Below are 144179 nucleotides of genomic sequence, written 5' to 3'. Positions count from 1 at the left end.
TTCTTTGACTTTCCTGGGCCACATTGGAAGAAGAATTGTCTTGGGCCACACATAAATACACCAACACTAATGACAGCTGATGAGCTGAAAAAAGAAAATCGCAAAAAAAACAAAAACAAAAACAAAAAAAACCTCATAATGTTTAAGAAAGTTTACAAATTTGTGTTGGGCTGTATTCAAAGGCGTCCTGGGCTGCATGTGGCCCATGGGCCGTGGGTTGGACAAACTTGGCTTAATGGTTTTGGAGAAGATTCCTCTTGGTGTTACCAACTAATACGACTCTGGAGAAATCTGGGATGCATAATATCCTTATATGCGAGCTATTGGGACCCCTGTCCCAGATGCCATGCTTTTCAAGAGTCTGCTCTTGCTGTTCCCAGCTGTGCCCATCCCTTCTCCAGAACAAGGATTCCACTGGAGCCAATGAAATATGTCAACAACTGGGATATGTATTTATGTTCTCTTTCAGACACATTTTAGGCATCTGGAACCCAGAAGTTTCTCTGCTCAACCTGCTTTAAGTTTGTTTCAGGGTCTATGAGAACCTTTTCCCAAAATCAATCCTGCTGAAGGCACCCTAACCCTTTAAGGAGAATTGCTGCTGGCCCTGGGGCCTGTGGGTATGAAGTGTGGATGTTTGGATGGATGTCCATACACATACCAGCTAGGTCTGCGGCAGTGGGTGGTGGTTGGAGTGAAGTGAGAAGGTAGGAGTTATCCATGTATACTTCTGTTCCTAGTTCTCCAAATGTCAGGAGCAGTCTGTTTGAAATTACCTGATTTCATAAAATGTGGTAAGTCAAGACTAAGAGCTGCTCATACGTCATGTTTTTGTTTTAATGATATGATTAAGATACAATGAGAAACTAGTATATTGGTTACAGAAAAATATGAACTAGGTGAAGTTTTTCTTTTGGTGCTCCCCCAAATTCAGAGTGCTCCATGCTTTCCACAACTGTGATAAGCCACACCAATACTTCCCTTCTTAGGCAGTACCAGAGGTTGAAAGTAGTAAATGATTATAAAATAGATCTTTGCTCTGTTTATCAAGTGCTTGCTGTCTTCTTTCAGAAGCTAATCAGCCATATTTCCACATCACTAGGAAACATATGACCCCAGGCATTAAAATGTACGTGTCTTAATACATGGTACATCACTATGCATGAACCTCTTCCTTTCTTTAGAATTATATGATTCATCAAGAAGTTGTGTGAGGTGAGTGTGTTAGTAAAATGGTCCCTTTTACTAATGAGGAAACTCAGCATGGGAACATTTCATTTTCTTGTGTGAAGTTGAAGTTCAATACTTAATAATTGGTAGGGCTGATACTAATTGGGGGACAAAATTCAACCCAAAATTCTACATATGGTGGTGTAGGTAGACGATATTAGGGGTAAAAGAGACTGAAGGGGAGATTATGTTGGATTCTTATTTGTGCCTATAATTTGGAGGCAGAAATATTCTCAAGTTTAGGAAGATAATAGGGAACATTTTTACTGTGATCTGTACATACAAGGAACCACCTGAAGAATACAAAAGGTAAATATGGCAAGTAGAAAACACAAAAAGTAAGATTCAGAAATGAATCCTAATACATGAATTGTTATAATACATGTAAATAGGCTAAACTCATTGTTCAAATAATGGTCAAGGTGAATAAAAATCAAGAACCTCTAATATTATTATAGGAAAGATACGTATAAAATGATTATTTTTGTTTGGAAAAAAATGTACAATCTAAAAGAAATGCAGGTTAAGACATTCAAAATCAAACCAAATTTACTATAAGAGTAGATGAAAGGGAAAATGTATCAAAAAGATACAAGTGATGGTTAACATATATTTGTTGAAAATATTTCAAAATTCATAATTAATAGTTGACAGAACTATATGAGAAAAAAATAAACAATCATAGTTCAGTAATGCAAAATACTCTTTCCTGAAAGTAAGATGTTAAGCAAACACAAAAAAGAAAATATATAGGCAATTTGAAAATGATGATCCAGATAGAACTTTAGTCAACAAACGTGGCATATACATTTTCTCATTCTTTTCTGTTTTTTCTATTTGCTTATTTGTATTTTCTTCTGTTTGTAAATAATTATATGTGTTACATCTTTTAAAAAATGTATTAGTAATTTACATATCAGTAAATATGAAAATCTATATGAACCTGCATTTCTAGAAACAAAAAATCTCAAAATTGGCAAAATAAGGAATAAAAATTTGAAAAACACTACAACAACAAATTTAATTCATAATGATACCTCTAAGTTCATTCCTACCAAAAAATTCCAGGCAGTGTTCAAAGGTGAGTTCTGCTAATTTTTCAGGAAGCATATAATCTAAATTTTATATAAGAAATTTTGGGAATCAAATCAAAAGTGAAATTATTCAGTTTGTTTTACAAAATTACAATTTTTACAAAATTAATTATAATGTTGATATCCAAACAAATTAAGGATAATGCAAGAAGAGAAGTCACAGGCCAATTTCACTTATAGATGTGGCAATTCTAAATAAAATAAATCTAACAGAGCTAGTAAAAATGTGTTAAAAATAATTTATCACAAATCAATTGGTTTATTCCAGAAATGCAACTATGTTTTGACATTGGAAAATATAACTGTAGGTAATAATAGACTACATGGTGAAAATGTATATAAATATCTCAAAATATGAAGAAATACAAAGTTCCTCATGATTTTATGATAAGAATAAACAATTTAAAAACGATAATTTCTTTACAGAAACTGGCAAAATTACATTTTCAAATATTAATGTACTTAAGAGAATATTATCAACCCTTGCTTATTACTAGCATGTGATTAAACTGTTCATTCATTGTGGGGAACACACTATTAGTGCCTCACATATATGTTTATATCATTTCATAAAGACCAAGAAACATCATTTCAAGGTCTATATCCAGAGGAAGCCTGCATATGTTCATTACGAGACATAAACAAAATTTTTATAGCAATATTTTTATTTGATGCTGGAATTTAGTAGTTGGAAGTAATCTATATGTCCATTCTCAGGATAATGGGTAAGTAAAATATAGTGTATGCATAAGATAAAATATGATGCAGAGTCAGAAGCCAAAAGCCAGATTTATATATGTAAATAGGCTACATCTCACCAACATGTTGTTATATAACAAAAGGTAGTGAGAATAAAATTTATAGCCCCATTTATGCAAATTAAAAACACAGGTGCTAAACAACACCATGTATTTTTTTAAGGATACACACATATCTAAATAAGTATAAAGAGGGGACATTGTAAAAATATGTAACCCTAGGACTTCGGGAAGCCAAGGTTTGGGGATTGCTTAAGTCCAGGAGTTCGAGACCAGCTTGGGCAACATGGTGAAGCCCCATCTTAACAAAAAATTAGTCGGGCGTGGTGGTGCCGCCTGTAGTTCCAGCTACTGGGGAGGCTGAAGTAGGAGGATCACTTGAGCCTGGGAGGCGGAAGTTGCAGTAACCAAGATCTTGCCACTGCACACCAACCTGGGTGACAGAGTGAGACACTGTCACAAACAAACAAACAAAAACAATACATATTAAATACACTAGTGTGAATATCTTTCAGAAGAGGGAGAATCTCAGTAGGAAAGAGAATGAAGGGAAAAGTAACGAAATAAAAGGGAGCTTTGTAAGGGTGAGTCAGGAGAGTGGGAATGAATAATTTAATTCTGTGTACCTAAGGTACAGACAAGATTTTTTAAGTAAAGTGAAAATGACTATGTGGTATACATACATATATATGGAGCTTTCTATTTTCATGTTCCTTGCCAGGTTTTCTTAAATTACAAGTTCTACAAATACATTTGAAATAGGATTCAAATTGCATATTTTTTCTCCCTGTGAACACATATGTAACGTAAGGTGAATTTCACTTGTATTTACTTATCAGGGAATCATAAGTTTTCTCCCTTTCCTTGGCTGGAGGAAACAGAATGGATAGGTTTGGGTATTTCATTTTTCTTTTCAGACACTAAAGATGAAAAGAAGTCTGGTTTTTAGACAGACTTTGAGTTGACATGTTGCCACCTTGAATCTGAATCAAATTTCCCAAGGGTCAAGCTGACAAAGTAAGCCACTCTATGAATATTCTTTCCTGATGCTGAATTGAACTGGGGACCCAGTTTTAATGCAGCCCAAGCACCTAGTGTAACAATACACAAATGAACAAATAATGACAAGACAAACAATAAAAATTATTGAGCACGTATTATTTCATTTCACTGATGAAGCAAACTGAGGCACATGATGATTTAGTGACACATTTCAAATCATGCCATGAATCAGATAAAACTCAAGTTGGAACTCGAACCATATTTTCTGACTCCTAGCAAGCCTTGTTTCCACTATGTGCTCCCTAATGAAGTATTCAAGCACATGTGATTCAAGGTATGAGAAAATGCATCATCAATATTTAAGATTTTGTATATGGTGCTTTCCATGGAGTTTGAAGGTTTATAGGAAGATGCAAAGTAGCAATTTATGTCTAAAGTAGAGACATTTTAAACTACTAAAGTTTTAATTAACTAGTAATTTTTTTTTCTTCTCACAGTGCACAATAAACTTTATCTGTTTGCTGTCTGAAGCTCTGTGTTTGCAAATTAGGAGCTCCAGCTTCTTTCCATTTTAATTAAAAATTGTGAGCTTGACATAATCAACTTCCTTCCTTTTCTGGTTTTTTAATGAACATTAATGAAACAAAATTAAAGTGCTATTTAACATTCCGCCAATTTATTAGTGGTTAGGCAGGATAACTTTGTTTTCAGGGACTGAAGTTGAACTGAAATAATTTAGGGAAATTAACTTTCCCAATAGCATTTAATAAAATCACAGTGGGCCATGGGACCTGCAAAGCTGGGTCAACACATCATTGATGTTATTGTTTATATTGAGACACATCTTAAAATCAGAGAAACAATCAGAAGCCTAATCAACAATGGCTTCCTCATGATTAAAATTCTGGCATTTCAAATGAGAGCAGAGTGTCATTCTTTCATGATAGTGCTTTGCCCACTTTATTCAGTTGCCGGCTCAACTTCATTTTATGTATTTGCACACAGGTCCCCCAACTATCTTTTTTGTGCATTATCTGCTTACATATTCAATATCTTCTTTTACAAACCTAGTCCTACCTTAAATTTTATATATTGTACTCTGAAGTTAATTTTTAAAAGTCCATAAGAGGCAATATAAGAGAGTATTCTATAATAAGTCTTCAAACTTTCACACCAAAAAGACCTTAATGTGAATTCTACATCTGCCTTTTACCAGCCATGTTACCTTGGGCAATTTATTATTTTCTTTGATTCTCAAGTTTATCTCATCTGTGTTTGTAACATAAAATTGATCATTCAATCAGGAAATAATTTATGCCAGATTTTGTACTAGGTCTTGGTTCATAAGCCTGAACAAGATGAGCATCTAGACTTGCAGGGAATTTACCATGTAGCAGGGGAGAGAAAAGTAAAATATTAAATCATGCATAATGATTATTTACTTAAATGTTTACCAAATTTTAATGAAATGCTTAGAAGTCTGAAAATCATTATAGATTCCCTTTAAAAAAATACTAAACAGAACTTGAAAGAAGAGGGGAAGTTGGTCAGGAGAAAAGAGGTGGAAAGAGTGGCTCAGGGAGAAGAAAAAATTGTGCAAAAGCTGTGAACAGGAAAGGAGTTTGTAGAAAGAAGACAGTTGACAGATGTAGGCACAAAGTTGATCATATAGCACCTTGTAAGCTAAATTGGGAATGTTAGATAACCCTTGAGTGCAATAGCAAGTCACCAAATGACTTTAAGCAGTTCAGGAAATGAGAGTGCATTTGTTTTCTATCACTGTTGTAATCAACTAGCATAAACATAGTGGCTTAAAACAGCACAGATCTAGGATCTTAGAATTCTCTATATCAGAGGTCCAACACAAGTCTCCCAGGGCTAAAATCAAGGTGTTGGTAGAACTGTGTTCCTTTGTGGAAGCTCTAGAAGAATCAATTTCCTTGCCTTTTCTGGCCTCGGAGGCAACCCACATGTCTTGGTTCATGGCCCCTTCCCTCTCCTTCAAAGCCAGTAATAGTGAGTGCAGTCTTCACTTTTCATCACTCTGACTTCCTCCACTTTTAAGAATGTGTGTGATTATAATGGACCCACCCGGATAACTGAGGATAATCTCCCTATCTAAGGTCAGTTTATTAACAATTTAACAATCACAATCTTATCTACGAACTTAATTATTTTTTCCATATAACATACTTATTCACAAGTTCTGAGGATTAGGATATGAAAACTTTTGTGGGGAGGTCTCATTCTGCCTCCAACAAGAAGGAAGCAAATCTAGGATATGATCTCAGGAGAAGTCCTGCAGAAATACTTCAGAATATAGATCCACTTTAGAATTAAGAAATAACTCTAAGAATAACCCTTAAGAAATAAGGGTTGCTCCAGTGAGAGGTAAATTCTAAGACTCTTCAGCTCTTATAGTCCAAAGACAGACCTCCTAAAGAGATGGAGGTACAACTGGAAAAGAAAGTAAATCAAGGCTTGTACAACACACTACTGTTTTATGTGACACTAAAAGAGAATATCCTGGTAATTAAACTACATCAATTATGGGACTTTTCCTGAATTTAGCAATGATAAAATATGAAAAAATATGCATCTTTCAAGGAAATAAGACAATGATATAAAACTTTTATAAAGCACTTACCCTCATCAACTGATAAATCTAACTATCATCACTGTCATTAATGTGAGCTACATATGCCAATATAGAATATATTGTCAAGTTATACTCTCCCATTTATCTGCTTCCTTTACTCTCCTAGCTAAACAAAATATTTGCAGTGGACTCATACATTAATATGGACATGACAAACATGAGGTATATAAGCTCTGCAGCCATCTCTATCAGGTTTTAAATGATTCGTAACTCTGAGGAAACATCACAAATCAATCAAAAATATTTCTATGGAATCTTAGGAAGACTGAGGGTCTTTCTCGTAGGTGAGGTGACAATGTAATTGATGATTGAAAATAGTACCCTCCTGCGAGTCAAAGTGAAATCTATTAATATGCTTCAATAAAATGTCTGAAATGGCAGTAACATCCTAGGCAAAATGGGATAGACTGTTCGTCAACTCATAAGTTCCATGATTCACAGCTGATGGATTAAAGTTACCGTACAAGTTGAAACCTCTTTACCATTCCTGTCTGAAAAATGCGTTCATTATATAGTTAGAAACAGTAAAAGAAGCTCCTGGCTGGACTGGAAAGGATGTGATGTCACGATTCATCCGAGGAATCCTGGCAGTTGTTGCCTCCAGAGAGCTCTCTGTTCTGTGTGTTCCTGTCTCCCAACTTGTTTTCTCTCTGACCTTGGTTAGCTCTGTAGCCTTAACTGTGGTTTCATCATGCTGGAACCCTGAGCAGCTGTTTGCTGAGGTGGCCGCCACGTGGATTAGAAAACCTACTATTCTATTCTTTTTCATAGCACAATTATTTTGTCTCTTTTGAAAAGAAGAATTCAAGCATAAATATTTCTGTCATAAATATTAAAGCTTATATTTTAATCACATAGCCTGAAGGAGGAAGTTAAGAATAAGAGAGACAAGATTAGAAAGAAAACAAAGGAACAAAAAGATAATACTTCTAGAAAGCTTTCTAGGTGGCTGAAGACGACCCACCTACCCAATATTTCCTCTCAAAACAATTCAGAACAGTAAAAAGAGGAATTACATACATATAAAAACCATATTATAAATATATAACATATTTTACATATATAAAACATTATATATGTATATACAACGTGTGTGTGTGTGTGTGTATTGCTCTGGATAATTCAAAAACCATAACATGTTCAATTTTCAAAATAATACTTTCAAAAGTAAAAGAAGAAAAGTCACCAGATCCTAGCTCTATACTCTCTCATGCTCTCCCTCTACCCCTGCCCCCTGCAAAACTTTGTAACAAAGAAAGACAGATGGAAAATAATTTTGAAGAGAGAAGGCACAGTTACCTATGAGGCCTAAGTTTAATGTGAAGACACAGCCATTAGTGTGAAAAAACTGAAAAAGTGTCAAGGTAGATCAGACAATAGACTATTAGGAGAAACTTAAAAGTATGCATAATTTAGAACAGCAGTTTTGATATGCATAGTTTCTGAAGGAGGAAAAGGGAATAAAAGTAAGAAACAAGCCCCTTTGTTGGATTATGAGGGGGAAAGAAGAAAAAAGATAAACTTCACTCTTTAAGATAAAACTTAGGATCTGCAAGCCACAGAATCTAAGAATTTTAAATCCTCCCCTACCACAAGAATAAACAACAAAATCCATTACTATCTACGTGGACAGAATAGGGTACCTCTAAAAATCCTGTAAAATACCTCAGTACCACAAAAATTCACAAAAGGAAAATTAACAAAAGCATATAGGGCTATTGTAAAAATTCAGAAAACAAAATTCCAAGCTGCGAAAAATTATCCAGGAAGCAGAGAAAACTGCAAGCCAACACTCCAAACAGAATTAAATATACCGAAATAAGCATTTGAGGATATGGAAACCATATTGAATGAGAAATTCAAAAATTAAACATCAAAATAGACAAAAAGTAGAAATAAAAGGAGACTTGATTGGATTCAAGAAAAAATGAAGAAAAGACAAAATTATTTTCAGGATGAAAAATAAATTACAAGAGAGAAGAGACTGAAATAAAAATTTAACACCAGGTGATATAGTTTGGGTGTGTGTCCCCGCCTAAATCTTACATTGTAATGTAATCCCTAGTGTTGGAGGTGGGGCCAGGTGGAAGCTGATTGGATCGTGGGGGCAGATTTGTCATGAATGGGTTAGCACTGCTCCTCTTGGTACTGTCCTTGTGATAGTGAGTGAGTTCTCATGAGATCAGGTCTTTTAAATTGTATAGCACCCTCTCACTTGCTCTCTTGCACCTGCTTTCACCATGCGATGTGCCTGCTCCCATATTGCCTGCTGCCATGACTGGAAGCTTTCTAGGCCTTCCCATAAGCAGATGCCACTTACTATGCTTCCTGTACAGCCTGCAGAACCATGAGCCAGTTAAACCTTTATTCTTATAAATTGCCCATCCTCTTGTTTTTTTCTTTTCTTTCTTTCCCCCGCCTTTTTTTTTTTTTTTTTTTTTTTTTTTTTTTTTTGAGACAGAGTTTCACTCTTGTTGCCCAAGCTGGAGTGCAATGGTGCGATCTCAGCTCACTGAAACCTCCACCTCCCAGGTTCAAGCGATTCTCCTGCCTCAGCCTCCCGAGTAGCTGGGATTACAGGCACACGCCACCACAGCTGGCTAATTTTTTGTATTTTTAGTAGAAACAGAGTTTCACCATGTTAGCTAGGTTGGTCTCGAACTCCTGACCTCAGGTGATCCACCTGCCTTGGCCTCCCAAAGTGATCGGATTACAGGCAGGAGTCACCGCGCCCGTCCCCTCAGGTATTTCTTTATAGCAATGTGAGAACGAACTAACACACAAGTTTTTGAAGAATATCAGAGAATCACCCAAGAGAAAGAAAATAAAGAGTTTAAAAATGATAGAAGAAAAAGTAGGAGAAATAAAAGGCAGAGAATTAATAATAATGATTAATAATATTCACAGAATCTCTAAAGAAGAAAAGCTACATAATAAAATAGAACTAATAAAGAAAGTCACTATTGATAAAACACCATCAAAATAATTATTTCAGGCAAAAAACACTGATGAATGATAAAATTAGTGGGGGAAAGTACAGTGAGAAATAGAAAATTTGCATAGCTCAAATTGACTCTATACTATATACTTATTAATTACAAAGGAAAAATAGCAACTTTATAATGGAGGAAGCTTGCAGATAGCACTCTAATCAAGTCATCAAGGTTAACACTATTAGTAATAAGATATACAAATGTATATCCTGATAGGATGCATTGAGAAAGACACACCACCTCTGTTACTCTTGTTGAAACTGTATAACCTCATTCTAAAAATGAGAAGACATCAAACCTCATTGAAGGACATTTTACAGGAAACAATCACTGTTAAAAGTGTCAGGGCCATGAAAGACAGCGAAATGTTAATTTCCTGGCTTCTATAACTTTAGTGTGACTATGTTAGATGTATATATTAGGGGAAGCTAAGTAAAGGATATAAAGGTACTACTTTTGCAGCTTTTCTTCATCTAAAGCTATTTCAAAAAGTAAAAATTAAAAAGAAAATCAAGTGATGGTAGCCACTATTTTTACTCTATAATGTTGTCCTGTAAGAATAGAATAACAGTTTATATATCAATGCTATATATTTTAGTTTAGCTTTATTTATATGTAAATATAAATATACAGCATATAATATGTATATATATTTTTATGTATGTAAAATCATCAAATATAAGCTATTTCTCAGTGGAGAAGATTCTTCAAGAGGTTTTCTTTGTTTTATATACTTGATTATTTAAACTCTTACAGTAGATTTTAACTTACTAATTAATTTGGTTACCAATGCATGTTAACATCTACATGTAATACAATTTTCACATATTTCATTAAACAATGTTATTTAAATTCTTTAAATCACCTTTGCCATCAGTGTTTTCATTATTACAGTCACATTTTGGATCCTCTAACACAGTTATTGGAGCATATCATCTTTATTTTCTTCTAAATTATTTCATACATGGTACTTTTGAATCTGCTGATGGGGCTGTCCCTAAAATTTTTATTCTTAGACATGGTACTAAATTGCAAATAGGTAACACCATTTTTTAAATCCTTTTAAAAATTTCATCTTAAAATAGAAAAATTTGGTTGAATGATGGAACAACTTACTATACTGGGTTTTAAATTTTTTTAACATTTAAGAAAGTTTTATTTTTACATGACAAATAATAATTGTATATATTCATGAGGTGTACAGTGATGTTTTGCTACATATACAGTGATGAGATCAAGTAGTCTGCAACTGCTTTGTAGTTTGCTGATTAAGAAGTATTTAACATTCACAGCTATAAAGAATAATTACCAATCTAAAACTTTTAGTCTCTTTTTAAAGTTTTCTGTCCCACAAATTTTTAGTCATCAATACTATTATTGTTTGAGATCTCTTCAGTCTAATGTGCATTCCCCAAAGAGTTCTTTAATGTACAAGATGATTTAAGAAACTGCTTTATATATACTATGTTCCTTGCGTGTTTTTTACTTTAGAGGAGAATGCCAAAAATCCACTGGACTTTTTAAAAACTATTCACGGCAGTGCTTCAGAACTGCATACACACTTCTAAAGTGGGATTGTTACTTAAAATCACGCCTCTGTGCATTGGGCTGGCTGGACTTCATAGATCCAATCATTCTCTGACCTTTCTCTCTATGCTATGGTTCTGATTAAAGCAGAATGGCTAGAGGGAAACTTTACAGTCACAGATAAAAGTCTACCCATTTCGGTAGAAATGAAATGATGTCTGACAACTGGCTGGAGATAAAATGAGATGAGAAGGTGCCTGCTTCCTGAAGTGGCCAGGTCCAGTGCATTCTGCTGGGCACCAGCTGGAGATAAATCTGTCAGCAGAATTTTATTTTCCTCGTCTCTAAGTCCATACAACTCTCTTCACAAATATTTTGTTCTCTTTCACAGACCTGCAAATCTATATCTATATATCTATATATCTATATCTATCTATCTATATATACACACACAGACACACACACACACACACACACACATACATGAGAGATACATGTGATGGATGTGATGTAGTTACCAAACTCAGGTACGCTAAAGAACACTGCGGGGGTGGGGGGAGGGTAGGAATTCTATTAATACTTAACTCATTTATGGGAGATGTCCGTGCTTTTAGGGAAATCCAGCAAATTCTAGTCTCCATCCTGTCACGGTTGTTGCTGCTGGCCTTATTGTTCAAGTCCATGTGTTTCCTGGAAGACTGGAAGCTCTGGGGTTCCATGACACATGATGGCATATGATTCTTCACTAAAGCAGGAGTAGCCAGGAGTCAGGGGCCAGGGGCTGGCCTCCCTAAGCATGCCAAACTTCAACCTCTGCGTGGTTCACCAGCATGCTGAAGTGATGTCTGGAAGTGGAGAATGTGTTCCTACTGCCTGCAAAACCCAGAGACCTCCAACTCCTACTCATTTTGGGGGAGGAATCTCTTTTTCTCCTCTTATAATCTACAAAGGTAGAGACTCTCTGATATGGTTTGGCTGTGCTCCACTCAAATTGTAGCTCCCATAGTTCCCACATGTTGTTTGAGATAACTGAATCATGGGGGCAGTTTCCCCCATACTGTTCTTGTGGTGTGAATAAGTTTCACAAGATCTGATGGTTTTAAAAGGGGAAACCTCTTTTGCTGGCCTCTCATTTCTCTTTTGCTGCCACCATGTAAGACATGCCTTTTGCCTTCTGTCATGATTGTGAGGCCTCCCCAGCCACATGGAACGCGGAACTGTGAGTTCATTAAACCTCTTTTTCTTTATATATTATCCAGTCTCAGGTATGTCTTTATCAGCAGCATGAACATGGGCTAATATACTCTCCTTCTTTTTCTCTAGTAATCCAAGAATGTTCTCTTCCCTGATTTTAAACTTTTACTAAAGACATGAAGGAAACATTTCACTTTGAAGCTTTTGATTTACTCCTATAAAATTCCTGAGACAAGGAAACACTAAGACTGGCATGGCATGGATGAGGGGCACAACAGGGAAGAAGTGAAAAATGCTTTAACCAAACTAATATCTCAAATTGCTACAACTAGGAAAATTATAACTGACTAAATATTTGACCAAATGAATATCAGAAAAACCTGTTACCACGGACTCTTAAGGGGAAGGTCAAGAAGACAGATTTTGTTATAGTGACAGAAACCAGATTATTTGCATCCAGAGAAGCAAAAGCTGTGTATCTTCATATATTCTCTCATTTGTTTGTCTCAGATGCTAACTTCTCTCAGTCAAGAGGGCCTCTTCTCTGATCTGTGAACTCTCTAAATGCTCTTCTGTTTGTGTCTTTTACTTAGCTCGTTCTAGCTTGCATGTATGTAAACATGCTTGCTCTTTAAGTCACATGCTAGCTCCTTGAAGTTAGGATCCCTGTTTTTCACATATGGATAATGTTCACAGTGCTGACCATAGTACCAAATCTACGTAATACACAATAGGTTCGCTGAGATTGTACAACATGAGCATTAAGCATATGCAAATACAACTATACAAGCAAAGAATAAAAGTGCTTTTTATTTTCTTAAGAACATAGATTTAGGCTATTTTTTCAATTTTTTTTTTTTTTTTTTTTTTTTTTTTTGGTATTTCACTTCTTGGGCATTGGGACATCTGTGCTCTCTGTTCTCTGTATACCTCAGCATTCTGTTTCCCTTACTATGACTGTAATGATTGGAAAGCCCTTGTCTTTAACATAAGCCAATCACAAAACTGGAATACAACAGTTTTATCCAAACTAGCAGTAAATGTGGCTATATTCAATTTAGGGAGGGATAATACAATACTGGTCATTCAGTGGAACTTATAGGACACTCAAGGGTAGTGTTCATTTGAAGCAATTTTCAGGTTATCCTATAATTGTTGAACTCAATCACCAGATGTGGTAAATCATGTGCATTGGCTCTCTTGGCGTTCTTTCTATCCATTTTCTCTTTAGAGAGGCTGAAAACTGAAAACTACACTTTCCACACTCCCTGGGAGCTGGGTCCAGTTATGAATCAGGTAAAGCTATTAGCAGAATGTGTGCAAATCCATGAGTAGTTCCTTCCAGAATCTATCATTCTGCGCTTCTTGATGCCTGCTAGTAAGTATTTACAGTAGCTGAATGTCTTGCTCCGGTGTTTAGTTTTCAGAATTGTAGTGGTGAGAGGCCTTTAAGGCGGGAGCTGCAGCAACTTGCTAACCTCACGGTTGTAACTACAGAAAAATGTTCCTAAATTTAATAAGATGGAGGATGACTTGCACCACTCTGCCCTTCCAACTATTGTGTAAGCACCTAATTACACCTTTTAAATCAGTAATATTAGTTTTTCAAGAAATTACTCAGCACTTAAAAGCATACCTATTTCCCTCAACCAGAAGTGTTGATAAAGAAAAAATATATATGAATGTATGTGTGATATAAATATGTATGTATATTTTCCCGATTTTATTACCTATAACATCATAGAATGTCACTATAATAAGGAACCAGAAAAAGTATATGTCCCCTTCTTTCCACTACAGATGAAAGAACTAAAGGCAAAACTAATTTTGGCTTGTCTAGATTTAAACCACACTGATCTAGAGCCAGGGCTACCACCCAGATTTTTCTGGCCACATGTTCAGGGCCTTCTCTACTGCTGAAAAAAAAAATCTGGTTGCAAAGGATTCAAGAAGGTATTTTATAAATTTAAAGTCATTGTAATTTATGTATTCTATTCTTTGTTTTTCCTCTGTCTCTCCTCTTTGTCCCTCTCTCCCCTATTCATTGACCCAGAGTCTAATTAATTGAAACTCAAATTTGATGGTTATACTTACAGTATGAAAAATGAAAAATGTGTGTGTGAGGATAGATGCAAATGTCATGTGTTTTCAGGAATATCATTTAAGTTTGAAGATGATTTTAACCCAGTAGTTTCGTTTGTTTGCTTAGTTTTAGAAACGAGGCCTTTCTATGTTGCCCAGGCTGGAGTGCAGTGGCTACTCACAGGCGTGATCATAGTGCACTGCAGCCTCGAACTGCAGGCCTCAAGCTATCCTTCCATTCTCAGCCTCATAAGTAGCTGGGACTACAGGTGGATACCACCATAGCTGGCAAATAATATTATTTAGATGATACCATTTACAAAGTACCAGTCACTTGGGATATTACCTATGTTCTAACACTTTATTAACTGTGTGACTTTGGAAAGTTTTTCTGGTCCCCAGTTCAATCTCTGTAAATTGAAGCTAATATGAGAGCTATTAAACAGGGTTCTCCTGTATATTAGGTTGGTTATGCTTATGCGTAATGGGGCCAATTTTTCATCGTGTGCATGAAACCTGATGTCGATCTCATGACACTAGGATTACAAACTCTGGAAACATACAATATAGCACTCTTGGCACAGACATTGGTCATCTCATGATTAGTAGAGGCACCTGTGAGACTTCTCCAAGCAGCCAATTAAACAGAATTTTAAAGAAGGAAGGATAGGGGGGCGGAGCAAGATGGCCGAATAGGAACAGCTCCAGTCTCCAACTCCCAGCGCGAGCGACACAGAAGACCGGTGATTTCTGCATTTTCAACTGAGGTACTGGATTCATCTCACTGGGGAATGCCGGACGATCGGTGCTGGTCAGCTGCTGCAGCCCGACCAGCGAGAGCTGAAGCAGGGCGAGGCATTGCCTCACCTGGGAAGTGCAAGGGGGACGGGAATCCCTTTTCCTACCCAGGGGAACTGAGACACACAACACCTGGAAAATTGGGTAACTCCCACCCCAATACTGCGCTTTAAGCAAACAGGCACACCAGGAGATCATATCCCACACCTGGCCGGGAGGGTCCCACACCCACGGAGCCTCCCTCATTGCTAGCACAGCAGTCTGTGATCTACCAGCAAGGCAGTAGCGAGGCTGGGGGAGGGGCGCCCACCATTGCTGAGGCTTAAGTAGGTAAACAAAGCTGCTGGGAAGCTCGAACTGGGTGGAGCTCACAGCAGCTCAAGGAAACCTGCCTGTCTCTGTAGACTCCACCTCTGGGGACAGGGCACAGTAAACAATAACAAACTCAGCCGAAACCTCTGCAGACAGAAACAACTCTGTCTGACAGCTTTGAAGAGAGCAGTGGATCTCCCAACACGGAGGTTGAGATCTGAGAAGGGACAGACTCCCTGCTCAAGTGGGTCCCTGACCCCTGAGTAGCCTAGCTGGGAGACATCCCCCACTAGGGGCAGTCTGACACCCCACACCTCACAGGGTGGAGTACACCCCTGAGAGGAAGCTTCCAAAGCAAGAATCAGACAGGTACACTCGCTGTTCAGAAATATTCTATCTTCTGCAGCCTCTGCTGCTGATACCCAGGCAAACAGGGTCTGGAGTGGACCTCAAGCAATCTCCAACAGACCTACAGCTGAGGGTCCTGATTGTTAGAAGGAAAACTATCAAACAGGAAGGACACCTACACCAAAACCCCATCAGTACATCACCATCATCAAAGACCAGAGGCAGATAAAACCACGAAGATGGGGAAAAAGCAGGGCAGAAAAGCTGGAAATTCAAAAAATAAGAGAGCATCTCCCCCAGCAAAGGAGCGCAGCTCATCGCCAGCAACGGATCAAAGCTGGACGGAGAATGACTTTGACGAGATGAGAGAAGAAGGCTTCAGTCCATCAAATTTCTCAGAGCTAAAGGAGGAATTACGTACCCAGCACAAAGAAACTAAAAATCTTGAAAAAAAAATGGAAGAATTGATGGCTAGAGTAATTAATGCAGAGAAGGTCCTAAACGAAATGAAAGAGATGAAAACCATGACACGAGAAATACGTGACAAATGCACAAGCTTCAGTAACCGACTCGATCAACTGGAAGAAAGAGTATCAGCGATTGAGGATCAAATGAATGAAATGAAGCGAGAAGAGAAACCAAAAGAAAAAAGAAGAAAAAAAAATGAACAAAGCCTGTAAGAAGTATGGGATTATGTAAAAAGACCAAATCTACGTCTGATTGGGGTGCCTGAAAGTGAGGGGGAAAATGGAACCAAGTTGGAAAACACTCTTCAGGATATCATCCAGGAGAACTTCCCCAACCTAGTAGGGCAGGCCAACATTCAAATCCAGGAAATACAGAGAACGCCACAAAGATACTCCTCGAGAAGAGCAACTCCAAGACACATAATTTCCAGATTCACCAAAGTTGAAATGAAGGAAAAAATCTTAAGGGCAGCCAGAGAGAAAGGTCGGGTTACCCACAAAGGGAAGCCCATCAGACTAACAGCAGATCTCTCGGCAGAAACTCTATAAGCCAGAAGAGAGTGGGGGCCAATATTCAACATTCTTAAAGAAAAGAATTTTAAACCCAGAATTTCATATCCAGCCAAACTAAGTTTCATAAGTGAAGGAGAAATACAATCCTTTACAGATAAGCAAATGCTTAGAGATTTTGTCACCACTAGGCCTGCCTTATAAGAGACCCTGAAGGAAGCACTAAACATGGAAAGGAACAACCGGTATCAGCCATTGCAAAAACATGCCAAAATGTAAAGACCATCGAGGCTAGGAAGAAACTGCATCAACTAACGAGCAAAATAACCAGTTAATATCATAATGGCAGGATCAAGTTCACACATAACAATCTTAACCTTAAATGTAAATGGACTAAATGCTCCAATTAAAAGACACAGACTGGCAAACTGGATAAAGAGTCAAGACCCATCAGTCTGCTGTATTCAGGAGACCCATCTCACACGCAGAGACATACATAGGCTCAAAATAAAGGGATGGAGGAAGATTTACCAAGCAAATGGAGAACAAAAAAAAGCGGGGGTTGCAATACTAGTCTCTGATAAAACAGACTTTAAACCATCAAAGATCAAAAGAGACAAAGAAGGCCATTACATAATGGTAAAGGGATCAATTCAACAGGAAGAGCTAACTATCCTAAATATATATGCACCCAATACAGGAGCACCCAGATTCATAAAGCAAGTCCTTAGAGACTTACAAAGAGACTTAGACTCCCATACAATAATAATGGGAGACTTCAACACTCCACTGTCAACATTAGACAGATCAACGAGACAGAAAGTTAACAAGGATATCCAGGAATTGAACTCATCTCTGCAGCAAGCAGACCTAATAGACATCTATAGAACTCTCCACCCCAAATCAACAGAATATACATTCTTCTCAGCACCACATCATACTTACTCCAAAATCGACCACGTAATTTGAAGTAAAGCACTCCTCAGCAAATGTACAAGAACAGAAATTATAACAAACTGTCTCTCAGACCACAGTGCAATCAAACTAGAACTCAGGACTAAGAAACTCAATCAAAACCGCTCAACTACATGGAAACTGAACAACCTGCTCCTGAATGACTACTGGGTACATAACGAAATGAAGGCAGAAACAAAGATGTTCTTTGAAACCAATGAGAACAAAGATACAACATACCAGAATCTCTGGGACACATTTAAAGCAGTGTGTAGAGGGAAATTTATAGCACTAAATGCCCACAAGAGAAAGCAGGAAGGATCTAAAATTGACACTCTAACATCACAATTAAAAGAACTAGAGAAGCAAGAGCAAATACATTCGAAAGCTAGCAGAAGGCAAGAAATAACTAAGATCAGAGCAGAACTGAAGGAGAAAGAGACACAAAAAACCCTCCAAAAAATCAATGAATCCAGGAGTTGGTTTTTTGAAAAGATCAACAAAATTGACAGACCACTAGCAAGACTAATAAAGAAGAAAAGAGAGAAGAATCAAATCGACGCAATTAAAAATGATAAAGGGGATATCACCACCGACCCCACAGAAATACAAACTACCATCAGAGAATACTATAAACACCTCTATGCAAATAAACTGGAAAATCTAGAAGAAATGGATAATTTCCTGGACACTTACACTCTTCCAAGACTAAACCAGGAAGAAGTTGAATCCCTGAATAGACCAATAGCAGGCTCTGAAATTGAGGCAACAATTAATAGCCTACCAACCAAAAAAAGTCCAGGACCAGATGGATTCACAGCTGAATTCTACCAGAGGTACAAGGAGGAGTTGGTACCATTCCTTCTGAAACTATTCCAATCAATAGAAAAAGAGGGAATCCTCCCTAACTCATTTTATGAGGCCAACATCATCCTGATACCAAAGCCTGGCAGAGACACAACAAAAAAAGAGAATTTTACACCAATATCCCTGATGAACTTCGATGCAAAAATCCTCAATAAAATACTGGCAAACTGGATTCAGCAACACATCAAAAAGCTTATCCACCATGATCAAGTGGGCTTCATCCCTGGGATGCAAGGCTGGTTCAACATTCGCAAATCAATAAACATAATCCAGCATATAAACAGAACCAAAGACAAGAACCACATGATTATCTCAATAGATGCAGAAAAGGCTTTTGACAAAATTCAACAGCCCTTCATGCTAAAAACGCTCAATAAATTCGGTATTGATGGAACGTACCTCAAACTAATAAGAGCTATTTATGAGAAACCCACAGCCAATATCATACTGAATGGGCAAAAACTGGAAAAATTCCCTTTGAAAACTGGCACAAGACAGGGATGCCCTCTCTCACCACTCCTATTCAACATAGTGTTGGAAGTTCTGGCTAGGGCAATTAGGCAAGAGAAAGAAATCAAGGGTATTCAGTTAGGAAAAGAAGAAGTCAAATTGTCCCTGTTTGCAGATGACATGATTGTATATTTAGAAAACCCCATTGTCTCAGCCCAAAATCTCCTTAAGCTGATAAGCAACTTCAGCAAAGTCTCAGGATACAAAATTAATGTGCAAAAATCACAAGCATTCTTATACACCAGTAACAGACAAACAGAGAGCCAAATCAGGAATGAACTTCCATTCACAATTGCTTCAAAGAGAATCAAATACCTAGGAATCCAACTGACAAGGGATGTAAAGGACCTCTTCAACGAGAACTACAAACCACTGCTCAGTGAAATCAAAGAGGACACAAACAAATGGAAGAACATACCATGCTCATGGATAGGAAGAATCAATATCATGAAAATGGCCATACTGCCCAAGGTAATTTATAGATTCAATGCCATCCCCATCAAGCTACCAATGAGTTTCTTCACAGAATTGGAAAAAACTGCTTTAAAGTTCATATGGAACCAAAAAAGAGCCCGCATCTCCAAGACAATCCTAAGTCAAAAGAAAAAAGCTGGAGGCATCACGCTACCTGACTTCAAACTATACTACAAGGCTACAGTAACCAAAACAGCATGGTACTGGTACCAAAACAGAGACATAGACCAATGGAACAGAACAGAGTCCTCAGAAATAATACCACACATCTACAGCCATCTGATCTTTGACAAACCTGAGAGAAACAAGAAATGGGGAAAGGATTCCCTATTTAATAAATGGTGCTGGGAAAATTGGCTAGCCATAAGTAGAAAGCTGAAACTGGATCCTTTCCTTACTCCTTATACGAAAATTAATTCAAGATGGATTAGAGACTTAAATGTTAGACCTAATACCATAAAAATCCTAGAGGAAAACCTAGGTAGTACTATTCAGGACATAGGCATGGGCAAAGACTTCATGTCTAAAACACCAAAAGCAACGGCAGCAAAAGCCAAAATTGACAAATGGGATCTAATTAAACTAAAGAGCTTCTGCACAGCAAAAGAAACTACCATCAGAGTGAACAGGCAACCTACAGAATGGGAGAAAATTTTTGCAATCTACTCGTCTGACAAAGGGCTAATATCCAGAACCTATAAAGAACTCAAACAAATTTACAAGAAAAAAACAAACAACCCCATCAAAAAGTGGGCAAAGGATATGAACAGACATTTCTCAAAAGAAGACATTCATACAGCCAACAGACACATGAAAAAATGCTCATCATCACTGGCCATCAGAGAAATGCAAATCAAAACCACAATGAGATACCATCTCACACCAGTTAGAATGGTGATCATTAAAAAGTCAGGAAACAACAGGTGCTGGAGAGGATGTGGAGAAATAGGAACACTTTGACACTGTTGGTGGGATTGTAAACTAGTTCAACCATTATGGAAAACAGTATGGCGATTCCTCAAGGATCTAGAACTAGATGTACCATATGACCCAGCCATCCCATTACTGGGTATATACCCAAAGGATTATAAATTATGCTGCCATAAAGACACATGCACACGTATGTTTATTGCGGCACTATTCACAATAGCAAAGACTTGGAATCAACCCAAATGTCCATCAGTGACAGACTGGATTAAGAAAATGTGGCACATATACACCATGGAATACTATGCAGCCATCAAAAAGGATGAGTTTGTGTCCTTTGTAGGGACATGGATGCAGCTGGAAACCATCATTCTTAGCAAACTATCACAAGAACAGAAAACCAAACACCGCATGTTCTCACTCATAGGTGGGAACTGAACAATGAGATCACTTGGACTCAGGAAGGGGAACATCACACACCGGGGCCTATCATGGGGAGGGGGGAGGGGGGAGGGATTGCATTGGGAGTTATACCTGATGTAAATGACGAGTTGATGGGTGCAGCACACCAACATGGCACAAGTATACATATGTAACAAACCTGCACGTTATGCACATGTACCCTACAACTTAAAGTATAATAATAATAAATAAATTAAAAAAAAAAAAGGAAGGATAGAGCACATTTCTTGTGGTGACTTTAGATGACAGAAAGGCACGTAGGCACATTGGAAGCACCCCATTGTGGATTTACAAATACGTCTACTTTTGGGAGGTTTGCCACCTTGCCTGGGATAATAGATGTTACCAAGATAACATATTTTTATTATAAATTTGAAATCCTTAATATCAGATTATTTGGTATGAGAATATGCACTAAATAATTGGTATGCTCTCACTGTACAGCTACTGTATTTTGTCTTTCTAATATAAAGAAATTTTTTCGTTACCCCATGGGGGAAAAATTTTTTGCACAACCAGTTTCTATAGTTAGCAGAGTTCTACGGAACTCAGCGATAGCTAGATTAAGAGATGCCATCATCCCGAGATGATTAAAGACCCAAAGAAAGTCATTTACATCACTTGCCGAAAGACAAAGTGCGGGGCTATATATTTCACAACAGATCCAGGCATATACATTGATTTTGCTGTGGGCCAACAGAGTCCATGCTCTGTCCTGGGGAAGCAAAATTTAGTGTTATTTTAAAAAGCTAATTAAACCCACTGATGTATGACCGGTAAAAAAGTGAGCATGTCAGAATGCTGGTATTGCAAGAAGGCACTGAGAGACAGCAGACTTCATGATGGAAAGGATGTCTTAAGAATGGTGCCAACTCCTGCCCTCGTCTTTCCAGAGAAGCCCTGTTTTTAAAAATATATAACAATAAATATCCATATAATATAATAGCTTCTGAGAAGTCTAATGGCATAATATAATGAAAAAAATGCCAAAAATAAAGGGCTCTATACTCCGTCTTCTCTCCATTTATTTATTTTAAAACATTTATTGAGTACCTAGGCCCTATGCCGACTCTAAGAGATATAACACTCAACAAGAAAAATCGGGTCTTTGCCTTCAATGAGCAGACACTCAACAGGTTCTGGTTGTACTCACTGTATGCACGTCACAGGTTACATTCCCTCTCTGTGGTTCAGTTTTCTTATCTGTTAGTTGACTGATAACCTGTGATTCTTTTGGTCAGACCCTGGGAAATAGGCATGCAAGATGACAAATAGATATGGAGGACAGCAACAGAGAGGTGGTGGGGTTTCATCTGGGACATAATGAGTGTGAGGTTCACCAGAGATAGGAAAATTTTGGATTGAAACTAAGGATGGAGGCAGAGATTTAACATAAAGAGGAAATGAATTTACAGGGGTAAAGCTTTACCAGCTATCATTCTGAAGGGGGTTCCATAAGGGAAGGAGAAAAGAGGATGGATGAAAGGAATGCACAGTGTTAGCACCCTTACCACATCTTCTTGTGATTCCCATCGTTGCAATGAGAAATTTGATATGCAGCAAGATAAAAATGTCCTTGAGGCATCCTCTCCAACCCAGTTCATTCTAGATCTATAGCCTGTATTTCTCCTTCTCTGTTATGTGGCCTGTCCTAGAGTGCACAAAGAACAGAGAAGCAGCAAAGAAGGAAGCAGTGCTTCCCAATGGGTGAAATCATGTGGAGTTTTATGGAAGAGGTAGCATTTAAGCTGTGTGATATTAGGACATGTGGCAAGGAGGGGCAGAATTGGCTGTAAGTCAAAATGCAATATGAATAGAGAGAGAGTAAAAAGCCAAGTGATGTAGAATGAACAATAAGATTGAAGCTTATGATATAGTCAAGAGATAACTTAGAGTGGAGATGTAAGTTAAAATCAGTTTTTCTAGGCTTTGAATACCAGGCCAATTATTTTAGACTAACGCAAAGTGGCAGAGGATCCAATGTGGAAAGTCTATGAGTGAAGCAGTGATGTCCTCACAGTTGTACTTTGGAAAGTTTGATTTTTCCATCATTTTCAGATTGACTGAAATCCTTGGTTATCATCACCAAAAAACCTTGAAATCTAGAGGAAGAAAGTCTTAATTGTGGTGCCTGGCTTTTTTGCAAAGTTGGATTTTCTATGCTAATTCTATTGGTTTATTTCTGGCTCCTGTCAAAGTAAATAAAAACAGAGACCAGGCTTGAAGAATCCCTGAGCAGACAAGGCCAATTAAGCCTCATAAGTGACTTTAACCTTAAGGTTAAGTGAAACTTAACCTGGGCCATTTCTTGTAAATTCCTTTATTAAAGGAAAACAGAACTTAAGCTCTACCAATTAGAAGCAGCCACAAATGTATAATTATGTAACTAGAGACTTTCTAACTGGGCACATCAAATAAGGCAACTATAGAACTATAACTAATCAAAATATTTTCCTTGCTTTACTTCCATGTTTGTCCAAACAAACAAACCAGCCTTTTTGTTGTATTTCCTTGATGGAGCATCTGAACAACTTCTGGCTTGGAGTTGCCTGAATCATGAATTGCTGTTTGCTCAAATAAACTCTTTTAAATTTTATTGTGCCTCAGTTTACTTTTTAACAGTCCTCCTCCCCACCCACATCTCCCACCAATATGTTGGACCCAGTGTCCTAAGATATTTTGACAGAATGGCAGGCTTCTCTGTTCCTACTCTTTGGTTAAGCCACGGCACACCACTCTTCATGTTAAGTGAGCTCTGATAAACATCGCTTCCTGTGTTATTGCGTTGCTCTCTTTGTCTCCATGTATCAAATTAATAAGTATGTGTCCATGAAACAGAGTCTCAGACACAACCTCTTAGATAGACATAAATAAATGCTATTAAAGCTGCTTGCATTTTGCCTTCTTCTGTACCCTAAAACCTGTCCCAGCGCAACATGGGCCCTCTCTGTTACCTAGAAAAATCCTCTGGGGGATCTGAGGCTACAAGAGTCAGTGTGGGCTATTGTTTCACCAATACCTTTTCACTGGCATCTGAAGGTCTCACGAAATAAAGGACAAAAATAACAACAGCTCCTCATTTGCGTGTCTTTTTGGAACTATTCCATCAAAATGATACCCAAATGCCACTGTGTTTTGGGTACTTTTATAAGGGAAACAATTTGGTTTTGATTCCCCAAGAACATGTTTGTTGACCTGGATGAAGAAAACCTGCTCTGCAATGAACATCTGTCTTTGCAGGCAGTAATTCCATAATACTGTTCGCAATAGGTCCTTCTCCAAATGACCGTGTGATCCTACCTTCTAATATCAAGCCTAGAGCATTTTCCTCCTAATCTTGAAGCCTCGATTGTCTTTGTATTTTTTTTTTTACTATTGAATTTATGTCTTCCATTTAATAAGTTACTTTGTAAGACTCTACAGGTTCACTCAAAACCACACCAAAATAAAAGTGGTTATTCTTTCTCACTTACATGACAAATACGGAAGTAGCTCCTTATTGTCTTACTGATAGCTGGGTACTAGATTCAGGGACTACGTTATTATGCATGTTTTATGGGAAGCCTATATAAGAACCATTAATGGTTCTTTTACTATTATACTTTCAACAATAACTTAGAAGTGGCATATGCTAGAATATTTTCTTTGGAATTATTCACCAGTAAATTTGGAGAGTTTTTAGATCTCACAAGATTTGTAACACAGAATATCCGAAGAATGTAGGCTATGCGAGACACTTAATTTGCTTTAAAATATTGTGCCTCTCAATATTAAAAAAGACAAAATGTTCTAGCATTAGCTAGCTATTTCTTTTACCAGAACATTGAATCTAAAATTGTAAGTAACACTATCCAAATTGCTAGAATTAATTTTCTATTAAGATATTTGTCTAAGGTGTTTTTCCATCCATAAACAATTATTTTTCATTACAAGTCTGCTAGAATGCAGGATGCCTGTCAGTTATTAGCAAGGAAATAATGCATAGTTTGTGACTTTGGAGTCAGGGGAGAAAGATGCAGATTATGGACGACAAATGTGAAGCAAAAACATCGCTCCTTAACAGCAGTGAAATCCCCTTTGACCCTCCTCCTACTTTTAAAAATCAACCTGGTGCTTAGCATTTTCCTAAAATGAAACTACAAATATTTCCTTCACTAGAGAAATATGGTCTGACTCATCATAGTGACTTATAGTACACCGAACAAAGAGGGTTCTGTTCTGGATAGACTCTATACACACAAAGAGAGAACGGTCTGCAAAGAGATTGCCCATATGCAAAGTCCAGAGAAAGTTAGTTACTAAAAGAATCGCATAAATTCTTCTCCCTGCTTATCTGGAAACCCAAATGGCAAATACTCCCAAGAATTTTATATCAAGTCACTTTTATTATGCCCATAATATGACCCTCCAGGGTTTGCTTGCAACTCATCTTCATTTTATTTTCTTTGATTATTTAATCATTCATGAAAGCCTCTCTCCCATCTGGCACTTTCCAATTCTATAGAAGCTGATAATAGAAAGATATATTTTTAAAGCATCCAGCAAGGGACTTCATTAATTCCACACACTCTCAAGACAGCACCTACTTGAAGATGATCAGGATGTTTTGCTGGTGTATACATGACTCCTCATTCTTGCTCTTTGAAGGTCATTTGGCTGAAAGTGATTCCACTTGTCTTTTGTTTCTTTAGCCTAATTATTCCCAAACTTTGTATTTTTTTTTTAAATCAGATCTCAGTTAATAGTCAGATTCTGTCATCAATCATGGAACAAGCCTTTTGTTGGCAGGAAGGGCAGGAAGTATGAAAATCTAGGAAAACTCACATTTATAATGTAGATTTTATGTTTCATTTTCCTTACAATTTTTACTATGATGTTCAAATTTTTTATTATTATTATTAAGACTTGCTTTGTACTCTGTAAGATGAAAACTGATTTTCAGAATTTAGAGTTCCCACTCAAATGCTCTGTTATTTGGAAGCATCTATTTCTGCCTCCATATTACTCTGTCCTTCTATTCTACTCCTCTTACTTTCTCCTCCAGCTTTTCACCATTCTCTGTTCTTCTTACAATGGCCATGTTGTCAAGAGTTAAGTACGGCACATATTGAAAATATTAGCATGCAATTGCGAGGTGAATGAAAGGTAAACCTCATAGCTGTGAAAATCATATATTGCTATTATTTTTTATTTTGTTTTGTTTTGGGGTGTGTGTGTGTGTGTGTGTGTGTGTGTGTGTGTGTCTGTGTGTATGTGTATGTGTATGTGTATGTGTATGTATGTATGTTTGTTTCATACGGGGTCTCATCCTGTTGCCCAGACTGGAATGCAGTGGCATGATCATGGCTCACTGCAGCCTCCACCTCCTGGGCTCAAATGATCCTCCCACCTCAGCCTCCTGAGTAGCCAGGACTACAGACATGCACCACCACACCCAGCTGTATTGTTTTTATCTGTTGTAGAGACAGGGTCTCACTGTGTTGCCCAGGTTGGTCGAGAATTCCTTGGCTCAAAAGATCCTACTGCCCTGGCCTCCCAAAGTGCTGGAATTACAGATGTGAGCCACTGCACCTGGCCTGTATATTTTTTAGAATATAAAAAAATTAATATCATAGTAATAAGTAGATGGCCATTTCCTTAGCTATGTGTACACTTTTGATATCGCATAGAGAGGCTGTTTGTAGCTCCTTCTCTAATGTGTATTTCTCTAATTTGGTCACTGTCCTACTTCAGTGGAGTAGGAGAACGTTAAAAAGGCCCGTGGGGATCAGACCTATCCTTGGCTACTTTCTCTTGCTGGGCATTGTAAGAAATAGTGCTGCACTCTAAATCGACTGCTGTTTCCTGAGGCACAATTCTAGAATTGTGAAAACTGTTGATCCAATTAGATGAGAGAGTCTTGTAGAACAGCAGAACATTTTAAGCCCACATTACACAGCAATTCCAGTATAGAATCCTTTCTAAAACAATGCATGCTGGGTGTTATGATAGGAAGTATTAAAAATTAAAAGGCTATATTATATACATGCACTGTATTTTTTTACTTTTTAGAAAGCAAGCTCTATATCAATAAATAACTACGCAGTTATAGTAGTAGCCTTTTGAGGTGTGCATATGTGTATGTGCATGTATGCATGTGTATGAAGGAGGAGAGAATGAGAAGAGAGTGTGTATAATAAGAGTAACAATAATAGAAATAATGTATAATATTAGTGTTTTAGTATCTATTAGGTAAGACAGGGATGGGACTAGGGTGAAACAAGGGAGGTACTCACTTCAGAAGCAACATTTAGGAACGTGCCAAAGTCAGTAATCAAAATTAATAACATTTTAAAGCTGTATTTTTAAAAAATCATAATTAAGACAAAATATTTCATGGTGAAAAAATATCAGATTATTAAATAAAGCAGGTTTAATAGTAAGGTACAAAACTCTTTGCTTACATTGTCTGGTTTAATATCCCAAACATCCATATAGAGTTGGTATAATTGTTATCCATATTTTACTGATAAGAAACCTGAGGCCCAGCATGGTGGCTTGTGCCTATAATCCTAGTGCTTTGGGAGACTGAGGTGGGAGGATTGCTTAAGCTCAGGAATTCAAGACGAGCCTGGGCAATGTGGGGAGACCCACTCTCTAGAAAAATGTGATTAAAAAATTCTTAAACAGAAGAAAAAGTATAAACCTGAGGCTTAGAGTCATGAAGAACAAAAAGAGAGCAAATCACCTGACAGTTTGCAGCCCCAGGTTTGGAAGAGCATTTGCTGGAAGTTCAGAGATAGACATAGGTATCGCCTAATGTCCATTGTGCCCTGAGCAGTGCACAGGAATCTAGGTAGGACTAGATGGCAGACGCAGAAAGGATCCATGGCTAAGGGATTTTGGCTTTCCAGCTGCAAAGTTAGGGGCAGTACTGATCTCCTTCATGAAAATGAAGCTGGCTTGTTATAATGTGGTGGACTAGTAGCCTCCAAGCCCTGTTCTTGTGCCTTGACATCCAGCGTTGATGGAGCACTAGTGACTCTCCTGGCATAAATAGGAGCAAGAATTCATGCACTGGTTGCAGCTGGGTTGTTGAAATGTTTCTGTCTTGCCCAAACCTCAACACATTATTATTGAGAGGCCCAAGTCCCTCCACTACATGATATAACTTCAGTGTAGTCCACTGCTGCCTCAGAGACTGATTGCCTGAAACTCCCAGGTGTGGCCAGTTTCCAGTGAGCGGTTTTCAATTCTCAAATGGCCTTGTTCTGTAGGAGACCAACTGTTTTGCTGGGAGGCCATCCTTCAGGAAACTCATCTTTCAGGGGCTCCCTGAGTAGCCCTTAACTCAAGTATTTAATGTATTTGTGCAAGGCCATAGAGCCAATACATTTAGAAAGTAAGGATTCAAATACAGGTCTGTCAGATTCCATGCTCAAGCATTTAGCTGCTGTGTAATATTGACGTCATGTATTCATTCATCTGGAAAATATTTAATTTAGCTTATCTTGTGCCAGATCGTTTTCTAAGCGCTGGATATACAATAGTAAACAGGACAGTCACCATCTTTATCTTCACAGGGTTTATTGGTTAAAGGACAAGGAACATAAATCTTTATGATTTTAAAGCAAAGGAAATCTTTCAGTGGGTCACTCCTCTTTCTCCAGGTTTATGTTGTGTGACATGCTATAATGGACCATGCAAGACAATCATAACGTATTTAATGAAATCCAGTCCAGGCCGCAGCTTGCAAGGCTATGAATTTGGAGACCCTTGCTATCTTTCACCATCAAGTTTATACCACAGTCTCCCTTGCTTGTTATATTCCAACAATTCTGGTCTTGCTTTTTAGTTCCTCAAACATACCAAGTTCCTTTTTGCCTTGGGAAATGCTCTTCTCTCTATTGGTAATTTCCCTCTACTGGCTTTTCTCTTGAAAGCTATTTCATCTTTTGGGTCTCAATCTAAATTTCCATTCCCAGAGAGGCCTCGCATGACCATGCTAAGACAAGTGGATGACCACTTTAATCATTTTAGTTCTTTCTCTGTCTCTCATTGTTTCTTGTTTCCTTATCACTAATTACAATTTGTAATAATTTGTATGTATTTACTCGTTTACTTAACTTTGTCTTCTTTAACAGACATTAAGGCTGAAAAGAGGTTTGTCTTGTTTGCTATTACATGCCTAGAAAATTGCAGTGTTTTACATAAAAGAAATGCTAAGTATCTACTGAATGCATGTTATACTATAATAATAATTATAGCAATAACAGCTACATTCAACCAGAATTTAATCTGTTCCAAACCTTTCTATAAGTGCTCACAGCAATTCATAAGGTAGAAGCTTTTTTTCATAAAAACATCTTATTTTATAATTATAAAGTAATATTTAATGAGAAGAAATGCAAATAGTACAGAAGGTTTCTTTTATCTAAATCAACTCTCTAGATGTAACTACTGTTCATAGCAAGCTATCTATTCTTGCTGATATGGTTTTATGACTATAAATGCTCTCAGATTCTTTTGCGACCCCAAATGTCAATAACTCTACATTTTAAAGTGAGTCTATAGACCAACTATAGAGCACTTATAAGAGTTGATTAAGAGCAAGGAAATAAAATTTCTGCTATTGGCCACTCATTTCCATCCTTTAAGTCTGAGGAAACCAAAAAAGAAGATGCTGAAGTTTAGATAAAGGATTTATTTGGAGAGAATTGTTGGTGCTGTGGGTTCTATCCATGCATGCCTTGGTCAGCGTGTTCTTTTCCCTCACTTCAAGCCTCCTCTAAAAGAGGGCATCGAATTTTTTCCCATGAAGAGTTCTGGGGCAGCAAAGGAGAGGTTGTATCTGTGAAGCAATTTCATTTCTGTGGATGAGAGATCAACTGTGCATGTTTTCATTTGGCTAGATATGAACCACGTGTGAGAAAGACCAGCTCCGGCATTGTTGGAGAGAGCTGCCTAAAGGAGCAAGGAAACCTGTGCTGAAAGTGTTGCCACCAAATGCCAGAGGGTGAAGTGAAATCTGAAACTGCCCACTGGTAGAGTCACATTTCTATGAGTCAATAGAACTGTAATTGTTTCTGAAGAAATCTTCAGGAGTAGATGTTTCTGAAGAACTTACAAAGTACCACAGAGAAGAAAGAGCCGAAAATATACCTGGTTCAGAGGAAACAAGTGACAGATTGCATTAGTACTAGTTAGCAAGACATTTGCTGGTCCTACCTGCCCTCCTGCTTTTGCAGAAAGAAATAGGGACAACAACAGCATTACCTTGCAGTTGATTGTACATTAACATGGAAGTATTTGCATGACATAATACAGAATAGGAGGCATGGTATGCTCCTAATTTTATTTAAGTGTATGTGTGTGCAGTTTCATAGATTGATCAAATGAGACTCCACATACAACAAGAAAACAATTGAATTTCTTTCCCCCTATCTCTCACTCAAACCTTGCTATTCATTGAGAATCAAGCTCACAAAAGAGGTCGTTGGGGAACCAGGCATTCAAAGAGTACTGTCTTATTCTGTAACCTGCACTCCTCTGCATTGTTCTATTGTGGCAAGCTGTGTATAGTCCAAACTTAGCAGGCATAAAGGGAGGACTATTGTTGATTAGAATGCAAAGTGTGCATATCTTAAGGATTATTATATCTTTTATCAGAATGGACAAGAACTTTTGTACAATGTACATCTGGATGAGGTTTTGATTGTTGCAATCTAGGAGAATTTTGCTAATGCTTGTTGTGTTGCATAACTTCAAAAGTGAAGCCCCACCGGTGTGCAGAGATATGTGTCATGGCGCTTAGCTTAGAATCAAGGCTTATGAAGGTCAGCAGGGTCAGAACTTGGCTCTGCACTTACTTACCATGCAAGTAAGAGCATGGACAAATTGCTTCTTCCTGAGCCTCATTTCTTCATTTCTAAAATTGAGTTAAAAATACCCATCTCATGTATTTGTTCTCTATTCAAAAGAAAATGCTGTTTAAAAGCACTTAGTTGGCATGTGTTATAGGCTCAAAATTTGTAGGCATCATTATATCCCCATTTTTCTTACTTTCTGCTCCAGTTGGATGGAGGTAAGGGAAAGAATTTTCTGTTTCAACATGTCTAGGGCTATTATCCAAGTTCTGAAAAGACCTTGGTAAGTGGGGCACCGCCAACAAATCACTTGTTCTGGTTTCATATAACAACAGTGGCCAGCTGCCTTGTGTGGGAGGCAGGACCTTTATGATCTATGAGACTTTTACTATGTTGATGTTGCTACAGATGTTACAACAGTGTCTTTCTTGGAATTTATAGACAGAAAAACCCATGACCTTGCAATCTTTAAAACAGGAAGAATAGAAACTGACAAAAAATGTTATGTTTTTGTTGTTGTTGTTGTTGTTTGTTTGTTTTTTTAGCACATCCAAGATTCTTTTATTTGGACTGAACCCTGACCTAGCGAATTAGCTATTCAATGTCTGTTTACATGCATCTAACACTGATGAAATTTCAGGGAAGACATTAGCATAAAGTACAGAAAAGGAACATTGTCTCTGCTCTTTCTACATCATCATAACCCCACCCCAAATCCAAGCACCACATGGCAGCCAAAGGGGCATTTTATAAATACCGTCTAGACTTGTGTAATGGACTGAGTTGTGTTTCCCCAAATTTACATGTTGAAGTTCTAGTGTCTGATGTCTATATTTAAAGACAGGCCTTTCCAAAAGTAATCAAAGTTAAATGAAGTCATTAGGAGGCATCCTAACCTAATAGGATTCCTTATAAGAAGAGGAAGAGACACCAGGAGTGTGCATGCACAGAGGAAAGGCCAGGTGAGGATGCAGCCATAAGGCAGTCATCTGCAAGGCAGGGGGAGAGGCCTCACCAGAAACCAGTCGTGCTGCCACCTTGATCTTGGACTTCCCAGCCTCCAGAACTGTGGGGGAAAAAAATTGGTTGTATAAGTCACCCAGACTGTGATATTCTGTTGTGGCAGCCTTAGCCAATGTAAAAACCTTCTTAAAAGTCTCTATCACTCCCCTTTTAGTTCCGAATAAAATTGAGTCTTCTTAACATGACCTCTGAAACCCTGTATCTGGCCTTTCCACTTTTCCAAACTTATCTCCTGCTCTTTGCTCCTACTACATGCCATCCACAGGGACTTGAATTCCTTTGACAGACAAAGTTTGTTGGGAAAAAAAGTAGTTATCAAGATCCTTACACGTGAAGCTTGTTGATCTGGAACTCTGTTTCCCTGACAGTTTGCACAGCTTCTTCTCTTTATTCAAGTCTCATTTTAAATGCCTTCTCATCAGAGAGGTTATATCTGAGCATTCCGTCTCAAGTATCTCTCCTTCTCCCCTACCCTCAGTACTTTTGACCATCTTATTTTATTCCCTTATTACCAATTATCACTATCAGACCTTATCTCCTTTATTTACCATCTATGCGTTTACTGTATGTACTTTCTCACTAAAATGAAAGCTCCCAGAGTGAGGAACCTGTGTATGTTGGTGAATGTCTGTTCTCTATCTCATTGTCCAGCAGAGAGCTTGATATATGAGCTGCTCAGTATGTGCATGTTGGGTGTTGAATGAATGCATGCTTTTCTTCTTTCTGTTCCCTATTTCCCATTTCCCATTCCACTCTATGCCTGTCTCATAGCTCATGTTTTCAGATATCTGCTCCAATTAACTACAAGCTCTTATCAAATTAAGATAATTCTTTCACAGGTGAAGTTGTATTTCCCCTGAAATTGGACTTCTTATGTTGGAAATTTAGTCGAAAGCAAAAATATTGACAGATACCATGACTTTTTCAGTGCCCCTCAAGTTTAGATCACCATTAATAGCCTTTTATTCTCTCATCCTAAAGCTCTTACAGGGTCTTTAGATCTATAAGAGATAGTAATCTTATATGAGGTAGAACACTGGCTCCTTCTGAAGGTCTTTCACTGCACCAGGGCTTCAACAAAAGAGAATTCCTTCTGCCCTGGAGGTATGAGCAGGAGAAAATGTGGGAATGTGTTGGTCACAAATACGGAAAAGCTCCATAACCTGATGACATTGAAAATCTGTAGTGCGTAGTATAAACCACTAAACTATGGCTAGATTGACTCACGGCAACTATACCACTTCACATGCTGATAAGATAAAAAAGTAATGTGCTTAAAACCAAATAGAATTCTTAATCACTAGTTTCCTCATTTTAAGATGCCCCCAATCTATTATCAAACCCTTTATCTCCGCCTGTTCCTGCAAATTGTTCTAACTGAAGCCTTCTGATTAATGCTGTGATCTTTCTTGTCATTTTTCATTACAAGTGTTTGTATAGGAAATATTATCCTGCCTTCATGGAGGAAGACTCGAAGTTCATCTCCTTCTTCACTTCATTATGCTGAGTCTAAGCTCAGTTTCAATATCAAACACTGAGAGAATGATCTGAATCTAATAGAGTAGAGATTGGTTACAGAGAAGAACTGAGCAGGCCCCTACAAATAAGCATGGTTTCTCAATGAGTGTCTTGCTAACAGCTCCTTCCTCCTGCTTTATTAAAATAGCTTGACTAATTGGAATGGTTCCAGATTTTTTTTCCCATTGGCATCCAATGCATAATTTTAGCAATTTACAGATAAAGATTGTATTAGCATTGAATATATAGTTATTTTCCTCCCATTGTGCATAACATAAAAAGGCTACTTTAGTTCACAGAATTCTTAGCACATAGATGGCTTACCAGTTCATTGAACAGCCCTAATAAAAACAGGCCAAACAGGTCTCTGTAAGTTTAAATGCTACCTTCAATCTATCCCTTTTGGCTTATCCCGATTGCCTATGCATGTAGAACTGTGTTCCTATTTTGCTTTAAACTCGATTTGATTAAAGAGAAGCTGCTTGTATTTCCTTTGCTACAAATATAAAGAGCAAAGGCAAATCCTAGAAGCATCCCTCACCTTTAACGGGAGAGAAAAATAACCATGACATCAGATCAGCTCAGAGGGCTGATGAGACAACTTGCAGCTGAAAAGAGAAGTGAGGATAAGGAAAAAAATAAAACCTTTAAAATTATAATAGACTGGGAGATGAAATATATTACCTTCACGGCCTGGCAATGATTTCTGCTGAGAAGGGCATAGTCTTTTTTTCCCCCCCTTTTCCCCTTAAGAAACAATTTCCTAGGAATGTGAAGTGTTTTTTCCCCTATTAAATGGAAAATCATTGCAATTCTGCAGTCATACTAAAAAAACTAATAAGAGAACACATTCTATTTGTAAATATATTATCCTGTTGGCAGACTTACAAGAACAAACCAGCAGTGATGTTTGGTCTAGCATTTATTTCTACTTATAGGAACTGTCCCTAAAGTAAGTTGCTGATAACATTCAGTACAGCTTATTAAAATAGATGGCAAGACTTTTAAAGGACTTGCATCCTCTTTGCTTGTAAAGAAAGAAAAAATTCTAGTAAATAAACCTTCTAAAGTTTATACAATCATATGCTATGGATTAGCCATTTAAATATATGGGATATAAGATGAAGCGTGAATGCATATTGTCAATATTTTTATGATCGCTTTTGTTGTTCTTCACAAATCGCGATGTTATTATTCACTGTGCCAACCTTTCTCCCATTCACAAATAAGAAAGATGAAAAACTCTGCAACCACTTATGTACATAATCTTTTTCTTGATAAGCTCTCTAAGTTAGTTGGCATGATGTTTTCACCTTGTGATCAGACTCAATTTCAAACCTACTCAGTATTATGGTATTTCCCCTAATATGACTGCAGAGTTATTTAGCTGGATATATCGCAATAATAATGTTTGTTAGGGTAGTAAAATAATAAAATAAAAAGAACTAACCCTACTCCAGTATGCCTATTTTCTAATTTAGCTCATTTTAAAAAACAATTTTTAATTTCACCCTTAGATATTCTATATTTTGTTTCCCATGTATTGTATATTTTATTTAAATAAAAGTGTAGTGGGATACAGGTTTTTTTATTTTCGTTTCCTGCATATCTTAATCATTGTTACTTGTCTTGCCTTTTACGAACAGCAGTCTTCCTGAGGACTGCTTCTAGAATGAAGTAGTAGTAGTTCTGGCCCTCTGAAAACTCTGAATCCCTATTTTGCTCTATAAAAATTTATGTTTATTTTTATTATGGTGATTGTTGTATTTAGAAAAAAAACACCACTTTTACCTCCACAATTTATTTAATAATAGATAACATTTATTTAATAGATACTGCCTGATGGACACTGTTCTAAGTGTGTGGGAACCCAAAAAAAAAGAGATGGCCTATTCAAAAAGGAGTATTTGGGAGTTTAATTAAGGGGCTATTCACAAAAACATGGGCAGGATTAAGGTAAACCAATAGAAGGTGGTGAGGTACCTTTAAACTAGAAGGAGCAAAAGGTGGCAGAGGTTAACAGCACTTGGCAAAACTGTAGATGTGGAATAATGCCACTCAGTGTCTGCCACTCAGTACTTCAGTTTTGGTAGACAACTGCAGCACTCTCTATCTGTGGCCTGTCAGGGAGCTGGCCCATAGGGAAAAGTACCTCATTTTCCTCCTGCCCTCCGATTTCCTGCAGTGTCTTGCATTTGCTGAACCTGTTGGGAAGCCAGAAGAGAAGGAGATTTTATCACAGCAGAATACACAAGCCTGCCCCCCAGGCACCAAAATGAGGGGAGAAAAGTGGAGTGTAAACCCATGGAGGCTAGTGGAAACCCTCTAGCCCAAAGGGATTCCTGTAGATAACTGATTCAATCCTCACAATGACTATACCATACCGATAAATAACATTAGTCCTATGTTACAGGTGAGGCAACTGATTCAGGCAATCTGCCGGTGGGTCATACATGTCACGAGCAGCAGAGGAAAGATTTGAACCCAGGGAGTCTTTTCACACAAACAATATTCTGACTCACTACAATGTGCTACCCAAGGAATAGCTTTCTACCTGCTCCAAGGACAAAACCCGAGACGCAGAACATGTCTCCCTTCCTGGAAGGTTTCTTCCTTTTCATGCTCTCCTATTTTTGTGTCTATATATTCAATTTGAGAACCATAGCAGCCATGGGATAGCGTGATATTTGAGATATCATTTGAGACATTTTCTCAGTATAGTTATATTTTTTGAATCAGTAAACTATTTTAAGAAAATAGTCCCAGGACTTCCTAGAATTATTTTTAAATTGCAGCATAGGAGTGAGACACAGGGAAGGGTGATAAAAAGTATATGGAAAAAGAAACTAAATGTTGACTATATGATATGCTAGGTATTTTATGTAGTCATATTAAATAATAATAGTAATAATAGAAAAAGTCATAATAATAGAAAACATTTATTGAACATTTACTATGTATCATCCCCTAGATCTAATTTTTGCATATTATGGTACTTAATTGTCATAACAAATGAATGGGATAGGAATTAGAATGCTCTTGTTATACATAAGAAGTTGAGGTTTTATGAGGTTAAGATGGTCACATAGACACAAACAAAAGATAGAGCTCTCAATCAAACATAGGATTGTCTGATGTCAAAAGTCCTGATCCTAACCAATGTGTATCCTTACTGTTAACCTTTGCCAGATGATCATTATTCAACTAGCTTTTTTAGGTGCTTAAGAGACTTTTATAGTTCATCCAGTTTTCCAAAGTTAATAAAGGACAAAGCTGGAATTGGAACCCATCAATAGGACTTCAGTACCACTTCTAGTAAGAAGCACATAGAGGCATCAATTGTGTAATTTTATCTACTAGCACAATGAAGTCTCCTAGAAAAAGTGAACTGCTATTTTTATTGTGCTCACTTTAATAAGTCATAAAGGTTTAGGGTGTATCTTCTGTAATAAGTCCACTTATGACAAATCAAATGTGACATCAATGGAATCAATTGAGTGAGTGGACACTTAGCTGGACAATTTATTTCTTTTGTCACTTAGTCACTGCAGTCATTTACAAACCATCTAACCAGGCCTAGAGATTTAGTTTTCAAATTAGTTATTGATCTAAACTCTAGGAAGCACAGTTCCCCCCCCCCCCCCCCCCCCCAGATTCAGAGGAATCCACAAAAAAAAGCTTCAGGGTTATGATGAACAAATATCTCCTTTTTAAAGAACTTACTTGTAGTTCTAACTGTCTGCCTTAAAGAGGTAACACATTGGTGTTTTCCATAAGGAGTGACTCAAGAAAACATAATGAGGGAGGATCTTAACCTAGTAATCTTTTTTTTTTCTTTTTCTTCTTGAGACGGAGTTTCGCTCTGTTGCCCAGGCTGGAGTGCAATGGTGTGATCTTGGCTCACTGCAACCTCTGCCTCCCATTAACCCTAGTACTGTTTATCATACCCCTCTGCAATGCAATGACTCAGATCACAAATTATAATATTCTGATATTATAATTTGAATGGTTTATTCTTATATGTATTAGTCTTCTATTACTGCATAACAAGTTACCAAACACTTAGAAGCATAAAACAACACACATTCATTATCTCACAGTTCTGTGAGTTAGGAGTCTTGGTAAAGCTTAGCTAGATTCTCTGCTCAGGGTCTTGTAACTCTGTAACTAAAGTGCATCCAAGCTGGATTCTGATCTGGAGGCTGGATTGAAGAGGAGTCTGCTTCTAAGCCTACTCAGGTCAGCGGCAGAATGCATTTCCTTGAGGCTAAAAGGTGTATGTTCTTGGCTTCTTGCTGACTGTTGTCCAGGGGTTGCTGTCAGCAATAAGAGGCCAATTGCAAATCTGTCACATTACCCTCCCTACAGGCCCTCCTATAACATGGTAGCTTACTTTTTCAAGGCAAGAAACAGAGAAGAAGAGACTTTAGCAATACCTAGACAGGTACTAGAGACTTATGGAATCACCATAATCTTTGCCACACTAAGATTAGAAGCAAGTCCTAGATCCCACCCCCAACTCAAGGTAAGACATTTCACAAAGGTATGAATGATAGGAGTCAGGAACCATGAAGACCACCTTAAAATCTGTCCTACACTGTGCTAACATGGAAACAAGCTCATTCTGGAAAGCTGCATTGAATAGCTCCAAACATATTATACCATTCAAAAGGCCAAAGTTTAGAGTTTTCTGGGAGATAAACTTTAGCCATGTGTCGTAAATAGATTTTTAGGAATCTTATTGTCTTGTAAGAGAGTCCTATTAAATTTAAGTTAAACTATAAAAAATAATTAGTAGACAAGAAGCTACCTGTCTCACAATATCTGGACTTTAGGCACAGTTTGGAATCATGTATCCTGTAGTTGTAGGGAAGCAGAATTTCTCTATTTCCATCTCTTGTTCTTGTTTCATTTTGACCTGTTGTATTCCCCTTTCATATTATAGACAAGTTTCTCTTTTTGTATTGGCCCATGTGCAGGAAAATGTTTGGAATGGAAGAAAGGCTTAAAAGAAGTTTCCGTTTATGCACTTTGGGCCAAGCACTTAACTACGAATTATACATTCATGACCAAGGGGCAAAAGTATGTATCCAACTGTGCTTACCTCAACCATGTTGTACTTGGAGTAGAGAGAATTTCTAGAAAAGTGATAAATGATAGAGTTGGAGTCTTTTCTGAATTATTTAATGTCTAGGAAATCGCTCTCTCTCGTTCTCCTTCTCGTTCTCTGTCTTATTTTTCTATTTAGTGAGTGAGACATCAGACTGTGCTTTTCAAGAACTTGAGTCTTAAGGTCCTGAATGACTGACATTTTTTAGCACTGTGATTTATACATTTAAATGTTCAATAAATGCTGAGTTTAATCTGTTCTATTTTCAATGACAGCAAGTCAGAATTTTACTCTGCTGCTTAGCGCCTTTCAAAGGCTTCCTATTTTCTTCAGAACTTTCAAAGTTCTTAGGATGGGCTATGTGGCTTATAGGATGAGGCCACTGTTTCTTCTCTGACCTCATCTCCACCTACTTTTCCTCTCACTCACTGGGCTTTAACCACACTGGCCTTCTTTCTGAACCTGGAAAGCACTAACTAACTTTTGGCTCAGGCCTTTACGCTTGCTGTCTCTTCCCTTTAGCATAGTTTCCATTTGAATCGCTGAATATCTCCTCTGTCTTCCTCTCCCTTCCTCTCTCCCAATCAAGTCTGTTTTTTAAATGTTACTTTCTTAGGAGTACCTTGACTACACCCCCACTTTTTTTTTTTTTTTTGAAATGAAGTCTCACTCTGTTGCTAGGCTGGAGTGCAGTGGCTCAGTCCTGGTTCACTGCAACTTCCGCTTCCCTGTTTCAAGCGATTCTCCTGCCTTAGCCTTCCGGGTACCTGGGACTACAGGTGCGCACCCCCATGCCCAGCTAATTTTTGTATTTTTAGCAGAGACAAGGTTTCACTATGTTGGCCAGGACGGTCTTAATCTCTTGACCTCATGTTCTGCCCGCCTCGGCCTCCCAAAGTGCTGGGATTACAGGCGTGAGCCACCATGCCCAGCTGATCACCACTTTTAAAATTGCAAATGCTCTTCCTTTTTCCTTCATTCCCTACTGGCATTCCCTAATTTATCACATCTACAGCATTTATCATCAACCAGCATACCATATACTCTGTTTTACTTGCTCCCGTGTTTAGTACATATTTCCACATCTAACATGTAATCTTCATGTGGGCAGGCATTTTTGTCAGTTTAATTCAATATTATGTTGCTTGTGATCAGGACTTGGTACATAGTAATCTTTAAACATGTATGTATTTATCACAATAATTGACTTTATGACTGCCCATATTATTTGTTTAGATTGAGACTGTGGGAAAATTTCTTTGTGCCATTCTTTTCAGCAGTGTGTAAAAGGCATATTCTAGGGCATGCATAGGATGCCAGGTGGAAGTAGAAGGCACTGGGGAGTGTGAAAGGAGGATATCTGAGCTGCAGTTCGGAGTAGTTCTATGGCCTCTGAAATTCTTTGTTTTATACATCATTGTTTGTACATACTTTATAATTTAGTGCCTCAGTTTTCTGGTCCTTGAGAGCTATGCTCTTTGCGTTGTTTCTGCAGCTTTTTAAATTTAAACATTGAGTAGAATATTCATATCACTAGAAAATAAAAAAGAATGTTGTCAATGTCAAAATCATACGCCATAAAAATGACCATAAAATAGCAGTCTTTTGGTTGTGCAACTGATGTTATACCTTGTTTTATTAGCCCTGGCAGAATTTTGTAAATTGGATTTATATTTCCTAATTTCTATCAGTTTGGCTTTTTCATTACTTTCAGCTTGGACAATCAAAATAAGGCATTCATTATGTTTCTCTGCTGTGTTTGCACTTCCAATCCAGGCAATAAACAGGAGAGATGCCTGCATATACAAATCAGATGGAGAAGAAACTCTGCTTACAAATCGAAGACTTTAGAGCTGATCTCATGGCCTTTCTCATTCACCAGGAAGGCTGGGGCACATTCAATCCTTTGATTACGGGGAGTAATATAAAATAGTTTGGGTGAGTAAGACAAATGATTTCAGTGATTAGGGAGAACATAGTATGTCATAAATGCATTAACTTGTTCCCAATCTTATTCACTGCATCAGGCACTGTTCATGCACCACTGCATAGCCTCTCAGTTTTACCTGAGTCTTACTTCGGCAGAGGCTGCAGTGATGCACTCTGAAAGGATTCTGACCAGCTTCACTCAGGCTCAACCTGCCAGTGTCTGCCTCATACCTGTGCCATGTACTTCTTGCCTCCTGCCCCGGTTCTTCTGTGTTGACACGGGGCTTTGCATGTGGTGGACATTCCTCTGTGACTATAATAGTGAAACCTGCTTCCTTCTTCACTTTCCTGACCTTTATCCTGCTCTCTGGGATGCCATTCCTGAATAAAGCTATACATTATACATCTTTGCATTGTACTCTGCTTTCTAGCAGAAGGCAGATTAAGACAGTTGGTATGGGGCGGGGGAGGTGGCAGAGCTCTAGAAACAAGAAGAAAATTTGGAACTTGATGACTCTTTGATCTGGTGACAATAAGATCATTGCTGGTGATAATTGGGGTGGTTAAAACCATCAAGGTTTTCAATTGTGAATAATCAGAACAAAGGGCAGGTAGAAGGTGAACCACTGGTTTTGCAGTGGCTGAGGGTTTGGATGATGTGGGGGAAATGATAATCATAAGAAATGTGATTTTGTTCTATTCTTTTTTGGAAAACTTGAAATGAGAACATGATAGGCTTCGGGCAGCCAACTGCTAACTCTAAGCATACTATAAAGCCAAAGAGCCTCTGGGACAGCTATGAAGGATACTTTCATCTTCTGAAGCCGTAGCACAGAATGCACTGAAAGCCAGGCTCACTCTAAGAGTGACCCCTCCACGCGGCATCCTTCCTCCAGAAGACCGGCCAGTCCCATGGTGGCAGGTCAATTAATTTGGATCCCTTCCACTAAGAAGGCAAAGCATTCCTTCTTACGGGAATCAACACCTACTCCAAATATGGGTCTTCCTTCCCTACCCGCTGTGTTTTCACCATCACAGCTTAAGGACTTAAAAATGCCTGACCTATTGTCATGGTAGCCGACACATTATTTTGAAACAAAGGATTCTTGTACAGCAAAGGAGCTATGAAAAATGTTGCATGATAACAGATGCATTGTTCTTACCATAAACCCATCAACCAGAAGAAGCAGTAGAATGCATTGTTAAAGGATTAGCTGAAAAGGTAGGGAGGGAACAACATCCTGAGACACTGAGGTACTACTCACCAGAACACAGTCTGTGCTGGACCAAAAGTGCTCACAATAACTGGTATACATAAGCCTGGGAACCGAGGAGTAGAAGTAGGGCTGGCTTTTCTTACCTTACCCCAATGATCTGCTTGTGGAATTTGTGTTTTCTGTCCCCCTGACTGTAGGCTTTGCCAAGTCAGTGGTCATAGATCCTGAGAGAAAAAATACTTCTCTTAGAGGCACTAACGTTTCTGTTGAATTTTAGGCTTAACTACTTTCTGGTTGCTTTGGGATTCTTAAGTTAGTGAATAGGTGTTTAAAAAAAAAAAAGTGTTACTAGACTTAGGAGTAGCACACCCTGATTCCCACGATGAGCTAAGGTTGGTTCTACATAGTTGGGGATGAGAAGAAGGTTTGTTTTGAATGCACAGGGTTCACTGTGGCACCTTGTGTTTCTGTACCCGTGATAAGAATAAACTCTTGATAAACCTTGACTTTAAAAAAAGTAAAACCATTGAAAACACAGATATGGAAGGGATAAGTGCCTGGGTCACCCCACCAGATAAGCCATCCAGATAAACTGAAGTGCTAACCAAAAGTGAGGGAAATTGAGAATAGATGATGGAACCAGATATGATAAATACCAAAGATAGTCTTGGCGCAAACTGTAGCAGTGTGGATGGTAGCTTTTTCACTAGCCTTCTAGGCTTACATATTTTCAGATATTGTGTCTGTTCTTACCTTGAATAGGATTCTATGATAGATGGGGTTTGTAATTCACCTTTCAAGGAAAAACAAAGCATGCTGTCCCTACTACAAATGGGAATTTCATCCTGCAGTATTGGAGCGGGATAAAATGAAGAGCATACAATCAGACATAGTTTACATGACATCTTGGAGGATGATCACAAGACGGAGCAATCACTTGCCCTTTGGAGCTGTGAGCTCTATAGCACATCCTTGTCACAGGCTGACCCTCCTTTCCTGCTCTGCAATCCTAGTCCCTCACTCCTGCTCCTTGGGATTGCACTCCAAAATAACAAAGCAACTCAGTAAGATTTTGCTTTGTTTCTGCTTTTGTGGGAGTGTAAACTGAGATATCTACTATATATTTTAATAATTTAATAATTTTATCAATAGTGTTTTGTTATTTTAGCTTCAGACCCAAGAGTTTAAAATCACATTACCAGTTGGGTGACATTGGGCATGTGGCTTAACGTCTCTGAATTGTTGCTCCTTGTATAGGTTATTGTAATATCAAGAAAAGGTTTTTGTAATATCAAGAAAATATCTTCAAAGCATATTAGATATTTAATAATGGTAATTGTTATTGTTGTATTACAAATTCCTTGTTCATGGTTGAGCTAACAAGTTAAAAGGAGATTATTTCCCCAGATTACATGGAGGGTATGCTAGAATGCATCCAAATCTGTGGATCCACCAGAATTTCCTTTCTATGGTATCGTCCTAGAAGAAGGAATCAATCCCAACCATTCTATAAAGGTGTAAGCATCTGAACTGACACCACTTGGCATTCCATAGGGAATTGTCTGGGCTCTGCTGGCTGAGATGACCATGGATGGCTTCCTGGAAGAAGTGCCCCTTAGATTTTTCCTTGAAAGCTGAATGGGTTTTTGTCTCCAACTTAGTAGCTTATTTACATTTACTTCACTCAAGTCATTCATAGTAATTACCTCTTACTACTTTTCTTTCATGGTTTTAAGATGAATCACAGATGCATATCCTAAGATAATCAGTAGAATGACAAGGTTTGGGCCTGAAAAATCATAAACTCTAAAAGGACTGGGTAGCTCTTCTTAAATAGCTGAAGGGCTAAGGACGAACTATTCTGTCTTTCTGTATAGCTCCAAATGAGAGAACTGGGACCAGTAGATATACATTTAAGGGAGACATACTGTAGAGTTCCAATGATAAGGCATTCAGTAGAAGGCAAAACAGTGAAAAGATCTGTAGTTGCCAGAGGTTGGGGAGGTGGATGGAGAGATAAATAAGCAGAGCTTAGAGATTTTTTAGAGCACTGAAACTATTCTTTATGACACTATAATAGTGGATACATGTCATTATACATTTGTCAAAACTCATAGAATATAAAACACCAACATGGAATCCTAGTGTCAACTATAGACTATATATGATAATTATATGTCATTGCAGGCTCACCAACTGTAACAAATGTACCACTCTCATGGGAGATGTTGATGGTAGGAAAGGCTGGTGGAGTAGAGGAGGGGGAAATACACAGGAACTCTTTGTACTTTCTGCTCAATTTTGCTGTGACTATACATTTCATATATGTATACATGTATATGCACATATATATAAGAAACAAAATATAACAAAAACAAGTTGAGAGTCAGAGGTACTTAAAAATGGAATGGATTACCTTTGTCAATAGTAAGTTTCCCATCATTAGCATTTTTAAGCATAGAGTGACTGAGGGATCAGGTATTTCGACATTTAGCGTGTCTTCTTATCCTGAGACTCCATACCTCAAGAGATCCAAAGATTCAAGTTTATTTTTGAAATCAATTTAGCATCTGCCTGTTTTGTATTCATTACCTGATTCCATTTGGATACTGTTTTTAATTATCCTGATAAATAGATGGCAACTACTTCCTTGATTCCCCTACAGAAACTTGTTCTTCGTGATATATCAGGTGCACAGAAAACAAGAAAAACAAAGTTCTCAAGTAATGCCTAAGATGATAATTGGGTGATGATTAACTCTCAGGTTCAAAAATACATACACTTCACATACAGCAAGCTGGTGTTTAAGCAAAAGCCTTTTCATAAGAAGTGCAGATAAGGAGCTGTTTGTTATTTCTTTAGAGTAAAAGGAAAAAACACCTTAATCATCGAAGGGAAGAAACCATCCTAATAGGCTAATGAGATGTTGGGCCTCGATAAAGGAGGATCCAGGAAGGAAGTATTGCCAAGATCAAGTTTTGCTGCATTGCCATGTTAGGAAGTCACAGAGCAAAGAGCAGAGGAAGAAAAGTTGAACTTCAGGTGCTTGGCAGGAATTATAGGGGGTGTGGACTAGTGGACTATAAGACAGCGTGGCAGCAATTCTGCTCCATGCTATTCTGCTCTAAGATCTTTTTTATTTTTTATTTATTTATTTTTTTTTGAGATAGAGTCTTACCCTGTCCCCCAGTCTGGAGTGCAGTGGCATGATCTCGGCACACTACAACCTCTGCCTCCAGGGTTCAAGCAATTCTCCTGTCTCAGCCTCTTGAGTAGCTGGGACTACAGGCATGCGCCACCATGCCCGGCTAATTTTTGTACTTTTAGTAGAGATGGGGTTTCACTATGTTGTCCAGGCTGGTCTCAAACTCTTGACCTCAAGTGATCCGCACGTCTCAGCCTCCCAAAGTGCTGGGATTATAGGTGTGAGCAACCGTGCCCGGCCCAAGATCTTTTTAAGTAGGAGTGATCCTCAAGGTTTGTTATGTGGGCTTGAACAAATCATTTATCTTTTTAGAATTTAGAATCATTTGCTATAAAAGACAATAATTTATTTATAATACTCTAATTAGACAATATTATTAGCCTGTTCTATTGCCTATAAGATGAAAATTAATACCAGAAGTATTATCTATTCTTCCTATTTCGAAATGGATTGTTTTTTATTCTTGAAAATTTGCAGCCTTCACTAGTCACTAGTTTCTTCTCCTTATCCCAAGAAAATAAGACATCCATCCCAATAACCCATCAAACTCTGCTCTGACTTATAGTACCTTTATTTTCTTGGATGTGATCTTCAAAACAACTGCCCAGGATTCTCATAGAAGATACCTGAAAGTAGTCATTAAGGTTTGGATGGAGTGGAAATGTCTCATTAAAATGATACTGCTGTCTTATGACTATAACACTCAGCTTCAAGTAAGCATTAAGACTGTTGAAGGTGCTGTACAAGACATAGCATAGAGAAAATGGCTATTTGTTAGAAGAATACCAGGAGTGAGATCTAAGGGGGAGAGATTGAGTCTTACCTGGCAGATGCAGACCTTCCTCAGTGACCTGCCACTGGTTTAAGCCAGCAATGGCTTTGTGGGTTTTATTTCAGAATCTCAGTGCCCAGCAGAAAAAGGGATTTTTTTTCCAGATAGATTTTGGGGAATTATACACGTGAGGCTGGTGATAGAAAGTATGAGTTGCATATAAAATTATCTGAGCACCTAAACGTATCTTTGATTAGTTGGAAATTGAAATTATTTTATAATAATGCTTTAAAAGCAGCTTCTAAGAAAAAAATTTGAACGTTTCCCTCCCATTTGAAAACATTTATTTGAGATTAGCAGAAAGTATTAGAGAAATATCTGCTTCTTCTGAATCTAATCCTTCAAAGACAGGATGGCTGGATGTTTAGATAACTTCATCAAAGTAATTACAGCACTCTTTGAAGAATTGGGCTTATTTAGATGTTCTGAGCCAATTATAGGGCTCCCCTATTTTTCCTGGTTATACTACAAAATTCAAGTCAAATTTTCTACCTGAAAAATGCAGGTGAATTGTTGTATCTGGCAGTGGCAATAATATCTACTTCTCATGGGATGATCAGTGAAGATTCAAATTACATATATAAAGCATTTTCTTAACCATCAAATAAAGCCTAATTTTATTATTGTTCTTACCTATTCATTTGTTTCTTAAATGCAAAATATAGTTGGTAAAAATTATGAATTTGTTTCTTTTTCTGAAGCTGGCCAGGAGTCAATCATCATTGTGAAAACTTTGTTTTGTTAGACCCTAAATATGGTCTATACATTCTGTATTCTTATTCAACAATGTTGAACCATGAAGAGAGACATCAACCCCTGCCCCAAAGAAAAATGGAAGGACAAATTGTAACAATGTGGTCTTAGTATGTTAGAGTCAACTTTTATTGTGAAATCTGTTTTGTTAGACCATATTTAGGTTTCTCAATGAGAATTGACTCTAACATAATTAGACCACATTGTTACAATTTATCCTTCCACTTTTCTTTGTGCCAGGGGTTGATGTCCCTCTTCATGGTGTAACATTGTTGAATAAGACTACAGAATATATAGATTTATCTGCATATCATCTATAATCGAAAGTAGTTATTCATCGATGAGATTATTTTTCTCACCACAGCAGTCTCAGCTGTATTTTCCAACATAGCTGGCAATTATCTTACAGATTCTATGGACACTCTGATGTTGTCTAGACAAGAATGTGAAATCGTGTATATACTTTTTGTAGCTCAAATGTACTTAGAAATTAGTGTCATTTAAAAAAAAAAACAATAAAAATCAGAAATTGAATTTAAAAAGCTGAGACCTACTCACTAATGAGTTCCTATATTTTCTTACCTAGCATCAGTTTAACCCTTCTGTAAATAAGGACTGTGAATTACATTGCCTATCATTTTTGTTGTCCCTATCAGATTATCTGGTCCATCCTCCACACCCTTATTATTATGTTTTAATCAACAAGGAAATAAAAACTCATGAAGTTGAAGTTATCTACTCAAAGATATACAGGTGTGTGTATGTGTGTGTTTGTGTGTGTGTATGTGCATGTGCGTGCAAGTATGTGTGTTTGGCAGAGCCAAGAATAGTAGCTAGATTTAGTTTCGAGGTCAACACATTGGGTAAATTTTCTTGTTGATCTCTGCCTATCTTTTGAAATGTTAAATAGATGAGATTATATGCCTCCTAGATTATCAGAAAGAAGCTAGTAAAAATAGATGTTTCATCCTTAAAGCTAAGAGTTGATCGCAGTAAGTCACCTTCAGGCGTGGAGCAGTGTATGATGAAGTTATCATCAGACCTACTGTCATCTCCCTGTAACTCTTCCTCTGAACTACCTAAGGTCATACCCCTCTCAATGCAATTTCTGCTTGATATGGTTTATTATTTATTAAGAGCAACTTAATGTGGCTCCCACAGCTCTCTCAGCCTAGAGGACTGAAACCCCCAAATTAGATCTCTGAAATGATGCCACCAAGCTGAACCCATTTAATTTTGTCTGGTTCTATTCATTTGCATAATGAATATTGAGCTTATTTATAGCTCTATGACAACACTCCATATTAGCTAGTGGCAAAATAAAACTCTTTTATCACCAGGATTTAGTAAGTAGCATTCACCCAAAATAACTGAAGAAAATATTGAATTGTGAATTAAATTAAAGATAAGTCTATCTGTGTAATTTCAAAGTTAAACACAAAATTTGAAATAAAAGGAATAATTTGTTATTTAGTATAATTTAGTAATAAAATGGAACGGAGGAGAATTGGGAAAGATGGGTGATTAAATACGTGTTTCTCATCTGCACTTTTGTCATCTTCCTACTTGACACTTGAACTCCTAAAATAATTAGAACTGGCTGTAGTTGCCTAGTGGGGTACCAGACATACAGGTCAAAACACTCATAAAAACAAATGGAGGCCGAGCGTGGTGGCTCATACCTGTAATCCCATCACTTTGGGAAGCCCAGGCAGGCAACTCACTTGGAGCCTAGGAGTTTGAAACCAGTCTGAGCAACAGGTGATACCACGTCTCGACAAAAAATACGAAAATTAGCCAGGCATGGTGGCCCACACCTGTAGTCTGAGCTACTTGGGAGGCTGAGGTGGGAGAATCACTTGAGCCCAAGAGGTCAAGTCTGCAGTGAGCTGTGATTGGCCCACTGCACTCCAGCCTGGGCAACAGAGTGAGACCCTGTCTCAAAAAAAAAAAAAGAAAGGAAAAAAAAAGATGAAGTTTAAATTTTATATTAAGACATCAAAAACCTTCAGGAGCACATAATATTGAGTTAAGCCAAATACATATGACCATACACTTAATGATTCTATTAATATAAAATTCTAAATAGGCAAATTTATGGTGATAGAATTCATAATAGGGGTGTATTACTTGTGTATCACTGCATAATACATTATGACAAATTTAGAGGCTTAAAACAACACATTTATTATTTCATGATTTCTGTGGGTTAGGAGGTCAGGCATGGTTTAGCTGGGTCCTCTGTGTAGGATCTCACAAAGCAGCAATCAAGGTGTCTGCTCAGTTGAGTTGTCACGTGGAGGTCTGGCTGAGAATTTCTTTCCAAAGGCACCCAGGTTGTTGGCAGAATTCATTTCCTTGGCATTGTAGGATTGAGATATCCCAATTCTTGCTGACTGTTAACCTGAAGCTGCCCGCAGATCCTAGAGGCTTCCTGCAGTTCCTGCCCTTAATTCCTGACCATGTGGTTTCCTCAACATGATCACTTACATCATCAAGTCAATAATAAGTGTCTGTAGAGCCAATTTTCTAGCAAATGCAGTCATATATAATATAATTTAAGCATGAGTGACATCTCATCACCTTTATTGTGTTCTTTTGGTTAGAAGCAAATCACAAGTCCTACCCATACTCAGTAGGATGGGTTTCTACAAAGGCATGAATACAAAAAGACAGTGTTATTGGTAGGTCTATTAGTCCGTTTTCACACTACTGATAAAGACATACCCAAGACTGGGAAGAAAAAAAGGTTGAATTAGACTTACAGTTCCACATGGCTGGGGAGGCCTCAGAATCATGGCGGATGGCAAAAGGCACTTCCTACATGGCAGCAGCAAGAGAGAATGAGGAAGAAGAAGCAAAAGCAGAAACCCCTGATAAACCCATCAGATCCTGTGAAACTTATTCATTATCATGAGACTAGTACGAGAAAGACCGGTGCCCATGATTCAATTACCTCCCCTTGGGTTCCTCCCACAACACATGGGAATTCTGGAAGATACAATTCAAGTTGAGATTTTGGTGGGGCACAGCCAAACCATATTAGTAGGGTTTTGGGGGAAGCCCCTAAAAGTCTGTCTGCCATCTATGTATACAAAGTTGTATAGTGGGAAATTACTGAAATGGGGCACAAGGAGGTTTTTTTTAAACTGAATATATGGCATTTCTTTTGGGTGGTGGTTACAGCAGGATGGTCACTTCATAACATTTTAGCCAACTATGATTTTATTTTTACCCCTTAAGAATGTTATGTTTTAATTAAACATGTATTTAAAATAAAGGAAATTTATATGTATGCATTCATTTATAATATATATTTTGTATTTACTATAAATATGATAATATATTATGTAAATGCAAAAATAGAAACTGGCTTTATTAATAACAATGTTTCATTCAATGATAACTCCATTATTTAATAATAAAGGAATAGCTTTCTTTTCCAATATATACAATCTATAGGAATATACTAGTCATTGCCTTCTTGTACCAAACCTCAAAGCAGGGAAATACATAAAGGAAGGTATTTTATAGAATTTGATACATCCAGTAGTCAAAAATCAAAATTTGAAATACAATCAAGGATTTTCACAGAGATCATCACATGTATACATACTGTTTTCTTAAATTGATGAAATATTCACTGAAAAGCCCACTAATAGTAACAGAGAATCTAAACTTCCAAATATTGGGTACTTGATAGGACAAATTCTTTTATCATAGTCAAATCAGATTATATAACAACAAAGAAACAAACATACAACCTCAAAATATCAAGAAAACAAAATTTTACACTTTCAAAGGTAAGAAACAATATTATAAACATTTCCTAATTCAAGTGATGTTAAACCCAGAATTATAAATTATCTAGATGTGAATCAAAGTAACAAATAATAGCAAAATATGAATTTAGGCTAAAGCTACACTCAGAAACATTTATACCTCTAAATATTTTTAAATTTAACAAATAAACCTGTGAATAAATTCTTTCTTTCCAGATCCTAGTAAAGTAAAACTAAAAATGAACCAAAATATTGAGAGCAATGTTTTAATAAAGATAAAAATAGAAATCAATGAAATAAGGAAGTAGAGAAATTACATCTAAGCCAATAAATACCTACTTTTCAAAACATTGGTTGGTTTGATTAAAGAAAAGAAATAAATGCATCCAAAATTAAGAATGAAAAGTATTAACCTGATTTCTGTAAAAATTATAGAAAGTTACAAAATACCCTTGTGTAGAACTCTTTGAAAATATGTTTAAACCATAAAAAGTAGATAATTTTGTAACAAAATATAAATAATACTTTGAGAAAGTTATAAAGCCCTAACAGAAAAATAATCAAAGGAAAGTTTTAGAAATTTGTTAAATAAATGTAACTTAATTTTATTTATTTATTTTGAGACCGACTCTCACTCCGTTACCCAGTCTGGAGTGCAATGGCGGCATCTTGGCTCATTGCAACCTCCGCCTCCCGGGTTCAAGCAATTCTCATGCCTCAGCCTTCCCAGCAGCTGGAACTACAGGCACCTGCCACCATGCCCAGCTAATATTTTGTATTTTAGTACACACAGGGTTTCACCATGTTGGCCAGACTGGTCTCAAACTCTTGGCCATGAGTGATCTGCCCACCTGGGCCTCCCAAAATGCTAGGATTACAGGCATGGGCCACGATGCCTGGCCTACATAAATGTAACTTAAAAGATGCCAAGGCCGGGCACGGTGGCTCGCACCTGTAATCCCAGCACTTTGGGAGGCCGAGGTGGGTGGATCACCTGAGGTCAGGAGTTCTAGACCCGCTTGGCCAGCATAGAGAAACCCTGTCTCTACCAAAAATACAAAAATTAGCTAGGTGTGGTGGCGGGTGCCCATAATCCCAGCTGCTGGGGAGGCTGAGGCAGGAGAATTGCTTGAACTTGGGAGGTGGAGGTTTCAGTGAGCCAAGATCACGCCATTGCACTCCAGCCTGGGTGACAAGAGTGAAATTCCTTCTCAAAAAAAAAAAAAAAAAAAAGTGCAAAAAGTTTGTTAGTTCCGCAGGAGTTACATAAAAATTTAGTTAAAGCTGATTTATGATTCTTATAGGTCCATACCAAATAAAAATCCAATTAATTTTATGGGTTAGCATAAATTTTCTTAACAAAACCTAAAATAGATAGTGCAAACACTATAGACAAAACTAATTTATAAATATAGGTGTGAAAATCCAAGATAAAATAGCAAATCATATGTCAGAATAAGATACTTCTCATCAAGTTGGGGTTACTCTAGGAGAGCCAAAAATATTCAGTGTTAATCTATCAAAATGTGAACACTGTCTTTAAATTAAAGTAAAAAGTAACATCCACAAAATATTAAATGAGACATAGATTAACGTAAAAGAACAAAAATACAATCTAAGTAAAATTCAATGAAAGTAAAATACATATAATAGGAAACTACCCATATATGATCCTATTCATCAACCCCAAACTAATAGCAAGCATCATCTTAAAAAGCTATATGTTAAAGTCATTTTCACTGAAATCTGGATCCTAACACTATAGATATCATCACTATTAATCAGTACTTTAACAGATGTTTATCCAATTAACATAATTCAAAATATTTCATAACATGAAAAAATACAATTAGCTTAGAAGAATTGATTACATATTTGTATTTTAGAAAAATCCAAGTGAATCCAATATATAGGAATTAATAAGTTAATTGGATGTTTGATTATAAATCTAGAAATCCAAAAAGTTTTCTTTATTCAAAAATAATATCAAGAATGAAAATGAAAGAGTATTTATAATAATGAGCACAAAAATATAAAATACTTAAAAATGAATTTATTAAGATAGATATATACACACACACACATATATATACACATATATATATATGGCACCTAATATAAATCAATCTAAAAAATGCTATAGAAGAGCATAAAATAAGATCTTGATAAGTAGAATAACAGATCATTTTACTACATGGTATGAATTAACATGAAAATGACATTTCCTATCAAATATATTAACATTAGGTTATTTAATTATACTTTAAAAAATATACTTTGAATCATATCACCAGCTGACATTTTTTGCAAAGAGAAGAAAATGTAGGCCCACATGTAATTACACATAGAAGAATAAATATATGGAAACAAGAAAAGGAACAAAAATGTGGTCAATAGTGATAAACCATTTGTATCTACCTCACATTAGAAAGTTCCTTTCATGTTAACGGTGTGTGATTAGAATAAGGATAGGGAAGTGGATAAGCAGAAGAAAACAGAAAGTTCAGGAAACATTTTTATTTAATAAACTAATTTAATGTATGTAAAAGATGGCCATTAAATTTAGTGGAAAGGGGATAGATTATTTAATAATTGAAGAATAATTAGATACTTTCCATTTATCCCTCTATATTGCTGCTATAAGTCACGTATGTAATTTCAAACCGGTAGCCACAATTGTAAGTAAAAAGAGACAGATGAAATTAATTTTAATATATTTCATTTAATCTAATATATTACCATTTCAGTGCAATGAATATAAACAATTATAAGTATTGCATATTCATTTTCTTTGTTTTTCCTACTAATTCTTTGAACTCCAGTACTTATTTCCTACATACAGAACATCTCCAGACTGGCCACATTTCAAATACTCAGAAGTTGCCTGTAACTAATGCCTGCCATATTGGATCCTGTCTCTAACCCTCACCATTCACTGAGAGCAAAGCTGTGGACTACACTGATCAGTCCCCTTGTTATCTGGTTTCTTATTAAATTCAGTCAAGGACAGACATCAAATAGATGAACTTAGAGAATAAAAGGAGAGTGATGTTGTGTATATATTCCTCCATATACCTCTCTGTTGGACTGGGAGTTTGTTTCATTGCTCTCCTGGGGCAATAAATTCATTTAGGTGGCCATCTCCTGCAAGGTCCTGATAATACATCTATCCTCCTCTTACCTCTCCAAATCTAATGAAGGAGAAGGATGCTTCACTATTTCTTGGTTTCCCTCAACCTTGCCCTCTCCCTTATAAATTATCCCTTTATTAAGTTGTCTACTTTTACCCTGTTTGGTATTTTTCATACCAGGATCCTGATTGATATAAATATTCCATTAGAAGAACATAAAAGTATACCTCATCTCATATCACATGCACCACACACACACACACACACTAGAGGAGTTATAGCTTTAAATATAATATATAAAAGACAAAACTTTTGAAGAAAATATTTGTGTAATTTTGTGGAGAGGAGCAAAAAAGCCAAGAAGCCATAAAGTAATAAGTAAAACAAACAAACAACCCCGACAGATTAGATGACACTGTACTTAAAATTTTTATATGGCTCAATTTGGGCTCACGCCTGTAATCTCAGCACTTTGGGAGGCCGAGGCGGGCGGATCACGAGGTCAGGAGATCGAGACCATCCTGGCTAACATGGTGAAATCCCATCTCTCTTAAAAATAAAAATAAAAAAAAATTAGCTGGGCTTGGTGGCAGGCACCTGTAGTCCCAGCTACTCGGGAGGCTGAGGCAGGAGAATCACTTGAACTCGGGAGGCGAAGCTTTCAGTGAGCTGAGATCTCACCACTGCACTCCAGCCTGGATGACAGAGACTCCATCTCAAAAAAAAAAAAAAAAAAAAAAAAGAAAATATTGGTATCACAAAAAATGGACAAAATGTTAATTTCTTTAATATGAAAAGATCTATAAATTGTTTTTAAAAAGAACAGCAGAAGGAACATTGACACTAAATTTCAGTAGGAAATTCACAAGAAATTAAATGCAAATATCAAATAAGCCCATGAAAAGACATCCAACTTCACTAGTAGATAGGTAACTGCAAATTAAAACAAAAATATGCCATTTTTTTCTATTGGAGAAATGGAAATGATTATTTTCAGTTGGTGCTAAAAAAAAAAGCTTAGGAATAGCTGCATTCTCATAGACGATATGAGTGTAAATTTAAACAACCATTTACTATCCTTGGATAGTAAACTCCATGATTATTCACCATAATGAAGTTAACATGTAAGTTAACCTTATCAAAAAAAGAAGAAAATAATAAAGGAAAAACACCTGCATTTATATGTATATAGAAAACTATTATGAATGGATAGGTATAATATTAAACAATTATATCAATAAGTTGGAATTGAAGAGGGAGAAGTCACAGTATTACAGTTACATAGAGAAAAATACATAATTGTTCATTATAAAGAGCGAATACTTTGAAATAAGAATAAAGAACAACAAAGGAAAACTTTAAAAAACATTATTTAATCTTTAAAAAAAATATAACAACAATGCTCTGTTAACATCCTGAAGTCAGATTCTGTACTCAGTTTGGGTACCTGAACCTTGCAAAAAGAGAAGGTGTCCACTCATACATACAGAACCAGATTCCTGTAAGACTGACCTACTGTCAAACCTTCTGTGCATAGAGATCAGTTACCAGTTTAGCTCCTTATGATCATTGTATACCTATGAATTCATTAACTAATATTAATATAATTATTTTAAAAACTTATTTGACAGTTTTGGCAATAGATCTGTCCAAGTTTAATTCAGAAAAAAGAAAGTCTGAATTGGGAAGTGTGCTTCCCCTGAGTCTTATCTCATTGAGTTTCTATATCAACACTTTTTTCTATATTAGGGGTACATAGTCAATTTTATACATCTTAACCTAAAATGGTTTTGTAGCCTCTGAGGAAGTTGAATGAAATCTATATGTCATATGTTATTAGAATTTTTAATATTTAGTAATCCATATTCTTGTTCTTAGCTATTTAGTAAAGATTTTACTATTTTATTGTAAATGATAATTTCTTTGTTAATTTGTTTACAGATATCTGTACTTAATCTGATTTTATAGTATTATTGGTATAAGAGAGTTTATGAGGGCAAGAAAGAAAACTACAAATTCCTGCTATTCTAAAATAAATGTCTGTTGGCAAATGGCCAACAGGTACAAGAACAAGTGCTCAACAGCATTAGTCATCAGGAAAATACAATCAAGACCATAATGAGATCTCTCTCACCTCTTAGGATGGCTGTATCAAAAGGACAAGAGAAAAGTGTTAGGAGGATTTGAAGAAAAGGGAACCTTTGTATATTGTTTGTGGAAATATAAATTAATACAGCAATTATGGAAAACAGTATGTTTGTTCCTCAAAAAAAAAAATTAAAAATAGAACTATTGCATGATTCAGCAATCCCACTTCTGGGTATATTTTCAAAGAAAGTGAGATCACTATTTGGTAAAGTTCTCCTCATCCCTATGTTTATTGCAGCATTATCCACAATAGTCAAGATATGAAAGTCACTTAAGTACTTGTTCATTGTTAAATGGATTTTTAAAATATGATAGCCACATACACTGGAATATTATTCATTTTTTAAAAATAAGGAAACCTGACATTTGTGACAACATAGAAGAATCTGGAAGACATCATCCTAAGTGAAATAAACCAGAGGCAGAAATGTAATTATTTAATTGTCTCACTTACATGTGGAATGTACTCTCAGAGACTCAGAGAAAGAAAAATGCTACCAGTGATAGAGGACCAGGTGAGGCGTAAGAAATGGAAAGATGTTAGTAAAAAGTACAAGCTTTCAGCTTTAAGAGGAGTAAGTTCTAGAGACCTAAAGTACAGCATGGTGACTATAGCAAATAGTAAAATAGTGTATTCATGAAATTTGTTAGGAAAGTAGATCTTAAATATACCTACCACAAAAAACAAAATGGTAACTATGTGAGCTGGCAGACATGTTAATTAGCTTGATTGTGGTAATCACAATGTTTATACATATCAAAATATCACATTGTACACAGTAAATAATACAATTTTTATTTGTCAATTATACCTTAGTAAAGCTTGGGGGAAAAAAGAGATGCATCCATTTGGAACTCAAGACAAAAAAAAAAAATTAAAGTTCTTGAATATAACCAAAAGCAAATAAATAAATACAAACAATCAAAATGTGCTGCCAAACAAAACTTATCCTCTGTATTTGTTAGGGCTCTCCCTCTCTCTCCTTCTCTTTTTTTCTCTCTCCTTCTCTCTCTCTTTATATAGATAGATACCTCCAATATCTATCTAACTATTGAGAGATTATGCAAACTGAGGAACTATCAAAGACAGTGGTGTCATTCAGTCCAAGTCTGAAGGCCCAAGGACCAGAAAAGTCAATAGTACAACTACCATTCTTATTCCAAAGTTAGGAAAACAAGGGGTGAGTGTCAGTGGTGTAAGTCCCACAGGCCAAAGGCCCAAGAAATAAGAGTTGTGATGTCTAAGGATGGGAGAAAATAGATGATCTAGCTCAAAGAGAGAGAGAGAGAGAAAGAAAGAGAGAGAGAAAGTCAGCTTTTCTCTTTTTGTTCTGTATGGGCTCTCGATAGATTGGATGATGCCCACTAACAATGATGAGGCTAGATCTTCTCAGCCTTCTCATTCAAATGCTGGTATCTCCAGGAACTATCCTCACAGATACATCTAGAAATAATACTTTACCAGGCACAGCTATCTGGGCATTCTTTAGCGCAGGCAAGTTGATACATAACATTAACCATCACATGCTGTAAATCCAAAATCCTAAAATAACAAGTCTGTAGTTGGCAATTCTGACTGGCTGTTATCTGGAAGACTACCAAACTTATATAAATTTATTTTGCTAGGAATCTGTGAAAAATCTTTGCAGGTAACAATGTCTTTTTACTTCTACAATTTTCACTTCCTGGCAAGTCCTCCCCATACCAAATATTTTTTCTACCTAGTCCTTGTTTAAATTCCACATTTTCCCTAATGATTTTCTTAATTACAGTGATTGGAAATTAAATTTATTTTCTCATATCTAATACTGCCATGTAATTTTGATAGGTGTTATGAGTTTTAGGATTCTTAATACATTATAAACTCCCAGTTAGTCGAACTTTGCACATGACATCTTTTTTTCATAAGAAAAATATTGAATATCAAAAGATCTTTTATCCTTTTTACACCATGTTAAAGTAATTCCTTAAAAGATTTCAATATGGGTGTTTTGGGGAATTGCAGATATAGTCCCAGTTTCATAACAGAAACTAGTTCATGAGTTAGAAAGTGGGAAAAGAGAAGGCAGTCCTCTGGTTCTATATCTTTTTATAATACTTTAGAGACCAGAGAATATTGGAATCAGGAGATTTATAAAACACTAGCCCTCCAGCTTTCCAATGTTTGGTTTTCCAGATGGTACATTGCATATTGTGGTTATTCATACAATACAGAGAAGATTAATTAAAAGAGCAAAACATGTAAGTGTCTTTTTTAAATCATGACTTTAATACTCTCCTTTCTCCACCTCCAAAGATTTGGATAAAATATTTTTCCACATTGGAAGTATTTTTATTTGCAATGCAAATTCATAGTGTGGACCAATCCTATAATTATTCAGGCCAGACATCTCTAAAATGGTAAACATAAGCTGAAGGTTTACCTGTAAATTTGTGATATGTATTCAAACTCACTGATGATTTTAGATAAACGTAAGTAGAGAACCTAAAGGAAAATATTTACTTACCTTAGGGAAATAAAGCTTGGAAAGCTAGTATCAACTTTCCTTCTGTCATATAAGCCTTGCTTACCCCTACTTCTGACCATTTACTCACATATTTCCATGCAAACTTTCCTCTTCTCCGCTCCTTTGTATTAGTTTATATTCAGTGGTTACTTTAAGTTCTACCTCAAAATTAGTTTCCTCCAAGTTACTGTTCAAGATTTTCCTACTCTGAAAATTTCTTTACCTAGATTTACATTTAGTACATACCTAATCATTGTTGTATGTATATGTTCTAACTTGCTAATATGTTATTTTGCCATTATTCTTGGATGGGATTGTCTTTTTTACTTGGAATATATGCTTCTTAATATCAGAAACTTTGTTTCAAGCTTGTCTTACCTGCAGTGCATGGGCCAAATGTAGCCCAGCATGGCTTTTAATGCAGCCCAACACAAATTTGTGAACTTTCTTAAAACATCATGAGTTTTTATTTGCATTTTTTTTTTTTTAGCTCATCAGCTATCATTAGTGTTCATGTATTTTATGTGTGGCCCAAGACAATTCTTCTTCCAATGTGACCCAGGAAAGGCAAAAGATTGGATACTCCTGCTTTATTCCATTAATCTTCTACTTACTTAGGGGTTAAATGTTGATGGTGGAAAAACACATCATTAATATATTAAATGAGAGAGTTAAAATAAACAACATTAGAAAATACTGAAATCCTGAACTTTGTCTGATGAGGTGAAATTTTGATAATTGTAAAGTATTATCTTTTGGTTCACAGAAACTAGAGCCCAAATGCATAATAGAGAGATATTGTAGCATAGAATTATATGTGAAAAGGCCAGTGTTCTATTTGGCTCTAAACTAAGTCATTGGAGATCAAATATGTGTGTTATAGAAATGATACCTATTGAGAATGGTTGGAGTTCATGATACAAAAGCTGAAGGAAGGCTCATAAGATAGGTAAAGTGGATAAAAGTTCATGAAAGCCTTGCATGTCATTATCTTTAGGCCAAGATTTATTGAGCACTGAACAGATGACAGACCCTGAAACTAATCAATTTTTATATATATGCACACATATATATACACATATATACACACATATATACATACATATATATACACACACACATATATATATATCTCATTCAATCCTTGCACTATCCCTAAGATATAGGTGGTTTTATCCACACACTATAAATGCAAAACCTAAGCCTTAGGGAAGTAGAATACCTAAAAATAATTTGAGAAGTTTGTATTGGTTATTTGCTATGAAGTTGCAAATAACCAAAAAGAGAATAGTCAATGAAACAATTTATCCAAAAGAGTGATAGTGTCAGATATAGTTATAAGACAGAGGGAAACTTCCTTGATTTTCTATAGAAAATAGTAATCTTGAGAGGCGGGAGATCTGTATGCAATTTGGAGAGGGGAGGATAAAACTTGAGATTTTGGTAACCTCTCTACTTACCCATTTGAGAATCACTGTTTGACAAACAATTGTTGACAGCAACATGGAAGGGGGACTTCTATTATGCTCACTTCAATTTAGTATTCTAAGAAAGAGAATGTTTGGTCTGTTTCTGCATGGTCTGTTCTCTACTTTTAATACATCATTTATTTGCAAGGCACTAATTAAGATAAATTGATAAAGTGCCTGTTACTCAGGGTCAAGCAATTAGGATGGTGAAGGCACAACATCATTTTATAATGAAAAAGCCGGATATGTATTTAAAGAAGAGAATATTTGTGCAGTGGAGGAAATATGCATTTGGAGTGATTACAAAATGTAACTTTTTCAGGGTTCAGCTTGATATAAGTAGATAATTTTTCACAATCATCTTCTACATTAGAATGGATTGTCATTGAAATAGATGAATTTCTAATCACTGAAGGTTTTAAAACATGCTATGCAACCTCTCATCAGAGGCATTATTCTCTCCCAGTTTTTCCATTGGATATGTGAAATTCTTTAACACCGATATTTTCTATGTTCCAAGCCTACTCAAACCAGCTTAACTTACAAAGGAATTCATTAGCTTATGTAAATGGAAGTCAGGAGATAGGGCAAGCTTCAGGAATAGTTTAGACCCAGAGGGTTATCTACCCTTGACACCAGAGGTTAAATTTCATTTCTCAGGTTGGCTTTCCTCATGTTGACTGTAGGTTGGCATTGATCTTGAGTTGCATGCACTTGGTTCATATTTAGACAAAAGAAATGTTTGTTTCAATAAATTTACCACATTCAGTTTCATATCTATCCCTGATAGTTATAATGGTGGAGGTCTGGGTTATGAGCCCATCCCTGACCCAAAACTGTCAGAAATAGATTGTGAATATATTGATAAATTTGGCATATTCCCCTGAGCAAGAGTCTTCAAACTTTAGCATCGTAAGAATCACCTGTATTGTTTGTTAAAATACAGATTCCTGGGCCCGATATCCAGAATTTCTGCTTCAGCTGGTATGAGATCCAATTATTTATATATTTTTCTCTTATTGCATATGTTTATTGTATGCAACATGCCATTATAAAACGTGTATACATTATAAAATAGCTAAACTGAGTAATTAACATACGCACTCCTTCACATAAAATTTGCATTTAACACCTCCCCAGGTGATGATGGTGATGAACCACTGCCTAGGCCTCATCTCAAAATAATTCAATGGGAATCTCTGAGAGGAGGGAACTCAAGCATCTGTATTTTTTAATGTGCATGCAGATTGCCTGGAAATCCTCTTAAAATGCAGATTCTGATTCATTAAGTCTGGAGATGGGCTTGAGATTCTGAATTTCTAATAACCTCTCAGATGATACTGATGCTTCTGATTTGAGGTACTGACCTGAACAACAAAAACTCGACAAAATTCTGGTTGAATTAATATGAGGAAGGGCCAGGTGTTTCCAGTGTGTAGACATAGCTGAGAATCATTTTCTGACATCGTCAGGACCCAGGAATTAAAACTCAGTGCAAGACCAAGAAGAGGAGTGGGTTTCTTCTGGAAAGACAGTCCCTTTGCCAGACAGTGGGTAATTGGATTGGTTGGGTGATCTTTGAGGTTATGTTGTAACTTTTAGTTCCCAGGAACTGTCTTGAGTTCTTTGTGTTAGCCCATAAATAAGCAGAACTTAGCTTCAGAATCAATTTATAGTTGAGAAATCAACTTAAATATAAATATTTGTGTTTTGTCAACTCAAAAGGAATCTGAAATCATAAAAATCTTCTGGGCTCCATTTCTGGGCTCCAAGTCATCTTGTGTTTTAAGTCACCAGCATCTTAATCTTTTTTTTTTTTTCATCTTAATCTTTTCTTAGAAACTTAGGCACTTATACAGCTGTCATCATGGAAAAAAAGTAAGGGAAAAACATTTTCACATGCCACACAGAATGTGGACAAGCACATCAGTGATTTTTTTCCTAACTCATCTCCAGTGTTTAGTTTACCTTACCAATGTGTCTTGCTTACTAATAGCTGCTGATCAGAGCTGAATGAATAGATTTGTTTATAGGAAAGATTTGCATGATTGAGAATCAATAAGGCACGTTTAAATCCTCAGGTGATATGAAGAGAGGAAATGGGACAGATTAAGCTGGTGAGTGTTTACAATTTAATTGTGAGCAGACAGGTGGAAAAAAATCTACTCTGGGAGAAAAAGGAAAAAGAAAAAGCTCTATGATGTCGAGGGTGAAAATATCAGGAAAACATAAATACGGGAGTCTGGCTATTTTAGGCCTATGCCTTAGCCCACACTCATTAAAACTGATTTGAGCTAGTGGTCCATCTGTCCGTTATTAATGGGAGAGAATGGCTTCGGCAAGTAACTCATTAAATATGCGGTCTGTTTGGCCCAATGTGAAGTGAGGTATCTAAATGGCATTTGTAATTGCTTATGTGAAACTACTTTTAGAAGTGTCTTAAACCACAAACAAAAATAAAGAGAGAGAAAGGAAGAAGAGACATCTTTCTGCGGATGCTTTTGTTGTTGCAGGTACCTATTATCTTGAATTCTGAAGCCTGGTTGGTGGAATTGAGATGAACTTGTTAGGGTCATATTTTAAACCTCAGGTAGCACTTCCCCCAGCTATCCACTATCTTTCCATGGCATATTTTATAGTTTAGATCTGCAGGGTAAGCCTCATAAAAATTACAAATTTTATCACCCCACATTAAAGTGACTGGTATGACGATCTGTATGAGTTAAGAGCATGGCTAATTATCTACCTCTTAGCATTTGCAAGGTCAGTGCATCAAACGCTAAGAAGGTCAGTACTGGGTGAAGGGCTGACAAGAATTTGGGAGGTTTTGTGAAAAGATCAATGACCTTCATTTGTCTTAGGAGGCAAAAGAGGCTGAAACAATTCCAGCAGAGAGCAGCAATACCTACATCCGCATGGCATTGTGTCAGAGGCCAGCAGCAGATGGCAATAACGATAGTTGTAGCAATAACAACAATTACCAATAGAGTTTATTACTCTATGTCAGGCTATTTATGTGTATTCTTCCATTTAATTTTGAAAACAACCATATAAGGTTTTTATTATACTCATTTTACTAACAAAGAAGCAGGCTTTGATTTTAAGTAACGTACCAGAATGAGTTGACCAGACATATATAACAGAAGTATGACTTTTGAATCAAGGACTGGCAGGCAGGTCAGCACTCCAGAAAACGATGGGTACTACAACTACTATCCTATAATTCATAGTGTTCTGGCCATGGTCAATGTGACTTCCTCCAACTGTATTCTTAGAATATTAACATTCCTGTTAAGATGTTACCGAGTGTTCTTTGTGTGTGAGTGTGTGTGTATGGTTGGGGCAAGGGGGTTCCTACATGGGGAGGAGTTGGATAGGATTTATGAGAATGTTGAGTTATATAATTTTTAGCAAGTTTATCTCTTGTATTAGTTTTGCAAGGAGAGATACAATGAGGAACATGATCAATATATTACAGAATATTATCTCCAGTGGACCACAATTTATAAAGAGATGAACGAGGAAAAGAATATAAGATCAACAGTTAGAAACCTAGTGTCTTAGTCTATTTGGGCTGCTATAACAGAATACTGCAAACTAGGTGATTATAAACAACATACATGTATTTTTTTACATTTCGGGAGGCCAGAAAGTTCAAGATCAAGGCGCTGGAAGACTTAGTGTCTGGTGAGGGCCCGCTTCCTGATTCATAGTTGTCCATCTTCTCACTGTGTCCTCACATGGCAGAAGGGATGAAGAAGCAATCTATAGCAAGATAGATTTTATATTTATATAAGAAAAGAAAGCAAAAAGTATCAGACTCATTGGTGAATGTAGTAGGTCAAGCCATAAGAGAAAGTAAGAATGCAGACTTCTAGAAGATAATAAAGAATATATGGCAATTAAATAGTTGGACCTCAACTTGCTTCTCAACTTCTTTATAGCTAAAGTGTCTCAAATTTAAGTGTCTTTACCTAGTGACTTTGCCTTGTCACTTGGAATTGAAAGTTTGTTTTCAAAGTAGAAAACAAAAACCAAAGAATAGGAACAAATTATATTTTGAGGGAAAATAAGAGAAGAAACTGCAGAAGTTTAGAGAAAATTAGGAAACAGAGCCAGAGGATTCCATCTGCTTGATCAAAATACACATTTTTGTACTTCCGTATATAGAGACCTTACTTGAAATATATACCTCTTCTTCTCTCCAACACTGTATCTCTGCAATTGCCCTAATTCGATATGAATTATAAACATAAAAATGATATTATAATATGTGTTCTTCCCCTGTGGGTCCAAGATATGTCTGCCAACTAAGATTTTCAGAATATAGAAACAAAAGAAAAAATAACATCTGGATTACAGCATCAGAGAACATAGTTTAAATGGGAATTTTTTTTACCTTGGAGATGGACCAAAAACAACATCATAGAAACCCTTAAACCATCAGGAATAGAAGAGCCTCACATCTGGCATCTTTTCTACTAAAACAGGAAATTCTTTTTTTGACTAAGATGTTGCCCCCCCTTGGCTGGGTGCATTGGTTCATGCCTGTAATCCCAGCACTTTAGGAGGTTGAGGCAGGTGGATCACAAGATCAGGAGATTGAGACCAGCCTGGCTAACATGGAGAAACCTTCTCTCTACTAAAAATACAAAAAATTAGCTGGGCATGGTGGCACGTGCCTGTAGTCCCAGCTACTTGGGAGGCTGAGGAAGGAGAATCACTTTAACCCGGGAGGCAGAGGTTGCAGTAAGCTGAGATCGGACCACTGCACTCCAGCCTGGGCAACAGAGCGTGACTCTATCTCAATTTAAAAAAAAAAGAAAAATTGCCCCTCTTACTAAGTGTACTCTACAGGATTTATGTGAACCAAAAGTACCTGTACGCGTAGAATAGTAGTACTTTGGCTCAAGAGAGTTAGTTAAGTCAAAAGAGGGCTTGAGGGACCAACATTTTCCAAATAAGAAAACTGATGCCTAGTACGGTGCCATGCTTTCTCAAAGCAGGTTGATGACAGAGCCAGGGCTTCAAGTCTCCAGTCACCCTGTATGCAACCCTTTGAGAAGCTGTCTACGTGTCATTTTTATATCTACATTCTCAAAACTGTAGTGTGTTTTATAACTCAAAGAGTGTCAGAGTTAATTGGAAGTCAAAAGAAGAAAGTATCCAATTGAACATCTAAAAGAAAACAGATTTCAAGTAGGCACGCATGGAAGGAGAATGACCTGTGTTTCTGCTTTAGAAAGTGATCGGGGAATGAGGCCAAGTACTTAAGAGTTAGTTAATATTTACCATGCTGTGCTATAATCACAGGAATCTGAGCTGATGCTGTTGGGTAATAATGGTCTCCATCTTTTCAGAAAGCAGCTTCTACCCAGCCATGGGTACGGAACAAACAAGACTGTGGAGAGACAGCTCTGAATTATTAAAAGCCTCGTCTACATATGAGGATTAATTGTGAGTTCTGAATCAATATTTTATCATTTTAGCTAGTGAAACATTTATGAGACAGTCCCTTTTTTGCAATTTCCCCAGTATAATTAAAAGAGATCTAACCTTTCAATTGGCATCTTTTTCTGCTTATACCTAGATGACATTGATTAGCTAAGCCCTAATCAAGCTAGGAACAGTCTCTTAGACCCTCTTTACCCAGCATCACTGTACCCATATAACCTGTACACACACAATGCTTAATATATTAATTTATTCACTCACTAAGAAAATACATGTTGAGTATTCACATGAAAATCACTGAAACAGATGCGATGGGGTATATAGTGATAAGACATACGTAGTCCTGGTCCACCCACAAAACCCAGATATCATTAGGATTAAGCACCTACATGTAATCCAGCTTGCTTTAGGTCACGCCACTGTATATGTATGTGTGAGATGTGTGTTTTTGTGTGTGCGTGTCTATGTGTATGTGTGCAATGGATGTAGTTATTGATTCACAGTAACAAAACAAAAAGCCTAAATTCTCCTGTCTCCTACTTAGCATTGTCAGATATATTCTATATCCTCTTTTTAGTATCTTTCCTAAGATATTACTTTTTTGAAAGCTCTCAAGAAGTGATTCACATAGAAGCAGTGTAAAAAAATGGATGTGAGCATGAGCTTGCAATTTGAATCCAGACTACACAGCTTAATAGTTTTGCGACCATAGACAAGTTTCCTAATCACAGTTTCACCATTTGTAAAATGAAGATAAACAAAGCACTTCCCCCACATATTTGTTATAAAGATTAATGAGAATAAGAATATTTGGTCCAGTGCCTGATGTAAAATAAGTGATCCATTGTTATATATTATAAATATGTGTATAGTTATATGTATCGTATATTTCATTGGCTCTGAAGTGCATATTTTTCTATTTCAGCATCTTTGAAATTGGGATGTGATTTAGAATCCACAATGTCTCAGATGTGATGAAAGAGAGAATTATATAAAGCACAAATTTATATAACAATAAATGATATGTATCATGGGCTCACAGACAATCACATCAGCAATGTTAATATTTCTATCTTTTAATTCCTTCTTGATCCAGTTCAGTGTGGTGAGCCAATGTTTAGGTCCAGGCACCATGATGTGGGCTTTATAGCAGGGCCCCAGCAAGACTTCTTGCTGTGTTGTTGTTGTTGCTGTCTGCTGATACCTGAACTGGGGTGTCTAGCAGTCAAATTCTGGTGCATCAAGGTAACTATGGGGAGCATGAAGGCTTGTTACTACAAGAGTGATTTGAGCTTATTATGACAAAAGTCAGTCTAATTTCTGCTAACGTGGGAGATCTTTTGGCTATACCTTTGTATCATCTCTGTTGCCCACAACTCAAGGCAGTTCAGCTTGGGACTCCTTATACTTGAATGTATTAGTTACACAGCTCTTTCGGGTTTGGTTTGCAGACTGTCCTTGAGCTCAGGCTGGAGAGAGAAGTTAAGTGACTGGCAATGTGTGCTTATCACACAGTGTCCCCTTTCTCAGGAAAATACGAATGTCTGACTCTTACTCAAAGACAAAATTTTTCCTAGGTGTCTGATCATTCCCAAGTTGCCTGTGTGTGCTGCACAAATATCACATCAGAGTGTTCAGGCGGGCATGTTCATTGTGTGTTGTGGCAGTCCTGGTGTCTGTTCCTGTGCTGTCTGTTTCATGTGTCTGTGTTCAGGTGCCTTTCCTGCCTTTCCCCTGCTTGGTTTCATATCACAGGGGATTGACACCTGCAAACACTGTTTCCCAGGACTCCCTCTCCTGACTTCCAGCTAGATCTCGCCAACAGTGAACACTCACAAGAGCTTGAACAGAAGGAGAAAAGAAAAACCTGAGTTAGTTGCCATTTTCTCTGTTTTTGGCAGTGTTCTTAGAGAGGACTGCACGTCTCCTATGGTTCCTGTTCTTGTTGGACATCTCCCCTTGACCTCACCTCCTGCCATTTCTACCCCACCAAGGTAACCAGTCTCTCGGACTCTGGAAATTCCATTCCCTCCCTTATTCTTATAGCCTAAGGGTGATAGCAACTTTCTGCTTTTGCTAATTTGGGGGTTACCTTTTTATCAACTCTTTGGTATTTCAGCTCCTCCCACATGTTTGTAGTTAGTTTTCTATTTTAAAACCTTACTAGTTGGCTACCTGGAATGGGTTTCACTTTCCTGATATAGCCCCATGTAAATAGACCTCAGGAGTCCCAACCCTACAAAATACCTACCTAGGTGTATCTGAACACTGGTGAAGACAATACAGACTTAGCATGGATCTGTAATACAGGCATATATTGAATCAATTAACATATGGTCAAATGTGAAGACAGAGTCATTCAAGAGCCATCCGGAAAGATGGAACTTTTGAACGGGCTGATAGAAAAGATGGTGAGGGTAGTGATGAATGTTTCAGTGCGTGGAGTTCAGGATGAGGCGTGGCACTTCTGAAAAATGAAACATCACATTTATAGAATAATGAATCATTTAGGCTGGGCCTGATGGCTCAAGCCTGTAATCCCAGCACTTTGGAAAGCTGAGGTCAGAGGTTCAGTTGAGCCCAGGAGTTAAAGACAACCCTGGGAAAGAAAGCAAGAACCTCCTCTACAAAATAATATTAATACTGCTAATGATAATAATAATAGTTAGAATAATGATTCAGTTTGGAGTATGGTATACTGTGGAAGACAGGCAAGATATTACAAATTAATAACAATATCAGTGACAACTAATATTCTCATTTTAATATTTGCCAAGCACTAAGTGGTCAGTGTACGTTCTGTAATTTATCCTTAGAAAACCTTGTAGTGGAAGCATTGTAAGCCACATATAATGATATGGAAACATAAGGTGAGAGATGAGCATAACTCTTTTAAGTAGAAAATGAAAACTAAGTGGCAGAGCTAAGCTATCAGATGTGATGCCAGCCCCATCTTTTCAGCCCAGACTTACTTTTCAGCCTTCAACATGCCAAGCTGATGTCCACTTTAGGGCATTTTTACTTTTGCTTTTATATCCTTGGAATGTTCTGTCTCCTGATCTTCACCTTTTCCTCTTTTTGACATCTAGAAATAGTGTATCCGTGTATTTGTTTCTGATTATGTTCTCCTGCTCCTCCTACTTTAGTTAGAATATAAACTTCATGAGAGCAAGAACCTCAACTACCTTTCACTGTTGTATTACTTGTGACCAGAACAGTACCTGGTCTGGAGCTACATCATAATTATTCATTGATTCGAAGAATGGCACATAATAGGCCTTTAGTAAATATCCAAATATCCATTCTCAACTTCCTGTGTGTTCAAAAGTCAATCTCTCAGCCACTTTGAAGGGCAAAGACTGCATACACATAAAGGTCAATGGATCTGCTTTTAGGAAAAAAAAAAAAAAAAAAATAGGGCAATCTATAAGCAGCAGGATTTGGGACAATCTCTCCCAGCTAACTATTATCGTTTAGGCTGAGAAATGAGATTCGTACCCTGCCAAACTATTTATACTTTTTAGGTAATTAAAGTAATGAAGTTGTCTGGGAGCACAACACATTGTATGCTATCCCCTCAGGTCCAATTCATCTGCTTTAGTTTCTGACTCCAGTTAACAGTTTTATGTAGGAAAATCACATAGAATAGTGGGAATTCATGCAGAGCCGCACGAAGGAACAAGCTATTTGTTATTTCCAAGAGAGAATGAATGAGGAAAGGAAACAGGGCTTAAGTCTGCTTTCTCTGTTTCATGCAATAACTGTGTATTTTAAATAGGCCTAATGAAGCATGGGAGTTTCAGCCTGTGCAACACGAGCCCTCTATGTGGACATTGGACAACACTTTGTATTAAAAAATATATACATAAATGTAAACATATAGAGACAATCTCTTTTGCCAGAGATCAGTGTAGCATAAAGGGTATGTGTATTCCTATAGAAATATGATCTCAAACAGGACAGAGAGCACTGTTTCTTCAGACAAAGCCTTAGGCGGGAAATTGCCTCTGGGGTGGATAGTTTGAGCTTCTGCACACCTTCAACAGCCTCTTCCTTTCTACAAGTTCAGCCTAAGAGGCAGAAGTCTTAAGCGAGGCTCCCTTGCATCTATTCTGTCTGGAGGAAATGGCTTTCCTCATTCCCCACCTCTTGGACAGCAGAGACCTTGGCTGCAGGCCAGTGGGAGCACAGACATGCCCGCCAGTAGGTTGGTTATGTTTTCCAATTAGTCACTGCCAATCTCTGGAACATTTTCTTTCTTTTTTTCTCAACTTTTCCCCTCATTTGTTTCACTATGTAGATGGCTTTCAAATTTTTCCTCAAATAATTATAAATATTCCATACCATTCCAGTCTAGGTGTAGAAAGAAGAGTGAAAATATATTCAGAACACCCACCAGGTTGCCTCTCATCTGTGCCCATGACAGTATTGGGGGGCAAGGTAAAGAAATCTTCAGATCCGCCTATACACACTGGAAGCCACAGGTGGAGCCGATTTTGCTGTTTTTCATGCTGATGTGTTTTACTACGATTCTCTTCACAAATATCCCTTCAAAGATCACCTTCCATTCAGGTCTGATATTCAGACCATGTGTACTAGATTGGCTATGTCTGGTCTTTTTGTTTATTAAAAACACAGCAGAACTATTTCCATATCAGCTGGTAAATAGCCATGCCCTGAGCCCCCTAGTTTCCCCAGCTGCCCGGGCCACCTTGGCTCAGAACACTTGATTTTCAGGATCCAAGTTTGTATCTGGCCCCACAGGTGGTCTGTTGACCTCTGTTTCAACACTGTGGATGAGAGCAGTTGTGACTGCCTGACCAAGTTTTGAAGATTAGGAATAGCACTCCTGCTTCTAATAAAAAAGAGGGGAGGGGTATCTTTATAGTACTGTCAAGTCTTCCCTCACTTTGAGAATGGCTTAGATTCCATGAGAAGAACTAGAAGCCCTGTTAAGAGGCAAACCTGCACAACACAATACAGGCTTGGGGGTCAGCCTGAAATGCATTTAAATTTTACTTGCCAGTTGGATGAGTTTCTGCAGTTGTCCTCTCCAAACATTGCTATCACGTTTTGTCTCTGAACTTCAGTAGCCTTATCTGTGAGTCAGAGGGTAGTAATTGGAATGCAAGCAAGAGGAATCAAAGTGACTGATATTTGAAAAACAATTTTTTTTAGGTTACAATGAAAAAGAATTTACTGTAGTTCACAGCATGAAAGGAAGAATTGAGCAATGAAGCATTGTCGGGAAGAGTAAAAACCACAGCAAAACTGGGTGTTTCTGAACAGATAGCTGGGCTTCAACTATGTTCCATCTCCCTTTGTATTTTATTTTATTTTATTTCTTTGAGACAGAGTCTCTCTGTCTCACCCAGGCTAGATTACAGTGGCACGATCTAAGCTCACTGCAACCTCTGCCTCCAGGGTTCAAGCGATTCTCCTACCTCACTCTCTCGAGTAACTGGGATTGCAGGTGTGCACCACCGTGCCTGGCTATTTTTTGTATTTTTAATAGAGATGGGGTTTCACCATGTTGGCCAGACTGGTCTTGAACTCCTGACCACAAGTGATCCACCTGCCTCAGCCTCCCAAAGTGCTGGGGTTACAGGCGTGAGCCACCATACCTGGCCATTCCTTTGTATTTTTTTAAGATTCATATTTTTGGGACAGAGAATCTGGTTGTGCTCATTTGTTCTCCTGTCTGTCCCTATATCTAGAAGAGCAAGTCTGTTTCATTGGCAGCGCCAAAAGAATAGGGAAGAGGAATTTCCTGAAGAAAAGAAAAACAATCAAGTAAACAACAATAATCAAGATCTCTACTTACTCACTAGACGTTAATCACAGGGTACCACAGAGTTTAAAGGAGATAACATATATCAATTGCTTAGCTTAGTATGTAGTTCAAACACTCAGTAAATAGATGCTAATAATGTAATGAATGATAATAAAGTGGCATGGGAGAAATATAATATCAGTGCTATTAAAAATAGCAGCTGCTGGGTGCGGTAGCAAGTGCCTGTAATCCCAGCTACTTGGGAGGCTGAGGCAAGGAGAATCGCTTGAACCCGGAATGTGGGGGTTGCAGAAAGTGAGTGAGATCACGGCCCTGCACTCCAGCCTGGGCAACAGTGTGAGGCTCAGTCTCAAAAAAAAAAAAAAAAAAAAAAAAAAAAAAAAGTAGCAGCTGCAGTGCTGGTAGTATGGTGAGAATATGGTCTTCTGGTTTAAAAGGCTAGGTGTAAGATCAATGGCAAATCTGAGACTCATTTTCTTCATTAAAGAATGAGGGATATAATAGATTTTTTGAGTTACTAAATTAAATAACATAATGTACATAAAGTACTTAGCACTTTTTTGGGTTCCTGGCTAAGTACTAAATTTTTTATGCATGTGTATATGTCCTTATGTCTATATATACCTCTACACCTAAGTTTATATATCTTTATCTGACATATATGAGATTATATCTTAGGACTTTAAAGGAATCATAAAATCCATGATTAAGGTAGGTTTGAGGTTGTGTCTATCAGTAGACACAGTCTTTCATTCTTTCATTGACCCCCTTCCATCTAAAAATAGGCTCCCTTAGTATCCACATGTAGATAGAACTTGCATTTCATTCTATAGAACATACCTGCCTCTTGCAGTCTTTGTGCAAGAATATTGTTTCCTCATCAGTTTTAAGGGTGATTTATTGTTGTTTTTGCTGTTATTATTTATTTTCAAACCCCACATTAATTATTTAAAATTAATAACAGCTGCATTTGTAAAATAAGATCTAGACAGAGACGAAAGAATCTGCTCATGAAGCAGACCCCAGTCCTGCGTGACTCGGTGCCCACTCCATGCCCCTCTTCTGTGCTTCCTTCTGGAGAAGAAAAGCTCGGAGCAGAGGGGTTGATGCCTTTAAGAACAAATGGACACTTTCCCGGTGACTTCCTTGGGTATTGCTCCTTTGCTTTCCTATCTGAAGTCCACCTTAATAAAGCAGCTGGCCCTTTGTACTGAAAGGAGGTGTTATCTCTTTTCAGGGAAATCTCTGCTTTGAGTTATTCGTCTTTGAAAGTAAATGAATTAATGAAGTTGTCTCACTACAGAAGAGGACACATTCTGTCAACCTAGGTCCCAATTATGTGTTGTGTTTGGTGATGTTACAGAATACAAGGGGAGGAACATTAGGCAGAAATAACATTAAAATAACTTGAGGTCGACAGATGATGGAACTAAGTAGTTGCGGTAGTAGTAGTTTTCCCCAACCGCTGTTGTCCACTACTTAATCTAATTTAAAAAATACAGCTAATTGTATACCCTTTGATGCAAACCTAGATGTATTTAAAAGTGGTCCCACTCAACTATTTAAATAAATTATGATGCAAAGATATAGTGTAGCACTGGCATCTGTTCTTTTTAAAGACTCTATAATGACATAGGAGAAATCTTTCAAATCTATTGTTTGGTAGGGAAAAAAGTCAGGATTCAAACATGATGTAATATAATCTCAAATAATATGCTTATAAATTTGTTTAAAAGGCAAGTATTCAAAATTCTACTTTCCAAATATTCTATAAGAAATATATGTTTCTTTATGGACATAAAAACAATCCATAACTGCTCTGCTCTTAAAGAGGGCCTCAGCAGTCCATTTATCCAGCCTACGGATCCTGGTAAGGAATGTCACTGGACCCACCCATCCCTGGAAGTCTAGGATGCCCTCATTCCTTTTCATGAAATTTATTCTTCTACATGTGACTGCCCAGGAAGTTACTTTAGTCCACTTACCATACATCTGAGATAAGATTCAAAGTCTGCACCTGACCACATTATTTCAATTTGAATGCTGGAATCTTGCCACTTCCATACTGAATTCATACTTAGGAATTCCATTATTTTCCCCAATTCATTTTTCCACCTTGTTTTATTATGTATGTACCTAGTAAGCTCTCTCCGTCTACACTGTGGACTCTGTAGAGGACATAGAGTGTCAGATTCTGTAATACATTCTTAGTGTTAGCAGGTCACCAAAGAGCAAACAGTGCTAAAAATTGGTATGAGCAAGGTCTTCTTAATGCCTACTGCTTTGGGGTCTGCAAAGATTGCTATATTCCACATCTTTTTAAATTTTTTTTTGTCAAGGAGAGAACAAGGTGAGATAGATATGGTGATTATGTGGTGACAAGAACACAAATAACGGATATAGTTATAGGACAGAAGATGTTTCAGGTTCTCATAGTATAAGCAAAGACTTGAGAGATTCAAAGGAGATCGAAATCATATGGTTTAGTGGGTTTCCGAGGATGACTGATGAAGGATTTGTCCCTCATGATGGGACCTGAAGGAGATAGAATTTGGTAGGCAGATAATAGGGTACTTGAAGCAAATGCAAAGCATGAATAACTGGAAAGTATGGATAATTTCCAAGATGGGTATATCTCTGGGAGCAAGATAATTTACATCTTACTGTGTCATAAGGAATAATATAGAGAATGTAGGGTACTTAAGTCAAGGTTCTATTGCCAAGGTTAGTTTGTTACAGGGAGGTTCTTTTCAATTTGGTGGAAACTGGAAAATTACAAATGGTTTTCATGTAAAGGTATGATATTACTCAACTGTGTGGAAGCCTGATTTATTTAGAAAGAATCTAGGGATGGGGAGACTAATTAGGGGGTTATTATATTATTTCCTTAAAGCTAGAAAGAGAAACTTTAGAGTTGCAGCATTGGGAATAGAAAGGAGAGAAATACTGAAATATACAAAATCCATGTATCTAAATCATAGCCATTTTGCAAGGTACATAATGTTCTTTACAACCTGTACTTAATTTATAACTCATGCAATAATGGATTACAAATCTCACCTACCCACATGCATTTCTGCCTCCATGAGCACATCATTCTTCAAGCAATTCCACCTCATTCTCTAGTCTGTTGTTTTCTGCATGCCATCTTTGTCCAGAATACCCTCTCACTTGCTCAAAACCTGCTTCTCGGTATCTATTGACTCCTCCAGGAAGTTCCATTGAATTTTTCTGACAGTATTTAGTCTAACATCTGATAATGCATGGTAATCTAAATGAATGCATATCTGTCTTTCCCACTAGGGCCTGAGTTCTCACTCCCAACCTTAGGATATCTGCAAATTCGAAAAGCATTTCTTTTAGGCCCTCTAAGTCATTTCCCCAAATATTAAACAGGACAAGGCCAAGGCCCTGTCATCCTCCAAATTAATTTTATTTTAAAATATTTATGGAGGACTGCACTCTGATGAATGCTGTGCAGGATTTAGAAGAAGTAAAATATATAGTTCCTGTTCCCAAGCTGCTCGCAATATAGTGCAAAAACAAGACAAACACTTGTAAAACAATTCGAGGACACACATCACATTATATAATTAAGGGTTTAATTGTGTGGTGAAGATTTACAGGAGACTTAAGTGGAGGGAGATTGGAGAGGAAGAAAAAGTCAAGAATGGCTTCATGGACAAGATGGAAAGAAACAAGAGAAATAGCAAGAGAACTGGAAGGTGTTTCCTAACTAAACCACCTGCTCTTTTTCCCTTATGACATATACCTCTGAGACTTGTCTGGGACAGATGGAGACATGGATGTGCAACGGCTCAGAGTCAGGGTATGAGGCAGGAAAGGACATGAACATAGACATTTTGAAAATAAAGAACTAAACCAAAAGTTTTATGGGACAAATCAGCTTTATATATGAACAGTTAGTTTCATCTGAAGTTAGAAATAGAGTTCAGCTGGCATATTCACTGTCTCTTTCATCAAGATTCAAAAATAGTTGGTAAACCACGAAGAAATTGATTTCTTTATAATAATTACTAAAAGGTCCTTGTATCCAAATCTTCTTTCTTCTGAACAATTCAATGCAGTCAAGGAATTGAACTTTAGCTCTTCAAATGAGACAAATTTTAAACAACTACAGACATAAACATCAATGGTGATATTTATTTGAAATTATTTGTCTTTGATCTCTTTTTGGCTTATCATTCTAGAATCAATGACAATACATGATTTGCAGAGTATAAAAACCTAGCTCAAACGAGGTATCCTCAGAAATGAGATGTGTTCCATTTCCACATTAAAGCTGCATAATGTTAACATGGTGTATAGAATAAGAGGTTGCCATCAATGCACTGCTGCAGTACCATATTTTGTCCATAACCATGTTTTTCTTCAATATCAAGAAATCAATTTTTATGCTGAGATTTTTAGTCCATGTGCCTGAGAATTAATAATTGTGTAGAATTGAGGATGAGCCAACAAATCAAAATATGAAGCTAGATTTAATATTTGTATCTTCAAGATGGTTTGCTGATTTTTTTGTATTGGTATATTTTATGAACACCACCATCAAAAGCATATACACACACACAGACACAGACACATATATGACAGTATATATACATATATTTTTGCAACACTATATTTTTCTTGTGTAATATTATTGAAGCAGAAAAATATTTCTCTGTAATCTTTAGGTTAATTTATATCACTTCTTCTTATATAATTTTCTCTCTGTATGACTGAAGAAATATTTGGGTTGTCAGGCTTAGTTAAATATAAAGACAACAATCAGTTAGAAATAGTGAAAATGCACACGTGGTATGTTTTTCTCCATCTGACTTTACTGCCTTTTACCCACAAGGTGGCACTCTCTAGATATGTCTAAATTCAAGCCTTTTTAATAAAGATACATAAAAATAGAAATCTTCCTCAACCAACCTTCATTGTTAACAGCCTTCCCAAAAAACAAAGTGAATTCACAAATGCTGTTTGGAAAACTAGTGTGGTTAAATGTATCACATAGATCCCTAACAAGATGTCACTGTTTATATTGTAAATTTGTAAAGTCCTTAATTCTGGATCAGTCAATTTAGGTCTGATTTTGTTCTCAGTATGAACAGGAAAGCAGATTGTCCCTACTAAATCTGATTAGTCTTGAGGCACCTCTATTCAGTATTTCTTCTTAGGAAGTACACATGCACAGCTCAGAGGATGGAGTTTACGGAGAGAACTGGTGTGCTGTGATTGCAGTGACCGTATGTCCCCAGTTTTTTTGGACAAAAATAATTTTAAATGGGCTATTCTAATAACCACATCTGGATATTCATATTTCTAGAGAACATCTTCCTTTTTTTTTTTTTTGAGACGGAGTGTTGCTATGTCACCCAGGCTGGAGTCCAGTGGTGTGACCTCAGCTCACTGCCAACTCCACCTCCCGGGTTCCAGCAATTCTCCTGCCTCAGCCTCCAGAGTAGCTGTCACTACAGGTGCCCACCACCATACCCGGCTAATTTTTGTATTCTTAATAGAGACAGCGTTTCACCATGTTGATCAGGATGGTCTTGGTCTCCTGACCTGTGATCCACCCGCCACGGCCTCCCAAAGTTCTGGGATTACAGGCATGAGCCACTGTCCCCAGACCCAGTGTTTTAAAATTCAAAAATAGTTAATATTAAAGACAGTCTTGATTTCCTTCTCAACCAAGTGTACGTGGAATCTGTTAGCAACATGACAACAGATGTTCAGTCCTTTTTTAAGTTCACTCTTGGCCCTGGGAGATGTCCTATTCATTGGCCAGTAGATGCACAAAGATAAGTCTCTGGCGGCAAGATCCTAGGAACATGTCCTCCCTATCAGCTTTCACTGCCTTTCTTAGAAGCTGTCTCAGGAAAGAGATATGCCCTTTGCTTGAGACACTTCCTTTGAAATTGAACTCTTAAAAATCAGAGAAGGCATCCTCCAAAAATAGTTCCATAGCTCTACATTCTAGTTTTTCAGTCAGAATTTTATAAAGCCTCTTTCCTTACCACTAAATAATTATAAAATAAAGAGGTTTTCAGTAGAGAAAATGATATATTTTCTATATCATGCAATTGCTAAGTACACACTGGGTAGTGCCTACAAATAAGAATATTAGAGATCTTCTCGCCCATCACCAACCCCTTTATGTATATAAAAGAAAAGCAAGTCATACTGTAACTGGTTGCCACTATGACAGGTTACAGTAAGGTAACAGATTTGTTACAATCCACATCTCTGCCTTTTACTTAGGTAGAGATAAATCGGCAACAAATTCTACATTCTACTAATGATTCTACTAGAGATGCAGTTTGCTTATGTTTCAAAGCATTTTCTTGGTACATGGAGCAGCTGATTAAAATGTCCATGAGGGGAAGCTCATGTATAAAATGAACCGAATTTGAATGAAAGGAGGTGGAGCCTGTAGAAATTTCAAATACAGAAGAACATGAAGTGGGTAATAATTACCTGGAACCAGCAAAATAAAATAAAATAAAAAAATTGATTAACTAAAAATTGGGCTAGACAGAGAGAGGCATTTTGTAAAATTTTCATACAAACAATGTCCTCCCTTGTATTATTGTGAAAATGACAACTGGGAGGAGTTATGGGCTTGCAAAATTGACTAGATGCAATAAAATGGGAGTTTTGCTTTGGGAAGCATCTTTGATGCATATGGTATTGTGAAAAGCATTACAGCCCCAGCATAAATAATCTAGGTATAAGTATACCTGATAGACACTTGCAGGCGGTAATGTAAGTGGAAAGTAAACAGAAGGATTTGATTTGATTTAAAATGAGGAGGGAATTTGATAAAACAGAGACTATGACAGATAAGTCAAATGGAGGAACAGGAGTTATAAAGCAGAAACAAATCAGCATAAAGAGATGAATATGAATATAGAGATGAGCGAAATTTCAGCCCAGCACTAAATGTGTTATACATTGGGCTCCTGCTGTACACAAAGAATATGTGCTACCTGACCTCAGAGGCTACAAAGGGGAACAGCATGACACAGAATCTTTTACCAATAATATTATAATCTTATTGAGGAGAAAAGATATAAATACATTAAACAGTTAGGTTTAATACAAACATTAACAATACAACAAAATTTTTACAACATAATACATGAAGAGTTACAGAGAGACAAATCACATACCTGTAAATGGAGTTTATCATCAACATTAAAAGGAAAAAATAGATAATTCGTATCATATCAATTTCTTGGACACACTTTTATACAACTGTTTGAACTCTGATAATAAGAACTAACACCAGCTAAGGTAAATGATATAGGCATATCGAAACTTTGCTTTAGTATTTATGGTTTTCCAAAATGTAAGCTTCAGCCTTTGTGCTCAGCAATTTAAAACTGTAATGGCTATGTTTGATAACTCGGAAAAATATGCTTTCTAAGTCCTTTATTTTTATATGTTTATTTGCTTAAAGCAAAGGAAAAAAAGATGCTAAAATAGAAAAATGGTCTCTATACTTAAGTTAATTTAGCTTGAGTACCAATATTTTTAAAATTAATTTTTGGATCCCGGGGAGAATCACTCACTCACATTAGATTTTCTTTTTTAAATCTTGCCAGTGGTCATTAATTATGTACAATCATTTGTGACATTTAAAACTGTTAATTTCCTTTGTGATTTAGGCTGTGGGGATTTTATTTTTCCAGGAAACAGTTTCTCAAAACCCATACTTTAAGTGATTTTAAAAATACCTCAATGAATAGTAGCTATTTCTTCTTCTTATTATTATTAATCTATTTGAGTACCTAGGTCAGGAACTATGTATACATCAACCTAGCTGAAAAATTTGTAGTTAAAACAAGTCATTCAAAAGACAGAAACACTCAGAGAGGTAAAGTGATATTACCCAGCTAGAAAATGGTTGAGGGAAGGTTTATTTCCAAATCTGCCTAATTCCCAAATCATTGTTCTTTCTACCAGTGAATGCTGCCTCCTTAGAGAGAACCATATTGAGGTGCTGCCATATTATAGATGCCTCTATGTGTGTGTGTGTGTGTGTGTGTGTGTGTGTGCACGCGCACGCACGCTCAGAGGCTTTCACACAAATTTTTATATCCTAAATAAGTCTCTAACCAGTTTTATAATTTGGCAAAAACTGAAGTGCAAATTAGAATTAGATTATTTGTTTTATCTTTTCTGTTCTCGGCCTGCACTACCTTCATCCTACTTAAGAAAAGAAACTTCGTTTGGTGGCATGAAATTGGTTGCCAATGACTCTTAGGTGTCTTTTTGTTTTTATTTGCTTCCAGGGACTGATATTTCAATGGCTGCATAGTACCTGACCTAAAGAGGATACTCAATAAATGTCCCTGAAAGACTGAATGGTATTAATCTGTGTTTATATCTGATTGTTCCACACACAGCCCTTGTTTACCCTCAAGTCTTGAAAACACCCAAATACACATTGCAATTTTACTTATTAAATAAAATGTATTCTCAGATGCACTTACATATGGACAATGTTTTAAAACTCACTTATATTCGCATTTGAAAAGCTTGTATCAGACCATTATATAATCTATGAATTATTAGGGCTCTTAGAGATACTGTGGTTGAACCCTTTCATCTTACTGAAAGATAAAATTGAATCTTTGAGAAAGTAGGACATCTTTGTTTTTAAATTAAATAAGATTACAAATTCACCTAGGACATTTAGAGATGTGTTTCTTTCAATAATAGTAGTGTTTCCTTATGTTGGTGACTACTACTTCCCCTGCTGGCTTACCTGTTGTAGCTGGGTAGAAGGCAGTGTTGCATGGAGTGTTGGGGTCCGAATGACCTGAATTTGGGATATAACTCTGACATGCTTGACATGTGGCTTTGAGCAAATTACACAATTTCCTCTACCCAGAATTTCATTTTTTAAATAAATTAAGCATTATAATAACTATCTCCAGAAATTATTTTAAAGATTAAATGAGATAGTGCACGATAAGAACTTAGCATAATCCTCTTACAGTGAATGTTCAATAAATCTCAGGTTTTAGCACTGTTGTGACATAACCGCTGCCTATAGTCTTTGGATTTGAAGATATTTATTTAACCTCTCTTAAACACATTGAAATGAAAAATGTTAATCATTCCTGCTCTGCCTACTGTAGCACTCCTACTGCGATTCCTTACCCTAACACCTCCTTTACTGGCTTTTCTCCTGCTCTGAATTTCTTTCTCCACTCGCATCATCCTGTTAAATTTTACCTTAAATTATCTATGTGCACCCAAACCTTTGACTCAGGCTCTGTCTGTAGGAGAGTTCATCAAAGACAGCCCTTTTAATGAATTCACTTTCAGAGGTAAGTAACTTAAAACCAAATTTAAATGGATTGTTATGATAAAGAAATTTATTTGATTCACACAGTTAAAAGTCCCAGAGAAAATATTTATTCCTGCACTTTTACTAAAGTGCCAGTATTCCAAAGATTTGATTTCTCTCCACCACCTTGCTTAGCCTTCTAATATACCAGCTTTATCCTATGGTTGCTATCCCTCATGATCCCAAGATGTGTTCCAGAAGCTTCCACAGTAAGATGCATTGTCATTTATGTGAGATGTGAACAACGTGATGTCTTCATTCCAGGGTGCTTAGAAAATTTCCTGAGATTCACCCTGACTGGATCAGCATATGTTCCATGACCATGCCTGTCCCAATCACTGTGACCAGGGAAATTAAACAAGTGGATTAGCTTAGATTCAGTTATGAGTTTCAGCCTAGAGTGGGTAAAGGAAGCAGCTTCTTTGAACCTATAGAGATTCCCAAGCAGAAGCTGAAGCTGTTGGAAAGGGTAAACACCTGGGAAGGTGGTGAACAGGTAATAAAAAATGTCGGCTGGGTGTGGTTGCTCACGCCTGTAATCCCAGCACTTTGGGAGGCCAAGGCAGATGCATCACTTGAGGTCAGGTGTTTAAGACCAGCCTGGCCAACAAGGTGAAACCCAGTCTCTACTAAAAATACAGCAATTAGCCAGGCATGGTGGCACATGCCTATAATCCCAGCTATTCGGGAGACTGAGGCAGGAGAATCACTTGAACCCGGTAGGTGGAGGTTGCAGTGAGCCGAGATAGCACCATCGCACTCCAGCCTGGGTGACAAGAGCGAAACTCCATCTCAAAAAAATAAAAATAAAAAATTCTACTACTTGACTTCACATGATTGCAGTGAAACAAGAAGGAAATGATATTTGTGAATATTCTCTGCATAGTATAGCTATAAGGTAGTTTACAAATATATAGTTATTATCATCTGATTTTCCTTAGCAGGAGCATCTCAGGAAGTCTATCCCTTTGTCTTTAGCCCAGACCAATGACTCTATGCCAAATAGTACCAAGACCAACTTCAATTCCCCTTGGTGCTCAGTGAGAGTGGTTGCTGCCTTTTGAGCCATGGCACACCAGCAGATGTGCACGGGCAGAAAAGCCAAGATAAGTTTCTATATAGACAGACAGAGCAATGCATGTGTTCCTCTGGGCAAGATTTGATATTCACTGAAACAGCTGTTATCTCTCAGCCGTTGCACATAAGATTGAAATGAATAGGATATTGTTAGTATAGACTCAAGCAGGTTTTTTTTTTTTTGTAGCAACAGAACTACACCACACATGGACCATTCTGCCATCTATGAGACTGTTCAATTTTGTTCCTCACAAGAGGAATGAAATAACTTGAATCCACAGAAAAACATTATAGTCTACCCTAAATATAGCATGCGTTCTGCTTTCCATATTCCAAAGCTCTGAAACAAATTCAGGAAGTAACTTTGACTTCTTATCATCAACTGTGATTTATTTAAGAATAGCATTCCAAAACCTGAGTCCCAGAACCAACTAAATTAAAAAGATGAAACGCATTTTAAAATATGTGAACATGTTTAGATCAAAAGGATCCCAAATGCTGTAGTAAATGTCTCAGTAAATAATATCATGGGCACTTCAAATATGAACAAGTGATGGTCAGAGCACACATAGAATTTTTAGATGACATTTAACAAAATGCAGTGAAGATGGCCAATGTAAATGTTTTTCTTTTTTTCTTAATAAAAGAACATAGAGGCCATATGCTGAGGCACAAACAGTTGGAAAATGCACTAATCCAGGAAAAAGAAGCAGATCAGCATTAATCCTAGCCTTGCTTTGTAGTGATAAATGTGTTTTTTAAAATGACGAATTGAACACATGACAAGAAAAGACATTCCTGGAAAATAACTAGCAGTTGAGAACATATCGCTACCTTGCAGAAACCGACTCATAGTAACTTATACTGAAACATGAAGTCAAACAAACAGAGTTAGAATTAATAAACCACAGCAATAACTCAGGGTATTGTGAAATGACTGAAAAAATAGTCTTTACTCTGCAAACTTTTGGCACAAAGCTGCTCCTTTAAACCTGCTTGTTTTTGCGGGAAATCACATGTGATGGATGATTCTATGAGTGAGAAATCATGAATATTTCAGGCTATAGTAGTCGATTAAGTACACAGGCAGGAAAGGTGAAGAGGGAAATAGCTTGAATAGGTTATTGGCCATGTCTACGACTTGATGATACATTTACAAAAGCCCCCAAAGCATCACCTGGTTTTATGAGTTGTACCCTATCATCTGATGCCACAGGTAGGGTGTAGTAACGTGACCAAATCTGGGCCAATGGTATGGGAGAAATGTCGCAGGGAAAGATTCAAAATGTCACTATACAAAAGACATGTAATATGCAAGATTGGGATAGAAGGCAACTACAGCAACTCAGAGGCAAGAAACTGTTTCAGTTCATTCAATAGCACTCCAGAGGACACATTCATACAAAGAAGAACAAGGAAGTCAATTTCAACACAAGACAAAGGAAAACTTTCTACCACTGAAAGCAGTGCAAAAGTAAAAGGTCTAATCTGATCCTTTCCAATGACTGTGGTCAGAGACCTCTACCCCCAGAGATGTTGGGCATCCACCTCAGGGCTGAACCAAATAACTAGGTGAGGATGCAAAACCTCGGGGGGAAAGCTTTTTTATGTTTATTGCCAATATTCATTTTATTTATTTGGGACTTTGGAAGTGAGGAAGGAATTTCTGGAGCATTTGACAAACATTTTTACGGAGATCTGCAAACAAGGAAATTTCACTGAAGTTCTCAGAATTTATGAATTGCAGGACAAAGTTATTGGCTTTAATTTCTTTGAAAACATATTTTTTTTTTCTAAAACGAGAAGTGTGTATATTAGGACTGAAATTGATGCAGATGCAAAATAGCATTTAAGAATAGCATTCCTAAACCTGAAGGCCAATATGACCAAAAGAGAAAGTTAAAATTTAAGTTGTCAATACAGAAATGTTATAAGATTAAATGAGAATACACATACTAAAGGTATGTCATATAAACACTGGTTCCCCATTTTACTCAGAAGACATGCTTTTATAGGTGTATGATAGGAATGTACAAATTCTAAAAACCTCTAACTTGATAGTAATAGTCTACAGTTCAGAAAATCATCCACCCCAAGATTTTAATCTTTGGTTATTTAGTCAGGGGTTCTATAGTGTTTACGAGTTCTTGGAATGGGAGTGTTCAGGTTTTCTCTGCCTTGAATTGTGGTTTAAAAAACTCCTTGGCATATCCTGTTCAAAGTACAGTAGATGAATCAAGTTCTGGTCATGTCCCAGCTATGGATGCTAAAATGGAATCATCTCCCTCAGCAGCTAAGGTTCCTAGCCATAAAGGCCAGGCTTTTCTAAATGAACATTTCAATGGGTTTATTGACACTTACTGAGGTTTTTTGTTTGTTTGTTTGTTTGTTTGTTTGTTTTAGACAGAATAGCACAGTCTCTGTTATCTCATGGAAACAAGATGGTAGAGTTCTGGCTATGGTGCCCTGGTTCAGTTGGACATCAAGGCATAGCCCACTGGGTATGAGAAAGTATAAAATGTAGTACATTTGAGGTTCCCTGGTAGAAAACAAGAACTTCCCAAACATGAAGAGATGCATGAAGAGAAACATGGAGATAGCATGCATGTTCTCTCCATGTATGAAGAGAAATCTTATTCATAGAAGACTTGAGCTAGAAGGGGATAAACTGTGACCTTACCAGGAAAACAGTCTTGAAAGGTGAGGTTATGATGATGTGGCAAAGTACAGGTCTTTTTTTGTGCCTGCTACCTTTGTTACTGATGGAAGTTCTTCAGAGTGGCTCTTTAAAGGAATAAGATATTTCAGTATCTTGCTTAGTTACAAGATCCGTACTTTTTGAGGTCTTAGCCATTACACAGTCACTTCTTAGGTGCAAACCAGCCTTGACATTGCGGTGACCTTATGGACTGGGCACCAAGCCTGCTACAGGCCAAGAACCACTCCCTACCTTACCTGAACCACTTAATCCCCCAAACATAGGACATCTTATACACATCTCTCCAGACAGTGAGGACTAGCCCCTTGCAATTACCCTCTCAAGGAAGATGACAAGGGAATTCAAGGTGACTTGTCAGTCTCAGTGTGTACTCTGAAATGTTTGGCTCTATTCACTGAATAAATGAAGATGCCAACATACAGTCTAGTGATGTTTCTATTAGGCATAATGTCATAAAAGCTATACAATAGTGTTAATATTTAAAGCAAATACTCCCTCAGTATTTTTTTTTCAAATCTTTTAAAGTTCATAGGTGAAATTTTTAAGGTAAACTGTAAGATAACTTTGTAAAAAATGTCATCAGGATTTCAAATATGTTTGGTACATATATATTATTTGCAGAATTTTGAAAATATTAGATATATTTACTTCTTCCCACCAGATGGCTGATCTATTCCTACATTTATTCGAACTTTTTACACATTTTATGATGAATTTCTATAGTTTCCTGATTTTGGTTCTAGACTTTGTTTTATGATGAAGAGTTTTGGAATATAAAAAGCTAAGAGCTTTGTATATATTATATTCTCACTATTATATCTTCATTGTTTTAAAGTTTTAAAGTTAATTTTCTTTCATTTCTAGGGACAACCATATCATTTTGAAGTAAGGTCTGTGTCCTTGTTCTCATTTATTATAATGTCAGTTGACTTTTTGTATTATTCCTGATCTTAGGAGAAAGCATCCAATCTTTCACCCTCATGTATGAGATTAACTGAGAGTTTTGATAGATGTCCTTTATCAGGTTGAGCAAGTTATCTTTTTTCCCTATCTTGTTGAGTGTTGTTTTTTTTTTTCCTAACTGTGAAACGAGATTGGATTTCTTTTCTATTTTTATTTATTTTATATATTTTTTTATTATACTTTAAGTTCTAGGGTACATATGCACAACGTGCAGGTTTGTTACATATGTATACATGTGCCATGTTGGTGTGCTGCACCCATTAACTTGTCATTTACATTAGGTATATCTCCTAATGCTATCCCTTCCCCCTCCCCTCTCCCCACAATAGGCCCCGGTGTGTGATGTTCCCCTTCCTGTGTCCAAGTGATCTCATTGTTCAATTCCCACCTATGAGTGAGAACATGCGGTGTTTGGTTTTCTGTTCTTGCGATAGTTTGCTGAGAATGATGGTTTCCAGCTGCATCCATGTCCCTACAAAGGACACGAACTCACCTTTATGTATCTAGTGAGATGACTGTATAGTTTTTTTCCCTTTATTATATTAATATGGTGTTTTATATTTATTGATATTTGGATATTAAACCAGCTTTACAACCCTGGGATAAAGCCCACTTGGTTATAGAGTATAATCATTTTATGTGTTATTGGATTTGGTTTGCGAATATTTTTTCAATATTTTTTGTGTCTATGTATCTATATTCATAGCAAGTATTGGCCTGTAGATTTCTTTTCTTGTGATGTCTTTGGTTTTAATATCAAGGTAATACTGATCTCACAGACAATTTCTTCCTTTTTAAAGAGTTTGTGAAGATCTAGTATTAACTGTTCTTCAAATGTTTGGTAGAAATTACCAAGAGGGCCCTCTGAATCTTAAGCTCTTCTTTGTGAAAAGTATTGAAATTATTAATTTAATCTCCTTTTTATGTTTACTTTTTATTTGTATAAAGCATAAAATAAACTTTATTTGTTAATTTCTTTCAAATTATGTGTGTTTGGTACTGATTAAGAGAATGTCAGTACCAAACACACAGAAATAAAGGAATAATAAGGAAAGAGTATTGCAACTATATGCCAATCAGAGCTTCAGTTCCAAACACATTTGAGTCTTTAGATTTAGAAATTTGAATTTTTTATCATTTTTTCTTATCCTAAATTTTTGTCAGTTAGGTAATATTTTCAAAGAACCAGAGTATGTTTTGTTGATTTCTCTATGTTTATTTCATTTGTTCACATACTTATTCCCTGTCTTATGCTTGCTTTGTGTTGAGCTTGCTCTTCCTTTTCCAATTACTTATGACAATAGGTTATCACTTTGATATCTTTCTTTTTTTCAATATAGATGTCTAAAGCTATAAATGTCTCTGTCAGCAATATTTTAGTTCCCACTTATACGTTTAAGTTTTAGTATGTTGTATTTTTGTTTCCATTTATCTCAGAATTTTCTAATTTATCTTGTGATTTCTTCCTTGACTCTGGTTATTTAGGAGTGTGTCATTTAATTTCCATATATTTGTGAATTTCCCAAATTTATTTTTGTTATTGATTTCTATTTAATATCAGTGTGATCAGGAAACATGGTTTATGATTTTAATGTGTTTAAATTTACTGAAGTTTGATTTATAGTCTAGCATATTGTCTATTTTGAAAATATTACATAGTACCAGAGAAGAATGTGTATTCTGAGTGAAGTGCTGTATAAATATTTGTTAGTTTTAGTTGGTTCAGTATTGTTCAGAGTATCTATATCTTTGTTATTCTCTCTAGTTCTATCCATTATTGAAGTAGAATATTAAAATATCTAACTATTGTTGAATTGTCCCTTTCTCCTTCAACTCTTATACACTTTATGAGTTTTGGGGCTGTGTTGTTACGTGTATATTTATGTATAATTGTTATTCCTTCTGGATTTATTGATGTTGTTACCATTATAAAATATCCTTCTATTGATATTTTTGTTTCAAAAATCTATTTTGCGTGGTGTCAGTATAGGTCAGTTTTTTTTAATGATTGCTGTGTGCCTGCTATATTTGTCTTCTTCCTCTTACAGTCAACCTGTTCCTATATTTGAATCTAAAGATACAAATTATTTTTCCATCCTGAGAACAGAATATTGTCAGAATTTTTTTTAATACATAAAGTCTAAAAAACCCTGCCCTTAATGCATTTGCAGGTAATGTTGTTATTGATACAGTTGGGTTTAAGTCTGCCATTTTTCTTTTTGTGTTTTATATGTCTCATGTGTTTTCCTCCTATTTTATTCCTCTTTTACTGACTTTTTTTGTGTTAAGCCAAGGTTTTCTGATGTAATGTTTTAATTACTTTACATTTGTTTTCACGTTTTTATTCTCTTAGTCATTGGTCTAGGCTTACCATATGTTTGTTATCAGAATCTACTTCAGATTTATACTAACTTAATTATAATGAAATATAAAATATTAATCCTATATATCTCAATTCCATCTTCTTCATTTCATGCTATTATCATTTTACATATTACATTTATATGTTATAATATAAAATATTATTATAAATGATATTTCATATAATTTTATATTTATTAAAAAACAGGAAAAAAAGAAGATGAAGTATTTATAAAGTTTGCTATATTATTATTCTTATTTTCTGTTTCTGATTGTCTTCTTTTGTTCCTATGGATTCAAAGGACAACTGATGGCATTTTATACTTCAAAACAGCTTTGGTCCCACCTGACCCCTCTGTGCTGTTATTATCAAACACATATGCTCCTCCATTACAATGGGATGTACCATAAACCCATTGTAAGTCAAACATGCATTTAATATCTTTATAAACTCATTATAGAATTAAAAATTTATAAATCAAACCATCCTAAGTCCAGATGCTGCCCAACTTAGGATGGGGTTTTGTCCATGTAAACCCATCATAATGTCTAAAAATCGTAAGTCAAACCATCAAAAGTTAGAAACTGTCTGTGTACCAGATTTCTGCATGGTATATGCCCAATATAAAAAGTACAACTATATACAAATTGTGTTAGACAATTATTTTATCAGTCTGTTGAGAGTAGAAATGAGACAAAACATGCATTTATACTATCTTTTAAAATTACATACTTGCCATTACCAGTAATCATTCTTTTTTCATGCAGATTTGAATTACTCTCTGGGATCACTTACTTTCAGCCTGGCAAAATTTCTAAGTATTTTTGTAAGATGAGTCTGCTAACAATATATTTTCTCAGTGCTTCTGTTATCTGAGACTATATTTATTTCATCTTCATTTTTACAGATAGTTTTGCTGGATGTATGATTCTTGGTTGACAGTTTTTTTTGTTTTTTATTTCTTCTTTCAGTACTTTGAATATGTCACCCCACTCTTTCCTGGTCTCCATTGTTTCTGATGAGAAGATCTTAATCTCACTAAAGTTTCTGTATCCAAGCAAAGTCATTTTCCACTTGCTGCTTGCAGTATTTTCTGTGTCTTTAGATTTCAGCATTCTTACTCTGATATGCCTGGGTAAATCTTTTTGCATTCATCCTACTTGGGATTCTTTGATATGCAGATTATTTTTTCATCAATTTTTAGTTTTCACTCATTATTCTTAAAATATTTTTTTCCGCTCCTTTCTCTTCTCTTTTTCGGGTACACCCTTTATGTACATGTTGGTATGCTTAATGGTGTCTACATTTCTCTGAGATTCTATACATTTTTAGAAATTTGATTTACTCTCTGTTTTTCTGGATCACATAATCTCTATCAATTTATCTTCAAGTATGCTAACTGTATCAAATATACTGTTGAGCCTCTCTAGTGGATTTTATATTTTGATGACAGAACTTTTCACTCCAGAATTTACATGTGGCTATGTTTATAATCTCAGCTAAAACACTGTCTTCATAGCTTCTTTCAACATATTTAAGCATAGTTCCCTTTAGTTTTTTGATATATTTATAAGGGATACTTTGACTCAGTTCTTTTTTTTTTCTGTTAAATCTGACATCTGGGCCTTCTCAGAGGCAGATTCTATTGTCTGCCTCAAAGCAGATAACATTCCTGTATATGGCTCACACTTTCCGGTTTCTTTGTATGTCTCATGATTTTGAATTGAAAACTAGATATTTTACTTCATATACTGTAGCAACTCTGAATTCTTATCTTTCTCACTCCTTTTGGCACTCTTGTTCTTGTTTGTGTGTCTATTTGTTTAGTAATGTGAGATGGCTGGACTACTTCAGTGAATTCTATTTCCCCAGTAGTGTACAGCATCTGATGTTGCTTCTCAGAATGTGCAGACTTGGCATGCAGAGTCTCTCTGAGCACCTGGGAAAGTCTGCTTCTATTAATATCACACCTAGCTTTTAGCATCCACAAATTGCTTTCTAATTCTTCTATTGTTTTGAAACAATGCTTTGGGGCATAAATTGTTCCACAGAGTGATCCAGTTAAAAGTAAGGCCCCTTTGCAGGGGGAGAATCTTTCCAGTCTTGAAGGCTGCTCCGAATCCATGAAGGCTCTTATCTTATTCTCTGGTTTTCTCTATTAAATATCTATCTCATCTACAATTTTGCTTTTTGTTATGGGTGTCAGAGAGCTACAAGTCTCCTCTTCATTGCTCATTTCATGATCTCCATTGGGTTCAACAATGCCCTCAGTCACGAACTCACAGTTTCTTCCAAATTAAGTAAACTCATTTAGGAAGAGATTTGAGCTCTTCATTCTTATTGTCTGCCTCTCCTCTGAATAGAACTTCTGTGTGACTTTAGCTGGGCTGAGGGCGAAGACAGTGGTCCACTTCTTTTAGGGTGACACCTCTGCTCAACAAGTGGTCCTCTAGGCAGGGAAAGGGAGCCTGAACTTTTGAACTTGTCCTTTTTGACATTGAACCTCTACCCTAAACAAGTTGGGCAGCGCTGTTTAGATTCCAGTTTCCTTGATGTGTTTTGCTTGGGGCATAACTTCAGCAATTGGAGTGGGTGTTGGGGAAGGTAAAGGAGATCAGTGTTCCCACTCATGGTACCCAGAATAGAGATTCTACAATTCAGAGCTGGAGTGGAATGACATGTTCATGCTGTTCCTGGAATAAAACTGTAACCCTTGGTGAGAGTGAGGTAGGGAGGAAGCCCCATGTCTTCAAATGACTGAACTAGTGTTTTCATCACACAGATCTAGGAGGGGCAGGATAGAAATGGTAATGAGCTGTGGCTTAAGTGCCACATATTTTGACTGTTCTTACATACATTTAGTAGATTTTCTTGAATAAATGGTTGTTCATTTACTATATACCCAGATGACAATTTCCAAAGACTTTGCATGGTTAGTTAAAAAAAAATTCATTCACTAAATGATTTTTATTTTCGACTGGGAACATGGTTCACTATATTCTTTACACCACTGTTTTGACAGTAAATTCCTCTGGTTGCCCTTAAAATAACATGGTTGCCTTTGATACTCTGCAGGCTTACTCTAATATATATAATTGGACTTGCTTTCATTTATTATGTTGGTGGCTCATTTTATTTCTCAATCTGAAAGCTCTCTCCTTTTTCATTTTGGTGGTATTCTCAGCCATATAGTTTATAACATTGCTTCATTTTAAATGTGTCCTATTTAATTTCCCCTAGAATACTTAAAGTACATTGTACAATTTCTATGTTTCTATATCTCTTAACCTCTCTTTTATATTCTCTAGTACAGTTCTCAGTTTTGCATGTATCAGAGAGATTACTGACCCCTATCCTTAGAATCTCTGATTCCACACATCTAAGATAGAGCTTAAGAATTTCATTTCTAACAAGTTTTCAGTGATGCTGAAATTCTGATGCGAGGACTACACTTTGAGATTTACTGCTCTAGTTCTTATATCTCTGTGCTGGATTCAGATGATTTCTTCAAATTTATCCTCAGTTTACAGATTAGCCATGTCTGATTTGCTATTTATCATCTTCTACATTTTAAATTTAAATGACTAGTCTTCATTTATAGAAATTCTGTTTCTCAAAATCTCTTCTGTTTATTCATGGCTTCTTTTTATGGTTTGTTTTCTATATTTTATCTTCGATCCTTTTAATCTCATTTTTATACTTATTTAAGAACCTATTTCAGATTGTACCATTATATCAAGTTCTGTGATGTTATTTTGTGTTGTGCCAATAAACTGCCTATTAGGTAGAATCATTTCTTCATGTATTGGGTGACTTTTGATATGAGGTTATCATTGGCAAGAATTATTTCTCCATGGGAGTTTTGCTCATGTTGGGTTATAGTAGTTTCTGTTTAATTGATGAAATCTGGAGTTCGGTTTCTTCCAGGAGCTTGGAAAACTTAATAAGCCTAGACCTATTTTAACAATAAGTTCTCATCACATAATTTATGCACCATGTGTGGTGTAAATTTGGATCCCAATTTTGGATTCTATGGGGGATATTTTATTTTAGTTTTACATCTCAGGTTCTGGAGAAATACCAGATGAACAGAATTTTCTCTATTCCCTTTTGAATTGAGGAGGGTTGATATGTGTGTGTGTGTGCACATGCATTTATGTGGTCAATTTCCCTTCTAGTTTTTCTACTAAAAAAGGTAAGATTTTAGAAATGCAGCAGCATGTATAGAATTGACCACTACCTACATCCTAAACTGAACTGTAAAGTATTATCACTTTTTTTGCAGAGATCACTATTTTAGGCCCTGGAATTTTTGTGCCATTTGCCTTTTATATTTTAATCTAAAATTCATTATCTTAAACTGATATTTATCAATTTCTAGATATGAAGCTGGGGATGTACACATCAGCTGAGTCTTACGAATATTGGGAATTTTTATTATTTTGTAATCCAAAAATAAAATTTTAAAAAAATTAAAACGAGCTGTTAATCAAGGAATGTGCACTTATGATCTGTAGACTTATTGTATGATATATAAAAATATATAAACATATATTTATATTATATATATTATATATATATAGAGAGAGAGAGAGAGAAGTTTTAAGTATAGGTAGCAAAAGCTACTTATACTGAATATTTATAAACAAGCATGCCCTATATTTAAGATTTACATCTTCTGGTTATGTTAACTTTCCTCTTCTATTAGCTCCTTGCTACACTAGTCATTGTTATAATAAAATTACCAATTTAAAGGTTTTCTATTTCTTGAGAGTCAAAGAAAAGTTGAATTTACTATCACTTACAAGCAGTGATAGAACTGGCAAGCAATTGGACTGACATGTGCCATTATGATGGACAGTTTCCAAGTTCTACAGAAATCACAGTGTGTAGGTACCCCTAGCTTTTTATTTACTGGTAAGTTCTAGCATATAGACCAGTGCCTGGCATAAAGTGGATATTTAATAAAATTGAACAATGACATGAAGCTGTGAAACTGACCTAACCAAGGAAATAATTGTGACATTTGTAATCAAAGTCTGACATTTCACATATTAATTTCCAATCAGAGCTCTAGCCCCTGAGGCCCCTTTCCTAACTGAAACCCAGAGAATGTTCTAAACCTGCCATGAATGTAAAGTAATGGCAAGAATGAGGGTGCTCTGTGGGACTACGACTATTTGTGAAACTCACCACTGCTTAAAACCTTAACTTTGCTAAGATTTACGCTCTTTCTAATGAAACAACTGCCCTTTGGATTAAAAAATATCCCATTGCTTAAGTGTCAGGCAGTTAGATTATTATTTTAACATACCCATAAAGAGGAAAGGCGAGCTCACATGCAAAGGCTGGTTAATGTGCTAGTTACTAAGGTCACAACCTGGGCAGAAGATAGGATGAAAGCCAGCACTATTAGAAAGGTCCACTCAGAGCCACAAACATATCCAGTGTTCTTGCTTTTCCTCATAGACAGAAACCTTGTTACTAGATAGGAGCAGGTAACTGATATAAGGAAAAATCAGCCTTCTTTCAAATAGTCTGTAAATATTTGACCATAGGGTCACATCTGGGCTTTGATTCATGAAAATTTCCCATAAAATCTTACAGGTGTTTAATGAGTATTCCCAGAGTGTGATAATTTGTATGATTTTAATAAATTCTTCAATGGAAAGGGAGGTGAGACTGGATTAGATTTTGCTAGTTATCTGCTAAGTTAAAATAAAAACTTTTGGACTCCCATTGTTCTTTAATTCAAAGAGTTTTTCTTTCCCAGTTTGTCCATCAAGAGTCAGCTCCTCAGAGATCTCTTATTTTAGTCCCAGCATGATCTAGGGGCCACTTCTAAGACTAGTAGGGCGCACTGAATATACGCTAGCATGACATTTACTGTGACTTTTATTAGTAATTAATTAACATACTAGTATTTCCTACTAGATTCTATGCTCCTTGAGAATAAGATCTGAATCTCACTTTCATAAACCTAGTAGTTGACACGGTGCCTGGCACGACACCTACTCAATACATATTTGTTAAATAAATGCATGATGCTCCACCCCACCCTACATGATGATTCTCAGCAAAAGCCTCCAAGAATCCAGCAGCATGAAAAAATCCTTTCCTCATGAGATCGTTCCTTCCTGATATTATTGAAAGCACTTGAAATGTCTCTCTGTGCGAGCCAGATGGATTCAAATTAATATAGCTAGAACAATGTGGCTCATCAAAAGTTAAAATAACAAAGACAAATTGGACCCCACTTTAAAGTCCTCATATTCTTTTCCTTAAAATACTAAAATATTTTGTTAAAAACAGAATATTGGAATGCTTAACATGTAGTTTGCAAGTTAGTTTTGTTTCTTCTTGAAATTTTCCTCCAAGGGGTGGCAAAAAGAAAAGTAAATGTTATACTGGAATTTGTTTTATTTAATCTGTTAATGATACAGAATCATCTCCTTTCCCCAGAGTGGGTCCCCTGATTAACAAATCTCTTCTGGTTGTCATGACTAAACATTCTGGGGAGGTGGGAGGGGTGGGCAGGAATATGGGCACAGAGACATCAGCCAGGAATTTCAGTAAGCCAGACCTGGGTCGGGCGCACTGCTTCTCTGCTTTCATTGTCCTCATTTACTGAATAAGGGTCTTGATCTAGAATATTTACTCTAATTTTAACATGCCATCCTCTCTCTGAATTCTGAAACAATTCTGCCCTCTCCGGCACCATTATCACCAACTGCTAACAGAGGAATCATATAGTTGCAAGGGATCCACTGGGCTTAAGATACAGAAGTAGGGTCAGAGACAGAGTTTGGGCTGCTGCATCTGCACACAGTCAGGTACCATCAGGATCCTCCACGCGCACAGCCTTCATTGGAATGCAGAATTTTCAAATAGCAGCATGTTTTCAGGGGATTCTCGTGTAAGGCGGCAGTACAGGGGTAGCAGAATAGTACATAGCAGGGAATGCAAAAAGAAAGGGTGGGATACGGTTATCACCATGCTTACTACCTATTAATCTAACAATCATTAAACACTTACTGTATACCGGGCACTGTGTTGTGAACTTCCACCTCCAAACTCAATCTTCAAAATAAATCTGTGAGTTAGGTATTACTTTGGGTCCATTATATAGATGGAGAAATTAAGCCTCAGAAAGGTGAAATAACACAGATTTTAAGTGATGTGAATGGTAAACCCAGGCAGTCTGACTTCAGGGGCCTTGCTCATAACCATTGACCTATAAAGAGTTTCTCACTTTTGCTAGTTAAAGACAAATAAACAAATGAAACACAGTGGGAAGGAAAGATCTGACAAGTTCCCACATTCTTAATGTGAGCATGAAAACCTGCTCCAAAGAAGAAGCTTTGTTTCTGGAGTTCTTGGAGCAATTCCTGCACCTGCACCTGTACCTGCACCTGCACCTGCACCTGCACCTGCACCTGTACCTGCAAAGAGCCCTGAATGTGAGATGGTGCAGGATCAGCTCTGAAATGTAGTCCAGAGAGCTAAATCAATAACATGTAAACAATGATAATGTTTGATTTTCTGGAGGTATATAGATATATATTTGAAGTAAAATGGAACTCTGCAGGAGCCTAATTTTAAAACATCAATTTCTCAGTGATCATGTTAATGCATAAAATGTTTTCTTTTCTTGAGTGTAGGGATTTGCAAATACTTTCTCTATAATTTGATGCTGTTATCAAACTTAATTTAATGACACATTGATTTGTTATTCATTCATTTATTCAACAAACATTTATTGAATGCTTTCTATGTGATAGGCACTGTCCCATGCCCTAAAAAAGAGTTATAGAAAAATTAGACAATAATCATTGGCCTCACAGAGTTTATATCATGGTAATATTAAAGGATCTGAAGTTTTATCATTCTGGTTTTATCTATCATCTGAGTATTGGTGGAGAGTAGAATGTTATGACCTTGGTTCTTAGGACCTGGGGAGCTATATGAGGAACATTTTTTTTTTCTCTGAGGAATCTCAAAGAAGCTTCCCTATTCCCCACTCTTCTTTAGAAGTTTCTTAGGCCAATAATCTAGAACAGAGAAAAAATATAGAGCAACTTAATCCGCAGAGTCTAGAATCTCCGGCTATGAAAGAAGACTTAGAGAGGAAAGCTTACTTTTCTGTTTTCCTTCCCTTTAATATCATCATGTCCAGCATAAGTTTCTTAGATAAAAGTAAGTATAGTATCAGATGAACCGAGATAGTCATGTTGGGCCACAATGAGAGGATAGCTTTAATATACTTGTATTATAATACATTTTTGATTTCTTAGTAAGTGTTCTTCTCCATGTTTAATGGTCTCACTTCATCTTTTTCCAGGCTACCATGAAGAGCTAGGCCCAGTTACCATAAACCAGTTGGGCTTGAGCACTGTAAAACATGGCAGAGCATGAATAGTATATAGATGTGGGTACCTGGGCATGACCAAATATATACTGATTTTCCAGAATTAAATCCAGGGTTGTCTTCATTTTTCAAAATTAAAAGACAAACATAAATCACTGTGTTTTATCAGGAAACATTTCACTGTCTAGATGTAAGTAGTCACTGGGAAAGAGTCTATAGCCTGAATTTTGATCTTGGTTTCTTTTAGGATCTCTGCAATTTTAAAGTGACATAGGGTCAAAAAATCAAAGCATCTTTTTAATGTTAACTTATCTCCTTTCTTTGGAGATTTATGATGATATCTTAATGGTCTATGAGCCTGTGTCTAATCTCTGTTAAGTCACTTAAAATTTTCCTTTGATTGCAATGGGTGGCTACATTTCATAAAATCATAGAATTGGACAGTAACTTAGGTCACACAAACACACACACACACAGACACACACACACTTGAAATCCCTGTGTGTCCTTGGCCAGTACTCAATCAAGATTTTATTTCACTGATTCTAATAAACGTAAGCTATATCTGAAGGCCACCTTTTCTTTTGAGCATATTTTTATTAATAAAGTTATTTAGTTATTATAATACATTTCATGGTTACTTCTATTGCTGTTTTGTCTTTTTTGGCTCTGTATGAAATAGCATGTCCATTTCCATGTGAGAGTCCTTCCTGCATTTGAAGAAAGCTTTTAGAAACTTTCAGTTTTCATGATACTTGCCCTTTCTATTCGTTCTGTTTCTCCAAGCAATCAAAACGTATCTTTAGCATTTTGCCTAGATTACAGAACCAGAATATAAAATGTCCTGAATCCTAACATCCCCAAATCATCACTGTGTTTGACTGCTGCCTGTGTGTTTAGTTTCAGAGGAGCCCATAGCCTTGCTGAGATTATATCATGCTGTGAGACTCTACTCCATCCTGGATTTACGGTTTCCTTCAATATATGGGGTCAGATGAAAACTAGCCACTAAAAGTCAAGAATTAATATTTTCTTTTATAAATCCTTGATCTACATTTTGTGGTACCCACAATAAATAAATACCAGAAACTGGAACTATGGCTTCTATCGCTGGTAGCACTCCTGCAGCACTTCTGTGCAGTCTTGGTTTCGAAACTATTGGGGACATAAAAGAAGGAAAGAGCATCTGCCACCAAGAAACACACAGTTTACTTAAGGAGTCATGGCACCTGGAGGATATTATGCTAAGTGAAATGAAAGAAAAATATTGTATGGTCTCTCTTATATGTGAAATCTAAAAGGTCTAACTCACAGGAATGGAGAGTAGAACTGTGGTCACCCGGGAACTGGGGATTGGGGAAAATGGGGACATGCTGATCAAATGGTACAAACTTTTAATTATAAAATGAACAAGTTCTGGCAATCTAATGTGCAGCATTGGTGGTATTTGGAGTGATAATTTAATTTGATTTTGATAATCATTACACAATGCACAGATGCTCTTTGGCTTGCGGTGGGGCTACATCCCAATAAATCCATCGCAATTTGAAAATAACGTCGTTTGAAAATCATGTAACACAAAGCCTGTTTTATAATAAAGTGTTGAATATCTCATGTGATTTACTGAAAGTGAAAAACATAATAGTTTTATGAGTACTGTATGAATGCATATCACTTTTGCACCATTGTAAAGTTGAAAAAACATAAATTGAACCAGCATAAGTTGGGAACTATCTGTATACATGTATCAAATCATGTTGTACACCTTGAATATATACAATTTTTAATAAGTTATGGCAGATGATCATTAAATAAAGAACAAAATATATAACACATTTCTGTGACATCAACTTCTGTGATTACTTGTGTTTTGTGTGTGTGTGTATATATATGTATTTGTGTGAGAAAGTAGAAATCAATATGACAGGGTTATTTGGAAAATTATTCCTAGGAGAGAAGGAATGCACATTTACTACTTTGATTACTTCAAAATATAAATCATCTGAAGGAAGAATACTAATGCTTGGTATTTAAACATTTATATTCCCTAAATTCCAGTAAAGCATGGGTTTTTGCTATATCTTAATGATTTATGTGCTTTGAATTTCATGTTTAAAAGAGAAATAATGTGGGGTGCATACACTGTAGAGCCTTAATGCAAAATTATTTTCCCCTTCCTCCTTGCCCCTGTTCATCTAGCTAAGACTTCTTTTTTTCTCCATGGTCAGCTAAATAACTGTGGAAGATAGTATCGCATGGATGTGAACTTCATTGTCATTTTTGCGTGTATGGATATGTCCTTTGCTTTCTCAAATCTATGACCACAAGTCTAAACTCTAGCAGGTACCAGAGGATGTAAGAAGTAGTAATAGAAAGGTTCAGAAATACCACAGTTTCTGGTTTATTCTTTGCTTTTTACTCCTTTATCTAAATATTGATTTAGATAAATGTTAGAGGAGTGGTAATTATATGTGTGACTTTGCTGTTTTGTTTTCTGCTTATTTTTTCTTGACTTACAGGAGAAATATAGCCAAAACAAGAGCTGCAGTGCCATAATGCAAAATAAAATTAAGTAGTTCACACACACACACACACACACACACACACACACACACACACACACACCAACATCTGCGATGGCTGAGAAATTAAAAATAGAACAGAATGAGAGTTTGGGTGACATATTCCAGTTTGAGTCTTTAAGAGCAGTTTAGCTGAGGCCCTTTGATGAAAAATTACATTGCGCTTTCTTTTGCTACCATCTTTGTCTTAATTTCTAATCCAAACCCTAAATCTTGACAGATTGGTGGGGGTATAAAGAAAAACAGGGTTTCTTGCTTCTAGCAGAGTCTCAACATCCTGCTGAGTTTTCTGTCAAATCTGCAGGAATCCTTATAGCCACCACTGCCGTATTAAGTGGTTCATCAGACCCCATAGCTAGAAAAGACTTCCATATGCTGTCCATTTCAGTTCTACCTCATATCTGTTGTAATCATACTCCTGGCTGGCATGCACTTAAATCCTAAACTGGAGAACTAGTGGATACCTAATCAGCACAATGGTTTTTTATTATTTTTCTTATTTTAAATATTTAATTGACAACATAGTATATCTTTAAGATGGACAATGCAATGGCTTGATACATGTGTAGACTGTGTAATGTTACCACAATCAAATTATCACATCCATCATCAGCCATATTAATCATTTGTGTGTATAGGGGGCTGAAGACATTTAAAATCCACTGTTACCATTCAGTATTATTAACTATAGTCACCATGCTATACATTAGTCCTCAGAACATATCCCTCTTACAACAAAGTCATTACCCTTTTTACAAAGTTTTAGTCTGATTGAATGGTGACTACAGTTAATAGTAATGTATTGTATACCTGAAACATGCTGAGCAAGTAGATCTTAGATGTTCTCAACACAAAGAAATAAGTACGTGAAGTGATGACTATGCTAATTAGCTTGATTTAAACATTTCACAACACATATCAAAAAATTACATTGCTCATACATATATATGATTTATATTTGTCAGTTATATCAATAAAACTGAACAATAATTAAAAGTTTTTACCATGTGAACAATATCTCTCCACTTCCTCCACCCTTCAGTCCCTGACAACCACTGTTCTACTCTCTGTTTCTATGAGTTTTACTTTTGTAGATTCCACACACAAGCAAGATTAAATAGTATTTGTCTTTCTCTGTCTGGTTTATTTCACTTAGCCTAATGTCCTCCAGGTTTATCATGATGTAGCAAATGGCAGAATGTCCTTATTTTTATGGCTGATAAATATTCCATGATACATGTGGCATCCATTAATGGACACTTGGATTATGTGTAGCCATTGGCTATTCTGAATAATGATGCAATCAACATGTGGTGCAGATATCTCTTCACTATACTGATTTCAAGTTATCAGGATATATCCCCAGAAGTATATATTGCTGGAACATATAATAATTCTATTTTTAATTTTTTGAGGAACCTCTATACTATTTTCCATAATGCCTGTGCCAAATTACATTCCCACTGATGGTGTACAAGGGTTTCCTTTCTCCATACCCTGGCCAACACTTGTTATCTCTTGTCTTTTTGAAAATAGCCATCCTAAGAAGAGTGAGGCAATATCTCACTATGGTTTTGATTTGAATTTCCTTGATGATTTGTAATGTTGAACACCTTTTTCATATACCTATTGGTCATTTGTATGTCTTCTTTAGAAAAATGTCTATTCAGGTTTTTTGTTCATTTTTAAATCGGGTTTATTTGTATTTTTATATTGCCATATATATTGAGTTACTTGGATTCCTTATATATTTCCATATACCATATATATTTCCATATACCTTGTCAGATATATGATTTGCAAATATTTTCCCCACTCTGTAGGTTGCCTTTTCATTTTGTTGATGTTTTTTTCTTTTTTGTTGAGATAGGGCCTTGCTCTGTCACAGGTTGCAGTGCAGTGGCATGAATATAGCTCACTGCAGCCTGAACCTCTCAGGCTCAAGCAGTCCTCCCACCTCAGTCTCACAGGTAGTTGTGACTAGAGGCATGCATCACCATGCCCAGCTAATTAAAAAAAAAAAATGCAGAAATGTGGTCTCACTATGTTGCTGAGGCTGGTCTCGAACGACTGGGCTAAAGGCATCTTCCTGCCTCAGCCTCCCAAAGTGCTGGAATTACAGGCATTTGACATCATGCCCAGAGGATTGTTTTCTTTTCTATGCAGAAGTTTTTTGTTTTTTTGTTTTTTGTTTTTTTTTTTTAATTTTATGTAGTCCCACTTGTTTATTTCTGCTTTTACTGTCTATGCTTTTGGTGTCATATCCAAAAAGTGATTGCCAAGACCAATATTATGGAGTTTTCCCCTATTTTCTTCTAGGACTTTTATGGATTCTGGTCTTACGTCGAAATCTTTATGTTGAGTTAATTTTTTTAATATGGTATATAAGAAGGGTCCAATTTCATTCTTTTACACATAGATATCCAGTTTTCCCATCACCCTCTACTGAAGAGACTATCTTTTCCCCATTGTGTATTCTTGGCAGTCTTGTCAAAGTGTAATTAATCATATATGTATGGGTTCATTTCTGGGCTCTCTATTCCTGTCCATGAATGCATGTGTCTGTTTGTGCCAGTACTGTGATGTTTTGATTACAATAGCTTTGTAATATATTTTAAAATGAGGGACTGTGATGCCTCCAGCTTTTTTGTTCTTTCTTAAGAATTGCTTTGGTTATTTGGGCTATGTAATGGTTACATCCAAATTTAGATTTTTTTTTCTATTTCTGTGAAAAATGTCACTGGAATTTTGATAAGGATTGCATTAGGCATATAGACCTCTTTGGGTAGTATGAACATTTTAACAATATGAATTCTTCCAATCCAATCCACAGAATAGTTTTTCATTTATTTATGTCTTCTTCAATTTCTTTATTCAATATCTTACAGATTTCAGATAGTTTTTGTTAGTGCATAGAAAACAACTGATTTTTGTATGTTGATTTTGTATCCTGAAATGTTATTGAATTCCTTTCTTAGTTCCAACAGTTTTTTGGTGGTCTTTAGGGTTTTTTATATGTAATATCATGGCATCTGCAAACAATTTAACTCCTTTTTTATGACTTTAATGTCTCTTATTTCTGTGTCTTTTATCCTCTGTGTAAGATCAATGCTCATTGTTTACTTATATGATCACATTTCTAAGTAAACATTGTAATTATTCCCACTTTAATTATAAATGGAACTGAATATTAGAGAGATCAAGTGACTTGGCCAAGATGCTTCATTAACAAATGGTAAAGCCAGATTTAAATTCAGATCTTTCTTTCTCCAAAGCTCACGCTGTTTACTGGCAAACTATACTGTCATCATTTAACTTAAAATATAGAATCTCAATAAAATGCATATTACCCTGGAGAGTAGGAAGTTGGAAAGGAAGTGACAAGGGGATCCTAACAAAGGGCGTTTGTCCCTTGCTGTAGTCTCCTAGGGCTGCTGTAACCAAGTACTGCTTAATGTATGGCTTAAAAGGACAGAAATGTATTCTCTCATAGTTCTGGAGGCTAGAAACCTGAAATCAAGGTGTCAACAGGCTCCTGCTCCCTCTAAGGACTCTACTTAAGAATGCTTTTGTGTCTTTTCCAGCTTCTGGTGATTACTGGTGTTCTTGCTGTTCTTTGAACTGTAGTTTATCATCCTAATATCTAATTCAGTTTTTATGTGGCCTTCTTCCCTATGTGTCTCTGTGTCTTCACATGGGCTTCCATAAAGGTGTCAGTCATTGGATACAGGGCTTACTGTACCTAGTATGATGTTATCTTAGCTAGTTATGTCTATAAAGGCCCTAATTCTAAATTCAGTCACATTTATAGGTACTGGGGTTTAGGACTTCAGTTTGTCTTTATGGAGGACACAAGTTAACCCACAGCACTACCTTCCCATTTTCTTTTTTAGCTATGATTCCTTCAAAAGTTATGTTTGGGTTAGCTGTTGATTATTATATTTCTTGTAGGATGCAAAAAAGACCATTAAAATGGTCTTTCCACTCAATCCAAAGGATTTTTAAATAAATTAGTGGGCAGAACAAAATCTTCCATTGCCGTATATTTCCACAGACCTATCTTTCAAGCAAATATATGACCTGTTCATTAAAAGAGCTGCACATCGGAGAGATGCTCATTGTGTGCAACTGCCCTTTATTACTAGAGAAGGAAAGGAAATAGTAAGACCACCTAAAGCTACATAGAATATTCAGGGGGTGATATAGTGTTATCTTTCCTAACGTAGTGCACATTGCTATTTGTTGATTGTTAAATAAACAAGGATCATTCTTCCCTTGGAAAGTCTCAGTATGATTTCAGGAACCCTGGGAAATATCATGTCATCTCACTATTTAATTCATACTTTTCTATTCTTTATTTATAAACTGCCTTGTTCCAACAATGATTTAAAATGACAAGCTATAATCAATGTAAACTAAAGAAAATAAAAGGATGTAGATGATAATATTTTAGAGTCTGGTTCCTCCGAAACAAATGTTGCACTCTCCACTTGATCGTTTTGGTGTCCCACTAATTAGTTAAAATTTGGGTATATTAAAAGTATAGTGAACTGCTGTAGCTAGAATATTGTGTAGCTAATTGAATCCAGGAACAAATCGCTGTACTTTAAAGGGAAGTGATATATTTGAAAAGGATTGGTGAGTTGTTTTTATCTAATCTTTCTGGGTGCTAGATGCTTGGCTGCTTGCAGTGAAACGTGGTCCTCAAAAAGTAAGGGACCTATGGCCCTTTCGTCATTTCTCCAGGGCAACCAGAGGCAAGAGAGCCGGCATGTATCAGGTCATACAATTGTCATCTATTTGCTGAACCCTGATCACAGAAACACTGTGCCACTTGTGATTCAAGTCAAGATCCACTTTCCTTGGTGACCAAGAAGCAGTAAGATGTTAATTAATTTTCCTTTTTCAGTGTCAGTATTTGCCATACCTGCTCTAGAATGGTGAAAATCCATTGGTTGAGAATGCTTCTCTTTCTCCCCACTTGATTTAGGAAAAATAAGAGGGTCCACTAAATCATGTTTGTTTGTTTGTTTCCTTTTCCTTGTGATTTAAAAAAAATAAATGATTGAATTGTTTAAGTTGCCTTCATTTAGAGAAAAGTGGTTCTTGGAAAAGCATTTATCAGTCATTATGTTAGGACCATAGGCATAAACTAGGATTGTCCCAGGCACCCCAGAACGTGTGGCTATGCTGTAAGTAAGTATCATCAGTGTATGTTTATAGCATTGCAGCAAACTCTGATTCTGTAAAAGCAATTCTGTGGCGAGCAGGTAGGGGGGATAGATTGGACAATGTGAGACATCTTAGAAGTTTGTTTCTCTGATGGTCTGACTCAATGGAAGGATAGATTTTAAAGAATCCAGTGTCATCAAGAGGTAGCATATCCTCCAAGCAGTCCTCCACCAGTACTTTCTTTCTGATGAATTTTGAAACCTGAGCTCCTAGGAATCTGAGATTACCTTTCTTGAGAATTTCTTGGATTGAGAGTTTTCCAGATTCACAGTCAAATGCAGCATCTTAGCCTTTAATAATCAAATATAACCAAGTATAAATTGACCTTTTTTTAAAAGAAATGTATGGATACCAACACACACCGAAATAGGAGGCCTTGCTTCATATGCTCTGATGTGAGCAACATTTGCTTCTACTTTGCAAGCAATGAATGCTTTGGCTTACTGGCAGCTAGTCTCTTTCTACCTTTTGCACAGTGTACATTTGTCTACTGGTTATCTGGGTGATGAACAGACTCTGCCTGGAACTTATGGCATGTATTCTATGAGACATTCCATCATCTTGATTTCATTGTCATTAAAAAGTCCCTGGCAACTCAAATGTTGAATGCTCATAGCAGATCGGCCTGGTGGGACACCTGTCCTCTTAGTCACCACTGGCTCTCTCAGCCATGGTTTCTTCCTATTGGCAATATTATCAAAATGTTCATTTCATTCATAATACCATTAACTTTTCTAGTCTGAAATAATTTCAAAGTTCATCAAGTTCACATACTTTTTTTTTAGAGTTAGGGAAATTGAAGTGTAGAGGTCATATGAGCTCTTACTAGCAAAGCCCATAATAGAATCCAGACATCTTGATGTCTAGCTTAATCTATTTTTGGCTTTTGTGAATTTCAGGTGGTTCTGCTGAAAAAGATTGAACACACTTGATTCACACATCCTTCTTGCTCAAACATCTTTTTATGGGTTAATTTCTGTCGTTAAAAAAATGTATTTTTCATTTCTCCCAGAATGTATCAACTGCAGGCAAGCTCAGGTAAAGTTTTCCATTTGTTTTTTCAGTTGACTTACATAAATAGGATTTGTTCACCAGGCTTGATACCACCTGAGATATCATAGCACTCATGACTTTGGAATGTATCTGGTTGTGGTCAGGTAAATACTAAGCACCCCCAGAGCTTCTTTAATCTGAAAATCTTCGAGAATGGGGGTCCGCAAACGGTAACCCCTGAGCCACATCTGGTATGCTGCCTGCTTTTGTAAATAGTTTTATCAACCATGCTCATTTGTTCACAAAGCCTGCTTTCAACTACAGTGGCAGAGCTGAGTAGCAGTGACAGAGAATGTTTGGCCTGCACAGCTTGAAATATTTGGTCTGACCCTTTATAGAAAAGGTTTGCCAACTGCTGCTTTGGAAACTGTAAAAATCCCTTCTAATAATCAAGATTCTGTTTGTTAGATATGATTTCTTTTTTATTTTCTACAAGAAATGCATTAGGTAATTTTAGACTCATGCTAAGGTTTGTAAATAGACAATTTAGCTAATGACTTCCAGAACAATCAATGACGTTTTCCTTTTTGATGTACGGTGATTCTTCCTGTGTCCCTGAATATTCATTTTTCCTGAAAGCTGACAGGTAATTATACACTGAAATGACATATCTTACATAAACGTGCATGGTTTCTCTTTTTACACGTAAGAACGTGAAGATACAAATGTGTCTTTGATTTGTGAATTGACATTTGCATGGCTTTAATGAATTATCTATAAGAAGAATATGGGAGAAATCAACATGCTTTGAAATTGCTTTTGAGTTTTTGTGCCTACTCTTGTTCTTAGTGAAGATGCTGAGGCAATAGATTTTTTTTGAGTGATTATATTCATAGAATTGGCTTTGTAGTAAATTGCCAAAGTCTTGGATAATTTTTTGAGAAATTTTCAAGCAAATCTAATAAACACCCTGGCACCATTTATAAAGTTGACTTAATTTTGTTAGGTGCATTTCACCATTCAGCCTAATCATATTCTAAACAAGAAATAAATATCTGCAATTTGTATGCTTAGTCTTTTTCTTCCAATTTTCTCCAATAACACTGGTCAGTATTTCAATGACTTTTCTTAGTGTTGATATTTTAGGTAATAGTTACTTTGTTACTGAATTCTGCAATGATTAATCACTATCACGCTGAAACTATCCTTCCTTCATCACAGTCATGAGTCGCTTAACAGTGGGAATATGTTCTGAAAAAAGTATTCCTTAGGTGATTTTGTCATTGTCTAAACATTATAGAATGTAAAAGATTTAAAGAAAAAAAAGGTACCCCTATGTAAGGTACTTCCTGTGGCCGAAGCTTGCAGGACTGACTATTGCTCTGGGCGAATGAGTGAGTGAGTAGTGAGTGAATGTGAAGGCCTAGGACATTGCTGAACACTACTGGAGACTTCATAAACACTATATAATCAGGCTACAGTACATTTATAAACAAATAGTTTTAAATAATAAATTAACCTTAACTGTAATTTTTTACTTTATAAGCTTTAAATTTTTTAACTTTTTGATTCTTGTAATAACTTCTGGTTCAAAACACAAACACACTGTATAGCTGTACAAAAATATTTTCTTTCATTATATCATTATTCTATAAGCCTTTTTCTATTGCAAATTTATATATTTTACTTTAAAACTTTTTTGTTAAAAATTAAGACACAAACACATATATTAGCCTAGACCTACAAAGGATCAAGACGATTAAGATATCAGGTGATAAAATTTTTCAGCTCCATAATAATGTTATGGAACCAACATCGTATATGTGGTCTGTTCTTCACCAAAACGTTGTTGTTTGGTGCATAACTGTACTGCAGTTGCTTATTTTTAAATCACTCTTTCATTTGACTGTATGTTCCATGAAATCAGACACCAACTATATACTCTTCACCGTTGTATCCTCATGTATTAGTAACTTCTTTATTCTGGACATATTATTGAGCATGTGTTATTGAGCTGTGCTAATCCTGAAAAGGAGCAGTTTGAAGCAATCATGCCCAATCCTCCTGGAGTTTGCAATTATTTACTAGCACAGTACTGAGCACGTAGAAATTTCTTAGAGATCTTCATTGAAGAAACACATTAATGAAGGATATTAGTGTTTGGTACTAAATCTAACAATTAAAATTAATTTTCTTTTATTACACAGCTATAAGCCTCACGTCTCAATAAGTAAGACTATTGACAACAAAAAGGATAAGATGAGAAATTGTATATTTCAACACTCATCCACTACTAGAAAAACAATACCTGACAAATTATGAGTGATGCAGAAAAGCTGAACTTAAATTTCATTTCCTATTATAATTTTTTAAGTAAACATTTGTATTTATTGCGTATAAATGCCAAGATATTTATAGGGGCCTCTAAAAGCCCATACAATCTGGCTCCCCTGGAATAACCCATATCCTACATCTCTCCCCTTCAGTCATTCTGCTACCACACCGGCCTCTTTGTTCTTCAATCATGTCAGATGTGTTTCTGCCTCTAGATCTTTATTCTCTTTCCTCTGTCTGAAACATTCTTCTTCAAAGAATGCACGAGGCTTACATTCTCAGCTCCTTTGGTGAGATCTTACTTCACTCATATTATCATGTCAGAGACCTTTTCTCTGACTTCCCTATCAAAAGTTGAACACGTCCCTCCCCAGGTACTAACTATATTGACTTTCTACTGGCTTTATTCATTCGTTTGTTTCTGCATTTATTTATTTTTATTTTTCATTCATCCATCTGTCCATCCATGTGTTCATTCACATATACTCAGTTATTTACATTCTTGGACCATTGTTACTACAGATTTAAGGGTCATTTTTATATATTACGAGAAGCAAAGTTATATCAATATGGGTAAGGTAATGGAGAGTGCCTTGGCAAAGTACAAATACAAATTTAACGCTATTAACATTCAAAAGAGTAGTGGTTACTGAATATTTCAATAATATCAAAAAAATCTAGTCTCTGTTTCTTACTAAATTCAGAACACATCTGAATGAAAGCCATTGCCTACAAATGTTCATAGAATGGTTTCCAAATATTCTATGATCAATCTCCATGCAACATTTGAGCAATGTTGTGTGAAAATGACTCATGTATTTTTTTTTTTGACATTTTGAGGTCCTGAGGTATGACCTTTTCACTCTATTCCAAAATTTCAAATAGTTGTGCTTACTAGGGTCCAGGCTGAACATTTTTCAGGGTTGAAACAGGTAAAGCTAGAAGCTACAGACTTTTGCCTTTTGATTGTACTGTCTCAATGCAGAAGTCCTTGAAAGCACCTTTTAAATTTTATCAACCCATATACCAAAACTTGCTGTACTCCCTGGAAAATGATCTGAAAATTCTTAACCCACAATGTCAACTTCACCAAACCTAGGACCAGCAACCCAGGCATGCAAGTATGGCATATTGTTTCCTATGCTATTCCTACATGGAATTGGCTTAGACAAATACATCCTACTACATAAATCTCAATATCTATGTGGAGTTATGTGAATTATGTTGTGTAAAAACAGGCCACAATTTCAAAATTCAAAAACACTACTTTGATAATGATAAGACCACATTAGAAGACGCATATGCAAGTACAGCCTGACGCCTCATCTAAACATTGTCTTGTAATCTGCAAACCAGAGGACCCACTTGACTTTCAGCAGATGAAAAAACGTGACACCTAGTTGTTGAGGGGAAATTGGACTTTATTGTTAGAAGTTAGTCATTTGGAAAATTGTACTGATAACACATCTTAAACAATATTTTGACTAAAAACAAAATTATAATTTTTGTTCATAAAAGTGTTTCAAAATCTATGAAAAGATTATAGTGTTGTGAAGATTTTCTTTGGGAGGGAGGAATAAAACTTAAGAATTTCTTCATAAGCTGCATTTTATGTTTAAGAATATGAACCCAGTCCAGAGTTTTGTTGATTATGGATGCAGATTTTATTTTCAGTGCGTGTAGATGTTTGTAGCCATCTTATATCCACACATATCTATAATTGTTTATTTGCATGTTCTGAGGGTACCACATAATTTTTGAACATGCCATGGAGAGTTTTTTTTTTTTCTCCCAGTCCAGCTGTTAGCTCGCTTAGTGTCCTTCTCAGACATCCCACACATTCTTTGATTGCTCTTGGAGACAGGTTGATAACACAGCCTGTGATCATGGACCCTTCTGCCCAGGGAATGCATGACACATTTGCTGTTGGAGAACTGTAGTTCATAAGTCCAAGCCTAACAGGTCTCCCTAAGCTTTCATGGTTCCACAAGAAAGCAGGAAATAAAGGGTGGTTGAGTAGGACCTGGTGGTTTGCAGATCTCATCCCTGGTTTAGAGTAAATCAGTCACAGAAGATGCTGAAGGCAGCTGGTTTCTCAGTCTCATCTGAAATTGTAGTTCTATCATAATATATTTTCTACAGTAAGTTAAGGATCTGATTGAATCTATTTCCATTAGGTTTTTCCTTTAAGAAATTAAGTCAACATTCTGTCTTTCACCTTGGGGCTTTCTCTCATCAACAAATACGTAATTGAGCTTTGTTAGAAGCTATGAGCTTCTTCAATGGCCTGCATTTTGCCTTGGATCCTAGTACTGGATATCCTACTAGAAATGTTGGCAGTTCTTTCCTAAAGGCATGTTAAAGCCTCAGTCCAGGAACATATGACCAAGGAGCAAGCCAAGAGCAAGGGCAGAGTCAACTGAATGGCACAAATCAGCAAATCTGGGGTGAGTCGACTATTTCCTAGACCCTAGCCTTGCCACTAGCTCCACTGCATTCATTTCATAGACACTGTTCTAATGGTCTTAATGTTTTCTCCAGGACCTTGTAAAACAATCTGCATGGGATTATCAAAATCTGTGATGATTTCCATCAGGAGACACAAACATTCTGTCCTACGTTATTATCACTAAGATGATGTAGAAGTCATTGAAATTGTGGTTAGAAACAAATGTGGTATCCATTTGTAGATATAATTGTTAATGGGATTTCGTCTTGAGAAAATACTGTACAAAGGTTGAAGCAAATCCTTTATTACCTGGATTATTTTTCGAGAAATAATCTCTGCTTCTGCCTACAGAGATCAGAGACAGGCTAGACATGGATCGAAATTCCTATGCCTATAAGCGTAGGGCTGTAGCACAGGTAAACAACAGGTTAACTAATACTTCAGTAAAACAAGTGTCATCTCAATTGCTTTCTCATATGTGTGAGCTCTAAATGATGATGTAGGGTACAACCACCAAAATCAGAAGAATCATTTTTGACAACAGCACTCCTGAAGAAATAGAAGAAATAGGATAGCCATAGTAATAGCAAAGCAAGTGTTTTGTATTATACCTCAGGTAGGGTTTTGTTTGCTTTTCAAGGAAATGGGATTAATAAAGAGCTGGAGAGATTTTATTCTGAGTCTAGTTAGAGCCCATCTCACATTCTTGATCTGTTTGAATATATTATGGCAACTGGGAAAATAATATAGTATTCTAAATCATAGGTACTCTGGATTTGTGTGGCAGGCAGAAATAAGACATAGGTCCAGAAGAAACGTATGCAAGATAGTAACAGGTTCTCTGTGAAATACCAGAAGATATGTTAAGCCAGATAAGATATCTGGAATCATTGAAAGAACTGTTCCTTCTAAAGTATCCATCTTAGAGCTAATGATATCTCTTTTTCTCCTCGTCATCCTGGAAAGGAAGTGAAAGTCGGCTATGTAGGAACTTGTTTGGTGGGCTTATATCAAGCAGCGCGTTTATTTGTTGACATTAGGGCTGGGTATAGGGTATGCTAGTGCTTGAGGTTTTATGAGGTTATTTCCAATATACTCTGCTTGATATCATCTTTGCTGGACAAGGAAGTAGAACTGAGAGTTTGAATGTCAGCTTCTTTCCTGGTTTTACATTTGAAAGATTTGTTTGCAGAAATATTCATATACATGTATTTTATATATGTATTATATATATAATATAAATGACTTTGGTATACAATTAAAGATATTTTAAAATTATAAGTTATAACTTATAATAACATAATTATAAATTGTAAGTTATACATATTATAAATTAATATAATAATTATAAATTATAATAAACTTTTCCTGTAATTATTATAATATAATAATTATAAATTATAATAAACTGTTGCATTCTCATGAAACCCTATTTCCTGTTAAGCAACTAGGGTCGTCCTTTTGATCCTAGATATGAATCTGCCCTGGCAAACCAGAGGCTTCTATACCACCTGCAAGGGTCTCATCATTAGCCATATATTATCTCAGGGTCCTCTACAGTGTCTCTTTTTATATTCACTTCCATAGAGGAAATGATGTCAATCACCAAAAACAGAGAGTTCTCTGGGTTCTTTATTATAAGGGGACTAATCTCATTCGTGAGGGCTACACCCATGTGACTTAATCACCTCCCAAAGGTTCCACCTCCTAATACCACCATATTGGGGGTTAGGATTTCAACATATGAATTTTGTGGAGACATACATATTCAGACAATAGCACTTATATTTTTGTGATCCCTCAGAAAATTAAAAATAGAATTACTGTATGATCTAGAAATTCCATGCCTGCATGTATACCTCCCAAGATGGAAAGCAGGATCCTAAAGAGATATTTGTATACCCTTTATCATAACATAATTATTCACAATAGCAAAAAGGTGAAAGTACCTCAAGTGTCTATAAGCAGGTGAATGGATAAACAAAATGTGGTATACACATACAAGGAAATTTTACCTAACCTTATAAAGGAAGGAAATTGTGACATAGCTACATCATGGATGGACTTTGAGGACATTATCTATGTGACATAAACCTGTCACAAAAACACAAATACTGTATTATTTTATTTATATGAGATACATAGAGTAGTCACATTTTTTAAAAACAAAAGTAGTAGGGTGGTTCCCAGGAATCCAGGAAAGGGAAGAATAGAAATTGTTGTTTAATAGGCACAGAGTTTCAGTTTTTCAAGATGAAAAGAGTTCTGGAGATTGTACAACAATGTGAATACACTTAACACTACTCAACTGTGCACTTAAACAGAGCTAAGATGATAAATTTTACATGTGTTATGCCACACTAAGAATAAAGTAAAATATAATACTCACATATTAATGCTGCATTTGATATGTTATATCTTCTTGGTAATCTTTAAAACAATTTCGTTCACTTCTAGGGCACCAGTCCAGAGCAAGAGGTTCATCAAGAGTCATTTCTGTTTTGTTAGGTTTTGTTTTGTTTTCTCTGGGATTCAAGTCTCCCCCTGTTCTATGTGTGGAACAGTTTCTCTTGGCTGCCTGGCAAATCTTCAACAAGACCCCACACACTGACATCAAGGAGGGCATTGTCCCAGAGCTTTCTCCCGAGATACTCAAACCTCATGCTCTGCTGGCCACCACCAACCTTTAGTCAATAGCCAGCAGGCTCTGCATGGGCATCAGCCCTTGGACACAAAAGTGACTGAAAGGAGCTGTTAAATGCCCCAGTGTGAGCACCAGTGGGGTTTCTGAGAAGAAAGGGCAGCAGGGCACCAGGAGGAGAAGCCTAAAGAGCAAAATGCATTTTCTGATCCTGGGGAACTTGCAGTTTCTATGCCCTTGATACTGTTACCAAACTGAGCAAGAGGGAGAGGAAGAAGTGCTCAGCAAGTAAGTCCTTGACCAGGCCTTCTGTAGCCTGAGATGGCAAATCTCAGCTGTTTCAGCCCCAGCTGTTGCGAGCAGAATGAGCAAGCCAGAATATTCACCTGGCCATCCAGTCCAGTAGTGACGAGGTGTGTTGAACAGTGTCTGCAGCTTGGGTCATTTCAGGTACATGTGGATAGAAGACATCTCAGAGACTAGCCCAGACTTCTCACTTTACATATGAAGAAAACTGAGGACCACATTCATAGATTTACAGTTCGGTGCTTACTTTACTTTGTTTGAAATAAGTTCTGTGTCCAAAAAAGCGGGGGTGATGTGGAGAGTATTAAAATAGTACTGAGCTCCAAAGGAAGAATTTCCAGTATGTTACTCTCTCCTATTCCCAATATTTCCCCTTTCTTCTTAATAGAAGGGAAAATTCATCATTTCCATGGTCTTCTTTTTCTCCCTTTCGAAATGGAGAAAGCCCACCCATATTTTACCTTTCTTCTCTCCCCTCAGTAAAAAGAGTATGGTAAGTAAAGTACAATATTCTTCACTCACCAAAGATAAAACCCAGGCATCTTTTTCCTCCTCTCTCCCCTCTAGAATCTACCCCAGCAGCCAGGCTGGAGAAGATGTCTAGGTGATCTCCCTTAATATTATCATGAGCAAACTTTCTGTCTTGGTTTGGGTCTATGAGTATTACCTTTGTCCTAGTCCTTCCTTCACGTCATAAGGTAAGGTCTAAGTTTTAGGTTTGAATAGTCCCAGACAAATACAGAATGTCAAGTCTTTCCTGCCTATAGCATTTCACTATTTAAGCCAAGCTACCTTAAAAATAAGTTTCCTAGATTGGGCATGGCGCCACATGCCTGTAATGCCGGCATTTTGGGAGGATACACTGGAAAGATCACTTTAAGCCAGGAGTTGGAGATCAGCCTGGGCAACAAAGTGAGACCCCGTCTCTTTAAAAAAAAAAAAAAAAAATTAGCCAGGCATGCTGACACATGCCTGTTAGACCAGCTACTTGGGAGCTGAGGTAAGAGCATGGCTTGAGCCCAGGAGTTCAAGGCTGCACTGAGCTATGAGCCTCCCACTGTATTCTAGCCCAGGTAACAGAACGAGACCCTGTCTCCAAAAAAAAAAAAAAAAAAAAAAAGTTTACTAAATCTTCTAGTCCAGTTTATAAAATACTTTTCATTTTATATTGGATACCTAAGCCACTGCTTAAAAAATATTTTTTGGCCAGGCATGGTGGTTCACTCCTATAATCTCAGCACTTTGGGAGGCTGAAGCAAATGGATTTCTTGAGCCCAGGTGTTCAAGAATCCCAATATCTCCAAATAAAAGTATCTAATTCAAGTATCTATTGGCGCGCGCACATGCACGTGTGTGGGGTGTGTGTGTGTGTGAAGGTGCAAAGGGAAAAGCCACCTATCTTCATAGATTAATGTTTCTTAGCATCCCTGGGAAAATAGTAACTCTGACTACAGAAAAAAGCAATCTCCAATTTAAAAAAGTTTTTTATGTAACTTCCAAGGTCAACGGTTAACTTATTTAATTTCAGATGGTAGCCAGAACTTCTTGAAATTTTAAAGGACTGCAAAGTGGTTAACCAGTGAAAAACTGTGATTAAATTCTTACTGTAAAGAGCCAGATCAAGACAAGTGAATATATTTCAAGGAAATGACTGCATTAAGGAATCAATATATAGTTGGAAGAGCTTTTCAGTGAGTCTACCATCCACAGAGTAAAACATTTTCTACAACTATTATATCAATATGTAGCAAATAATATCTTAAGATTTATGCACAAGTTGTTCCCACTTGAATATGCAGCCTGTTCTTTGAAATTATGCTTTAAAGTGATCATTTGTAAGTGTAAGAGTAACTGCAATTCTTGTGTCTTTCATTTCAAAATGTTAGAAGTCATTGGTGAGTACATGGGTAAAGATGAAAGAAATTAATGATTGCTAACTATATACTTCAGGTTTTAATTAACTTATTTATGTCAGTGATTTATAAATAGTTCTGTGGAACACAAAGCCTGAAAAATGTCTTAACAGAAAAATTAAATGTTCTGTGAAGCAACGAATTTTGGAAACACTTGCATTACTGTAATGAGGAATATTAAAGAGATTTTGATTTGGAGATAGTAAAGGGATTTGGATTTGGGGATATAATATAATATAACCAAATGGCGTTCATCCCAGGTAAGAGAATTTAATTTAATATTAAAATCTATTAGTAATAATGATTTTCTCAATGGGAAAAAGGAAATTTAATATAATTAAACACATATAATAAATATTCTCAACGTACTTGAAGCAGAAGAAAACCTTCTCAATCTGATAAAGAGTTTCAACACAAAGACATCAGATAGCATAAGTCTTCATGGTTAAATAAGTATTGAATAGTGTCCTCTGATTTTAGGAAGTAGACAAGGATATGTATGATCTCACTTTTTGTATCTGGCTTCTTTCATTTAGCATAATGCTTTTGAGATTCATCCACATTGTTTCATGAATCAATAGTTCACCGCCTTTGTTGCTGAGTACTAGTTAATTGTGTGGATATAGCATAATAGATTATACATTCACCAGCTGAATGCTTATATTGTTTTATTTATATTGTTGAATGAACCATATAAATGTATCCAGGTTTGACTATTATTAATACAGCTGCTATATACATTTGCATTCAGTCTTTGTATGCACATGCTTTGTTTCTTTTGGGTGGGGTGGAATTTCTGGGCAATAGAGTCTCTGTTTAACTTGACCGGAAACTGACAAACTCTGTTCCAAAATGACTGTATTATTTTTATTCTTTCTAAAATAAACATTTAATCCTATACATTTTCCACTAAACACTGCTCCAGCAACATCCCACAAATTTTGATATGTGTATTTTCATTTTATTTCTCTTGAAAATATTTTCCAATTTCTCTTAGGATCTTCTCTTTGACCCATGGACTATTTGAAAATGTGTTGTTTAATTTCCAAGAGTTTGGAAATTTACCTATCTTTCTATTGTTTATTTATAGTTTAATTCAGTTATGGTCAGTGTGTTAGTCTGTTTAGTGTGTCTATAACAGAATACCTGAGACTTGGTAGTTTGTTTTCTATACGCATTTATTTAGCACAGGATTCTACAGGCTGGGAAACTCAAGAGCATAGGGCCACATGTTGGGTCAGAAACTGGCATGGGAAAAGAGGTCACTTGGCACAGGAGGAAGAGAGAGTCTAGGAAGTCCAACTTGCTTTTGTAACAGTTCACTCTCTGATAACTAATCCAATCCTGAGAAAGCAAAATTTCACTCCCATAGGAGGGCATGAATCAACTCATGAAGGATCACCTCTGAGACTCAAACACCTCCCACTAGGCCCCAACTCCCACCACCACCACACCGAGAATCAAATTTCAGCATGAGTTTGGGTGGGAAAACCACAGCAATTAGAGAACATATTTTGTATAACATCAATTCTTTTATTTTGTTAAGATCTGTTTTATGAATCAGGATATCCTTATTTGGTGAGTGTTGGGTATACACTTGAAAATAATAAGTATTTTCCTGCTTGGATGGATAATTACATAAGTATCAATTAGAACCTGTTGATTGTCGGTGGCATTTGGTCCCTTTATATATTTTCCAATATTCTGTCTACTAGTTTATCTATGACTGATAAATACATCCACAGATATAATTGTGGATTTTTTTACTTCTCCATTCAGTTCTTTCAGGTTTTCCTTCATGTTCTGAGGCTCTTTTGTTATATTCATGTACATGTAGGGTTGTTATGACTTCTTGGTGGATTTACCCTTTTATTGTTATGTAATGTCTCGATTCTGATAATTTTCTTTGCTCTGAAATCTACTTTGTCTGATATTAATATAGCTATTCTAACTTTCTTTTGATTAGCATTTGTATGGGAAATGTTTTTCCATCCCTTTAATTTTAATCTAACTCTATCATTGCATTTGGCATGAGTTTCTCATAGATAGCACTTGGCTGAATCCATTTTAAAAAAATCTATGTTGTCCATCTCACTTTTTTAGTTAGTATATTTAGATCATTTAGAGCCCATTGGTTTATAAATAACTTTATGTATTTATATTCCTGAGCTCCTCCCTAAAGTCTTCCAGGTATTTTCCAATTCCCTAGTGCTTTCATTTTTTGTCCTCTGGCCAGAAAGCTGGAGCATTAGTTACTCTATGCTGCCATATACTACCCACAACCATGTCAACATTAGGGGTAGCAAAGATCATAGTAATTGAAGCTCCAGCTTTCTGGCCTATGCAAAGACAGAGAAAGAGAAAAAATATATATAACTGGAGTTTTCTGCACACTCTTGGGACCACAAATCCTCTGGTTAGAGAGGAAGATTTTCCTCCTTCAAAGTTTATATGCTCCTAGATAGTTGTACAATCATTTTGGAGGTCAATATGCAATGCAGTGTCTAGCAAACTTGAAGATGGACAGCCCTGCAATCCTGTTCCTCATCATACACCCTAAAGAAATGTTTCAATGTGTATACAAGAGACAAAAACTGTTGACTACTTTATCATTTTATAGTAGCAAAAGATTAAAATTAACCTAAATTTTCATCAACAGAGGAGTGAACAGTTTGCTCCCTCACTTTATTCATGTCTCTGACCTGAAAATGCAGCCTCTTTAGAAAGGCCTTTCCTGGCCACCATATTAAAAATAATTCAATCTTCTCCCTCAACCCCAATCTCCTTCAATCTCCTTATCCTATTTTATTGCTCCTAATAGTTCTCATTATGATATGACACTAGATTGCATTATCGGCTTCTCTCCTGCTGTTCTCCCCCACCACAATCTAATACATGTGTGGATTCTTTGCTGTTCATTTTATATACTTCACTACTTCACATTATATACTTATTTGTTAACATGTTTGTTTACTACCTCTCTCTCCAACTAGAATATAAATTCCATGAGAGTTGGAAAATTTGTCTTAGTTGTTGTTGTATCACCCATATCTAAGAATGTGTGGTACTTAATAAGTGCTCAAAATATTTGTAGAATATATCAATGAATAAATTATGTACATCTGAGAAAGACTGCAGGATATTTTATAATTCTCTATCTCTATGGTTTTATATTTTATACCTTTTTTTTTTTTTTAGAAAGGTTCTTGCTCTGTCACCCAGGCTGGAGTGCAGTGGCATGATCTCTGCTCACTACAACCTCTGCCTCCCAGGTTCAGGCAATTCTTCCGCCTCAGCCTCCCAAAGCGCGGAGTGTACAGGCATGAGTCACTGTGCCCGGCCTGTATTTTATAACTTTTGAAAGAGAAAATAACAATAAATTGTTTTAAATAATCTTTCAGTGATTATTATGTTTTATTTTTTAAAGCTCATTTGAACAGATTTTATTTTCATAAGTATAATACTTATTTTTGCTATTATTATTTTATTTCATAATTTAGCTATAACTCTTTTGGTCTATTTCATTTTATATCTACTCCCCTGCCAACCTACCTTTCTAGCCCAACCATTCAGTAGTCATGAACAAGTATTCTGCATGCAAAACAAAATGGAAGATTGGTGGTTTTCATATTATGCTCTATGCTTATTTCTCTCACTCCTAACTCTTCCTAACTTGCACTGTTCTCTTCATCTGGAAAGAAAATCCTTTCTCCCAGCCCTGTCACTTTCTCCCATCAAAATTGCAATCCTTCTTCAATGGCACGTTGAGTGCCTTTTCACACTTTCCTATGGCAATAAATGCAAGCAGCAGAGGTGTTATTTGTGTATCTCCCTATCTTCTTGCCTTAATGTCTTTGTTGACCAACCTCATTTCCTAAAACACATTTTACAAAATTCACATTTCACTTCATATTTAATATTATTGACTGACTCCCAAATCTGTAAATGTCTTTTTATGATTGTCTCTGCCAATTTACCCTCATTTTATGATGATTGAGGCATGTTTCCAAATTATGTGGTAGTGTTAGCACTATTGTTGTGGTTAAAACCTATGGTGCATCAGGCATTTCCTAAAGTACCAGGAAATATTTTACATATATTATTTCATTTACTATTTTACATACATTATTTAATATTTTACATATATTTTTATGTATTACTTATTTTACATATATTATTTCATGTAATCATCTCCAAAGTTATGAGATTAATGGAATGTTACTCCTTTTTATTATTCTCTACCAATAAGAAGACTTACATGACAAGAAGATTAGTTACTTTGTTCAAAGTCACAGAAGCAGTAAAAGGTTAAATTGGGATTCAAATACACACAATCTTAATCCAAAACCTGAATGTCCAGTTATGGCTACACAGTATACAAATGAGTTTAAAAGTATAAGCTCTCAAGTAAAAAAGTGTCCCAAATTGTAGGTTCTGCTCTGTATTAGTTGTATGTATTTGGGTTCATTGCTGAATCCACTTAAACCTCAGTGTACTCAAGTGTAAATTAAGACTAAAAAAGGCACACATTTCATGTGGTACTTGTAAAGACTAAGGAAGTTTATGCACATGCATAGAGGAACAGAGGAAATGATCAGAAATTGTTACCTATTGACATGACACCTACCAGTATTATTGTGACTATGTTAAGAATGTTTCTCCAAATGAACTTGTTGATTTCTCTATAGAAAGTTCTATCAAAAGGCTCATCTGGGGAAAAAAATGTAGCAACACAGTAAATTTTAGTGTGTTTTAAGTCAAAGATAAGATTTCCTGCAAGAATATATTATTTTAAATCAATCTGGAGTTAATCTTTTCCTTTTGGAAAGGAGAGCAGTTCAATACCATTATCATAATCTTTATCAGCAAGTATCATATTCATGATCAATAAAGGCGTAAAGAAGTATTTAAAAACATGTGCTCCAATCAGCAGAGAAATAGCACCCCTGTCCTCTCTGTTGATCACAGAGGCAGCCTCACCAATAGATTCTTCAGTGTTCTCTATGGTTCCAATCAGCTTCTCAATCCGTAACACCAAATCAAAGGCTATACTTGTGGAATAGATTGATGATTTGTGAGAAGATAATGTATATACTGATTTATAATTCCTTAACAGACACAAAGCAGATTTACCCTCCTTAAAAGACCCAGAAAATAATAAATGCCTAAGGAATATTTTGTAAAATTAGTCTTTTTATTGCACCTATTATATGAAAAATAGCCTTCCATACTAAACAAGTTCATAAATTCTGTTTATTTCTCACATACATTTTGTGATCCAGATACTTTTTAAACTAAATTTATTCTTCTCTCTAGAATTCAGATTTAGTCCTAATCTACTTAAAAGCTCTACTCAAGTCTTCTGCAGGCAATTTGCTGGTTTCACATACGAATCTCCCTTGGCAGAATCCGGTATAGTAAAATGTATTACTGCACATTACAGTCATTGTCAATAATTCCTTTGATTCTTCCCTACTTTTTGCAGTACCTAAATTTGTCAGTTTACATCTTCTTGAATTGCCGTTCTTTGACTCTCACACCCATAATGTTTGTAGCAGTAGTCTAACTATATCGTTATGTGTCTACAAAGGGGTTTTTGCATTATAAAGATAAGGCAGTGGTAAACTGTGTTGCTTCTATAAAACTAAAAGTCTGATTGTAGAGACTTTCTCAAGTTGAGTCTTACACTGTTGCTTCAACAAAATAAGGTATAAAACAACTGAACAGGTGCTTTTGAAATCTGCTACCCTCACTTATGCGTCTTCTGTTGTTCATTTGGACAAAGACATTTTTGTTAAGGATTATTTAATTTCACCCTCCATGATTTTTCTCTTGAATGTAACGTTCAAGACTTTATCTTGTGTCCATCATTGACTGTATACAGTTCTAAATAGCTTTCCATAAGTGGCAAAGGCAAGGGCCTCTGGATTATCAATAAGATATTGCACTGTTACAAGAAAAATTCACATATTATCATATTAAGTCTCCTCCTCTAACATACTGTTTATCCTTTAGCCCCCAATCAAGAAGGGTTTAGTGGTCCCAGACACCACCCACATGCCTTAAGAACATGAATTTAAACATCAGCTCTAACATTTATGGTTTTTCTTTTCCTGAGCTTGCTTGCTTTTTTTTCTTTTTGGCTGAGGAGGGGTAAGATATAAATTAATTTTTTTGACTCTGTGAAAATGATCTATAAAGAGTTGACATCTTCTAACAAGTCTATACTATTTGTGATACATCTTTATTTTCCATCCGCTCTTTAATTTGCTCCATTCTGTTCCAACTCCCATCTAAACTGCTCCTTTCAATGGTCAAATGAAATGGTCATTTCCTACTGTATTTATCTTGCTTTAAGTCTCAGCAGCAACATTTTAAACAGTTTTCTGTGGCATTTGACTCACTGTCCTTCTGTCTCTTGCTCGCTCTCTCTTCTAAACCTTTTCTTAGATTGTAGGAGATCACGCTCACTTAGTTCTTAGGTATCTCTTGCTTTTCAGTATCTTTTCACAGCTGCTCCTTCTTAACTTGCTCTTTGAATAGTGGGAAGGTGAGTCTTCTTATATAAAGACATATATATACACATGTACACACATATACACACATATGTGTTTTACATATACATATGTCTTTATATAAGACTCAACTTTTTATGTACACACATATATGTAAAGGCATATATGTCTTTATATATATGTATACATATATGTCTTTAAGTACCTCATTTATATATATATTTATAGACAGACATATATATGTCTTTAAGTATCTCATTCAGTTCCAGAGCTGGAAATACTCTGATGACTCTCAGATTTGAATTTAAAGTCATGCACTCTCCCTTAAGCTTGGATTTAGAAATCAAAATGAAGATTGAAGAACTAAGCAAGATACACATTAAAAATCTCAAATTTGATATGTTCCCCAATTTCCCACAGAAACATCTTACTCTACTCTCTCCTGTCTACATAAATGGAGCTACAGTCTGCCCTCTTTATTTACTCCAAAACATAGACGGTTATACTTAACTGCTTTCTGCCCTTTATTTTTCATTTTCTCAGAGAACCTGGTCAGTTCTGTCCCTCAAATATGCCTTTAATTTGTTCCCATTTCTTCACCTCCACTGTCACTGCCACATATCACTCTCAGTTCTCACCTGATTTGCAGTAGTGGCCTTTTACCTGGTCAGCAGTTTTCCTCTCTTAACCTTCCCAAATCAGGACACCCTGCAGTCACAGAGGGATATTTTGAAAATGAAAATCTGATTGTGTCATTCCCCTTTGATAACTTGTCACTGGATTCCTACAACTCCTAGAATAAATTCCCAAATCCTCACCTTTGAGAAGACAACATGAACTGGCCCTCATCTAAGGCCTGGCCTCATGCAGCTTTGGTAGTCTACATCTTTAATAACGCCAACTCATTCTCTCCTTCGTGCTTAGGATAGGTGCCCCTTCCACTGGCTCTTCAAATCTCGGGCTCCTCATTAGACAGGTTTCATTTCCAATATCACTCCCTGATGAACCAAGCCTTTTCTGAACACCTTACCTATGTAGCCCCTCCCCAGTCACTCCCCCAGCCCATGGCTTCATTATCTTCCTTGTATTCATCAGTATCTGAAATTATCTGATGTATTTTTCCAATTATTTATTGTAGTTGTCTTTTCTATTAGAATGTAAGCTGTCTGTGGATGAAGACCCTTTTCATTTTGTTCATTGCTTTGCAAGCTGCCCAAGAAGAGTATCAGAGACATAGTATATTTTCAATATATATTTGGAAATGAAAGAGTGAATGTATTTTCCATGAATGTTTATTCATCCTTGCTGAATCCCGACTTAGGTGCCCTGAACAGTCATTCTGAGTTTTTGTTTCCAGTCACTAGTTTAACTCCTTGTTGCTAAGTACCTACTGTGCATTCAGGCCTAGGACTATGGCACATTAATATTCAATTTGCATAAACCTGACAGTTTTCTTCAGGGTAGTGAAAGTTCTTGGCTGGGTGTTGTGGCTCACACCTATAAACCCAGCACTTTGGGAGGCTAAGGCAGGAGGATCACTTGAGGCCAGGAGTTTGAGATCAGCCTGGACAACATCACAAGACCCCACCTCTAAAATATATATATATATAAAAAATATATATATATATATGAAAATTAGCTGGGTGATGTGTGCCTGTAGTTCCAGCTATTCTGGAGTCTGAGGCAGGAGGATAACTTGAGCCCAGGAGGTCAAGGCTTCAATGAAGGAAGATCATGCCACTACGCTCTAGCCTGGGTGACAGAGTAAGACCGTGTCTCAAAAAAATGTTCTAGATGCCTATTCACAGATCTAAAATCTATGTTTTTCTGGAACCCATGCCTCTATTGCATCTGCTTTCCATATGTCCAAGTAACTTATGAGCATTAAGGACCACTGGGGCTGTACTAATTCCTGAGAGCAATTCCTCCGCTCTGCTGAGGATTGAAAGATGATCTGGAATTACTGATGCCTGCCCTCCCAATGCCTGCTGTGCTTGAACTCCACCTCCTCATGTCTACTGAATACAACCTGGGGAGGGAGCAGGGCATCAGGCTGCGAGTCCTGATGAAGAGAGTCTTGGATGTGCTTAGGAAAAATGCTGTCAGAGAGAAGATATATGAATGAATTTAATGGTTCTGCTGGATCTGGCATTGCTTCATTCAAACTGCCTTATGGCCTAGACACTGCATGCTGAAGAGGAGATTCTTATTTTTATCAGTTAGGATTAATGAGTAAAGTATCAAGGACAAAAATCAAAGGAAAGGAATGAACCCCAGATACTTAGGATGTGGTGTGTGTGCATAAGGTATTATGAGAGTGATGGTCTCTAGCATGGAAGCCCAACAAGCTGGGATAGATATAGATATTTCACATGGATATTAAGTTCGAGATATATTATACATGTATATATAAATTTTCATGTGAAAGAAATGGACAACTATAGGGTTTCAGAAAAGAAAGTTACTGCATACAGTTTTGTTTATTAGGACAGACATGATGCTAAAATCCTTTTGAATGAAACTGGAGATAGGAACAAAATGTTCAAAGAAGAACCAAATCTCAGAGAATATGAACCAATTAATTTTAACCAAAATATATGGTTTGTTTAGGACAGTAATAGTGGGAGGCTCTTAATGTAATGATCTATCTGGCCCAATCTCTTTAATCTCCTTAGTTTTTGTCTCATTTTCTTGATTATCCTAACAGGCTTCTGGATTTGTAACTTTTACTATATTTTTATGTTGTATGTTCAATGATGAGACCATTAAACATAATACAATGAAATTCTAATTATATTCTAAAAATGTGTCTTATGTATAATTGTTGAAAGAAATAAAAGGACACATTTCCAGACTTAGGATATTTTTACTAAAATGTTCCTCTTCTGTGAACAATTTTCGTTTTAAAACCATTACATTAATGGCTGTAATTTTTATTATGAGCAGCTGACTCCACAGATGTAGCATCAAGCTCATCAGCAACCCTCATAGGAGGGGGAGGTCAAAGGGAACATGACTGAATCAGTTTGCACATGGAATCAGAGGAATTACATCTTTATTACGAGGCTTTCATTCTTGCATTTTTTACACGTAGAAATTAATTCACTCTGATGTAAGAAAATAAAACAGTGATGCATAGAATGTCAACTATCTTTATCTTATATCATCAAACTTCATGAATGGAAGTGAGTGAGCTAGTCTCTATGTTAAAATGTTTCACGTCCAACACAATTTTCAACTTGGAAAAAAGACAGGGTTGAAAAGCACGCATTTTATGTAATTGGATTCCTAAAAAGAAAGACTTTTGGTATACTTGGAATCACATACTTTGAAACAAGAATAAATTCAGGTGAAGGCAGTGTCTGTCTTCTTGGAAATTAACAAGTCCAGAGGGGGAAGAAAGGAATGTGGTTTCACAAGTATCACATGATTCTTGAACAGATGCTGTTATACCTTTTGAGGGTCAGGGGTTAATTGCAAATGCCAGTGTAAAACACAGAATTCCTATACATTTTTAGTAAAATAATTGTGAGGGAAAGCTACTCCCTGCAATTAGTCTGAAGACCGTTCTGGAAATGTATATGTTTGAAAAGCTACAGTGGCAAAAAATAAAAGAAAAAAATTGTCTGATTTTAAGGCGGCCAAGAAAAGACTGACTGATCCTCTACTCTTTATCCTACTTCTTTCTCAGAATTCCCTTCCTCTTCCCTTTCACTCGGCACTGGGAAGTATGAGAAGATGATCAGAAGAGGAGCAGAGTGTACCCCATTATCCAGCACCCACCATCTGAAGACTTTGGTGGCATTTATAAATATTTGACCCCCAAAAAAAAAAAAAAAAAAAAAAAAACAGTACTTTTGGAGACAGGTGCTCCTACTTTAGATGAAATTAAGCCAGGAGTTGGCAAACTTTCTAGATGAAGCCAGATAGTAAATATTTTATGCTGCGTGGACCATATAGTTTTTGTTGCAGCTATGTAACTTTGCCATTATAGGGTAAAAGCTTCCATAGATAATAGGCAAGCAAATAAACATGGCTGTGTTCCAATAATTTTTTTTTTTTTGAGATGTATCTTGCTCTGTCACCTAAGCTGGAGTGCAGTGGTGTGATCTTGGATCACTGCAACCTCTGCTTCCTAGATCCAAACAATTCTCCCTGCCTCAGCCTCCTGAGTAGCTGGGATTACAGGTACCCACTACCACGCCAGCTAAGTTTTTTGTATTTTTAGTAGAGACGGGTCTCGATCCCTTGACTTCAGGTGATCTGCCCACCTCGGCCTCCCAAAATTCTGGGATTACAGGCGCGAGCCACCACAGCTGGCCTGACAAAACTTTATTACTGAAACAGGTGGATGGCCAGATTTGCCTGGAGGCCTTATGTTTCCTATCGCTGCCTTTGACTGTTGAATAATTTTTGCTAAGGGAATATTTATTAGAAAAAAAAGACAAATCTTTAGTGCAAAATTCACTAGACCCATGGTTCTAGGAACTTCGCTCACTGAGGGCATCCAGTTCATGTACACACACACACACACACACACACACACACACACACGAAAACAGAATATATGTAACCTTGTAATGTTTAGTTTTAACTGAAAATAAAAGAATGCTAATTAAAATATATAATACTATGCTATTTATGTGATGTGGGGGAATAGTAAACAGACTTCCAATATCTGAACCCTGATTTTTAGAGCTGCGCTAAAAGGAAAAACATATACTTAAATGACTCTGTTTGCTATCAACTTTTTGGAACAAATTGAGTCATACATTTGGTAATTTTTCAGTAAATCTCCTGTTAGGGCTGTAGAAATCTCTCTCCAAACTTTCTGAGAACTCTTAAGCCATGTCTGAAATCTTAAATGCTTGATGAATGTAAATAAACATGCTTAAAATCCGACGTAGCTGAAGTATGAGTTACAATTGCAATTTTTAAGAATTTACCAATCACTCTTCTAATTACATCCTTGTATATAATTGTCACTATATTCTAAGTATCTTTCACCAAAGTATCAGATTTGTAATCATTTTAGATTGGAAAAGAAACATTTCTAAATCAAGCTATTGTTAGCAATGTTAAGAAATACGCAAAATTAGGATCCAAGTAGTAAGCATATATTAACAAGCAGGTAGTTTTAGACACAAAGGGTCAAACTACCTTTTCAGTAGACTCTCAAAACTTTATACATGCCATGGAATTGAGTCCAATCTTCAGGAACTACTTAGATTTTAACCTAAAAATAATGATATATGAGACAATGAATGGAATAAAGGAACCACTGGCATAATTAGATACTAGTGAAAAGAACATGGAGCTTAGATTGTAAGGCAAGTGAGTTAAGGTCAAACCATTGAAAGACTGTTATACATTGAATGATGGATTTAAAGAAAGAGTGTGGGATTTTTTAGAATCTGTAAATTGGAGAGTTTGAAAACAATGCTTCTTACACATCGACAAAAAAGCTCTTTGGCTTTAAGATTCACAATCTTTTTACCCTGCAGGTTGGTATAATCAAAGCATCCAGCAATCCATACAGCCATTAACAAAAAGCCCCACTGATTTACAAAGATATCTTACATAGATTTTTGTTTTGTTATGTTTCTATTTTCCCACTATGGAAGTTGGAACATGAGTGGTCCCCTAAGGAAAACATGATCTTAAGAACACAAAACTAATTATTCTCTCATTAGGATTTGAAAAAGGAAAGAAAAAGCTGTAGAATTTTTTTTTTTTTTTTTCAGTTAGAGTACAACCAATTTTCATGTTCACCAGAGCCTATGGAATTGTTTCCATTAGTCACTGAGGCCTAGTACCACACCTCTTGCATACTGTCTAAAACACATGTAGGCAACCCACAGTCCCAGAAGAGCTGCACATATTTCTGAATTGTGTACTGTGGCTTTAACGTCTTTAGATTCTTACTTTCTATAGCAGCCTTAGTGAGGATGAAAAAGTACATTTTTATAACACACACCACGATGTGCATAACGTTTTCTCTCCAGTCCCTGTATCTTAGAAGAGTATTTTCTGTGACACACAGTATACAAGGTAAATGAGCTGTGGAGTAACAAATTAAAAAGCTTTTATAGAAACCTCTAAATACTATTTATGACTCCCCTGGTATTACCTAAACTTGTTACTGCTCAAATAATTACAAGTTTTCTAATGAGCATGAGGTAGGCATTGTTGACTAACAATAGATGCAGTGAGCAGTGCAATTTATTTTGAAGGCTGAGTTATCAAGGTAGTTTTTATCAATGATGTCGTTTCTGAGAGACAATGAGAAAGGGCATTTTTAAAAACGGTGGTATTTTTCTGCACGGTCACAGTTCTTCCTTGGTGATAACTCCTCGATCCTGTCCCTTTTATTTAGTATATAACATCAATATTATTTTTTAAATGAGCAGATATACAGATATACTCACCTGGTTATATAGGAATTTAAACATCATGAAAAGTTTGCAGTGCATCTGTAGTTATATAATTAATACATTTAATGAGACCTATCTATAAGCTATAGTCCCAGCACTTTGGGAGACTGAGGCGGGCAGATCATTTGAGGTCAGGAATTCCAGACCAGACTGGCCAATATGGCAAAACCCCATCTCTACTAAAAATACAAAAATTAGCTGGGTGTGGTGGTGTAATCTCAGCTACTTGGGAGGCTGAGGCAGGAGAATCACTTGAACCCACGAGGTGGAGGTTGCAGTGAGCCGAGATTGTGCCACTGCACTCCAACCAGTGCTACAGACTGAGACTCCGTCTTAAAAAACAAACAACAACAACAAAAAAGAAAAGAAAAGAAAAGTGGTTTTTTACCTTAAGGGGATCATGATCTAGTAAATAATTCTTTCTTTGATTTATGATACTTTTTCAAAATAATGACAAAGTGGCATGAATTTGATTCATCCAAAATTTATTGAGCATCTACTATATATCAGCTATTGGCTAGACTCTGGGACTCAAACATTAAATTCCCTGGCCTCTGGATGTTCATGGTCTTGTGAAGGACAGAGAAGGCCACATAAATAGCACTTCTAGATGGTAGACAGGGGTAGGTGATCTGAGTTCCAATCAATATGGTATTGAAGGAGGCAAATTAAGATTCTGAGTGGATCTGAGGGGGTATTAGGAATAGATACTAGGAATAAGGTAGAAGGTGAGCTTGCAAATGTGATTTAGGACTGGGATCAAAGGGCTTTCCAGGTAAATAATGACTTATTTTGAAAAAACATACATGAAGATAAAACAAGCAGAAATATAATTTATACAAGACTGAATATCAGCCAGAATTACTGTTTGGACAGCTGTTTGATGGAATGATATAGAGTAAAATTAAAAGAAAAAGGATAATTATCGTTTTCATAATACGTGCAGCCTAAATGGAGAGTAAAAGAATACATTCTGCAGGATCAGATATGTTTCCACATGTTCTGTGTAATGATAAAAACTTAGATTTTGAAGCAAAACAGTTGTTCCCACCCTATCTGTTAGGGATTTTATGACTATAAAGAGGAACACACTTGGAGTTGCTTTATAAATTTTTAAACTTTAAATAAATGTCAACATTCTGGCATGAATTGAGAGATGTATAAGTACTGCTTGTCCTGACATACCACACAATTGACTTCCCAGCAATTCAGCCTCTGTGTTGGACAGTGCAGACAATGCTGGCCATTTGGACATGACTAGCAGTGACAAAATAGTGTCAGTAATGATGGTGCCTCTTTGGAAGGTCAGATGACATTGTATTTCACCACATTATGAATGTCCTTTGTGCAGCTGACAATCAAGAAGTCTAGAAAGAAAGTTTCTGTCATTTACAGAGAGTGTCAATGTGGTAGTCTTTGCCTCTCAGGTTGGAAGCCTCGGGTCTGCCTCCATCCATGAGGTGGGAGACACTAGGCTGGACCTTTTAACACATAAGCCACAAAAAGTACAGAGGCAGCAACAGCACGCATGGCCAGGAATCCCATACTTGTATAGAATGCTGGATGGAACCTATTGTCATTCCTGGATGGAACCACAGGTTTTTGGTGGCTTGTTGGGTTGTTCTCTGGTTTATTCCCATGTAGGTGAGTCCAGGCTAAACAGGGCTGATCAGGAAGCCCTCTGAAATGTGGGATTATGATGGGAAGGATTACCTTGGTATGATGGAAAGGATTACCTTGGATGTAGACAGAAAAAAATGCACGTAGACACAGAGTCAATCCTAACTGATTATGTAAAGGTGGATCATTTTTCCTTTGAGACAGAGTCTCCTCTGTCACCCAGGCTGGAGTGCAGTGTGACTATCATCACCCACTGCAGCCTCTACTTAATGGGCTGCACCCCATTAAGTGTCCACCCACCTCAGCCTCCCAAGTAGCTGGGACCACAGGCAGGAATGACTATTCCTAGCTAGTTATTTTATTTTCAGTAGACATGAGGTCCTTCTATGTTGCCCAGGATGTTCTGAAACAAATGAGTTCCACTGATCCTCCCACTTCGGCTTCCCAAAGTGCTTGGGATTGTAGGCGTGAGCCACTGCACCCGGACCTGGATCCTTCTTGTGCAGCCCAGACTGTTGTTTCAAATACTCCCTACTACCCACCTGATATGGTTGGGATTTGTGTGTTCACCCAAATCTCATGTCAAATTGGAGGAAAGTATTGGTGGGAGGTGACTGGATCATGGGGGTAAATTTCCCCCTTGCTGTTCTTCTGACAGTGAGCGAGTCCTCAGGAGATCTGGTTGTTTAGAAGTGTGGCACCTCCCAGTTTTCTTTCTCTCTTCTGCTCCACTGTGGTAAAACATGCATAATTCCTCTTTGCCTTCCGCCATGATTGTACATTTCCTAAGGCCTCACAACCAGGCTTCCTGTACAACCCGTGGAACTGCGAGTCAAGTAAAGTTCTTTTCTTCATAAATTACCCAGTCTCAAGTAGTTCTTTATAGCAGTAGGAGAATGGACTAATGCATTACCCATATTTTATTTTTAAAATATCTAATTTTTATATTTTTCATGTGAATCATATTAAAGTAATTATTATGCCCCCTCTAGTCCTCACACAAATCTGAGTAGATGAACACTGTATTTGATCTCTTTGCCACTTGTTGTTGTTTTCCATGGCTCCTCATTTCTCAGACCCTTTATGTATCTGCATTCTTTTTTTAAAATTTTATTTATTTCATTTTAAGTTCCAGGATACATGTGCAGGACATGCAAGTTTGTTACATAGGTAAATCTGTGTCATGGTTTGCTGCACCTATCAACTTATCACCTAGGTATTAAGCCCAGCTGCATTAGCTATTTATCCTGATGTTTTCCCTCTCCCTGCCCCACTGACAGGTCCCAGTGTGTATTGTTCCCCTCCCTGTGTCCATGTGTTCTCATTGTTCAGCTCCCACTTATGAGTGAAAACATGTGGTGTTTGGTTTTCTGTTCCTGTGTTAGCTTGCTGAGGATAATGGCTCCCAGCTCCATCCATATCCCTGCAAAGGACATGATCTTGTTCCTTTTTATGGCTGCATAGTATTCCATGGTATCTATGTACCACATTTTTTTTATCCAGTCTATCTTCAATGGGCATTTGGGTTGATTCTATGTCTTTGCTATTGTAAAAGTGTTGCAATGAACATAACATATGTGTGTATCTTTATAATAGAATAATTTACATTCCTTTGGGTATATACCCAGTAATGGGATTGCTGGGTCAAATGGTATTTCTGGTTCCAGCTCTCTAAGGAATTGCCACACAGACTTCCACAATGGTTGAACTAATTTACATTACCACCAACAGTGTAAAAGCATTCCTATTTCTCCACAGCCTCGCCAGCATCTGTTGTTTCTTGACTTTTTAATAATAGTCATTCTGAATGGCATCCGATGTCATCTGATTGTGGTTTTGATTTGCATTTCTCTAATGATCAGTGATGTTGCGCTTTTTTTTCATGTTTGTTGGCCGCATAAATGTCTTTTTTAGAGAACTGTCTGTTCATGTTCTTTGCCCATTTTTTGATTTGATTGTTTGTTTCTTATGAATTTGTTTAAGTTCCTTGTAGATTGTGGATATTAGACTTTTGTCAGATGAATAGATTGCAAAAATTTTCTCCCATTCTGTAGGATGTCTGTTCACTCTGACAATGGTTTCTTTTGCTGTGCAGAAGGTTTTTGTTTAATTAGATCCTGTTTGTCAAATTTTTCTTTTGTTGCAATTGCTTTGGATGTTTTCATCATGAAATCTTTGCCTGTGCCTATGTATTGAATAGTATTGCCTAGATTTTCTTCTAGGGTTTTTATAGTTTGAGTTTTACATTTAAGTCTTTAATCCATGTTGAGTTAATTTTTGTATAACGTGTGAGGAAGGGATCCAGTTTCAGTTTTCTGCATATAGCTCACCTGTTTTCCCAGCACCATTTATTAAATAGGGAATCCTTTTCCTCATTGCTTGTTTTTATCAGGTTTGTCAAAGATCAGATGGCTGCAGATGTGCAGTCTTATTTCTGAGATCTCTTTTCTGTTCCATTGGTCTATATGTTTGTTTTTGTACCAGTTCCATGCTGTTTTGGTTACAATAGCCTTGTAGCATAGGTTGATGTTGAGTAGCAAGATGCCTCTAGCTTTGTTCTTTTGGCTTCGGATTGCGTTGGTTCTATGGGCACTTTTTTGTTCCATGTGAATTTTAAAGTAGTTTTTTTTTTTTGTTTTCTAATTCTATGAAGACTGTGAATGGTAGTTTGATTGGAATAACATTGAATCTATAAATTACTTTGGGCCATATGGCCATTTTCACAGTATTGATTCTTCCTATCCATAAGCACGGGATATTTTTCCATTTGTTTATGTTCTCTCTGATTTCCTTGAGCAGTGGTTTGTAGTTCTCCTTGAAGAGGTCCTTCACTTCCTTTGTGAGCTGTATTCCTAGGTATTTTATTCTCTTTGTAGCAACTGTGAATGACAGTTCATTCATGATTTGCCTCTCTGCTTGTCCATTGTTGGTGTATAGGAATGCTTGGGACTTTTGTACATTGATTTTGTATCATGGGACTTTGTTGAATTTGCTTATCAGCTTAAGGAGCTTCTGGACTGAGACAATGGGGTTTTCTAGATATAGTATCATGTAGTCTGCAAATAAATAATTTGACTTTCTCTCATCCTATTTGAATACTCTTTGTTTCTTTCTCTTGCCTAATTTCCATGGCCAGAAATTCCAATACTGTGTTGAATAAAACTGGTGAGACACGGCATCCTTCTCTTGTGGCAGTTTTCAAGGGGAATGCTTCCATCTTTTGCCCATTTCAGTATGATATCTGCTGCAGGTTTGTCATAAATGGTCTTAATAGTTTGAGATATGTTTCATCAATACCTAATTTATTGACAGTTTTTCACATAGAGGGATGTTGAATTTTATCAAAATCTTTTCTGGATCTATTGAGATAATTGTGTGGTTTTTGTCTTTAGTTCTGTTTATGTGATGAATTACACTTATTCATTTGCATATGTTGAACCAGGCTTTCATCCTGGGGATAAAGCCAACTTGATGGTGCTGGATAAGCTTTTTGATGTGCTGCTGTATTTGGTTTGCCAGTATTTTATTGTGGATTTCTCCATAGATATTCATCAGGGATATTGGCCTGAAGTTTTCTTTTTTTGTTGTATCTCTGCCAGGTTTTGGTATCAGGAAGATGCTGGCCTCATAACATGAGGCAGGGAGAAGTCCCTCCTTTTCAATTGTTTGTAACAGTTTCAGAAGAAATGGTACCAGCTCCTCTTTGTACCTCTAGTAGAATTCAGCTGTAAATGTCTGGTCCTGGTCTTTTTATGGTTGGTAGGCTATTTTTTACTGCCTAAATTTCAGAACTTGTTATTGGTCTATTCAGGGATTCAACTTCTTCCTGGTTTAGTCTTGGGAGGGTGTATGTGTCCAGGAATGTATCCATTTCTTTTAGATTTTCTAGCTTATTTGCATAGAGCTGTTTACAGTATTCTCAGATGGTTGTTTGTATTTCTGTGGGGTCAGTAGTGATACCCCCTTTATCATTTTTATTGTGTCTATTTGATTCCTCTCTCTTTTCTTCTTTATTAGTCTAGCTAGCAGTGTATTTATTTTATTAATTTTTTTCAAAACACCACCTCCTGGATTCATTGAGTTTTTGAAGGATTTTTTGTGTGTGTCTCTGTCTCCTTCAGTTCTACTCTGATCTTAGTTATTTCTTGTTTTCTGCTAGCTTTTGGAGTTGTTTGCTTTGGGATTTCTGGTTCTTTTAGTTGTGATGTTATGATGTTAATTTGAGATATTTCTAGTTTTTTGATGCGGGCATTTAGTGCTATAAATTTTCCTCTTAACACTGCTTTAGCTGCATCCCAGAGATTCTGGTATGTTGTTTCTTTGTTCTTTTTGGTTTCAAAAAACTTTTTGATTTCTGCCTTAATTTCATTATTTACACGGAAATCTTTTAGGAGTAGGTTGTTCAATTTCCATGTAGTTGTATGGTTTTGAGTGACTTTCTTGATCTTGAGTTCTAATTCAATTGCACTGTGGTCTGAGAGATTATTACAATTTCAGTTCTTTTGCATTTGCTGAGAAGTGTTTTACTTCCAATTATGTGATTGATTTTAGAATAAGTGCCATGTGGTCCTGAGAAGAATGTATATTCTGTTGGTTTTGGGTGGAGAGTTCTGTGGATATCTATCAGGTCCACTTGATCCAGAGCTATGTTCAAGTGGTGAATATTCTTGTTAATTTTCTATCTTGTTGATCTGTCTAATATTGACAGTGAAGTGTTAAAGTCTCCCACTATTATTGTGTGAGAGTCTAAGTCTCTTTGTAAGTCTCTAAGAACTTGTTTATATAAATCTGGGTGCTCCTGTATTGGGAGTATATAGATTTAGGATAGGTACTCTTCCTGTTGAATTGATCCCTTTACCATTAGGTAATGCCCTTCTTTGTCTTTTTTGATCTTTGTTGGCTTAAAGTCTGTTTTGTCCAACACTAAGATTGCAACTTCTGCTTTTTTTCTGCTTTCCATTTGCTTGGTAAATTTTCCTCTATCCCTTTGTTTTAAGCCTATATGTATCTTGCACATGAGATGGGTCTCTTGAATACAGCATACCAATGGGTCTTGACTCCTTATCCAGCTTGTGATTCTGTGTCTTTTAACTGGGGCATTTAACCCATTTACATGTAAGGTTAATATTGTTATGTGTGAATTTTATCCTGTCATCATGATGCTTGCTGGTTATTTTGCAGACTTGTTGATGTTGTGTTATTGGTTTTCATACTTCAGTGTGTTTTTGCAGTGGCTGGTAATGGTTTTTCCCTTCCATATTTAGTGCTTCTTTCAGGAGCTCTTGCAAGGCAGGCCTGGTGGTGAAGATTCCCTCAGCATTTGCTTGTTGAAAAGGATTTTACTTATTCCTTGTTTATGAAGCTTTGTTTTGCTGGATATGCAATTCTGGGTTGGAAATTATTTTCTTTAAGAATGTTGAATATTGGCCCCCAATCTCTTCTGGCTTACAGGGTTTCTGCTGAGAAGTCCATTGTTAGTCTGATGGGCTTCCCTTTGTAGGTGCCCTGGTCTGTCTCCTTTGCTGCCCTTAACTTTATTTTCCTTAATCTCAACCTTGGAGAATCTGATGATTATGTGTCTTGGGGTTGATCTTCTCATGGACTGTCTTACTAGGGTTCTCTCTGAATTTCCTGAATTTGAATATTGGCCTGTCTTGTTAGGTTGGGGAAGTTCTCCTGGGTGATATCCTGGTATGTTTTCCAACTTGATTCCATTCTCTCCATCTCTTTCAGGTACCCAAATCAGTCATAGGTTTGGTCTTTTTACATAATCCCATAGTTCTTGGAGGTTTTTTTTACTCCTTTTCATTATTTTTTTCTCTAATCTTGTCTGCCTGTCATTTCAGCAAGGTAGTCTTCAAGCTCTGAAATTCTTCCCTCTACTTGGTCTATTTAGTTATTGATACATGTGTTTGCATTGTGAAGTTCTTGTGTTGTGTTTTTCAGCTCCATCAGGCCATCACTTCCTTTCTAAACTGGCTATTATGGTAACAGCTCCTGTAATGTCTTATCATGGTTCTTGGCTTCTTTGCATTGGGTTAGAACATGCACCTTTAGCTCAGCAAAGTTTGTTATTACCCACCTTCTGAAGCCTATTTCTGTCAATTCAGTCATTTCAGCCTCTGTCCTGTTCTGTGCCCTTGCTGGAGAGGTATTTCAATCATTTGGAGGAGAAGAGGCACTCTGGTTTTTTGGGTTCTCAGCATTTTTTAACAGTCAGGCCCCTCTTCTGTAAGGCTGCTGCTGTTGGCTGGGGTTCTATTCCAGACTCTATTCACCTGGTCCTTCCTGCACCTGAAGGTGTCATGCATGGAAGCTGCAGAACAGCACAGATGTCTGCCTGCTCCTTCCTCTGGGATCTCTGTCCACACAGAGCCCTGACCTGATGTCAGTGGTAACACTACTGTATAAGGAACATTGGGGGTTCTCATCTAGTTAAGGGGCATGATATTCAGGACTCACTTAATGAAGCACTCTGGCTGCCCCTTGGTGGATGAGTTGTGCTGTTCTGGGAGGAATTCCACTCATCTGGGCTGCCCAGATTCCTCAGATCCAGCAGGGGGAAAGACTAAGTCTGCTGATCTGTAGAGACCATGGCTGTCCTTCCCTTGAGGGGCTCAGTCCCAGGGAGATCAGATTTTGTCCCTGGCTGGAGTTGCTGAAATCCCTGCAGGGAGGCCCTGTCCAGTGAGGAGGGATGGGTCAGAGTCTAGCCTAAGAATGCAGTATGGCCATGATCTCCCACAGCTGCTGTGCTGCACTTGTGGAGAATTCCCCCTGGGTTCAAACCATCCAATCCCCCTGGCACCTGCAGGGAAAACATGGCAGACTGGAGATACAGTGATGGCTGCTGCCCCTCTCCCTAGGAACTCAGTCATCTTAGGCACCAGGCAGCCATAGTGATGGCAGACACGCTTCTCCCCTGGGGACGCAGTAGCCTTAGGGAGTGTCCAGAGGAGTGGCTACTGGAAATCAGCACAGCTTTGTGCTTGGGACCCAAGGCCCTTGTAGTGTGGACTCGCAAGGGAAATCTCCTAATCCACAGGTTGTACAGCTGTATGGAAAAAACATGGCTTCTCTGGCAGGGTAGCACAATCGCTCACTGCCTCCCTTGGCTGAGGGTAGGAGCTCCCCTTTCCCTCTGTGGATCTCAGATGGGTGGTTGCACCACCCTGCTTTTCTTTGCTCTCCATAGGTCGTGCCAACTGACTAGTCATTCCTAACAAGAGAACCTGGATACCTCAGTTGCCGGTGCAGGATTCACTTAAGATTTTGATACTTTTCTGTGGGCGCCTCTACCACAGCTGTTTCTAGTCAGCCATCTTGGCCCCTCCCCTGCATGATTTTCTTAATGTTCCAATACGGCTTTGCTCAGTTCCCTAGATTTTCCTATTCCTGTCTTTGGACAGATAGAACCAAGGTTTGTATCTCATCCATATCATGTGTCTAAAATCAATAATGGCTACTGGCAATTATTCTAACTGGTCTCTTTACTGACACTTTCATAGCCTGAGAAAGGAGTTGGAGCATAAAAAATATACTGTTCTCTCATATTTATAGCTCACTCAAAGCCCCAGTAGATTCTAAGTCATTGGGAAATCATCAGTGTATCTCTGTGCATTGCCACATCTTTATAATCTTTAGGCAGAAATTATCAAAATTGGTGCATTGGTATCCAAAGATGATGAATAAAAATGCAAACTAGATGGGTACACATAACTCATTTACCGAATATTTAATACTAGAAGTGTGGTGCATATTACTCCAAATTTCATCCAATTGCTTTTATCTGAAGTTTAAAATGACTCACAAATATTCATATAATGAGAAAGTCCAGTTATTTCAGTTAGATGTGTGCTTAGCAGAAGGTGTCTAAGACGTAACAAAAATCTTTCTATTTGTGCACATTAAAAGATTCTGCATTTTCCCATTTTCTGTGATCTTGTATGTATTTTAAATACTAAAGCATTAAGAAGCTTTAAAAAAAAAAAAAAAAGATTGTGAAGGGTTGACCTGCATAGATAAATAAAAGTGTTAATCTGAGAGAAGAAGATTTGAATTAGAAATGAGATAATTAAAAGTGAAGATATAATGGAACAAATAAGTAGATAAGGATGAAATATTTAGATCTACCAATAAAGAGAGTCTTAATAAGTTTGCCATGCTATCTTATTGATTAACTTAGTGCCTACAAATTGTGTATTCTCAGTGGAAACAGTAGGAAGTCTATCAGTAATGTGGTGTAAAATAAGAAAGCCAACCAGCACTTTACTTCATACAATATAATTGGGCCAATCACCAATGAACCATGACAGTAGAAACCACATTTTTAAATTAATTAATTAATGAATTGTGTGCCCTTTAAATGACCCTGGTGTCTTTGATATTACTTTCATGGTCTTTACATTCTAGCATTTGATTGCCTTTCACACAGTTTTCATAATGAGTATTAGTCTGTATTGCTTCATGTGCATCCTGAGTAGGCAATCCCTGCAGCAAAGCAATATGGGATATATTTCCTATTGTCTGATGTGACTTCTTTTGCATGAGGTCCCAGGAGCTAACTGGGGACTATAGTTTCTTTAAAATGGATGTAGTAATATTTTGATATCTATTACTTTGAAATGCTGAGTGTGTAATTATTCCATCTAATAGGAATAGGACATCTTGGTGTTATAAAATTAATAAAATTCACGTTGGAAAATATACCAAGTGTTTAAAATTATTACCACTATCCTAAGTCTTATTTTCTATCAATAAAAAAATTTGACTTCCCTTTTTTGTTCCAAGCTACTTAGAGAGGGACTTTAATAGCGAGCTGTTGCCTTTGTCATCAGGTTATTTATTTTTTTTAGTAATATTTTATTCCCAAAAAGTTTGATGAACAAGTAGTTTTCCAAAAATACTTAAATGTTTCTCAAGAGTTTTGAATACTCTCTGGCTATACCTAAGAACATTGTGACTCTATACAAATAAAATTTCACATAACTTTAGATGGATGCTTTATTATTCTGTTTTCAGTGACTTGAATCGGGTTACTGAAATGTTGATCCAAAAATAACCATTTAAAAAATTCTACATCACCTGGTTAATTCAGCAGTGGTGAAAAGACACTGTCTCCATCAGGGTCTGACCTATTGTGTCCTACCCCAGGTGACTTGTCTTATAAAGAAAAAGTCCAGATGGCATGTTCTGTCTGTTTCCCTATACCTAACAGTGAAGCTGCAAGGATGAGAAAATATCTGTGAAGCGTTTTGAGATTTCCAGGTTGAAAGAAATCTATAAGTGAAAAGCATCATTTTTATTACAAATGGAAATATCATGGATGCCTGGGAGGTAATTCTAGAGTCCTGATCATTTTCCAAAACATTGCAGTGCCCTTTTCCTCCCACTATCCATGATCGAACAAAGAGAAAACTCTCTCCTTTTATCCACCAAAGTGGATGTAGGGAAAACTTAAACATTTGTGCTTTGGATATTGTATTATTTTAGAAGTCAATAGATGTCCCTAACTGGCTGTATATAAATGAACATTTACTTTGACAGGTCGTTCAATATGTTCCATGCTGTCCAGCCAACATACAGTATGAAATGAAATTGCAGGGCAGCAATTTCTATCAGCAGGAATATATAATTACAATATATTTACCATGTGTATACCTTGAAGCTTTATTAAATTACTATGTAATTAAAAGGCAGTATGTCCTTCACTCAAGCTGCTACTTTTCCCAGTATGTGTGGAAGTTTCCCATAATTGTTAAAGAAATGCTGATATTTTATACAGCTGTTGAGAACACAGATGAATAATCTAAAAGTAAGTGAATGCAAGTTGTTTTCCTCAACCATTCATTGGACTTCAATTAATTCCCATTTTAATTCTGTTTCATTATTTCAGGCAAAAGAAGATAATGCTCTTTCTGGTGACCAAACACTCAGTTGGATAACATGGTAAATAGTTTATTAGACTGATAATATTTATGTTATATCCTTATTTTTTTTTATTTAGTAGAAAGAATGCAGTACCTTTTGGAAAACTTGTTCCTGAAAATACCAGGCTTATAGACTGCACTAGGTTCTGTTCCGCTTCACAGATCCTAACCCAATGGTAAAAGCAGAATGACAACTGGTCAGATGTATTATGTATTTAGGTATACATATATTAAGGAGAGAAATAGTAGATGGTGGCAAAAGAGCATTCAGTAATAAAATCTAGTAATAATTTTCTACTCTTCCCTGCCCCATATTTGGTTACTACATACTCTAGAGCAGAGATTATGAAGATCTTGTTTACTGTGTTTCCTGGGGATGACTAAGAACAGCGTATTTCAACTGGAAATGATTAAACAGTCCAAATTTTAAGTTACCCTAGAAAATATTAGGGGGAAACTAATGGTTGCAGCAGAAATTTGCAATTCAAATAGCATTCATTTTTTTCTTCTGTGCAGCAAACTGCTTTCATTCAGAAAAACAACAAAATAATGCAAAGCCAAACAACCCTATATTTACTTTGAACACCTACCATACAGAGTAATGTTGAAGTAGTGCTAATTGTTATATCACTATGATTTCTCATCTAATTGTATCAATGCTCTTCAAGGTACACTTAATGTTTTAAATTATTTTGAATTTAGTAATAATTACCTGGACCTTTTTCATACTCTTGCCATTATGATTGTTAAGGTCCTATATGTAATGAGATATTTGTGTGTTAACATTGATTGGGTACTGTTTCTTTTCATCTTTCCTACACTCATAATTTGGCCTTTGGTAAGGAGTACAGCAGGAGTAATAGCACAGTTAAATTTCCTCTCGGGGTTTCTTTTACCTTCAGATGTTGTAAGATTTGCATTGTTTATTTTTTCATCAAAGCTCATTAAAAATGTCACATGTAGATCATACTACAATGCTCCAAGTCAGCTAAATAAATGGTGAGGTCAGCCATCTAAAAAACACATAAAGATGAATGTAAAAATAGACAAAATCATTGGAGATCCCATCTTACAGTTCCACAAAAGAGAACTACCTGGAATTCTACAAAAGCTGGAATTTATTTTTCAGGCATCTACCAGGATTCATCTTGTGATGAAAATAGATTTTTCAGGTGCAAAGAAAATTTGGCAGAGAGGAAAATAAGTGCTAGATAGAAGATAAAATAAAGAAAAGGTAATTTGTCTACATCATTCTAAAAGAAGTTTGAAAAGTAAAAATAAAGGTAACTGGGTATTACAGAACATATATTGGAATAAACACAAAATTGTCTGATGGTTTCTCTGAATCAATAGGTTGCTTTGTGATTATATAGACTGAGCCTGAAAGGCTATATATGAAAGGCATGCTTCACTTTCCTTCTCAGCACGGATACAAAGTTTGCACGTACTTATGCATGCCCATGCAAAGGCACACAACTTTTTTTTTTTTTTTTAACTGGAATATACTTGTATTTGAAATAGTGACAGACAGGTTTGTAGAAATAGTGAATAATTACCTTTTTGTTTTCTCTCTGATTGGGTTCCAATAAAGATACAACAAATAAAACACTAATGAGTGTTTCATATACATTCTTTTAGATTTTTACCTATGTTTGTATGTATTTTTCCCATTATTTCTCCTCTTTCTTTTTCTCGCTTCTTACTATTTTTTATTTATTGCCTCAGAGGAATGATAGAAAATAGAAAATTTACAGATCCCCTGGCTTTGGTTTCTAAAAGTCTATAAACCCTTTCAGAAACAAAGCCTTCAGAACCTCTGTGAAATGATGGAGAGAAACAGAGTATAAAGGGCCTTGCCGTTTTAGACGAAAAACAGATTTGCTTAGCCAATGAAGCAGGCAGAAAAGTAACATAAGGAAAGACACTGATGTATTAAAGGAAAAGCAGCTCTTTGCCTTTCTCATGCACAGCTCTTGAAAAGTGTGTCCTGTAATATAAGGCAGATTGAACCACAGAAAGGCTTCGGGAAATTCCTATATACCTGGTGTGTCCTAGTTGCAGTAGAGATAATCCTATTAAACCAACATTGGCAGGGAAACATTAGAGAGAATTGATAGACAAATTTTGCCAGCAGAGCACCATCAATCTGTGCAGACCAATGACGAGAAAAATAAAAATTCACATTTGTCAATTCCTTTGCAGTACATATTCAAGTCATTTGAAATTCCAGAAGCACTCTAAAAAGACTGTGGTTCAATTTTCCCATCAAACTCCATTTTCCCAATCCTAGTAGATGAAGGCTTGAGATTAAAATAACTGTGTTTGTAGAATGCAGTGAAATGGTTACTATAAACCTGAGATTGTAAACTGCTGATTTTGCATGCAGTTAGGCTCAGTTCTCAAATGGTGTATTTTCTTAGGTTAAGTTCCCATGAAAAGAAAAGTTAGAGACAAGGACATATTTGCAGACGGTTTATTTGGGAAGTCATCCCAAGAACCCAGAGTGAGGGAGTAGGGGAAGTGAGGCAGAAAAAAAAATAAAAAACAATATAATGGTGTGTCATTGTGGGTTACTGCTGCTGATAATAAGGGCTTGATTCTTCTGGGATTTCTAAGAAACATAGCAACAGCCTCCCAGAATTGTTCACTGGCTCCCATACCCCACTGATGAAAGGTGGATTCTTGTAGGGGAAGTTTAAACTTTCACTCTGACAGTTTAATGATTGAGTCCTTCTGCTGAAATAAACTAGCAATAGACAAATTACCAGAAGAAAAGTCATACAAATTTATAAACATGAACATGAACCTGGAAGTCTGACAAATGTGAGATTCAGAGAAAAGTCAGATGGTTGAGGCTTAAATATCTTCATTAAAAGGGAAGATGGATATGGGAGAGGTGGGCACTTGTGAGGGGTAGCAAATGATTTTTAGGGGAAAATGAATGGGCCTAAACAGACAGGCCTGAAATAAAATTTTTCTGAACTCTAGGGGAGGTGGTGAGAAGGCGAGGGGAAGAACTTCACTGTGAACAAAATTATCTTATTACACAGATAAAGTCTCCCAGGTAATCTCTTGAAGCTGCTCTCAGAATAGATGAAAAGTATGTGGGGCATAATGTGTTTTAGTCTTTTCTGCTATAGTTAATATTTCCTGGTTATTTGATGAGATTCCTAGGGAGAGAGTCTTAAGACAATTGCTTTTTTTTTTTTTTTTTTTTTTAGAAGAAATTTTTCTTAGATAAGGGAACATTCAGACAGCTCCCCTCCCTGCACCTGGGGAAGACAAGCAAGACAAGGTTAGAAAGTCCTTGTTTCTGAGACAGCTTCTAAGACCTTCCGATTTCCTTCAATTCAACAGTGCTCAGCATGCCAAGGCACCATACTTTGAGTGTATCATTCTCTGTGCCCCAGCACTTCTGAGAACATTAACTCTTAGATCTGTGTTGTGTTTTCACTTAGGAAGACTGGAATTCTGTGGCTTTTGAGGAGGCCCGGAAGCACAAAAGCAGAGAAAGACACACAGTAGGTGTGGAAATGTTCACCACCATGGCATCAAAAATTAGAGTTGGGTCAACCAAAAAGGATAAGGAACATAAAAAACATCTGCTATAGTCCCATTATTTCATGGCTCAGGTTCACTTTTGCTCAACATTATGTACATTTCTTATTGACTGTTGCACGTGGGGCCAGACACAACCTCTATAATAAGTTTAAATAAGGAAGGATTCCTGGCACATGCTACAGACCCTACTGTTACAGTGCTGAAACCATGTAAACTCCTCCTTTTCCTGTTTCCACTGATTGTACAGTCAGTACAATTTTGCCAGCCCTTCAGCTGTGCTGTATTACTTGCATGCTGAGGTGACTCAGCTCTCATCCCTGAGAGATCCAAGCACCAGGCTGCCTTGACTTTGATTGTCTGTAGTTGCTGACACAAAGCATCAAGAAAATTCCCCAGTGAACTTCTTGAGTCCTAAAGATGTTTTATCCTGCCCCCCATTATGAAGCAGCAACCCTTGCTCTTATGAAAAGCAAGGAAAAATAAAACAGTATGAATAGCCCAAGGTGATCAGAATGCAGCTATAATTACAGGTTTAAAGGAAAATTTGTTGTATTCTCCTTTGGAAGCACCTCCCACTCCCAACTCTCTCTCTCTCTCCCTCTCTCTCCCTCTCTCTATTGGCTACCAAGGCCTCTAATCTAAAAGAGGATGATAAATACAAATGTTGAAAGTGGCTCACTAGGAGTAATGGTGAGAAAGATCAATTTTTCTTCCAAAACTTGACCACCAGACCTGTTTATTTTATATATATTCTAGCTACTGGAGACTCAGCATAATATATTGGTTACTATTTTTTGCATATATTGTATTCTAGAAGACAGAAACCCAAATCTGTAGGATGCTATTCTTGAACCTTAGGGGAGCTTTTAATTGGCCTCTCTAACATTCTTTTAGACTAATTTCACGTAAGGTGGCGTATGGTAAGATAAGTGAGTTATGTGATCATGCAATAATTGTTATTTTTTCTTTACTTTAAACTTGGCCAATTAGTCTGACATGATATTATACAACAGCAGTCTTCAACCCTTTTGGCACCAAGGACTAGTTTCATGGAAGGCAATTTTTCCACGGATTGGGCATGGAGTTGGGGGGCTGGTTTCAGGATGATTTAAGCACATTACATTTACTGTGCACTTTATTTCTATTATTATTATACCATAATATATAACAAAATAATTATACAACTTACTATAGTGTAGAATCAGTGGGAGCCCTGAGCTTGTTTTCCTGCAACTAGATAGTCCCATCTGGGGGTGAAAGGAGACAGTGATAGATCAGCAGGCATTAGATTCTCATAAGGAGTGTGTAACCTAGATCCCTCACATGCATAGTTCACAATAGGGTTTGCACTCCTATGGGAATCTAATGATACTGCTAATCTGATAGGAGGTGGAGCTCAGGTGGTAATGCAAGCCATGAGGATAACTGTAAATACAGATGAAGCTTTGCTCACTTGCCCGCTGCTCACCTTCTTCTATGAAGCCTTGTTTCTAACAGGCCATGGAGAGGTACCCATCCATATGATGTCCCCCAGGAGTTGTGGACCCTTGTTATACAATATTCCATGTCAATTACCAAATATTCTGTAAATACTGTAATCATGCTGCTTTTATAAAAGGCTCTTTGAGAAGAAAAACCTATGCTTAGAGTAAGTGTCAAGTCTAATAAGGATCCATAATTGCCAAAGGATCTAATATCAGCTTCACATAAAGTATCAAGTTAGTCTCCTCAAGGGATTTTACCACATCAAAGTCTCAGACTTGGATAGTGCTGTTGCTATGCCTGGTGTCCAGCCATTTCTGTAGCTGGATCAACTTACTTAGAAGGAGTCTTTGCTCTTGGAACCGTACATTGACTTCATTCAAGATAAATATACCTTTTGTAAGCCTATTGCACAAGCAATAGAGTGACAGAACACAAAAG

The 144179-nt window shown here is 36.7% G+C and overlaps 1 long non-coding RNA gene across 1 annotated transcript; it reads right to left on the bottom strand.

Moving 5' to 3' along the window:
- Positions 1 to 62969: 62969 nt before the first annotated feature.
- Positions 62970 to 111887, bottom strand: LOC135964972 (uncharacterized). The gene is made up of 5 exons (XR_010577706.1): positions 111727 to 111887; positions 68064 to 68176; positions 67343 to 67390; positions 64930 to 65007; positions 62970 to 63402 (listed from the first exon to the last, which is right to left on the bottom strand). It is a non-coding gene; the product is annotated as an uncharacterized lncRNA (long non-coding RNA).
- Between the last annotated feature and the right edge of the window lie 32292 nt (positions 111888 to 144179).

The sequence above is a fragment of the Macaca fascicularis genome, chromosome 9, assembly GCF_037993035.2.
Source record: "Macaca fascicularis isolate 582-1 chromosome 9, T2T-MFA8v1.1".
Lineage (NCBI taxonomy): Eukaryota > Metazoa > Chordata > Mammalia > Primates > Cercopithecidae > Macaca > Macaca fascicularis.
The sequence above is the reverse complement of the archived record's forward strand: the minus strand, read 5'-3'. Positions and strand labels throughout refer to the sequence as shown.